General features: G+C 35.0%; 6 protein-coding genes across 7 annotated transcripts; 4 read left to right on the forward strand and 2 right to left on the reverse strand.

Annotated features, from left to right (window-relative positions):
- The first annotated feature begins 737 nt into the window (after nt 1–737).
- LOC128990989 (carotenoid isomerooxygenase-like) lies at nt 738–37,650 on the forward strand. 2 transcript variants are annotated; one of them, XM_054413680.1, is made up of 12 exons: nt 738–763; nt 12,160–12,328; nt 13,373–13,457; nt 16,263–16,374; nt 16,891–17,037; nt 20,113–20,257; nt 32,192–32,330; nt 33,013–33,245; nt 33,638–33,814; nt 34,429–34,713; nt 35,631–35,729; nt 37,413–37,650. In XM_054413680.1, exons 2-12 carry the CDS (start codon nt 12,188–12,190, stop codon nt 37,584–37,586), a joined length of 1,737 nt encoding a protein of 578 aa, XP_054269655.1. In that variant the 5' UTR covers nt 738–763; nt 12,160–12,187; the 3' UTR covers nt 37,587–37,650. The 2 variants fall into 2 exon arrangements, with proteins under 2 accessions (XP_054269655.1, XP_054269654.1); XM_054413679.1 differs by lacking the exon at nt 738–763 and adding an exon at nt 8,507–9,258.
- Nucleotides 37,651–39,588: 1,938 nt separating this feature from the next.
- Nucleotides 39,589–56,577, reverse strand: LOC128989144 (carotenoid isomerooxygenase-like). Its single transcript, XM_054411011.1, has 12 exons — nt 56,427–56,577; nt 54,481–54,674; nt 52,998–53,109; nt 50,292–50,438; nt 49,085–49,229; nt 46,606–46,747; nt 45,743–45,997; nt 45,311–45,531; nt 44,561–44,737; nt 43,962–44,243; nt 42,951–43,049; nt 39,589–40,036 (listed from the first exon to the last, which is right to left on the reverse strand). Exons 1-12 carry the CDS (start codon nt 56,504–56,506, stop codon nt 39,863–39,865), a joined length of 2,028 nt encoding a protein of 675 aa, XP_054266986.1. The 5' UTR covers nt 56,507–56,577; the 3' UTR covers nt 39,589–39,862.
- Nucleotides 56,578–92,003: 35,426 nt separating this feature from the next.
- LOC128989145 (uncharacterized) lies at nt 92,004–94,461 on the forward strand. The gene is made up of 2 exons (XM_054411013.1): nt 92,004–93,249; nt 93,923–94,461. The coding sequence occupies exons 1-2, from the start codon at nt 92,004–92,006 to the stop codon at nt 94,459–94,461; spliced, it is 1,785 nt and encodes a 594-aa protein (XP_054266988.1).
- A 3,874-nt stretch (nt 94,462–98,335) lies between these two features.
- LOC128991137 (uncharacterized) lies at nt 98,336–106,774 on the reverse strand. The gene is made up of 4 exons (XM_054413898.1): nt 106,563–106,774; nt 104,868–104,986; nt 103,982–104,036; nt 98,336–101,192 (listed from the first exon to the last, which is right to left on the reverse strand). The coding sequence occupies exons 2-4, from the start codon at nt 104,934–104,936 to the stop codon at nt 98,629–98,631; spliced, it is 2,688 nt and encodes an 895-aa protein (XP_054269873.1). The 5' UTR covers nt 104,937–104,986; nt 106,563–106,774; the 3' UTR covers nt 98,336–98,628.
- A 3,958-nt stretch (nt 106,775–110,732) lies between these two features.
- Nucleotides 110,733–120,823, forward strand: LOC128990344 (uncharacterized). Its single transcript, XM_054412685.1, has 5 exons — nt 110,733–110,816; nt 111,551–111,648; nt 112,536–112,608; nt 117,833–118,359; nt 119,652–120,823. Exons 2-5 carry the CDS (start codon nt 111,580–111,582, stop codon nt 120,741–120,743), a joined length of 1,761 nt encoding a protein of 586 aa, XP_054268660.1. The 5' UTR covers nt 110,733–110,816; nt 111,551–111,579; the 3' UTR covers nt 120,744–120,823.
- Nucleotides 120,824–126,407: 5,584 nt separating this feature from the next.
- LOC128990755 (uncharacterized) lies at nt 126,408–132,696 on the forward strand. The gene is made up of 5 exons (XM_054413313.1): nt 126,408–126,459; nt 127,732–127,847; nt 129,543–129,747; nt 130,580–130,808; nt 132,528–132,696. The coding sequence occupies exons 1-5, from the start codon at nt 126,436–126,438 to the stop codon at nt 132,608–132,610; spliced, it is 657 nt and encodes a 218-aa protein (XP_054269288.1). The 5' UTR covers nt 126,408–126,435; the 3' UTR covers nt 132,611–132,696.
- The last annotated feature ends 1,264 nt before the right edge of the window (nt 132,697–133,960 follow it).

Raw genomic sequence — 133,960 nt, forward strand, 5'->3', positions numbered from 1 at the left:
TTGTATGGCCCCTTTATTGTATTACGGTTTGAAAGTAATTGATATGTTTGTGATTTTAGCCTGCCCATAAAATATTATAGTCACTCCCACATCTTCCCCATTCTAAAGGGTTTTGACAAGCCAATGGGAGAAAGTATGTGTCAGTTTGATGATATAGTTTATTCTATACAACCTAGATCTGCTTTATTATTGGATCTAAATATCTGGGTCTTTCTCTTTGATTGCTTATATTGCTTACCTTCAAATCTGATGGTTACTGCACCAAGCTAAGGGGTGTCGTTCTAAACCCATATGCCATTTCTTATAGAGATATTAATTAATAATGCTAACAAAAGACTTCAGATAGTAACAAGACTAGGATTTTACTATTGTACTGTATTTTACTAAAAACGTAAAGATTCCAATATAGATAGAGAAATGTAAACACAAAAAAAATTAACTGCTGTTTGATTTTACTTATAACTGACCCATCATACTACATCCGTCGAATCTGTTGGTGTTCACTAATATAACGTGTAAAATAATTTACAAAGACTTATTTTACAATTATGGAAAACAATTCCAAGTTTTTAATCTAAAAAAGAAACTACAAAACGTTTGTTATTCAAACAGAAAAGGCTGAACAAATGTTAGGCAAGTGCAGAGAGGATGTAAAGCAGATTTGACAATAAAGGGAACTCACTAAGCTAACGAGTAGAGGCTGTTACAAAGGACAAGCTCAGTCGACCTGTGCAAGTCAGTGTCCAGTGTTGTATATACTCAGGTAGGTCTTTCATGCTATTGATTAGTGATTCCACGATATTTGTTATTGATTCAACAACGATTATTGATTCCATAATATTGATTATTAGTCATAGAGAAGTTTTTCACAAATGAGGTAGATATACAGGGTCGAATGAAGTTAGTGTTAAAAAACGTTATATACTACACTTCTAATTATTGATGAAAAAATATCACCAATTTAGGTAAAAAAATCAGGGAGATACTGTAGTAGGTTTTATACATTATTTTAAAGTAACTTATATTAATTAAATAATTTTTTAAATAATATTTGGTACTCCTCTTCAGTCCAGTGTGGGATAGAAAACCCTATGTAAAAGTTATTAATAAAAACAAATCACAAATTCAGACTTCTATTTCAGAATATGGGCTTATACAGACGTTTCATCTAAATGAATTTGTCCTATTGTTATTGGTAATTTAATGAGGGTTATGGAAATGGCAATGCATTTGAGTCGTCAAAGAATATAGTGCATAGTGCCACAGACAATATTGGTTCTATAGTCTGGGGATAGTGCATAGTGCAGTCCTGAGCAGTAGGGCCTACAAAACTAATCAATTGAAACGAATTATTACAATGTTTACTCTATAACTCTGCAACAGATGATTAAAATGTAAAACATATTAAAATGATGGAATGAAGCAGACGTAATAACGCAATCGTTGCGTAATAGTATATTACGTTACTAGTCCTGAAAAAAAGTGTTTACCGGTCGAGTGTGGTACGGGATTACCATACGAGTTCGGTACACACATTTTGGACGAGTTACGTACGATAGTTTACACCATACTACTTAATTCGTACAAATCCTTATATATTTCCACCAACTAAAGGACTAAACATCACTAGTCACAACCTCTAAGAGAGGTTATGTTTTTGTTTATAACCAAATCATTGCCACGCAAATACAGTATAATCAGCTGATTGGTGTCCGGTAAAACTCATTGCAGAACAGTATTACGCAATGAAACCCTATTTGAATAAGCTGGCGGCAAACACCTGTTTTCTGGACTAAATCCTTGCGTGGGAAGTTCGTCAAAATAATGTAGTGTGGCGTAAACTACTAATTACCTACGACAGTTTTTTAAAGTAGTCGTTTCAGTACAGTTGTTAGAATTGAAAAGTATCTCTAAAGCTGCGCGCGCACTACGGCGGCACGGCACGGACGGGCGGGCGGCACGGCAATTTTTAAAAGTTAATAACATTGAATGTCATATGAGTGCGCCCACTACGGCGGTACGGCCGGCAACGGACGTTCGGCAGCTTCCGCCGTTTGTTAAAAAGTCCGGGAGACAGAACTCCAGGACATTTCCGAGCTGCCGTGACGCCCGTACCGCCCGTACCGACCGGGAGCACTGCACACCGACCGGGCGGGCGGCACGGGACATCCGCCATTCTCAACTGATCTCTGTCAAAGTACAGTAGAACCTCTTTAATCCGAACTAATTGGGACCAGGGGTAGTTCGGACTATTGAATAGTTCGGATTACAGAACATATTGTTGTTTTTACATAACAATAGCTAAAACATGGCTAAAATTGATCAACATTATTTTTGGGAAAGTGAAAAAATGTTTTATAAAGTAAAATACAGTGTTTATTTAATACAGTAGTTAAACATAGTGAATAAAACGTACTGTAAATTAAATACAGTATACAATAAAGAACTGCTGTACTGTGTATAGAGTACAGCAATGAGGGGTTCGGATTAGTGGACGTTCGGATTACGGGGGTTCGGATTAAAGAGGTTCTACTGTAGTAGCGTTTTCGTGTGTTGTAAACATAGATGTTAGTAGGTTGATTTTTATCGTTGAGAAATACCCGAAACTGTACAACATGCGACATCTGGAATATTTTAATAACGTCCGGCGTGACAATTTATGGGCAGAAATATGATCTATTATGAAACAATCAGGTAAGTTTTACACATAATCCTTCTACAAGATCAGGAAACAAGGTGTGGATCTCTCCAAAACTTAGTATTTTTCTGTTTATGTGGTGTATCTAAAATCTTTGCTTGCGCCTACTTGTCTCCTCTTCCTCTGCTAAAATTAAACCTACTATCACCACTGTATCTACATCCACCTTTACTCAGAATTTTTAGCTCGCAGACTGTCAACTGTCCTAAATTGCGGATGTGCGGATGTCCCGTCCCGTCCGTCCGTGCCGTGCCGCCCTAGTGCGCGCACCCCCTCTTAAAAAATGCCGTCCGTGCCGTACCGCCCGTCCGTGCCGTGCCGCCGTAGTGCGCGCGTAGCTATAACAGCATTGTTTACTTTCATAACAGCATAGTTTTACTCATAACAACACTGGTAACGGACCAATGAGGTTCAAGGATTGATAGAGGAAAAGTAAAATTGTATTGATTCGAAATTCAACTAATCAGCTGTTTAGGCCAATTTAATTGTTGATTGGTGCAATTAGTGTTTGATAAAATGTTTCAATACGTCACTGTCAGTGACAATGAGAGGCTATAAACGAAAACATAACCTCTTTTATAAGTTATCAGTAGCGGTTAGTGTACGCAACTCACATAAATAGTGTTAACGACACTCGTAGAAGTCTTTAAGGCACTCTTCAAGGCACCGTTTTTTAAAGTAGCAATTTTAGTTCAGTTCTTAGAATTAAAAAGTTTCACTTAACAGCGGTTTACTTTCATAATAACTAGTTTCATTTCATAACAGCATAGTTTTTCTCATCAGCTGATCAGCTGATCAGTTGACAATTTTAATTAATTGTTGATCCGACTTGTTCCTGTTGATACTCGCGTATTCTTAACCTAAATTCGTGGAAGTTAAAGGATGGTAGATTAAACTGATTTAAAAATGTCAGTAAGTGAAAGTGAAGTTGACGAGATGGAAATAAGAGCACAAACTGTTTCTGCTAATATTTGGCCACCAACATCGAAACAAAGGTATGAAATTACATACCAGCAATTCATTAAATGGAGAAACAAAATAAGGTTAAATTGATAAATTGAAAATGTGCTTCTGGTTTATTTTGAAAACCTCTTAACCAGTTTTTCACCCAACTCGTTGTGGACCACATATTCGATGGTGAAATCTAACTGTAAATTAACTGTTTCACTATATTATTCAGTTGTCCAAAAAATATGCAATATTTCCCTAATTGTACCTGATACGGTATTTATGGTAAGAATTCTGCTAGCAGAACCTTTTCCCTGAAAAAGTAACGCATTATTTATAGTTTTACAAACACGTAATTACATGAAATCAGCTGATTATACAACAAGTCATTGCATCCTTTTCAGTGGCAATGACAATAAACGAAAACATAACCTCTCTAGGAAGTTATGAGTAGTGATTGTTAGTAATTAAAACCCAGATTGTTAGTAATTAAAAAACGGTCATAGGTAAAGTAGTGTACGCAACTCGCGAGCCTTTACGACACTCGTAGAAGTTTTTAAGTCTTCTACTCGTGTCGTAAAGACTAACTTAACGCAATCGTTGCGTAAACTACTATTAGGCACCTGTTTCCTAAAAAAGTGGGAACCTTTTTATTCATATTTCTCTCTTAAACTTCATAAAATGTGATATTAAAAATGCAATGTCAGTTTTCAATTGTAAACAAATCTGTATTTTAAACTATTTTTCCTTTATTAAAAACATTAGATTTTATCACTTTCTGATTGGTAGTCGACAGTGGGTTTACAAATAACTATAAAAACTCCCAATATGAGGACCTATAAACATTATACATAAAGATAACAAGTTCCTAAAACAGAAGAATGTAAGAAGGTTAGGAGGTACCCAAAGAGTTTGAGTATCAAACGATTTACATAAATAACATTCTTGCAAACAATGTTAGTCTGGTAAAACCTAGTTGAAATAAGTGCATTACTTGCACTGGCTCAGGTCTCAGTTTAGACGACAGAGGAAAGCAATTCTTTACACTAATGGTGACATGAGAAACACTACTTCAGGCTCATATTTCTTTCGTTGATTTTTACTTACTTTTACTCACAATTACTAGTATACTCTTTTCCCCACAATTTGTTAAATTTCTGAAAAATATATATTTGTACAAATATAACAGCTGAATTGAGTTTTTATTATAGAACAAAAATTTGCAATCTGGATATTATTAAAATAATTTGTTGGATTTTTGTGTGCAGCAAATCGACCCCTAAATATTTATTTTTTTAGGCATATCGGGTATCAAATTAAAGCTTTGGATGATGTATCGGGAAAGCCCTTCGTCCTACAGGCTTTTAAAATTTCAGAGTTTGTGCTGAATTATGGTGTCAATTATCTGAACTGTTTCAAGTTTACTACATCAAAACAGATGGCCATTATACAATTTTGTATAGATCCATACGAAAATGGGGTTATCTGTAGTTGGTGATGTTTCAGCGAATTCAAGTAAAATATTGTAATGCTATTTGTAATAAAATGAAAAGAAGGAAACGACTTATGTTGGGTTGTGTGTTGTGATAGGATTTTTGTATTATCATAGTATGTTTTATTGACGTTTTAGGGAATTTGAGTAAAATATTGTAATGTAATTTGTTAAAAATGTAAAGAAGAGATTCTGTGTTTTAATAGTATGTTTCATTAGCATTTAGCATTTGCAATTATGGTTGATGGGTTAATACATATATTATCATGTAACAATAAGACATATATACAAAGAATAATCATAATTTACATAATGTTTCCCTTATTTTTTCATTATTTACTGAAAATGAAAACATAATAAGATTTTGCCAGGGTGGGAATTCTCTACTTACAAAATTAAATTGTCTACAGTACCGTAGCCTACTTTCTCATATGAAAGAGACTTGTATCATTGCATATACACAGTCGCATGCAATACAAGCTTATAAAAGTAATTGGATTTTCCTTGGTATATGATACACAGATACACCAAGTTGTAGACTTAAACATGAAGTTAACCTAGTAATTTGAAAGGAAACGCAAGTTTTTTAACTGCAATTATTTTCATCTTTTTACGTTAATTGTACACATAATTGAGAAAGGTGACTTTTCTGTATTTTACACAAAATATTTTAATATAGAATTGGTTTTGTTAGAATTTATTATTTTGACAGTTTACATTTTGTTAGGCTCATTTTCCTCATATTTAAATCCCACATAAAACAAATTTCTTTCTTCGTTCTGCATTTTTTCTTATTGGATAGTTAGCTATCTATATATATAATTCCGTAAGTCAAATTTTTGTAAAGAAATTGTGAGTGACTGGATGGCCGTAGAAGGATGGGAGGGGTCTTATTTTAAAGGTCTTGACATGAATTTTGAGGGAAAACTATTCATTTTTCTTTTTTTTTACCATAAATTCGCAACAGAATAAAACTTTTCCCATTAAAACAACATGGGGTTTAATCTGTTTACATCTTTTGAAATTAAAACAGCTGTGCCACAGATTTGTATTAGTTGTATTTCTGAAAATCTGTGTACTCATAGCCTTTGAATTTAGCAGAGTCAAGTCATCAGATGGAATCAGAGTATATATGGCAAATACAAGAGAACAGAACAATACAGAAAACAATTCATATACAAAAAACATAGTTTATCCAGAGGTTCTGACCAATTATCAAATGCAATAAGTAAGTAGTGATTTCTATTCATGTAAATAAAACTTTAACCAAATTTTAATTGTTTTTTATGTTTATTATTTTCAAAATAAAAAAGTTTACTGTTTTAGAGGCTATTGTCCCTACAAACCACCATTTAAATGTAAATGTATCTACTGTATATAATATAATGTATACATTTTGTGTTGTAAACTATATTATAATGCTAGAAAATCAGTGTTTATTTATAAATGACCAATGAAGGTTGATAAAAAATTTATGTATTTTGGTTTTTTAGGGGCTTTTGCCCCTACAAGCCCCTAGTGAATCTATAAATTGAATATGATCAAACCGTTGTATGTAATTAACATAATAATTATTGAAATAAATTTACCAGCTGTGATTTGAAAACCATATTTTCTAAATTCTCAAAGAGGCATAACATTTTTTGATGCGTGGCCACTTTATCTCATGTCTATAACATAATAAAATCAGAGAAATTGTTGTTCAACCTACACTAAAAATGTAGTAGGTGAGGTTCTTTTATAACTAAAAATCTATGAAATGTCTAATGTAGACCATATATTTAAACTTTTTTGAATTCACATTGAAAATACTGATTGATTTTTAGGATAACGGTTTTTTTGTTTAAATATCATCATAAAGCTAAGGAAATAATTTTTTTTAACTTTGAAACTTATGAAACCTAATCAATCAAAAATTTTTCAGTATATCAAAACAGCTAACCAGTGGTGGTTGTGTTTAAACATTGAGTTTAATTATGAACCTGTTTAGATAAATACTGGATACAGCAAATCTTTGCCCTGTCCGGAGGTTTAACGTAGAGGTATTTATTACAGATAACTTTAAAGGAATTTTAATTCTAAGTCAAAACAATAGGACAGATATGAGTCAATACAACACACAATATGACAAATCTACCACTGATTGTAAGAAAACAATACAATGTTAACTCTAGACTGGCTGTGTTTTTGTATGTAAAAGGATCGAGCAGTGGTATTATATAACCATGAACCCTTCAATGACCCAAGGGAGAAGTAAAACTACCCCTTCTCCGACCACCCCCTCCCACCCCCTTGACCATCAACTTATTGGAGAAGAGGGGGAGGAAGCCTTACTCGACCTTGCAAAGAATCACTTCAAGGTTTTTACCTACATTCATCCAATCCCTAGGTCAATTCAGAACTTTGTTTCTGACTATCAACAAACTTCACTCGATCATTTATATATTTGTTTCATTTTTCAAACGAACCTAATTGTGCAACCTAAACGAAATTGTAATTGTGCATTTTTTAAACAATTATAGTGTCTTTAAATTGTATGATGTTGTTTTGAATAATAAATGCGAGTATTTAAATAATGAAAAGATATAAAAAAAAAATTATATTAAAAGGTCGATTATGTAAATTATTGGGATCTCTGAACTATTAAGCAGTAAGTATTATAAATAGGCATATGTATCAAGTATACAATATATTTTATGTAGTTACTACACAAAAAAATGACTTGGGAAACCTTTGACAAAATGACAACTATGACAACTTTTTGTCGTTTTAGAAGTAGGTATTAAATATGTTTTTCATGTGCTTCAACCCAATGGTTTCACTGTTATTTTCAACATTTTTCTTTGAGGACATTATCCTAAAGAGACGAGGTTATTAGCAGCTATAAGTAGATTGTAGCTACGTTCCATAAATTAAAAATCAATCACAAATAACAGAGAGATTGGCAACCCACTAGGGGACAGTTGATTTGGATATAGGCACTTTAGCACAATTCGATGTATACCATTTTATAACTTATGAATAAAATTGTTAAAATATTCAATCTATATGCCTGGTCAACACATCCAAGGCTGTCAATAGAAGAAAATGATGTACCATAAGGAATTGCAATCCGAATAAAAATGTTTCAATATAAGTAAAATAATAATCAATCCATTGTTCTATTTTGAAACACCAACAGGTGCAACTAAACCATTCAAGTTCACCACAAGCCGTGTTTATCCAAAGGTGTTGTGGTCAATGTCCAGCGATTGGGGGAGGGGGTTAGGGGGTATTTAAGGGGGGGGGGCGTTAAGCAACACACGTGAGGACTAACTCACGTGTCTGTAACTGGATTATTACACCATCGAGGGGAAATATTCAGTCAACCCCAAGGCGCGATGTGGTTTACGCGACGTAAAACCTTCCCTTCGGACACCCCCAACATCCCCCCGGGCCCGCCGCGAGGAACCCCCGTCAGACGCAAGGTGAAGCACACCCAATCAGCGAGGGAGTGCGACTGCTACCAGGAGGGCCACGACAGCAACCAAGAACGTAAATACATCCTCAGTTTCTTCGGGAAGAGTTTCGCAAACCGTCAGACTGAAAGAAAGCCCAAGAGGAAAAACTCAGTTAACGAACACAATGCGAAGAATAAAAAGAGAGAACCAAAAGGAAAAGGAAAGAAGGAAAAGAACCCGTTGAAAAGAGCGACGAGCATTACATTCAAGCGGAATAAAATTATTCCACTAAATGACGGATCAGGAGGATGTGTTTTGGTGTCACAAACAACGACGATCAAGGAAAATCCAAACTCTGAAGAAAAAGAAAACGAGAAAAACCGAGAAAACACAAAGAGGATCGGGAGCATTTTCAGAAGGCTGTCAACTGTAAGGAGAAAAGCGCAGAAATACTTGTTCAAAAGAAGGAGTGAAAAAGTGAGATCGGAAGCTAAAAATCCTCCCGTAACGAAACCAAAATTTGTTGAGTGTGAGAAGATCCCGGCTCAAGATGATTTTGTCGAAGAGACTTTTCAAGAAGAACCAGAACATGTCCCTAGTGAAAATGTTGATGTTGGGAGAATATCTAAGTGCAGCAGTTGCTATTTCACCCCAATGGGATCTCCAGAATCCATCAGGAGGTATGTAAAAAGATGGTAGTGATATTTACGATAGATTTAAGAAGACATTGTCGACATTATTGTATAGTACTTTGATATACTGTATGCACTTTTATGTAAGCAGATGTAAAATTTAGCCTACACAGGCAATCGACCTTGCTGAAAATAATCATATTTTTCTCACTAGTGTAACTAAAATTATAGAAAAATCAATCACTCCATCATTAAATTACTACAATACTAAAAGCAATATTGGTGAATGGCTGGATTTAAAGCCAGTTCTACAGGATGAAGCCTTGTTCATTAAACATTAAATTCACCACGTTCTCGCGCCCAAAAGAGATATATCAAAATCACAGAGACTAATTTTGAGACATATTGTTTTGATATAACTATAAAATCTATTCCTTACATGTACCACTCATTAGGCCCAAGGTTGAATCGTGTTATATAGTATATCTAATTATTATCAATGTAATTTTATGAAATTTATAATGATAAACATACAGTTGTTCTAATTAATAATTCTAATGAAGAAAACTTGCTAAGAAGACGCTATTAGATGTGTTATTTTTCATGTTATTCAGCAAAAAATAGGCTCTATCCTTTGTATTTCAAGAGAGGAAGAAGAGAAAAATATCACCCTTTTCCGATATAATTTCAAAAGTTTGTGCAGTAGAGATGAACCAACGATTAAAGTCATCACACGTCAAAGAGAAAACAAGCAAGCTTAACGAACGATTTCTTAAATATATAAAATAGAATATACTGTAGAGTATTCCTCTTATTTTACCAATTTTTCCTTCCTTAATACTTTACTAGGACCCGTGTTTTTGTAACACGATGGACTCATTAAGAGATACAACAAATGCAGCTTTTACTTAAAATATTTGTAAAAAAGTTTAGGAAAATTATTTGTATAAAAAAACATTTATTAAAGCCAAGTAAGCTGCTATAGAATTGATATTTAGTTTTAATTTATTTAAAAACAGATAAGTTAAAACATGTTACATAAAATTACAGACCGTATAAGAAATTTGTTCTATTAAATGTCTATGCGGTATTTTCCTGTGTGGACTATTTAGGAGAAATTTTTAACTTCCACAACACTGAAGAGGAATGGCTACTTAAATCTAAGTACATGGGGACCGAGCCATGGCTCGGTGTAGTTTATTTCGATTGTAAAAGCAATACAAAGGAAACTCACGTTTTATTTACAACTAATTTTGGCTTTCATTATTAAATTTTCAGTGGAATTTAAATTTATTATGATGGGAATTTCAACCTGACAATCCTCAAGACATTCATTAATTTTAAAGTTGATGATAGGTCGCTCGTTTATAATGGCCTCTACTTGCATAAACATTGTTTTGACATTTTGCTTAAATTAAAACAGCTGATTACTTTGGGGATTAAGTTTTGGTAGGAGAGAGCCAAGTTAAATAATCAGAATTTGATCGGAACTTTGATCGGACTATTTTCACATATATCGAGTTATCTTCAATGTAATCTTTGCTCAATAGTAACAACTGATGTTTTTCCTTTTGTACTGTATTTTGTAATTTGCTAGTATACTGTGGGTGGATGGCTTATTATGAACACATGTTACAACTTACAAGTTTTTTGTGTGCCTTTTAGGCCTACTTGTTATTTTGTTCTTCAACCAACATGGTTACTTAGCTATAAGGCCAATGTTAAAAAGTTTTGACTTTCAATTTAATTTTTTTACGTAATTAGATTTTTGTTGGCAGTTTTAACTGGATTAAACACGTTTTAGGTCAGAAAGTAATTATTAAAACATTTGAAGAAAATTGTCGAAGCCGTTTTCGAGATTTTTGTGCAGGCAAGCATACAAGCATACATACAAGCAAACATTGCTCATATACGAGTATAGGATAATACGAGTAACAGCAAACACATGTTTCTTTTACTTTCTTGTTTGTGACAAATACAGTCAATAAAATGCTCCCGTTTCATCCGTATCAAAAAACCACGGCTGAAATAAAAATTGTGCAACGTCCTATTACATACTGAAACTATATCAAAACGTTGGATTGTGCTGATGAAATACGAGCATTTGATACAGCGTCGGCGTCGGTCTTCGGCTCTGTTTAAGAATCAAGTGCATTCTTAAATCTAATCAAAACATAGTTCAACGTAACAAGTATAGGGAGTTAAACATTTTTACACGATAGAATTGGTGAAATGATTATTATGTGGTAGGCTCGTAGCAGATAATTATAAATAGATGGATTAGTGAATGGATGGATGGGTGGACGGATGAATGGATGAATGTATGGATGGTTCAGATGAATGGATAGAATCTGACAATTTTAAAGGAATATTTTTGTAGAAATCCAGTTAGGTAAATAGAACTTCGCTTAGTCTGCAGGTTTGCTGCGGTGGGGTATTCTAAACGTATATTCGTCAGTATACAGGTATAGCACCTTGGCAGTCTTTCTTTTTCACCCTTTTACACTCTAACACAGGTCGAACGAGCGTGACATTATTTGAAGTGGCATGTGACTCGCAATGAATAGATGGCTGGAATTACTGGAAGATGAATTGCTACTTGACTGTAGGGAGAATTGCTACTTGACTGTGGGGAAAATTGCTTCTTGACTGTTGGGGAATAGCTACTTGACTGTACGGAGAATTGCTACTTGACTGTGGGGGGAATTGCTACTTGACTGTAGGGAGAATTGCTACTAGACTGTGGGGGGAATTGCTATTTCACTGTAGGGGGAATTGCTACTTGACTGTAGGGGAAATTGCTAGAACTTCCACTTGACTGTAGGGCGAATTGCTACTTGATTGTAGGGGAAATTGCTACTTGACTGTAGGAAGAATTGCAACTTGAAAATCATTTTTTTTTTTTACAATAAGTTGTGATGAAATTCTCATCCATCGCTCCATTACCAGGTACTACAGTCCAGAGTGTGTGGAAGAAATGGAGGATTCTGGGGAGGATGTGGAAGACTCCCAGGAGGAGCGCTGCCCAGCGGTCACCGTGGAGAGTATCCGAGCCACCCTGGACAACGCCGTGGCCCAGGACCGAGAACTTTTCAGGCGGAGGATGCGCAACGGAGAGGTAAACAAAATATGAGTACAAGTAGACATTCTTCTCCCATGTTGAAATTGGGGCGTTAGAATAAAAATGTAGTCAAAATGATCTACCGAAAGAGAGCGCTGATGTAAATTACCGTTTTTTAGATACACCAATTTGTTATCAAGCATAACTAAAAGAATTGGTATAGATAGCCTTAGAGGTAAGGGTAAAGACCTGCCTTCTCCACATGCCTACAACAGTAAATAAGATCTGACATTAGTCTGAACTATTCTGTGATTAGTTGTGCTTTGGATGCCTTTGATCTTTTGTAACATTTGTACTTTTGATGCCTTTGCAACTTATTTGCCGTATCTTCTCTTCTCCTCATCGGTTTTCATATGGATATTAAGATTTTTAGTTTACTGTAACGGAGGAAGCAGACCAGGATGTATACAGGAATCTCAAGAAAACTAAAAAGAAAAGAAAAACTGGTCAAAACAACCGTTGTTTAGTAAATGTGAGCTAGGAGAAACAATGCACTGTTGTTAAAGTAAAAATCTACCTATTTATAAAATTATCAATCTATACACATCTACACACATACGCAATCTACATCCAAATTTTAGGGGTTAATAGGTTAGACATGCACAAAAAAAAAGAGTTAATTTAGTAAAACAAAATAACAGGCGAAAAGAATGAACACAGCTACGCAAAACAACAAATACGATGAAGGTAATAATGCAGTTGGAAAAAAGGCATGTTTACATTTTATTAATTTTTATTGTCGAATTGTTGCTACCATATGGATTGTGTAATCTACTCCCTCTCTCACTCTGTCACAATGATCATCTGGTCTGCTTTTAATGAATACTGAACAGCTGTAATAACTCAACACAATCGAGAAGCCCCTTTGTATACTACTTGGTAGTAACAAAAGGGTAAAAAACTGTCAGATATTAAACGAGCGAACTACTTAGTATAAGTGACTTAAGTCATTTGGTAAGATAAAAGAATTATTAAAAAGTATGACGCCAATGGTATGACATATTTAGCATCATAATATTATGAAAACAACTTGTTTTCTAGGTTCTGTACCCTAACTGTGACAATTCCATCTGGTTAAGAAGTTGCGAAAAGGAGATCATAGAACCTATCCGTGGAGAGACCACAGGTAGGATAGTACAGGAATACTACTTCAATGTAAGCTATTTCAAAAAATATCATGGAGTACCATGTTCCACTGATGTTAAGACTTTTCAACAAGACTCAAACTTTAAATCATGTCCTCGTTAAAATAATGTGAAACCCGATCTATTTTAAATAATCAGCAATTACTATTCAGCATTCCAATAACAGAACCCATATAAATAAATGAGGTTACATCAATTAATTGCATATTTTAATGATTTGTAAAATTTCATCCCTGATATTTTATTGCAAGACAAGCCTGGCGTTTAATTACTACACAACTCGTATGTGGTTGGATTAAAATTCATTTGGTAAAAAGCTAACAAATTGACCTAAAATCGTAATGGTTTTCGTAATGGTTGTGTAAAACTAGAGTATTTATAGTGTTACAATACATAAACATTTGATTGGGCCTTTTATATTCTATTTATATTTGAAACAAAACTCATAATTTATATGGCTTGGATAAAAATATTTTTGAACCATCTTGAGTGTAATTTATTTCGAACATTGGTAACGTAGTTTTCTGTTGATATTCTAATACGATAAACATTTTTTTTTCTAAAGGTACCGTAATGTTATATTTGTGTTTGACTTTAAGATATTTTATCTGAACATTTTCCGACTCATGACATACAGTGAGATAAAAATAGTTTGATTTTTATTTAAATTTAGGTAGAATGATATTAAATTTAAGTGGTAGCCAGTAAAAAATGAAATGGTGGATTTGATTCCAAGGAAATAATAACAGTTCTAACGTTAGTAGACAAAGTGAAAATAAAGTTAAAATTTGCATAGTGTATATTGTATGGTTAGAAACAACTGGTACTTACATTTACACATATTCTCATCGAGGGTGTGTTATTATGGTTTTATGAACTTTGTACAGTGTACGTACATGTTCTTGTAAATTATCCAACCGATGTGGAAACAAAACAATTGTATTCTCCTGTTAAGACCCGTTAACATGTGAATGCTTTTGGATACTGTGGTTATGTCAATGAATACCTAGTTTCCCTCAGTGAATAGTGCATGCAGCTAAACACCACATTTTTTTTGTAATACTTCTATATTAAAAAAAAGATTCAAAGTTTTTGTCATTGACGTCATTGGAGCTGAATATTAGAATTATTCCTGAATTAGTGTATGATGTCGGATGGGCAGGAGAATATTTTAGCATATGAAGGAAATTCAACAATTGACACGATCACCGTTATTTTCACATACAACTGTGGAGGAAAAACCCCTGCGAAAAGATTTTAGGAAAATTATTTATTTGAAGCATCATTCTGATTCTGCCCTCCAGCCATGAATACATCGTGATTTTGAATGGAAGTGACAACAAAAAAGAATTGTATAAACCACACAAAACAAGAACACGACGAGTTTCAAGGCAACGAGAGCATTGTTTTGACACAAGGGTTGTTAGATTTTCCATGAAATACTAGAATACTATGTTGATGTGGGGATTTGCTTATGACACATGTCTGGAATACGTTTAAAAGACAATACGTTTAAAAGAATCAAAAGCTTTACACGTGTCATACTAAAACAATTAAATGTTTTTCAATTGTTCCCGGGAAAACACAGATTGGTGTTGACGGATAAAGATGTTTTGAATTAATTATTAGTTTTGACAATGAACGTTAGATTATTCAACTCACCTTATTAAAACTCCTTTAATAAAGTTTACTTACGAGACGGTTTAACTCCACACAGATGAGTCAACTAACTCCGCTATTTATTTAGCTTTTTATCTAATGCAGCTGGAAATCTTTTTTTAAGTGATGAGGACCATAACTTACTAATTTTAATTTAAAATTGGTCAAGCTGTTTTTGTTAAAATCAGATTTCACATTATTTTATGGGTTTTTGTGGGAAAATCACATAAATTACAAAAACCTTTGAACCGTAATTATACATCAATTGAGGTTGTACCGATTCGTTTAGAGTTGATAACATACCGACATACCAAACGTATAACATACCAAATGATCTAAAATGTATTGTTGCAATAAGTCTAGTATAAGCTGACCAATTACGTTTAGTTTGACAACAGTTGTATTGAAAACCAAAGAACTGTTCTTTGAATAACGCTGGCTAAATAAAGACGTTTTTCATTTCATTTTTCATTTCATTTCAAATTTCAATTAAATTTGTTAGAACCGTTTTTGAGAAAATTTGATTTTTTTATGGATTATATGGGAAAATCACCGTAAAAAATGTCATACAAATGAAAAAGCCTGGAGTTACAATGAATTAATACCTACATACCAAATTTCATCTAAATCGTGCCACTTGTGCACACACACACGCAGACTCCACTTCAATATCCACTTCTGTTGGGTTTAGGGGACCCAAAACGGATATTTCCATCCAAAACTCAAATTAGAACATTTGAACGAAAACAGTACTTCTCCATTTCATGTATATGGGGAGAAAGTAAAATGAAACTCAGCAACGTAATTAATAGCATGCATACAAGGTAGACAGTTAAAAATCAATGTTTACAGTGCTGGAGGGTTGTCAGGTGTTTATAATTACTCACACAATTGCATTGAGACAGGGGCACAATTCTGCGTAGTTTAACCGAATGTGAATGTTACTGACTAATACCAGCTGTTTTTTTTATCCAGACCATGAAAAGCCCCACGATTAAGGGCAGCTGGGTCAGTTTCAAACTTACCAAGCTACTTTTCTCAGTGTTCAACCAACAACCTTCTTACTAGATGCCTATACAGTACTCACTTACCTACTCAGCCATATTTATAGACATGATGTTGGACAGGCATGATCCCGGTTTGGCTGAAGGGAACTCTTCTCAGGAATGGTCCAGGAAACATGAGGGTTGGTGACATGACGTTCCAGCATCTCTTCGACTCCTCTGCACTTCTACATAGGTAGGACTCTTTTAATTGATAGTATGTATGATGCAACCTGTATCCTTACCTTCTAAACAATTTGCCAGTCCTCAGGTAGACAGAGGTTACAGTGTATGTCTAGTCACTCAGAATTTGGCTTCACTCTTTGCAGCTTCAGTGGCAGTTGGTATAACCATGATTGCATAAATGCTATTGTAAACACTAAAGAGTAATTCATTTCCAGTATATTTACAATAATTGTTATTAGTGTTTCACTCGTGAGGCTTAGTCGGTAGCGCCTCGGACTTCTGGCGCAAAAGAAACGGATGTCGTAGGTTTAGATCCTGGCCCCTGCCACTATTTTTATCAATACACTTCACCCTACTAGTACCGTACATGTTCACTCATAGTATTGCTGGATACGTTCCACACACAGGTCCGCAGCCAAATTGTACGGTCAAATGCAAGTTTGAAAGAGGCAGCCAACCTCTTAAAACATCATAAGAAAAGGGTAGAAAAGGGTGCAATAATATAAAAGCAATTACATTTTTTTAGGTTTGCTATAAAAAACGGAGAAGTGACCTATCAGTGCCGCTTCCTCAAGTCCAACACCTACATCAAGAACCACGCCGCCAACCGTATCGTGGTCAACGAGTTTGGTACCAAGGCGGTACCGGATCCGTGCCAAACTATCTTCAAGAGGTAGGCGAATTTTTGACTCATGTAGCCCTTAAGTGACAACTTAATGATTGTTTTACAGGGTGTTACAATAGTTATTTGTGCAACTAGTGAGAAAAGTGAGCAATTGACTCACTCGAGAGAAATCCTTACTCACGAGCCGTAGGCGAGTGAGGAATGGTTTCTCGAGTGAGGCAATTGTACTTTGAACTCGAGATGCACATTATACTTTTCCTACAGTTACCATAAAACAAATAAATTGGTGAAGAAACATAACCTATTTTTACACAGAAGTGAACTTTTAATATAACATTTAATGTGAAGTGACAAATACAACAGTACAACAGCTGACCAGCTGATTTACAGCCAGTGCTGCCAACGTATTTCGCGCGCATACAACCTTGTCTGCATGTTATGCGCTCACTATTTCGTGCCTTCACGTTGCAAATCTGGAGTGAGACAAAGTATTTAGAGTGAGACAATGTTAACATTGTCTCACTGATGAGTGAATTGGCCACTTTGCTTTCTCAAATCAGTGAGAGAACATGTACATTGTTAGGTAACTGTAGGAAAACCTTTTTTTACTATTCCCATACTTATTTTTACTGATCTGAACTCTGGACACGAATTAATTATCTTTGACGAGTTTTATAGTGAAGAGATAAATATTCTAAATTGACTCTGTATTGTGACCTAGAGGTATGTAACTGCAGTCTTGGTTCTTGGAAATAATTAAGTGCTGTAAGGGGCGTGAAAAAAGTGTTGATGATAAGTAATAAGAATCCTACCTAAATTTATATACCAAAATCATATCATAAGTTTATATGATTCATCCATTTAGGAACAAGAATAAAAAATTTACCCATTTGCGTTGAACAGACAGTTTAGAGCAGACAAAGAAAACAATCAAAGATTGAGATAATGCTTGTCTGACTCCATTCATGTATGAAACGTTGATATATTAAAAATAAAGAATTACACTGAGGCTAGTCACTGGACTGAAAAGTATAGATACTGTTATTTGACTGAATGACTACCTTCGTAATATATCAGATAATTTCATTTCTATCTTATGTACAAATACGTAATAGTAAAAGCGTATATTTATAATTTTGTTTTGTATACATTCTTAGCTTTAAAGATAAGTTAAAACAAGTTTTTGGCAGTTCAAAGTTGTACTATAGGCCGAGTAATAATTTAAAACACCAGTAATTAATCTGACTAATATTATAAATGTGAAAGTTTGTTTGTTTGTTTGTTTGTTTATTTGTTTATTTGTTTGTTTGTTTGAAGTTCAATCACGCATAACTACTGGACGGATTGGGCTGAAATTTGGTGTGAGGATAGCTCACATTCCTGATTAATTAAAGTATAGGCATATTCGTATCTTAATTATCCTTTCGGGCTCCGCCCCAGTGGCTCTGTAGTTCCCCATGTTAACCTTATGAGTATTCATAATTAAAGGGGATTAAATAATTTTGTCAGCTGTTTTAACTAAAAAAGGTGGTTCTATGAAATGCAAAAGCATTAAGAGTTATAAGATTTACCAACTGGGTGTAGCATTATAATTCTTTTTGCTTTTATGAATACAATTTGAACCATTGACTATTTGAACTAAGCAGCAACAAAAAACTGTTACATGCAATGAGAACTGCCAAAGTAGGACTGTTTACAGTTATGTTTATGTTTTTATTTTCATGAATAATTTGTAATATTTTGTGAATTGTTAATAATTTATCCGTATCTGTTGTTTAGATGAAGTGGTAGAACACTATGGCCATGGTAGATGTGTAATACTATAGTATACCTTAAATTTTATTACAGTAGGCTAAACAATTTTCTTCAAATTTGTCCTCCCCCATTGCAAACGCAAAGCTTGAGTATAACTGCAATAAGAATTTTATACTTATATGCCAACCCCGTACGAAGGACGGGTACTCTGTTAGTTGTATAATATAAGTCATAATATTATTTTACTTGTTAACTGATGAGAACTTCCTTACTACAAAAGACAAAAGTAAAAACGTCTTCCGAATTGTGGAAATTTTAAACTGATGATTTTGCCACATTGAGTGGGTTTAAGGATATGTTATTTTGTGGAAAACACGATCGAGCAGGGATATAGACAATTACGTGACTAATTGTGTGCTGCTGTTTTAATCGCGGCTCCATGGGACGACGTTAACATAAAACTAGTATGTAGTACGCTTATTCTGCGCGTAACGGGATGAGTGACAACACGGCGTGGGCGCAACATATCCTACATCTTACCAGTGTCACTGGTGAACACAATGTTATTTGTATGGGCAAATAAACCAAATCTCAGTCAACAACAATCCTAACTTCTCGTCCATTAATTAACTAAATTCATTGGTAAAATACGTAATGGATTTCCAACAGTTATCGATAGGAGGTAAATCCATTGTTCCTGTACATAACGTATTTTGGTTAAATGAAGCCTATTTCCTTATTTCTTATGACGCCTAAAATAAACTAAACTAAACCAAACTGAACTAATCTCACTTAACCTAATTGCCACAGTACGGTGTAAAGGAGTCTTCTTAAAAATATCGTATGGCTTATAATGATGATATATAACACATACTAACGATAGCGCTATAATATCACCTAAAATTGATCAAAAATCCAATATATGTTTATCTAACTAATGAATCTAAATGCCATAAACGGTTCCCACACTCCGCACGCTTGCCTTTACCACTTCCATTGCCACTTCCTACGTGGAACTGTTTCCCTCCCTTCCCTCAGCATTTTAGTATTGCATGCACATTAATCTGACTGCCACAAACTGTTCCTACACTCAGAACTTCTCACCTTTACCACTTCCTTCCCCACTTCCTACAACGTAAACCTGTTTTCCTCCCTTCCCATAGCCTTTTAGTATTGCAGATGCATTAATCTAACTGCCACCAACGGTTCCCACACTTATAATGTAAAATTTTGCTTAGTTCTAAATATATACATATATATTTGTAATGTAAGAGCCGAAACTATAATGCGTAGCTATTAATTTAGATAACAACTAAATAAACGTGTAGGCTACACTATTTTAGTATTTTTTTGTTCTGCCCACTTAAGGGTCTCTGCGTTGTTCGATCCTGGCGAAGGATTATCAGACAACGGGATGATCTCAGTGTACCCTTTCGGAGACGAGTTCTACTGCTTCACAGAATCACCTACTATTCACAGGATAGACCCAACCACTTTGGACACTCTGGAACGGGTAAAATCGTACTGAAAAAACTGATTATGTTAACAGGAAATGTAATGTTTCCAACAAATATAACACTTCACTTTATTATTTAGTACTACCTCTCCCAAAAGGCTGTCACCCATTAATGGTTCCTGGTAGATTACCCGTTTTTTTTTACATTAGTCGATGCTGAATTTCAATGGTAAAGCGCATTGGTTTTAGTTTTACGATAAGATTTTGATAAGTTTTGTTTAGAATCTTTTTGCAGAAGAATTAGTGCAAGTATATTGTATTTAAAGTTAATTCACAACTTGTGTAATTTATGGTACCAGGTCGAAGAAGGTACATAAGAGTTATTTGTGTGAAAAGAGATTGGTTTAATTTTTTTTGTCTTGGAAAAATATATTATGACCTGAAAGTGATTCAAAATGGTTTTAATGAAATGTGATGCCACTCCTTGTTCAGGAACGCTGTGAATAGGTACCTTATTAGGCGTTTTTAAGTAGCGTTCTTCACAACGCAACACTATTCCGAGTAGTTTTGCCTATTATGTGGCATTTGAAAATTTAAACCCTTATGGAAACGAATAGATTGAGTGGACCAGATAACGTAAGATAAAGTATATACAAAGCTGCATATATCAGTAGCTATTGGTAGCTATATATCAAAATGCGTATATCAGAGTATAAAATAAAAGTAACAGAGTAAAAATTCAGAGTCAAAGTATAAATCAGAAAATTAATTATAAACCATTGGATGAAGAATACTTGACTATGTATTTAGAGCAGTTGTTGGAATCAGCTGATAAAACCGAAATGGACCATGGAACCCCCTGAAACAGTTCCAATACGCTGTTATAACCTTTTAGCAAGTTTGAAAATTGGAAGAGCTGAAATTGACAAGGCTGCTGTTCACATCTATTTGAGCAACTAGTAGTGGAGAACTGCCGGTTTTACCTCACTTTAGACACGTTTTTCCCATGTTATTCTTATGGGGATTATTTTTGGCCACCAAATCTAAAATCCTGATCTTTGCCTGCAAATCCCTATAAAAATTGTCAAACCTTATTTCTTAGTTATTCCCCATAAATATATTCGATATTAAGCAAAAATAAAAAAAAAATCATTTATTGACCCATGTATGTGTATATGTATAGTAGTATAGGTTGTCGCGGCCGTTTTTTGTGGTTCGAGGTTTTTGGGCCAACCCCCCCCCCTCACCCCCTCACCACTCCCCTCTGCCCCATGCACAATTGCTAGTACATCTACCATTCCCCTTTCCAGTTGATATATTATATTTCATGTATGTGCGAACTCGGCTCATGGCGTGGGCGCGCTCCTGGTCGCGGGCATGCTCCCTTGGACATCCTTTGTGGAAATCCATGAGTTCTGGCTACTTGGGAACCCAAGCCATTTGACATACAATAAATCACCCTTCCTCCTAATTACCTTTTCTACTAAATACATGTCTTTATACTTGGTCTTTAACAACTCCTCTGTATAGAAGCCTCCTCTGATTATATTACCATTTTCATCTTTCAAGATATAAGTCACAGGCTTTGTATTCTTAACTTCTACTATTGTAAATAGTTCCCCTGTCCAATTCGGAGTATAACCTTTACTAAAAACATGTTTATACTTGGAAATCCTTACGCTATCACCTACCTTATATCTTGGCTTTTTAACTTGCACTACTTTAGAAGTCCTTTCATGCAACCTCTCATGCACATATTTACTGTTCTTAATATTCACTTGGTTAGGCTTCATTCCTATAGATCTATGCACTTTATTATTATATTTTCGAATTAACTTTGGAAGTAAATCCAACCATTTATAACTCCCCTGAGCACTAAATTCTCTATATAACCAATTCTTTAAAGTTCTCTGAAACCTCTCCACAATTGCAGCCTTAGTTGTAGAAAATGTGTGATAGTGATTAATATTTAATTTTTTCATTAGTTTGCTAAAATATTGATTAAAAAATTCTTTTCCATTGTCGGATTGAATGTTTTTAACCCCCTTTGGTAGAATGGTTTTAATGGCTTCTGTAACCACCAACCCTGTCTTATTCTTTAGTGGAGCAGCATAAGCTTTTTTAGAAAATGTATCTATTAAAGTTAAAATATATTTATTGCCAGAATTTTCTCTAGCATAGTTTTGCATATCAATTAAATCTATTTGTACAGTTTCGTTTATACCCAATACTTTAAAAGACCTTCTAATGAAATTCTTTCTTGCAGGCTTATGAAGTTCGTATGCAATTTCATTCATTTTTTATAACATCATCCTTTCCTGTAACTCTAAATACATCACCATTAGCCCCAATCAATAGATTATCTTCCATTCTTTTAAATACATAGTTTTCTGGTATATATGGTCTATTATCTATATACTTAAATCCACTCAAAGATGTGGGGTCAGCAACTAATAAATCAGGATTATATTCCATCAAATTAAAAATTTTTTCTCCATATACAAATTTTGATCCATCGTAATGCATAGCTTGTGACATTAGACAAATATCATCCGAATGTTCCCCCTCTGGTAGATTTCTTATAAATTGTTTTTTGGCATCCCAACATTTTTCTTTTTTATCAAAAGTTATAGTCTGTTCTTTTATAACACAGTCAGTTTCATCAATGGCAGGTTTAACACGTACTAACCTTTTATTATAAAAACTCCAATAGCCTGCTTCCATTTTTGGAACTTGTGAAACATTCACAGCATCTTTACTATCTGTACCTTCTATCAAATTGCTAAGTTTCTGTTTCTTAGCATTCCAAACACCATTCTCTGATTCTAAAAATTCATAATTATTATCATCTTGTATAAATTTACCATCTTCTTTTCGTATTAAAGTCTGTTGTAAAGTGGGCACATCATCTAAACTTTCACCCTTTTCTACATTAGTAATTTTCCGTTTCTTAGCATTCCAAACACCATTCTCCGATTCTAAAAATTCATAATTTTTATTGTCTTGTACAAATGTACCACCATCTGTTCGTATTAAAGTCTGTTGTAAAGTGGGCACATCATCTAAACTTTCACCCTTTTCCACATTAGTAATTTTCTGTTTTTTAGCATTCCACTTTTTATTCTTAGATTCTAAAAACTCATATTTAGTTTTACCTTGTAAAAAGACATCACCTTTTCTAGTTAATGTCTGTCCTAAAGTTGATACATCATCTACAAACTCCCCATCTTTAACATTACCAATTTTACGGTTTAAACAATTCCAACTATCATCTTGTAAATTTAAAGTAGGTTCACTACTCATGGTTGCCGCCCTGGGTTCTGCAGGCTTATTATATGGATTATATAAACGATAAAATTTATCTATAAACATATTTTTATTTAATAAATAATTCCACTTTCTCTCAATTCCTCAATAATGGAATCTATTTCATTATCCACTCCTGAGTTACCGGCTTGGCGACTTAGCCAAAGAAGTCTTAACCTATCTACAAGCTCATTAGGATCATCCCAATAAATATAGTCTATTTTATTACCAGTCACTTGTCTCAAACCTTCACCAACAGATTTAAATAGAGGTTTAATTATATTAAGATATTTAGTATGTCTATTACTTGAAATTGGTGCACCATCTTTGTAACTCTTTAAATGTCCATTTGTAGCTTCCAAAATCTCTTTATAATTTTGCAAATCAGCCTGAGTATAGTTCTCAGGTTCTTTTAACGTTAACAATTCCCATAAACCTTTTGTCCCCTTGTAGGTTTTATTTGCAACTGTAACATCATCATTACCAATATCAACTTCCTTATTTCCAATAAAAAATTTATTTGCTTCTCGTCTAATACCATATGTAGTGTCTGTCATACTACTTTTACTGAGGTAATTTCCTAAATAGTCTATGCTAAAAGACCAAAATCTAATTTCTGTGGGGTGGATGGTTGTAATGGTTGTAATGGTTGTAATCTTGGTATCATTGATATTCTAGATGGAGTCATTGGGAGTATCTCCATTCGAGGCCTCTCTGATGTGATTTTCTTTAATTCTTGTAATGGCTCTATTAAAGGTTGGAATGTTTGGAACCTCTCTTCAGCCTCTAGAAACTTGCCACGTTTTAAAGCTCTATATTTCTCTCGTATTTGATTTGCAGAGTCAACCAATTCTTGTTGAATGTTTTTCATCTTTTATTTACATTTTATTTATCTCATTTGACAAAGGATTGTACTCAAACACTTTATCATGTATTATCAAACAATATGCAGATGTATTTGCTGGTACATTGTCTGCAGTTTCAATCTCTAATTTAATATCAACAATTCCTTCCTTCACTGTTTCATTCTGTCTAGAACAGTCTATTATAATTAGTGGATATTTCTTCATAAACTCAGCCCTACTAATCATAGGATCTGGGATAGTATTATAGTAAGTCTCTCTAAACCTCATAAACATCTCATAAGCTTTAGAGACATCTCCATTTTCAAAGTCAAGATTTAAATCACTATAAGGATAATATTCAGAGTTTAGAAATACTTTGAGATTTTTTAATTTACAGTGATCAAATTCATCAGTTCTTTTTCGTGCACTATTGTCCCTAGCTGTTTGGAAACCAAATATAATATACCTAGGCTTCTCCAAACTTGAAGATGTCTTTACTGACCATGTATGTCTTGTGGTATTGGGATATGATGGAAGTTCATGCAGCTCTAAACTTCTAAATGCAATTTGCAAATTTTTATTTTGCAATAACATCTTTTGTAATTGTAACTTCTCTCCATCTGATGGTATCACATGTGGCATGACCCATTGAATAGAGTTAAGTGTAATTTTGGGAATCGTATCAGCAGTGCCACTGGCTGGAGCACTAGTGGTTGTTAATATACAATTCAAATCATTTTTGGATCTTTTCAACACCAATTCTTGTTTGACATTTACTAATACCTTATTAAAATCCTCAAATACACCCATTAACAGCTCTAATGGCAAACATGTACTAAACTTGCCACCTTTATGGAACTCTTTTAAATTTGTGTCAGAATCAAATGCTACATTTGACAATTTAGTAGTTTTATTGTAAGAGCTCAATATTTTCATAAGACTAGAAATTCCTGGGTTTCTTACAATGTCTATTTCTTTACCTGCAACTTCGTATCTAATTTCATCAAATAAGAACGCAAATGCATTATTTATAAAATGACCTTTTTCATGATTTTCAATTTCTCCCTTAATATACAGATAACTCCTACACGGGAGAGTTAGCAAATCTTGATTATTAATACATATTCGAATTTCATCAGAATTATTTATTGCTAAAGTGTTGTGGGGAACATAGGAGTGATTTGTAATTTTAACCACACTATCGTCGAATTGGGATTTCCCTGTAACGTCTAGAAAATCTTCCATTTTTATTAATAGAAAATTTTAACTTTAGTCCTATTGACTTTAGGAACCTAGCATTTTGTACACTTATAGATAAATTCTTATAAATTCTCATATCTTTTTTATATGACAAGTAATTGTAGTTTCTTCTCCGTTAAAGTCAATTGCCTTGTCATGTTGATCGGCAAATGTAATACTGACAACATCTAAACTTCTCTTATTTACAGGAAAATATATAATATTTCTTGGAACTTCAATAATTTTGTAGCCAGGAGGAGCTTCTGGATAAAAGCTATGTATGGTGTGTGATTTGTTGCCATTTAAATAGGACCCGTTTGCAATATTACATTTTACTCTAATCACATTTACATTATTAATGTTTATTTTATTTGTAGATTCAAACTGAACACCAGGAGTAGAAACACCTTTAAATCCTAATAAAATAGACCCTAAACATGGTTTTGTAAAATCAAACACGTGGCTAGAAAGTAGTGTCGCTTTCATAGTTTTATTATTAGCTGTAAGGAAAAAGTCTGGGACTTGCTTTTGAATTTCCTTTGCAAGCTCAACCACCTCATATGTTCCTTCAGAAATTTCTATTGTAACTGGAGCATTGTGGTCATAATAGAAAACATCATCACCTTCACTAATGGTTAACTTTTTTCCTTTAAGTTGATTTAATTTTGGAATAAGCCCTTTGAATAAAAGTTTGGATTTAGTATTAATTAATGCTTCTCCATTTTTACCTACTATAACTTTAAGTTTTCCATTTAATAACCGGTTTAAATCATCAACTGAGATATCTCCTTTTGGTAATGTCATTTTCTCTACTTTGTAATATGTTAAAGTATTTAGTGGTTTTTTAACATTAAATATTGAATTATAACTTTGAAAATCTACCAATCCAATAACATAATCATCATTTAATTCTATGGGAGGAAAGAATACTGACTTTAGCTCTGGCTCTGTACCCGAAAATGTTATAGTAAATGAATCCATTTTTATAAAGAAATATTTTTTATGAATGATAAACATAAAATTCCACAAATAGAACTATTTAAATCTTGTATTTGATCGGTTGTATAGTAGATTTTATATCCCTCAAAATATTTAATTACTTCTTTTGGAGGTTGGATTCCAAATGGGTCAAAATAAATTACAATATCTTTATTTTTACGATATGCTGTCCAATGTGTGCCAGATGAGCTATCTAAATTAACTATTCCGCACTCTTTTACTCTTGGTGTTAGATTTTTTAGCTCGCTTTTTAGGTACACTCCCCTGAAGTGAGGCACGTCTTTTGCGGCCTCTAACAGCTGGTAGTTGTCCATCTTTTTTATTAAATTTTAATCCCATTCCCATCTTTGCTTTTGCCTTCATCAAATTTGTCACGGCATAAGCAGCTGCTCTTTCAGCAAGATTTGCATCCTTGGCCGTTACTCTAGTCCAAGCTAAGTCTGCTAATCTCATGTCTGCTTTGTTCCGAGCAGCAGTATCGGGATTATTCATGTAGAATATGTCATGCTCTTTACAATAAGAGTCTAGTTTATTTTTTGGAGGTACATTTTTAGCTAAATTCTCACGTACATTTGTCCCAGGTCCACAGTATTGATATGTTGGTATGTGAAGTGGAAATGGAAGGTTATTTATAAGAGTATTCAATAACCCTCGACCCCTGTAAGGCTTTAGGAATAAACCTTTGCCCTTTTTACATGTTTTCTTATTAACATTTTTTACCATTTTTATTATATAAAAAATGTCTTTTATTCAACAAAAACACAAATTTAAAATAGTACATACTAAAGAAAATATACCAAAGAAGTTGGGTCTATTTCCTACCAATATTCGATGTGTTATTTGCGGTCCAAGTGGAAGTGGGAAGACGGTTGTAATTTATAACTTAATTGTAAGAAAGGAAGGATTAAAATTTACAAACTTATATTTAATATCCAAATCGTTAGAACAAGAAAAATATAAAAAAATAATTGAAATATTTAGTTTGTGTGATGAAGTGAAATTACACACGTTTACTGACTGTGAAATCACACCAAATGATGTAAAATCACAGTCAGTTGTTGTATTTGATGACATAAATAGTCCAAATATTACACAATTTTTCTCAATGGGTCGACATAAAAATATTAACTGTTTTTACTTGTGTCAATCTTACAGCAAAGTACACAAACATTTACGTGATAATGTAAATTTCCTAATATTATTCAAACAAGATGATTTAAATTTAAAACATGTATATCACAATCATGTTGGTAATGACTTTTCATTTGACCAATTTAAAAATCTCTGTCATCAATGTTGGGATAAAACTAAATATGGCTTTTTCGTAATAGACAAGGAAAGGTCAAAGAATAATGGCAAATATAGATTTATGTTTGACCAATTCTATCAAGAGGATGGTAAGGGTAAATAAATGAAAGATTTTTTTTAACATTTGCATTTATTATACATCTACACATTTTGAACATCGATTTTATAATGACCGAACGCAAGAGTATTGATGCCATCTTCTAGAATAAACCTCTTGTCATCGTCAAAGGATAGTACTTTTTTATTCATGGTTAAGGTTTGAAGATGATGATTTATAGATTTAATTCTTGTCACATTCTCATAGTAATCTTGCCCAGTTGCAAGGCAGTTCAAATAATGTTGATGTCTGAGGAGATGTTTAACAGTGGCACCATCAGCTCCTTTAGCTTTCTTCACCTCTAAAGCTTGCTTGTCTTCTTCATATAACCATTTTAGAGGAATGTAAGAATATAACTTTGGTCTTAAACCACAATATTCATACATAATATGACCACCTAATTCATCTTTAAACTTTCCAGTGACTTTTTTATTTTTATCAGAGTATAAGAAATGGTCTTTACTATATCCAGAGGTATCAAAATAGTGTAAGTCACATTCTATTTCCTCGTAAAAGTCCTCTGTAACTATAGCATACATTAATGAATCTGTATCTGTCATTAGAAATCTTTTGTTCTTAAATTTTGACATATAATTATAGTGGAAATCATACATTATTACTTTACTGATATCCAAAATGGTCATTCCTAAATATATTGGTTTATTAAACTTTACAACTAATTTATTTAAATGTATAGCATGTAAATTGTTATCAAACTTTTTGCTACAGTCAAACCTTGGATTAGTGACATATTTTGTTAATAGTGACTCATCCTTGAGATATATATCACGAAACTTGCGTTGATTCATGATTGTTCGACCAAAGAGACTATTATTTAACAATTTATAAAAGTCTTTTTCGAAATCATTTTTAGCCCATTTTCGTTTTTCAATATTAAAATTAATATAGGGCGCAAGCCATTTTGATTGTCTAAATTTTAAAATTCTGTGGTATTTTGTAACAATCAAACCCAATTCCTCATATTTTTGTAATGCTTTGTAATGTAAAATATATTTAGTTTTGTCATTTAAATTAGGTATTAATTTGCCATTCATTTTCTCTGGTGCTAATGGATAGTCATTATGTAAATCATGTAAGCTTTTATCATATTTTAAATCAACTTCTAAAATGTATCCAAACTCATCATATTGATTATTTTTGTAGTCTATCTCATTAGTCCAACTGAATCCATCCACAGGCAGTGGCTCGCACATTGCTGTAGAGTATAGTGAGTTACAATCTAAATATATTAAATAGACACTCTCTTGATTGGGATCATAGTGTTCACCCATATATCTATTATTTGCTTTAGCGTAACGTGTAGAAATCATACTGACTCCTCCTCTGATCGCACTTTCTATGAACAAATGCATGTCAACATCTTTGAATAATTGTAATTTTATTCCTGTCATTCTAAGACAGGCCTCCCATGTAAGTCCAGGAAGTGAATACATATGTACAGGGTCAAGTTTGTAATCTTTTAAACACAGGTCTCTAAATGTCTCAAACACATCAGCCAGTAGCAATACATCTGTTTTAAGATATAAATCATGATATTCTTGTAAATTATGTATATTAAAATGGGTCCATACATTTTTAGCATGTTCATATTCATTGGGAGAGATATGTTCTTTAGTTATAGAACTGTAAAATGTTTCAATTGGGGGTAGAGACTCTGCGAACTTATCTGGTCCCGTCATATATTCATAGGGATATACACCTTTACGTTGTAGTAGTGGATTTTGTATGAATCTAAATGTGTTCAAATTGGAAGCCAATTTATATAATGGAAGGGACAGAAAGTTGTATGAATCTAAAAATACTAAATCATCAACAGAGAATGATATATATTTTTCCATATCTTTAGCTATACAATTTAATTTACGTTTATTAAACTTTCCCAAATGTTGCATTATTATGTGACCATCATAATTTTTCAAGTTATGGAAGAATACTGGTATTTTCTTTGTTACTTTATAGTTTAAATTACAATCATTGTGGGCAGCTCCACGGTATTGTCCAGAGGAATGGCAATGATCTCTCACCCTATCAAAATATAGGGGCTTTTCACAAATGTGACAATGTGTTGAGTTTTGGAAAGATACCTCTTGCTCAGGGGTCATTTGAAGAGGAATATATATTGCCATTTGATTTTTAATATAATCATAAGCCTGAAATAATCTTTCAAAAAACACATCCATAACATTTGTGCCACTGTACAACTCTTCAGAAATAATTTTTGAATCTTTTACTACGACAAATGCAAATCCCGATGGAATATGTATATTAGAGTTTATAAAGCATTCAAAATCTGCATAAATTACATATGGGGCTTTAAGTTGATATTTATAGTTTTTAAATTGTAATGTATCTTGTTTAGACATTTCCACTCGTTGAGCATCAAAGCTTTTACAATATGTTACATGACGTTCTAATATATCATTAGTGTAAAAATGTTGTAAACACAACTTGCAAAAATGCTGCTTATGGCCATGTTTTGTAGAGTGGAACATTAACCTATCAAAATCACGAATTAAACAATAATGTGATTTACGACCTTCTTGTAATAATAATAAATCTATGTGAGTATTACTATTTAGTTTAGTCGTTCTTAATGGATATATAAATTTATCATATTCAACCCCAAATACATTAATACTTATATCATTCTGTGTTTCAAATTTATCTATATCAGATATTTTCACAGGATACTTTATGTTTGTCATATTCAACTGACTTTCATAGGGTACATAATTAGAAACCCTTTCAGCATTGTTTGCATACCTTGGATGTAAAGCTGCTAAAATCGACCAAAGAAAGCATCTATTGTCAGAATTCTTTATATTTAAAACAGCATGTTTTGATTGAATACTTTTTGGTGTGGGGATATATGACTTTGGAGTTAGGGGTTTATACTTGTAAACATGCAACTGCCAATATTTAGTATGGTCATATATCCATCCACTGCCTTGGGCTTGATATTTGTGTATGGAAGCATCAATCTTTGAAAGTGCATTTTCAATTTGAGGCTTTAAATCTCTCTTCTCAATAGTTAAGGTAGTAAGACTTCGAAAATCTGCTATACATTCTTTTTCATTAACTAATTTACCATTTTGATCCATTGAATATTTTATAAATTTGATTCTCCTAACTAAAGTCCATTTTATCGGTAGAGGACAAGACTTGAGATTATTTTCAAGTTCAGCTCTAATCGATTCACCCACAAATTTAATCATTGTGTATGGACATTTCATGCAAGAATTAACATGTCTTTTAAAATGTCCAACAACATTTTTCTTACAAAAATTACAAGTCTTGTGACTTTGTAATATATGCGATTTTAGAGTCATGTTATTTTCACAGATTAAATCACAAACTTTGCACACATTCATTTGATGAATTGCCTTGTAGTGACGAATCATATTACTTTTGGTAGAGAGCGACACGGAGCAGTGTTGACAGGTGGGCCTCATTTTTATATATAACAAAAAAAAATTTGTGCCACTTCTATTTATAGACTTTTTGAAAATTTCAAAATTTTGGAAATTTTATCAATTTTCAGCTAGAAATTAAAAATTTGTAAAAATTACTTCAACAGATCCAAGACTAGCAAGGAGCAAGCCCAAGTGAGTGACATTTTCACCACGTCACCACTAGAGGCAAGAAACAACCATGAGTCAGGAGCGCGCCCACGCCATGAGCCGAGTTCGCACATACATGATTTTGAAATAGAAATATAATATATCAACTGGAAAGGGGAATGGTAGATGTACTAGCAATTGTGCATGGGGCAGAGGGGAGTGGTGAGGGGGTGAGGGGGGGGGTTGGCCCAAAAACCTCGAACCACAAAAAACGGCCGCGACAACCTATACTACTATACATATACACATACATGGGTCAATAAATGATTTTTTTTTTATTTTTGCTTAATATCGAATATATTTATGGGGAATAACTAAGAAATAAGGTTTGACAATTTTTATAGGGATTTGCAGGCAAAGATCAGGATTTTAGATTTGGTGGCCAAAAATAATCCCCATAAGAATAACATGGGAAAAACGTGTCTAAAGTGAGGTAAAACCGGCAGTTCTCCACTACTGCAACTCTCTTACATTGATGGGCATAAAATTTATTTTTTAGGTTTAAAAATGATTTAGAGATTGCCAGCATTTAATGTACATTCGCACGTTTGTCCAGGTAAACCTATCCAAACACGTAGCCGTGGTCAACCACACATCTCATCCACACGTGATGCCCGACGGAACTGTCTTCAATCAAGCCATGAGTTTACGCAATTCCGTCCCTCACTACTCCATCGTCAAGTTCCCCCATCCAGGTGGGTAATACACATAAACTGACACAGTACAAGACCTATACCTCCAAATTAAAATAGAAGTCGGTGAAACATTATTCTACATTCCTTAGTTTATCAATATAAATTTCTGATTGCATGATTTCAATAATTACGAATGAACCTGTACCAAATTGTATAACAAAAACATGTAAATGTTTTATTTCTTTTCAAAAATGTACTAGTAATTCATTTAAAATTACGACGAAGACAGGTAGTCCATACTGTCATAGCTAGAGAGCGAACCAAAGAAATCCCCCAAAATGCTTAAGTGTAACAAATTATTTTTAAGTCTTTACGCATTGAACATATTTTTGTCACGTCCCTATTGGGCAAACGAGGTTTCAATAATTATTTAACCTAAAAATAATCTACCTTGAGATATTTTCTCGTTTAAGCCAAGTTATCCAATTTTCAAGTGTTTCAAACTTAACTATTTGCCTCTTTATTGAGACTCGCCCTTTAGTCACACTAAGTGGTGTGGCATATGTTCTGGCGTGCACCGTAACTACACGGAACTCCTAGCAGTAGAAGCCAGAACTTATGCTAACAGCAGCACTGCTGTTGGTCTATATTCTATGTCTATGCTATAGACTTCTATAGACTTGTATATACCATCATCATAATCAGGCTGCCAAACAACACTGAATAATTATGATTCCACAAGGTGAGGAACCCAAAGAGAGGCGCGGCAAGGAGATGTTCGAAGCAGCCGAGGTGGTGGCCAGTGTCAAAGCTCGATGGCCTCTACACCCCTCCTACATGCACACCTTCGGTCTGACTGACAACTTCTACGTCATCGTAGAGCAGCCTCTCACCATCTCTGTCCCCAATATGGTCAAGAGTCAACTACTGGGCCAACCAATGTGCTCAAGCTTCAGGTTTTACCCTGATAAACCGGTGAGATATAAGGTTCAAAGTTTATAGGTACAGTTTAGTAAAGTGCATGGTGGCGAACCTCTTTAAAATATTTTGTGCCAAAGCTGTCAGATATTGTATAAGAGACCTATTCATTACACATAAAGTGTGGTGAAGAACTCTTAAACAGTTCTATCGATATCTTCTCAAAGTTTTATATAATTTAATATATTAACTGACTTGTTAAGAACAGAAAAAACTACTGAATGCAAACTGTCATCTTTGGAGTGCCATTAGTGAAAACTATAGGAATCAGTAAACACTTAACATAATATGTTACGTACTACATTTGGACTGCTTAAAAGTTAGTTATTCTAAATTCATTGGTATTTTTTTTGCAAAAAACAGAACAATTTATATGAGGTGTTTTTTAGACTCTAATCCACGTCGTGAAAAAGGACTCAGGAAAGGTCTTCAAGACCTACTACGCAGAAGCGTTCTTTTATCTCCACATCGTAAACCAGTTCGAAAGTGAGAACCACCTTGTGTTGGACATTTGCTGTTACAGCGACCCCTCCATGTTGGACTGCATGTACTACGACGCGCTTAAGGTAATGCACTTTGGTCCAGTTGTAGAATAATAATTGCTCTTGTAAAAAAAATCAAATCGCTCTTAACTTCTATTATATGTATTTATACAATTGGTACAAAAGAGTAGATAAAAAATAAAAATTGGTACAAAAGTAAAAGGCAGGGCCTGTAACGAAATACAATTTTTTACTTTGTCTGAATAATACTCTGATGACCAGAACACACGTGAAGATAAAATTACTCTTTCAATAAATTAAAAACACACCATAGACATCGGTAATACTTTGTTAACTTGTTTTAACAAGAAAATTATATGATTAGATACAAGAAGTCTATTGATTGGATTGAGACATATATGTGGGGTTGTTACTGTCAGTTGGCTTTTCAACCAAAGTCACACATTAAATTCCAACCCCCAAGCTAACAAGCAACCAGCAGCTTCTAGCCAGTAGCTTGTAGCTGGGTGCAGCTTCTAGCCATTAAAACTACAGACCTGAAGATAGGTTGGATACATATTCTAAGATTTTTCGTTTCTTATAACTATTCACGTATTTACAACAACCGTGTCCATATAAAACGAAACAATCAGGATTACTTATGATCAAATGTGTATGACATCACAGTATTATTCCAGGACATGAGTAAGAACCCAGACTACGCTCGTATGTTTCGAGGGCGACCTTTGCGATTCGTACTGCCTCTAGCTCCTCCAGTGGCAGACGAAAACACCAACCTAGTCATGTTGACTGGCTCAGTAGCAACGGCCTGGTGGAAGAATGGTAAAATAACAGTCAAACCAGAGCTGTTATGTAACCTAGGCTGTGAGACACCGAGGATCAACTACAGTCGCTATCTCGGCCGCTCCTACCGCTACTTCTATGCTATCTCCAGTGATGTTGACGCTGACAATCCTGGCACGGTAAGGTGCTTGAAGTTTTGATAACAGAAGTTTTAACCTTCATAGAACACCATTGGAAGAGGTATCTTCTGAGCTATACACCATTCACAAAATTTAGGCGATTTTAGGGGAAGAAATCTATCCCCTCCACGTCTTAATCCTGTAATTAAAACATAGCTCAACAGCTGAGATTTTTTCAACACGTCAATTAATCAGCTGCAACAACAATTAAGCAGAAACAAGTGGTGAAGGAACTTTCCCCTCAAATCTCCTAAATACTGTTAACGGACTATAGTAGAGGAATTTTAATGTATTAATGGTTAAGGGCTTTTAAGTGTAGGTTAGTTTTAATTTTAGACAATCTGCAGGAACTCATCTACTTAAAGTGAAACTGATTATTAAAACTTCAGGACCTCACCACCTATCATAGTCTCAGCACTTATAAGGTGATAATTACTTTCTTAAACATGATTTCTTTCTTCAAAGTCTTAACATACTTATTCCAGGTTTTCTCCTAGCCACTAACCTACCAGATCAATTACCTTCCTTTGTGTTAGGAAATATCAAGATCTATGAGTTATACACATTCGTTCATAGGGTTCAAGCCACATTGTTTAAAAAGCTTATGGGTAGGGGAGAAGAGTAAGAATCAATTAAAATGGGGAGATTTAATTTGTAATAGTATCACAATAAATTACAATCGAGTAGAAAGATATTTTAAATAATAAATTCTAGGCAATTTTCCTATCCTGAAAATATGGAATCTGTTTTACTATTATTGTAAATGAATGGGAAGTAACATTTTAGAAGGTTTTACTCATTAAAATTGACAATTAGTAGAAATGTCCATTATGAAAGTACAGTAACGTCAATGTACTCAATATCAAACATGTTCTGTGGTTTTCGTAAGATTAATTGAACATGTGAATTAATTTCAGCTCATTAAGGTTGACACGTACTCTCGGACCACTAAAACCTGGAGTGAACCCCGAGTATTTCCTAGTGAGCCGGTGTTCGTTCCTTCGCCAGACCCTCAGGTAAGTGTCCAACATATTATAGTCTGTAAGACGGAAGCTGTCTCCTGAATATCCGACCACTTGGGGCTTGCCCAATGGCTTAAGACCCTGGTTAGTCCAAATTATACGGTGATCTAGGTGACAGGTCCCATAACACATACTATATATCTACATATTCTATATACTAACAAAACTTTCAACTAGTGTACGTGTCCAGTTTTCTAAAAAAATCACCTGACTGACTACATTATTTAAATTTATAAAACAAACTTTGTCAATCGAACACCAAGTTTAATTAGGAATAAAATAAGAGTTTGTTCCTTGAATGAGTTATCAATATTGCCAGGCTTAATGTTTGCAACAGTTTATTCCTCTAGAACGAGCTTCATTTATTCACCCTGTTTTCAACGTAAGTGTGATGGATCCTTCAAATGAGTGGGTAAATCCTTCCGTAGGCGCTTCTACTTAGTGTAATGAACACATTTGCACATTTTGCTTTTGATATCACGGAAGGTTTTTTGGGAAAGGTTAAAAACAGATTAAACTTTTTGACGTGTGTTTACGCTATACATTGACTTTAAAGCACTATTACATTTAGTATCATATATTCGGGTGAATGTAAACATAAAATAGAAATAGTGAGAAATCTAAGATTTTGTTAACACTTATCTCCAAAAGTTTCATACTTCTCACTAAAAGGAAGAATTGTATCACAATTTCATTAATATGCATTAGAAACATTAAATTATTGGATAAAATGGAGATAACAGTTGCAATTTAGTATATGTGCAATAATGAAGTTTTTCTATCAGAAGAGTTAAAATCTTCGGAAAGAAAGCTGTTATATGTCTTGATTAAGGTCTATATTAGCCTACATAAATATTGGATACACCAAATATATCAGGTAGAGTAATGCACTGCTCAATATGCCCTATCTTTTAAATAAAAACGCTTGAAAGCGGATCTGGTAGGATGGCTGATTTCTACGATATTGGTCAACTTTAAATCAAAGTCCATCATAGTCTTTATCGCAAATAGCATGGCCTAAAATTGAATAGCCTTTGTCAGTAGAACCCCTTGTGGAGGGAGACTAAAGTACAATGTTTGACAAATTTTAAAAAGTTGCTAATACAGTAATTGATACGTCAAACCTCATTATGTTATGAACTTACCCCATCTAGCCTTTTAGTTAGGTATTGTGTAACGTAGTGCTAAAAGGTTCTCAATATTATGGTTATAAGTGTATATTGTTATAACCAAGCTAAATAGATTTAAAATATAATTTATATATTTCTATCCTCTATATATTTCATGTGTCTGTGCTATTAGTCTGCCATCACGTTCTTGGACGTTAAAATGTACAACAGTAATGTAACATAAAACTTTTTATAATAAAAAAAATGAGAAAGCACCCATTTGCAGGGATATAGAGGCCTATAGACAATCTCAAGTGGCTAAGTCACTCAAATTCTGCCGCCCTATTTAGCACCCTTTAAGGATAGGAGGTCAGTTTTCCACTTCAGGCCCCTCAGTAGTTTTTGTTGGTTCAAATCAAACGAATGGTCTCAGTATCAAAGCTACAATGGTTTCTCACTTCATCCATAAGTCATGTTTGGGTTAAATACGCCCAGTTACGTTGCCATCTCAAGCGGTAATGATGTACAAGGATATCTTGTTTTACCCTCTGTTTCTTTTGCTGTACAGACAGAGGACGACGGTGTGGTGTTGTCTGCTCTAGTCTGGGGCCGAGGGTTGGAACGCCAAGTGGGTCTCCTGGTCCTGGACGCAGGATCCTGGCAGGAGCTTGGCAGGACTGTGTTCCAGACTCCCTCAAGTGTGCCGAAGTGTCTCCATGGCTGGTTCGCTCCTGATATCTAGCTGTCTTCTATGTTCCTTCAATGTGATGATAAATATGTTCCTTCAATGTGATGATAAATAAATGTTTTAAGCTTTGTTTAATATTCCCAACTGAAACCTTTTAAATTATCAACTCGTAGTTTGTCAAGTATGTCTTACTGAAGAAGACTAAATCGAACTTCTATACTATTGTAAAATTAAGGTGGTGTCTGTCTGTCTGGGTGGCTGTCACGATTAAAATACTAAACCAATATAGCCAAAATTAACTACAAAGATGGTTAATGTATCTAGAAACGTAATAGGCCTATTCAATTCCTTGAGTTCCCCCAGGCTTCGCCCGACGGATGTCCAAAGTTTTGAGGTGAGGTTTTCTTAAGTGAATATTGATTGGTTTCTATGGCGGGATGAGTAAACTCATTATTTTTATCTTTGATTTGGCATTTCAATGAAAACAAGAAAACTGTCAAATGCTCATTTCACAATTTTAGTCAGATATTTAATACGCTTCATGTTTTTTCTTCTGGCAACTAATTTGAAGGACCGGCTGGGCGTAGAAACTTGGTAGAGGTGGCTAAGAAAAGTTCTTGGTCTGTAGATGAGCCATCAAAAGAGAAACGAGGTAAATTTCTTTGGGGCTTTGCCCCAGTGGACTTGATAATTCAATTTGACTCTTCCCATTTAATGAGAAAAAACACAGTCCTCCCATGTTTTCCATGTTCTAATGTAGGAAAAAACAGGATTTAGACTTTAAGAAATAAGACAGTTAATTTGAATTTTGTGAGGTTATGCTGATTTTTATGAAGAAAAGAAGTTTAGTGGGCAAAAGCATTTTTTTTTAACATTCCAAGAGGACAAAGTAACTGAACTTAATACTTTTAAATGAAATGGCAACCTTACAAAGTAGGTATTTGAAGCCGAACTGTTCGCTTAAAACTAAACTGCCATTTTAACAGCATCAATGTCTCTTAATCTACTGAAATGAAGAACGTACAGCTTAAAGGGAAATGAAGTGTGCACTATTAAACACAATTTCCTGTTATTTTTGACTGTTACATGAGGAAAACTGGTTGTCCCTATCCCGAAATGGAGAACGTACGGCGAGAAATTAAGTGTGCACTGTCAAACATAATTTTCTGTTATTAAGGAGCTGTTACGTTGGAGAAACGGGTCGTCTCTACCCTATCAACAACATTTATGTGGAGATATAATGGATAATAAAACTACCCTTCGCGCAGCAGGTTCACTTTCAATACATATAGTCAATGGAATTTTTTATAATGCTCGATATTACTGGTGAATAGTTACAATAGTAGAGATATAGAGAGGCGTGGAAGACAAAATTCACAGATATCGTTGTATCAGGTGGTGAGAAAGTGATATTGGTTAAACGGATGTTTGGAAACTCTGAAAACAAGTTACAATCGGAAACGTTACACTAACAAAGGATTGTTGTTTTCATTGTTTATAACCGTATGTTTGAGCATGTTGACATTTAGGTCCGAAGTCGATGTCAAACGGTTTGAGTTATTGTAACCTAGATTTTTATTGTTGCCTTACTTATATTCTAAATCAATAGGAAGAGAGATACTGAAACCAAGAATAATAAACAATCAATGCAAAAATATTTTCCCAAATTGTTCAGCTTAAAACTTAAGAATGAGATTTTTTGTATTTTTTCTAACCTGTACTTGCTATTTAATTAGTTAAGTTACATTATTTCCATCAATGTTTAAAACATCAGATAACTTTGAAAAGGGGATACATTTTTATACAGTAATTGAAAAGTAATAGACGTAGACGACCTGTCTATAGAACAACCGACGCACGACATCAAAAGTATCGTTTATAGACAATAGATTTTGGGATGTTGTAGACACACATTAAGAAACTGTCGGAATCTTTCATAAAGTTTGTAGTGCAGTGTTTATTACTTAATGTAAAATTATTCTACAGTGATAGGTAAGAGTTCTAATGTTTTCACAATAAAGAATAATCAAGGAAAATAAATATACATGTTGAGAGTATAAAAATATCTCTTAATAAACGTAGAAATACAATATTCCTTAAGATAGCGATAGTATCATTTTAATTAACATGTAAAGTATAATATATCCTACATTTGCCCACTCATTTGAAAACTATTCAGTTGAGCTTACTCCAAGCAAATTAGGTATTCCCTGAGCAAAATTTACGTCAACGTAATATAACAATATTAGGTTATTCGTTACGGTTGAGAACAATATAATCTCAGTTTTATGAACTCATCAGTCCGTCAAATAGTTGATAGGTTGAACACCCTATATATTGGGGGTAAACCATCCGTGAAGATCCTTAGGCACTGCAGAAGGGGTGGTGAAGACAGTCCTCCCCATCTCCTTCATTGTAGCAGCGTCCAGCACCACCAGCCCAACCTGGTTCTCTTTTCCTTCCCCCCAGAGTAGAGAATAGATTAGGACTCCATCATCTTCGTTCTACAATCAATAACTTTTGTCAGTTAAAGACAAGCAAAACTATCATATTTTTGAGGATGTATTTGTTGATTAATGTTGATGTTGTTAGCCTAGATTATCTTATATATTAAACAACTTTTGCAAAACTTATGACAGCTAGCCTGACTATACTAATGGACCGAATTACACGCGGTTGCCAAATGAAGATACTTTTCCTGTAGATGTGCCGAATACCTTTATAAACTAAAATAGGCTCAAAAGTAAGCACAGCAAATGAATTTAAAATGTAAAAAAAATACATGGGCCTTATGGCAACTTGCTGGTGACGAAATTAAACTAAATATAAACAGAAAATCGAAACAAATGGAAGAAATTCCAATCACATGTTTTATTTACAGCATGGGGTGAAAATAGAGAAGTTTGATACAGTAAATACATATTTTTGGCCGAGTTTTCAACCACGGGATGACCTCTAGGAAGGAACCACGATCTAGTTATCGTGGAAGAAACCAATATAAAAATTAACTTTTCTTATGTAGATTTAACATAGGACCAAAATGTTATGTTTATGACAGCAGCTAGCCTGACCATACTACTGGGCTGAATTGCACGCGGGTAGTACCAAAAGAAAGGTTATCGGTACTATATGTGCATTATGTTGCAATTATTTTATATACTAATTTGAACCACTATTTTTTTGTAGGAAAGATGGCATTAAAACGATAGTAAGAGAATGCATCTGAACCTTTATTATGTACCAACCAGCGAAATAAATCTAGCTGTAGTAAACTTTTTGTTTTACTTGGATTAGACTATTTTTCAATAATAGTCTTCTTATAAAAAAATCCCTTACGTTATTAATAATATTTAATATTTCTTGGTTTAGATTGTATTGTGACTGGAAAACAAATTTGTTTATTTAAACCAATGTAAATTAAAGAAACACGTGTGACTCTTCAAGGTCATATTGTAGAAGAATAATACATTTTAACAATTCAACAAACATGCTCAACGTACATACTAAAGAAATCTCACAAACAAAATACCGACGTTATATTATCTGCACTAAAATTTACCCAATTTACAAAAATATTTTTCTAAATGTCACAAAGCGAATAATGGAGGTTTACAACCACTTTTCCTTGTATTGAGCGAAATAAGACAAATTACTTTTGACATGATCGGGAAAAGATTAAAGAGAAATTTCTAATTACATAACGATCTAATTGGATAGGCCTTGCTTCATCGGATGAACACTCAGGCGTCAAAGTCTTTTGCTGATAATTAACGTTTTGAGTTTTCGCTTGAACTGATTCTGATTGAGATTGCGAATGTGTTGGCAGTTCTTTGAAGATGTCGTGTAAACTATCAAAGGGCGATTCTTGGAATCGTCTGTAATATTTGAATGATATGAGGCAATTTATCGGATGACATAATACACATAACTGCCGACGTACAACATAAATTGGTTTTCCTAAAGAACATTATGATATACGTGGGCGTACAATTTTTTTACCAATGTCTGGTAAAATACTCCTACAAAAATAGTTCAAACACAAACTACGCCCAAGCGTGTGGCCTTCTTTACCTTGTAGTAATAATTTTCTTTATAATTTACTTTGTAGAGGAGTATAACAATCAGCAAAATTTATATAATCCGTGTACTAAAGAGAAGATTAAACAAACATAGACATGTTGTTTCCTTTCACCAATTTATTACAATAAAAAATGCATTATCGTCAAAGAATAACAAGGAAATCAATTTCAAAGTATATCTCAAAATTATAGTTCTATTAAAGAAAAGAATCAAAAAGAATCAGTCAATAAATCCTGTGCTCAAATTAATTGTAATAGTTTAGGAATCCTTATATGTTAAAGTCATGATGACAAATAAAAAACGTTATAATTAAATACTATACCCAAATTGATGCAATTTCAAGTTTCTACGAATAAGTTAAGCGAAAAAGTCTTTGAACCTCACAAGCTTTGAGTTACATAACGACAAACCTTAATGTACTTAGAAATGTTATTTGGGTTTATTACTTTTTCTGTTTGAAATTACAGTAATTACCTACTCTAAACTTAGTAGAAGCTCTATAAACTGCAATTAATACATGAAACAGAATAAATACATTTTTGAAATGCTTCTTTTCTGAGCCTTTTCTTTTAAATCAGCAAACATTTTCTGAGAATCTCGCAGTTGCAATATTTCATCGTTAACTTAGTAAAATTAGATATTTATATTCAATTTTCAAAATAAATTAAATTAGATTTCGAAGAAGGCCATTGCTCCTGATCTTCCAACCGTGTTTAAGACATTTCCTTCGTTGAAATAAAAGACAATCATGACAAAGTCTATTTAGAATCTGTATTATGGGTTAATTGATTTAATTGAAATGCCTGTTCAATATAAAAGGCAGTTTGACGTTTGGTTGAATTAATGAGAACGCATGTCTATTAAAATATGTTACAAAAATATAGTATGTATGATGGAACCTGTATACTGACCAACCGTCTACCTGGGACTGGTCTGGACACTAGCGAGACCACAGGAAGACAGGAGACAGGTTCAATTATAAAGGCTATACCCTAGTCTTATGGGGAGCATGAGGAAGGACGAGAGGGGAAGAAAAAGAACCTTTGCACCTAACCTAAGCTAAGGAAGGGATCCGCAGCATAACTTCTTGAAATATTCACATTTCACACTATTACCTAAATCGTTTATTGAAAACATTAGTTAGGGTCTCTGTGATTCATATCCATGTCAAAACCCCAGCACTGTTCTATAAAAAACAATACTGCACGTTCATATCCACATTTGCTGTAGCCCGAACACCCTATGACTGGTGTGGCCCTGGGACTATTTTATGACACTTTCATGCCCCACCCGATAACGATTTATGAACCCACACTTCGTTGTCCCCTTAACATTTACCTTAGCGTCTGGTGAAGAGACAAAGACTGGCTCGCTGGGGAACACACCCCTCTCTTTCCATGTCTCGGCAGTACGACGGTCAGTATCTACCTTTACCAGCTGTCAACAGAATGAGGTCGATGAGGGAAATGCTTTGACTATTCACTGTCCCTAATTAGTATACTTCTGCATACGATACTTTAAACTGAAGTGATATTTTGCAAAATTAAAAGATTTGAAGATTAATTAATAACTGTGAACTTTTCCGTTTTTTTATTTGGTTGCTAAAGGGTTAAATTTTTACCAAAAAAATATGATTGAATAAATATATTTGATTTAAATAGGTGGCACTGATTTTATATCTGTACATCACCGAAATCAATTATGGCCAATCCTAGTTTAACAGGCAGTTTTTTCACAATAAGTGTGTTATCCAGGATTGTGTTAGTGACAAATATGCGATTGTTACTTTTTAATTTTGTTAATTTAACCGTCAATCATATTTGTGTCTAACACCTCATATAAGCTGGCACATTTTATGAAATTATGCAAATTCTTGTATATTATGTATATGTTATTGTAAAAAGGTGCTGTTCGTTGGAATAAATAAATACATAAATAAATATGAGACATCTAACTTCAAAATGTGTCAGTTTCACTGGTCACTGAACTTGCTACATATTCAATCAACTAAATATGATAACATGTGCTATTTGATGGATTATCCTTTGATTCACGTAGCTCTACGTGAACAGCAATTACACAACAGCAACAAAAATTTAGGTGAAAGATTTTGGCTTTACCCTCGTTAAAAAGTAGGCTACGTTTTTTCGTAAGTGCAGTGTTGCAGCCGTTAGTATCAGATATTTAAAGACTAATCCAGGATTTTAGTGGCAACCATTCCCTGAACTAGAATTACCATCGATTGTTAACAACAAACAACAGAGTTACACTCGGCTGACTTTTAAATTCCATGGGGGCTTTCAAAATTGTAATCTTAGCTAGGAAATTAATCCATTAAGGCATAATTACGCTTCCAGGGTTGTCAGCATCAACGTCACTAGAGATCCCATAGAAGTAACGATAGGGTCGACCAAGATGGCGGTCGTAGTTGATCCTAGGCATTTCACAGCCAATGGCGCACAACAGCTCCGGTTTAACAGTGATTGTTCCTTTCTCCCACCAGGCAGCAGCACTGGAGCCCTTCAGCTTCACAAGGTTTGTCTTGTCTGCCACCAGGGGTGCTAGTGGTAGGACAAACCTCAGCGGTCTTCCCCGGAACAATCTGGCATAGTCGGGGTTTTGGTTCATATTCTAAAATGGACAAGGATACAAAATAATTTAATCTATGAAAGTATATAGATATCCTAATACAGTCATTACTGTGTGTAAAACTGTATCCAATAGTCAATGGTAAAAGTTGAAGGTTAATAACATTAAAAGTTTTTCAGAAAGATTGTCCGAATTCTAAATATTACCTAAGTATGTGTCAGGATTCCTAAAGACCGTACCTTGGGTGTGTCGAAGTCGAAGATCAAACCGATAACCCAAATCGAGATGCTATCAAATAGGCTAGCAACACACCAATACTTTCTCAAACAACATGATAACAAACATAGAACTGTTCATACCTCCATTGCATCACGATAGAGAGCGTCTATCATATCCCCGTCACTGTAACAGCAGATGTCGATCACCAAATGGCCGTCTTGTTCAAACTGGTTGATAATATGGAAGAAGAAGAAAGGTTCACATGAGAACGTCTGGACATTGTGTCCAGTTGATCTGTCAACGACGTGAAACAATGTCTGTAAAATGTATACAATATTTGAGTATTATAGCGTATTGTGTTCCTAATACTAAGCCTGAAAGATGGGAGGAACATAAAAGGCGAGTTAGGTTGGCAGTCACTTGGATCAGTATCGGCTCATAAAACATCTTCATGACTGTCAACTGTTTAAAAATCGTCAAAGATGAAAGAGAAAGTCGTTTAAGTACTAGAGAAAGATCATCATAAGTATGGGTTGAATAATATAGTAAGTTCCTCGGTATCATTATCAATATCTTTTCATTATCAATATCTTTATCAACGGAGATGGGGACGCCACCTAGGTGCGTATATTAACCCAGATATGAGTGAGTGACGGGTGAGTGTGGAATGGAATGGATGATCCGTGTACATTGGCAAAGACCATTTATTTAAAGCCCAATAGCAAGGACAGCTCGGTCCAGTTCCGAACCATCAAAAAGCTACACACTTTTCTCAGGATGGAACTGGCGATCTTTTGATTATCAGGGGAGCACTATAACAACTCAGCTTCCAAGCTAATAGAAATGTTGTCATTACTGGTCCTGTTTTTCACGATTCTAGACTCTCTTACCTGTTCATCCGGAAAGAACTTGAAGCAGGCCGTCAGCTTCTCGTCTCCCTTGATCTGAGTCTTCACCATGCTTGGTACAGACATGGTGAGAGGCTGCTCTACGATGACGTAGAAGTTGTCAGTCAGACCGAAGGTGTGCATGTAGGAGGGGTGTAGAGGCCATCGAGCTTTGACACTTGCCACCACTTCGGCTGCTTCGAACATCTCCTTAGACCCTTTACCTGTACGACGGGTGAGTGTGGAATGGAATGGATGATCCGTGTACATTGGCAAAGACCATTTATTTAAAGCCCAATAGCAAGGACAGCTCGGTCCAGTTCCGAACCATCAAAAAGCTACACACTTTTCTCAGGATGGAACTGGCGATCTTTTGATTATCAGGGGAGCACTATAACAACTCAGCTTCCAAGCTAATAGAAATGTTGTCATTACTGGTCCTGTTTTTCACGATTCTAGACTCTCTTACCTGTTCATCCGGAAAGAACTTGAAGCAGGCCGTCAGCTTCTCGTCTCCCTTGATCTGAGTCTTCACCATGCTTGGTACAGACATGGTGAGAGGCTGCTCTACGATGACGTAGAAGTTGTCAGTCAGACCGAAGGTGTGCATGTAGGAGGGGTGTAGAGGCCATCGAGCTTTGACACTTGCCACCACTTCGGCTGCTTCGAACATCTCCTTAGACCCTTTACCTGTACGAAAGCAGATATTGGGTGGAAAATATTGTGGAAGTATTTTAAGCAGATATTGGGTGATATTATTTTAAATGAGCTCACTTGGTAAGCATGAAGATAGCTAGTGGTTAAAATTCTTTCAGAAAGGATTATTAATGGAGATATCCTTGTGGGTTCTGGGATAAATAACTATAATAACTATTGGAAACAACTATGGCCAGATGGGTGTCATACGTTAATTATCACGTTAGGAAAAGTGGTTCATTACGTGTACATTTTGGGTGTACATTTGGATCAACTTACTCACATTTCGTCAGTTTTCTCTTACTAAACATTCACTCATTTAGTTATCATAAAAGAAAATTATGACTAAGAAACAATATTATAGTTTTACCTGCAATTCTTCATGGGTCTGAAAGGTAAATTCACGAGTAGATTATAAATAGAGAACCCCAAACTTAATTACTTATGGAAAGTCAAATTTATGTCTTAAATGCCTTTGACTAGTTTTGTATTTAGTGTCTGGCACTTTGAGTTGATCTTTGCAAACACTACGTTCACAAAGAATTTTTAGTAGGTGTCAAAAATATAAGTTACATAAATTAAAAATATAAAAGTAAATAAACCTGGAGAGGCAGGAAACTTGACGATCGAGTATGAAGGTCCCAGAGCAGCCATCTTCATCACTTGGTTATAGACAGAGCCATCTTGGGTGACGTGAGGGTGTGAAGTGTGTGACATGATGGGCAAGTGCTTTGCCAAGTCCACCTGAAATATGTGACACCAATGGAACTATTTTACCTTTGCAGAAGTAGTGAAAGTAGATTCATCCAAACGCAAACAGTCGTTTAATTGAGAAGTTGAGTTCTTGAAGTACTACTTAATTAGAGATCAAGGGTTATCGGCTGGTTCCTGAGTTGTTTGGGAACATTTTGTCAAGAGGTCACTTGTTCTGGAAGTTCTATATCATAGTATTTTGGAAACAATATGATCTGATGATACTACAGATAGTGGGAAGGAACAAATTAATCTATTGTCTTCAAATTTGGACACTATCTGTATTTGTGTCGTAATTGAGAGTATATTATTTACTTTTTACAGTTTTACAAAGCTTGAGTGTTTAATCGGCTTAGTAATAATTACCTAACTCATTAGGGAAAGGTTTCACCAGTTTAAATAGTCAAAATTTTAAAAGCGAAGAAAAGATCTTTTTCTGTTTAAACCAATACTTCAATGTAGGTGATATTTAATTGACCCAAACAAGTCAAATAAAACATTTGCAATGCCCTTTACATTGTGTACGGTACGGTTTTGTTACATAAAGCCAGATGAAATTGAATTCAATGTTGTTTTCCAACAGTTTAATAAATGGTGTGTAGCAAAAACAGCTTAAACTTGAAACACATTTTGAAATTTGTTATTATTACGGGACATAAATGATAATTTCTTTGTTAAAATGAAGTGTCAGTTAACACACCAATAGTATCAAATGTAAATAATTAATAACCCAACAATAATTATCTTATGCTCGATAATGATCTAGAAACATGAATTCAAAATACGATCCGATAAATAAATATCAAATTAAATGATATTCCAAGTTTTCAACTCTATTACTGTAATGAGAAATGCGACCCTACCGAACAATTATCTTTTATAATCATTAAATACATAAAAACCATCAACACCTATTACAGTGTTTCAGGTGATGACAATTATTGCAAATAATAACATTTGTTGTAACTGGAAGCGCATTTAATAATGTAAATTGATTGAATAACACAGCATTTTACCAAGATAATGTGATATTTATGTTATGAAATCAGAGTGCACATGAAAACTTAATTATGGGAGTAAAAAAAATATCCAACGTTTAATGATGTGGTGGAGTTTTCCAGTTATTACAATAATTATTATGAAGCTACTGTTATTACGAAAAACATCGTAAAATTATAATTTATAAAAATCTCCAATTATATTTTTCCAGTTATGGCTGAAAAAGTTTTCTTTTATAGAAATGTGTATCTTGGACACTCCGTCCAATATGCAAATTAATTACGAGATTAGTTAATACAGTTTTTAAACACTTACATTTAATGTTTGAACTTAACATTAACATAAACATAAAAGGATTAACCTTCGTATTAAATTTATTCTCAATGGTTTTTAACCCCCCAGGTTTTTTTCATTTTTTTGAAGTTTCTATTTTCATGATGATTTTCCCATAAAACCCGTAAAATAACGGAAAGTAGAATTTTCTCCAACCCCCCCTCCCCCCCCAACGATTTGGATTAAAATTCTGTACCGTATATTATAGTCCTTTTAATTCTAAACAAAATCACTGTAAAAATAACGGTTCAAGAGGTTTTGTATTTTATGTGGTTTTCCGGTAAAACAAACGATAAAATATCAACCGGTTTTGGATTTAAGTTAAGTATTTTATCGTTCCCATAATTCTAAACAGAAATGTACAAATCATTACTGTAAAAACTATGGTTTAAGAGTTATTGTAACTTTTGTGATATTACCCATAAAATACCTTATTCTATAAATATGATAAGGTTCGTTGGCAAGCTAATGGGAGAAAGTATGTGATAGATTGCTGATACCATTTATTTTTAAAGCAAAACAACATGTGATAGATGGAACAGATAACACTTAATCAAACCTCAACCTTTACACGTACCTATAACATTTATGCTTCTAGGACTGATGCAAGCAGTGGCTAGTATAGTAAAGTGTACTTACTCTTTAAAGGGTCTCTGAAATTATACTCAATGTCGAACTTCGTGAACACATAAACAAATCGCTAAAGGAAATTACCCAAACCCTGATGTTGTTACTAATCATTAACTTTTTGTTAGGGATCTTCATTTATTAGTAGCCCAATGACAAATAACACGTTCGTAAATGGTCCCACCTGGGATCGAACCAGCTATATTCAGGTTCGAAGTCAAGCACTTTAACCAATACCATCAAACATGTTACCAGCATTTTAAAATTAGAAGATTTGATGCAGACATAGCCTTTAAATTATCATAGGTAAAGGAATAAAAGCTGTATCTGGTTGTATCATACTAAGTAGGTAGGCCATCTGATACGTACTCTATCAAGAGTTTCCAAAGAGTTAGGGTCCACCCTGTGAATTACTGGAGATTCTGTATAACAATACAAATGATCTCCGAAGGGATACACAGAGATCATGGCATTGTCAGAGAAATTGTCCCCAGGGTTGAACATGGCCATTATCCTGAAGAAAAAAAAACACAATTTCACTAGAAAACTTTTAATAGGCATATATAGAGACTTGTCAAAAACGTTTTCTTGTGACAATAAAATGCAATAGCTAATTTTAGAAGTTCACGAATTTAAGTTTTAAACCAGATAATTTATACAGACAATAATTAATAACATAAATAATTTTTCAATCCTCTATTACAAATTTGAAATTCACATTCTGATTTTAAAATAGTAAGATTCAAGTCGGCTGGGGTAGGAAGAATTATTAGAAGGATAGCTTGACGTTATGTTCATGTGGGTGTGTAGCTTCTTTGTATGAGGGTAATTTGATTCATGTGATTTCCAGGTGTTTTATTCATTTGTTTTTAATTTAGACCGTTTTTATTGTGATTATTCTATAAAACCCCCATTAAATAACTAAAAATTAAAATATTCTCAAATTGAGCCCGAACGATTTTTATTAAAACTTAGTATCTTATACTCCTTTTGGCAAAATTTGGTATCAGGGAATCGCTGTAAAAGTTATTGTTCAAAAGTTATTGTAACTATTGTGATTTACCCCATAAAAACCTATTAATTCACGGTAAAATAGGATTTAAAAAATCGTGTCCAATTTTTATTTAAACTGTGTGTATGATATAGTACTTTTAACTCAAAAATATATGGTACAATCCCTATTTATTGTTGTAAATTTACGATTTAAAAATTGCAACGATTGCGATTTTCCCAATAAAAGTTACTCACAACGTGTATCCATGTGCCATGATAAGGGTTGTTGACAAAACAACAGGAGAAAGTATGTGTAAGATTGCCAGTACCATTTATTTACCAGGAAATACATGATATACTGAGCTTACAGTAGCCCAGCAGTACTGGAAAAAATCGAGCATCTTGAACGTTATCCTCTAACCCACGAGAATAGAGGGTATTCAATAATATTGGTTTAGTTTTTCGTGAAAATAAAAATAATGTAAACCCCTTGGAGTGCGTAGTGATGTTTAAATAGCATATGTATAGTTAGTTCATGTCATGACTAATACCAGGAATGTTTTACTGTTAGTGTTTAGATTACCTGTGAAAAATCGTTTGACACGGGTCGGGGGCGACACCCGTTCCAAACTCGTTGCAGACGATACGTCCGGCGGCCATGTTCTTCCGGTAGGTGTTCGTCTGTAAGAACCGGCATTGGTAAGTAGCTTTACCATCTGCAATTCCAAACCTGGAATAACAATATTATTTCAAAATATGGATCCAATTACAGAAACATTCTGAGGAAATGGATGACTGGCTCAGATTAGGAATATCAAATGTGTCAATACACAACTTTTTTATGGTTTCCACCGTTGGCAGTTGTTTGCGTTTTCGATGAGAAATTGGCAAAACCTCTAGTCTTGGTTAGTTTTACGTCAATTTTTTGTTAGATATAATTATTAGTAAACAATGCAATGGGGTGGTAAGTTTTCCCAAACCAATATTTAATATTGAGGTTCGATAATGAAAATGTGAACACGACCATTAAACACTAACTTACTATGCTGCTTATACTTCTGATATTTAAGCAGTCTTATACTACTTAATACTTCTGAAAATTGATATAGGTTACCAAAAGACCAATGCACTAGAAATGCACATTATACACATAAACTGCATTATACACTTTATATTCTTTAAGAATAGCTTTAAAGCACAAATCCTCTTATATTATTTGGTACTTCTTCTTACCTAGCTAATTCCCAGCAAACTGGCTGAAATTGTGATATGGATATGTAAAATGAGCTACCCATAAACATTTTAATACGTTTTGTGTACTAAGTGTTCCAGTTCAAAAACTTCAAACTTAGGATTCTAAACAGAAATTACGGACTATTTATGGTATTATTAAGACATCTAACTTTGAAATAATGTCAGACTCTTTGACTAATACTTTTCTTTGATTTTTCTAGCTATCCGAACAACAAGTATGTCCGAGTTATATTGCTCGTTTATCTTGGTTTATTTGTTTGTTTTTGATCCATCTTTGTTTATAGATAATTCAGACGAAATCTAACCAAATAGTAGAACACACAAAAACAAATGAAACCGATCCAAATATACATTCCAAATCAAATAACAAACCTTATCGAGGCCATACAAGTTTTACCAACGACATGTTATCTTAGAACTCAAAACCAACAACAATAAAACTACAGTAAAGGTTGGACCAAAAGCGAGGGGTACAAAATAATGATGAACTTCATGATCAAACTTTTTATAAGATTTATAACAACGTGACCCAGTTTTTAAACTCATTGTACAGCTAATTGAAATGTCGAAGTAAACAGCAAACATCAAACTGTCGAACGGTTAATATTGAAGCAACGTTTAATCTGAAAGTTGTCATAAACACAAAATACAATGACCCATATTTATAATATCATGCAGTTTATTGTCCCACAATTCTTGAAAGACTATAAAATAATTTATTCAGTAAAATATATTAAAAGGCGAAGGTTTTCTTTAAATTTAATTATAGTTGACAATATAATATTTTATTTTATTCATATTATTTTTCTCCTAGATTGAAAATTTATGTTTCAGCCGTACATTAAGTGATTGTACGGCACTGAACATTAACCAGCGTTTGGCCTTTGGTCGGCATAGTTGGTCTGCAGTGACATCTTCGTAGCATCTTCCAACTGCTTCGTGGGATATCATTTGGCACCATTCAGCGTCTTTGGCACGTCGCCGGCATCTGACGTAGTACGGAGCTTATGATATTTGGCCGGCCAAATGCGTGTGAATGTTTCGTGTAAATAACTGTTTTGTGTGTATTTACTGTATGTGTGTGAACTTAATTTATTCATGACGATGACTGACAGGTGTTCTAAAATAAGAAGGTAGAAGATATTACATTGGGGACACACACATGCCTCGAAACTAGAATCGATACTAATTTAATTATAGAAGCACTTTGAGAATATGTAACTTACGTTATATTTACTTACGTTAAAGACAATAATTGGATTATTCAATCGTTCCTGGTTCTTGTGGATGACTGATCGATATCGGTCGCCGTAAATTGACTATATCGATTTTTTAGATGTATTTGCTGTTTTGTATGTAAATGTCTACAGTATAAGTGAAGATAAATCGAAAAGTGTTGGAGGACGTTCAAAATGATATTTGCATAGTAGTGCCAACACGTAAATAATAATTAAGAAGCTATTCTTTATATTCAAAGGCCACACTTCAACACGTTTTGATATAATATAAATACAAACAATAATAATTTATGGACCGCTACAAAACTAGGCACCTTTTGGAAATATAAAAATCGTTTAAAATACCTTTAGTAAGCTCCATAACCGGAAAACTTTGTCGGTCATCGACTCGTAGTCCTGTATAAGGAATTTATAAATAAAAACTATTAAAAACGCATCCAAGGGTTCAAAACAAGTTTAATTTGGTCGTGTTTGATGAGGTCGACGCCGACGATTAGAAGACCGAAATAGACTTTCTGTTTACACAGGTTGCCGGATGAGTGCAACTGTTAAATGCCCGGTTTTGGGAGCTGCCACCAACGCCAACTATTGATTTTTCATTGCTACATGAACTGTTAAAGAGAAGTTTTTGCAAACTTCTCCACACTCTGGCCAAAGAAAACGTGTTTAAATGTTAAATAAATCACATAACAGAGTTTAAAATATGAAAAAAATCTTTCAATGTTAAACTGTTACATCTAATTTTATTAAGCCTTTGTTGGTACACATTTTAATTTACAACGATATAAGCTACTCACCTTTGTACCATAGCAGGACCATCAAACCAATGTTGATACTTGTCCTCTCCAATCTGGCTAAGGCCAGGACCGTTGCGGAGTAGAGTGCCGTTCAACCATTCCGGGATGTTTCCTGAAATTGAGAAACAATTACTTTCAATTTTATCAACTATTTAAGATGGGAAGGCCAATATGTGCGTATTTTAACCCAAATATGAGTGAAGGATGAGTGTAGGATGAGTGGTGTGATTTTGAAGTCTTGTTAGTGACTAAGGCCGACATGTTCCTTAGACACAGCTGTTAATAGCCCATACAGCCAATAGCATCTAAGGGACCTACAGTTTATAGTGCAAGAGAACGACTTTTTTCCTTGTAATTAACGAATTGGTCAACTATCAGGATAGTTCTGCGGATAGTCGTAGTACTCACTAGTCCGGACGTTAATCCACACCAGGGAGCATCACATCCACAGTGCATGTCTATAAATATTCACAATTCGTGACCTCCTAATAGCTGGATTACAGGACGACGCCACCGTTCCGGTCTTTTATTAGCATTATAGTTAACATACATATTGTAAAAACGTGAGCTTAAATACAAAGGATGAATACGCTCTATCTTTGAAGCCAGAAAATAAAATAAAATTTTTTTGTCATGTTGGTACTCTTAAACTGGTTCAGAAACCTAATTGAGTCTATGCAAGTATTTTAAATCAAAGAGGTCACCCTTAACTTAGTAAGATGATTCTGTAGAAGGATTGTATTTTTGTACTATGGTTTATGACAACTGTTTTATTAATAAAAAAAAAAATTAAAACCTTGAGTTGTTAATATCAAATTTATATCTGCTTAGTCCTACATAGTAGGAGGGTTATTTGCCAACCCAATATAAAAGTGTTTGTACGTACTTTAAAGATTACTATGGGAATCCCTTTTACCCAGGGCTATAAGGTGAAGCCATTATGTAGCTTAATACACAGCAAATGTTTAATTAGTTGATGTAAAATCAAAACGAAATATTTAAACCACACCTTTTAGGTTACCGGTACTATTTTATTTTGAAAACTATTTACATCTTACTACAAATTAGGTCTCCTGGGTATGACAACGTCACAGACAGAAACCTATCAGTATTGTACCCCGAAGACTATATTCCGTTCAAAAAATTAAGACGGTTTAAGAGGAAGCCATTCCACCAGGGGTGGAAAAATAGGTGGAGGGCCACCTAACCCTAACATTGAAACAACATCCAACAGCTGATCAGCTGATATATACATTAAGCTAAAAAGGTGCAGGGAACCTTCCCTTAAATCCCCCTAAATTTTGTAAACGGACTCTAGTTTGTAGTGTTAGTGTTAGTGACCGTGGCAAAATGCATAGGGAGACATAATCTTACCTACAAGAACTCATCTAACAACAACTAAGGTAAATCTAATATAATTTTAGTTCTCGAAACTGGGATTCCAATATCTTTAATGTTTTCAGCTAATGTTACTCCTATGGACCTGTGGTGACTCCTGCTAGAGGTTCCAGGACCTCCTGGTGGCAGGATCTCCAGAGGATGGAAGTGTCATTGTTGGGATACAGAGGCTCTCCTTCCCTCAGCTTCCTCGCCACCTCTTGGCTGTCTTCTTCGCCAGCTGTGTCCAGAGCATGCCTGATACCTTGCGGAAGACTCACATCCATAGGGCGACATATGCTGCAAAGAAAATTGAGAAATATCTATGAGTAATTTCATCACTAGTACCGAAAGTGGCATTTCCCGATGCTCGCTCAAGTTTCATGTGTGAGGCAAAGCCGAATACAGTAGCTACAAAATCCACGGGTGAAGCTAAGCCGGATATGCGGGAGTAAGTTTCGCGTACGAGGCGAAGCCGATGACGGGAATGATCGGAGCTAGTGCCAGGAAAATCACTTTTAGTACACGTGTTGTGAACGATACTGTATGCAATTATGCATACTTATGTTTTCAGTTAGATTGTCCAACAGTAAAAAGAGCTGATTAAAATAAATTATAAAAATAAATGTCAAGGAAATGTTAGTGCAAATGGGAAACTCATTGAGTCTTTAGCTGACCGTTTTCCCCCCTAAATTAGAGCTTGGGAAACAGCTATGTTTTTTAATGTCAGTTGTTATAAAAAAAGCCACATTCTGTACGGAGCTGTGAAAACGAGCTATTTCTGAATCCAAACATGATATGGATTGGACTATAGGCAATTATTTGAAGATCTCGTAAAACAGAATGATTACTAACACTGGGATTTGCATTTCATCGTCAACCCTTCAACAACTGACGAGCTTGTCCGTTGTCATGGAATGCTCTCTAGCAGACAAAGCTCAGTGTTTCACATATTTTTCTCAAATACTTTATTTTGTATTTTGACAGAAATATACAAAATCAAAAGTGTCTAAAATCTTTACTGTTAAGAACATTGGCGAAGTAAACATGTAATGGGAAGCTAAACATTCTTCAGTTTTAACCAAACGTATCTTATTGTCTGTTCTCATTGTCTCATGCTCTCAAGATTTCATGGTTCAGGCAAAATGTCTTCATACATGTACTATTCCATGTAATAATTATTCATAAGCAATGTATTCCTACAGTTAGGCCTACTATTGCGCGTCATTTATAAAAAAAAAATACTTGCTATTATTGGTGTTGTATTCCAATACATTTATCAACCTAATTAAACATTTTAGTTTTCATAACATTTATGGGACTTCAATTATAAAACTTCATGATTTTCCGTAAAATTATTAAAAATCAAGAATATTATCCATTGTATAGATATATATTATTCATAATTGCAATTCAATGCATCCGGTAGGTAATCCGGTTATTCTTGGGTGGTCCAGGAAATAACAATGCATTTCCTACTAGTGCATGGAAGGGGTTTATTCCCTTTCATAGGATAGCGATTTTTTTAGGCAGTCCTTGAAGATTATGTAGAAACCTTGTTTGACCTATAAATAACCAGCAATTGTTCCAACTGAACTATGATATCATTCACTGAACATCTTAACAACATTAATGTAACTCGGTTAATATCGAAATAGTTAACTTTTGTGAAATTATCTACACCTTTGGTTAAAATTTTATCCCAAATCGCACACGTTTCCTGTATATTCAATTGCAGCGTATGATAAAATTATAGCAAGCATTATTATAATTTACAATTATAATCCATAATGAACCTTATCATTCCAATAACATACGACAAACTAAAATATTCAATATTTCTTGTGTTTCTTGAGGTTGGCACAACTGTTGCCGGCGCATGCTCACTAGTCACTAGCGTAGCGTTAGCTCAGAATCAGTTTTCAGTTCTGTCTGTCAGATTTTGTCGTCTGCTATGTTGGAGTCAAGTCGCGTCTGTTATTCTGAAGAACTAAGTGATTCAGATCAACAATTCCGAACTGATCACATGACTAAATCGATTGCTAGTCTTACCTTTTGTATCTCAAACAAGATGTGAACGAAGATATGTTGCAGAGAATATCAACACTGAAAACTCGACAGAGGTTAGACATGACGCACGGACATCACACATGGGACTGTTAGCGCTAGCAGCGGCGAATCTAGAACTAACACTTGAGCTCAGTGAATCACTAAGATCGTGACCTTCAATGTTAAGTGTGTTTTGGTTCGCTTATCTTTTTTCACAAAATCTTGAGTATGAATTCACTTGTACTACCAGATGACAATTGATTATGGATGAAGACTAATGATCATATTATTTATCATCGACACGATGATTTCTGAAAAATACTATCTTATCAAACTCTCTCACAGATAATGTTAGGCTTAAGAATAGGTTTTGGTTTTAACAACTATTAACTGTCGCATATATACAAAAATATTGTTATGTGTCTCACATATCTAAACAATACTGTAATCGAATTCTTAAAAGACGTTTTGAAAAACCAAACTGAACTTACCTCTCAAAAAGTCATAATCGTACACATAACTTATTTTTGGTTCAATGTTAGGTAAAATCAGCGAAAACCAATTTTTTTTATTAAATCAATTTTACGGTGAATTAGTTCTCATTCGAGGAAATGTTTTTATACCCAATTATTTTCTCTGAATTAATTTAGAGATTTCACAACTTTTTCAAATACATTTTTGACGCTTGGAAGTTATAATGAACATTTCCCAGTAAATTAGGAGCTTTAAATTAGCCTACAATATTCTACTAAATACTTACAGATTGATGTTTATTAACTAAGGTGTTTTGTGCGTCGTCAAACAAAGAGCTTGGTAGTCGCTGCTCTGCAGTGTTTACCATTTGTCATAAATTAATACCACTTAAAACAATTGCAACTACAAATTTTCAATAAAACTACTAATCAATATGCCATACAGTAGTAAAATTGTTTACATTTACGTATTTATTCTTTCGAGGGGCATAAATAAAAAAAAAATTAAAATCCCATTTTTTGTATAAAAAAATATTTTGACTACTACGATACACTAAAACAGATCAAAATAGTACTTTTAATGAATTAATTAAACGAAACAATACTATGAATTTTTTACAATGAAATAATTGCTCAGTAAAATTTTTACGAAGGACTTCTAATATATTTAAAACTAGCAGAGTACCTGCCCTTCGTGCGGAGTTAACATATAAGTTTAAAATGTTTATTGCAATTATACTCAAGCTTTGCGTTTGCAATGAGGTAGGTCAAACTTTGATAAAATTGGACGGTATACTTATGATATTGGTATTACACATCTACCATAGCCATAATATTCTACCACTTCACCTAAAAAATAAAGAAAAATAAATTATTAGCCTACGAATCCTCAAAAAATCACAAATTATTCATGACATTAAAAACATAAACATAACTGCAAACAATCCTACTTTGACAGTTCCCATTGCGTATCACAGTTTTTTGTAGTTGCTTAGTTCAAATTAGCTGTTTACATAAATGAAAAAAAATATAGTGCTGCACCCTGTTGGTAAATCTTATAACTTTTAAATGCTTTTGTATATCATAAAACCAACCTTTTTAGTTGAAACAGCTGACTAAATTCTTTAATTCCCTTTAAATATGAATACTCATAAGGTTAACATGGGGAACTACAGAGCCACTGGGGCGTAGCCCGAATGGATTTTTGAGATTAGAATATGCCTATATGTTAACCGGGAATGTGAGCTATCATCATGTCAAATTTTAGCCCAATCCGTCCAGTAGTTTATGCGTGATTGAACTTCAAACAAACAAACAAACAAACACACAAACAAACTTTCACATTTATAATATTAGTAAGATAAGATTAAGGAAGTAAAATTGTTCATAAGACTTTATGAAGAATTCTTCATAAAACTTTTAATATAATTTTGAACTGACAGGCTACCTAACTTGTAATGGACAGGAATTGTAAAAATCAAGAACGTCTTTGAAAAAGGGTTGGAATAAAAGAGAAAACAAACTATCAACGTTTCAGTTTAACTTTCGAAACTAAACATTTCTAAGTAATCGTTCAGTTCAAACCTTTGTCCGGAAGTTTCTTGATTGAATACACATTGAGAAATCAATCACAATGCTGTTAAACAGTTGTGTTGCCTTTTCCCTGTAAATAAACCTCATCCATTTATAATATTAAATACAATTGTGGTTATTGGGTAATAACTCCTTCTTGATTTTTGCTTATCCTTGCCCAATTAATATCTATCTATTAACTTAAACAAATAAATTTATAATTCAAACACAAGACTTTATATATCCTCATAAGGACTTCATGAGGACTTAGCTTATGGTAATTTAAATCATAACATGTAAAGTAGTTTTCTTTCAAAGTTATTGTTCTTGTTATCGCATAGTGGTATAGCCTTCGTGTTTATTTTTTATTTATAACTTGCCATTTTTCCTGATAAATTTAATACTAATACCCCCGCCGCAGCAAACCTGCAGACTAAGCGAATTTCCGAATGTCTGATTGGATTTACACTAAAATGTCTACTTAAAAATTTAACATTTATTTCCTATTTAAATAGAATTATTTTAACAGGTACTTAGGTTTGCTGCATCAGGGAGGGTAAAACTTTTTTTGTAAAATGTAAATAGTTAGTAAGAAATAAAAACATTTTCCAAATTTGATCAAAATATGTTCATAAACAAGCAAACTACAACAGTTTACTCATTCTCCATAAGAATAACATGGGAATTTAAAATTTACATTTTTTTGGAATTTTCTCCGTAACCATTAGGCGCATAGTAACACTTCAATATACTAAATTATTTGTTTTTTTAAGCTCTACAAAATGGTTTGAAAAGATTTTGCAAAATTTTTTTTTTTTTTTTGGGTCAAAAATGGCAAAACCTATTTTTACCCCATAAAACCCCCCGTAAACCCCCGTTCCCATAGTCCGATCATGCTGGTTCGCGAACTCCTTCGAGTTTATCCCGCCTTACACCTTCAAACCAAATTTTATCAAAATCGGACAAAAATTACTCAAGTTATCGTGCGGATGGACACACACACACACACACACACACATATATATATATATATATATATATATATATATATATATATATATATATCTATATATAGATACATAAAAATTTGAACGAATGGTGTTTTTGGCCTCTGGGGACATCAAAATGAAAAAGTAAATCGGTCCCGGGCCTAGGTCTTACCATGAGACCTACGGTAATAGCTACTTCCCTATAGGGAAATTCGCTAAAACTAGGTTTAAGCATTAACCTCCTTAAAAATTCCAAAGAAATGTATTGAATACCAAGAATAAACATCCGTTATTTGCTTATCAAATATTCAAACTTACGTTTGACCGAGTTTCTATAGAATGCTAAGCCCATATATGCTAGCACAACAATGTTTGACAAGTACCAGTAGAGATTAGAGTTTGACCTTGAGTTCTGCAAGTAGACTTCTCATTAAAAAACTGGACCCTGTTATATGTTTCAAGTCTGGTCACGTTTAAAGTACACAAAATAAATGGAACTCACTTATATTAGTTATAATATTTGGTTATAGCATTGACTAATTGGATACTGATGTTGTATTTAATCAAAGTTTATAATAAGTTCTAGAAGATAATTCCATGGTTAGAATAGTGACTAAGCATTCCATTTAAAACCAAATTATGAGTATGAAGACTAACAGCTATAAAACAAGCTTGGTTAGAGCCACAGACAAGCTATGAATACATTATCAGGGCCACATAGAAACTAACTACGCTGTCTACATGTTTGTAACATCCACATTGTGTCACGTTCTATGTCAAAGGTAACGGTATTTTATCGAAGGGAATAGCTTAGTAAGTGTGCGAATTCCTAGAACTAAAATGCAACCGTCACGTTTGGATCTTCATGTAGGATGTGTGTAGCTACGAAGACATCCCATTTCTACTAAGTTGTCACCAGTCTTATAATAAAAATTGACGTAATTAAATTGAGTGGTGATTTTAATTCTATTTTTTTTTCAAGTATAAGTTATAAACTTTACAGCCAATAAAAATATAAAGTGAATGTTATTGTTAATTATAGCATATTTCAAAATCACATAAACCATTATCGTATAAAAACTTAGTGAGAAAATATAAATATTACAATATGCAATCTGAAGTGCAATTTGTATGTGGCTATTAAACGATGCTCTCTATGAATAAAATACAGGTGACAGTTAGTCTATAGATAAGACGTTTACTTCGTAATCCCACGTCCAATGCTAGTACTCAGTCATTCGCAACTATTTCGTATCCGTCCCACCTTCACATCCTATGACGCTAGGATTTAGTCCGGGGCTGTTTTACACATTACATCAGCCTAGTCCTAGAGGGTCGTGGCATTATCACATGGATAAGGTTTGTTGGGGATCGGCGGGAATTGAACCCTGGACCTCGGGTTCCAGAGCCCTGTGCTCTACCACTGGACCAGCTCGCTTTGCAGCATCGGAGTGACGTCCCACGTACAACAATGGAACTGATGCAATTCTTGCAATATCCTCATTTTGCTTTCCACTGTTACTGTGACATCAATATAATCATAAACACTTAAGCTTGTACTGCATTTGAAGTGCAATGTCTTACAAATATTTCAGTGGAAATGTAAGCTTGAATCACATAAAGACATAAGCAGAACTGTGTAATTCAATATTGTAGTATCACGTTAAAGTCAAGTAAATAACGTTTTCCTGGAAAAATAAAATTAGTACAAGTCTTTTATTGTAGTGACAAAAAATTTTATTTCAAACATTTTGATGAATATTAAGTAAAATCTCTTGGGATTTTGAGGTCAAAAAATAATTAATGTCATCGACATAGTTGTTGTTTTTAGTATTTAAATTTTCATTTCTTAAAAAAAAACTTAACCAAATAAAATCCCTTCAGCACAGAATGTTTCACAGGTAATTTACTAGACAAGGTTTGCCAGCTTTACTAAATAAACTATTCCAACACAATTATGTAATGCAAATACATATTTCTACGTGTTCTTTGATGGCACGCCATGTTTGATATCTACATCGGGCGTTAAAGCTAACTTATTACTGCCTTTGGTTTTTAAATATTTTTGCTCAAGTATGCTTTATTATTTCTATAAGATTTATAATTTTTCTTTTGGTGACACATAGACAAAAGTACAATCCATTGTAGTGACAAACAAATTTATTTCAAACTTTTTGATGAATATTAAGTAAAATCTCTTGGGATTTTGAGGTCAAAAACTAATTGATGACATCGACATAGTTTTTGTTTTTAATATTTAAAAGTGCTTTACCGAAAATAAAATAATTTATAACAATTGGGAAATGTATTTTCATTTCTTTTAAATAACTTAACCAAATAAAATCCCTTCAGCACAGAATGTTTCACAGGTAATTAACTAGACAAGGTTTGCCAGCTTTACTAAATAAACTATTCCAACACAATTATGTAATGCAAATTTATATTTCCACGTGTTCTTTGATGGCACGCCATGTTTGATATCTACATCGAGCGTTAAAGCCAACTTATTACTGTCTTTGGTTTTTAAATATTTTTGCTCATGTATGCTTTATTATTTGTATCAGATTTATAATTTTTCTTTTGGCGACACATAGATAAAAGTACACTCCATACAGCCAATACCTACTCGAGCATAAAAGCTCTCTCCTTGTGGTGAAAATCAAGAAATATATTTAATTGATTGCAAGTTATAATTCTACTATAACCTACTTTTCTTAAATAAATGCTTTAAGATCAACTTGGTTAGCTATGCCCATTGATATTGATGTGATTGACTACACGCCGCGCCGCTCTGTTTAAACTCAGGATACTAAACATCAACGTTGAATAGAAATCTAAAGCGTTAAATAGAAACCTAAGAATAGATTTAGTTTTTCTTGGACAATCCAAACACTCGATAAATGTTATTGTAAGTTTAATTGGTGTTACACAACATTTTTTTTTTTTTTTTTTTTTTTTTTTTTTTTTTTTTTTTTAGGGAGAGGAAGGAAAATGCTTTTACGCACACAGGTAGCCAGCCTGTAGTGTGAGACTCCTGAAATTATCAGACTACTCACTAAAAAACCCCCTCTACTCTGTTGGACACAGACCTGGAATTGTTTGTCACATTACTTCAAGTCAGGCCAACATGTGACCTAAGCCCTCAGGGCTCGCACCGTTTCTGGCATTTTGATTCTTTATGACCTACACCGCATCCCGGTCAAGGTCGATCTTCTTGGCGTGGAGGATACCCTGGATATAATGTGACACACAGGTCCAATTGTCCTCACCCTCCGTCATAATCGGTATGACCGTGTCCACCGACAGCAGTCCTATTAACTGTTGAGCCTCCAGGCGGGGCCTTTCCCAGCGCTGGCAGTGGAAAAATGTATGTTCCACGTCATCGAGAATGCCTGGGCAGTATATTTAGTCGGGAGACACGGCTTTGCCCATCCTGAACAGGTACGACCGGAAAAAGCCGTGTCCCGTCAGAAATTGGGTGAGGTAAAGTCCACCTCTCCGTACCGCCGATCAACCCAAGGTTGGACTTGCTGTATCAGTCGCCTGGTCCAGAGTCCCCGTGTCTCCTGTTCCCAGCCCTCCTGCCACAGCTGGTAGGTGCGGGTGCGTTCCTCTGTTCGTGCCTCGTCCTCCCCACGGCGCCGGTAAATTGCCTTTCTCTCCGCCGCCAAAAGTTTGACGGGGATGACTCCAGCAATCACCAGGACGGCGGGCTCGGACACTGTTCGGTAGGCAGATGCTACCCTCAGTGCTGCCTGACGCTGCACTCGGGCGAGCCGCATCCTGTATGCCTCCTTATTTAGTGCGTCTGCCCACACCTCCGCACCGTACAAGAGTACGGACTGGACCGAAGACATTAACAGCCTTCTACGACTGGACCGAGGCCCTCCGACATTGGCCATCAACCGGCTAAGAGAAGAAACCACCCTAGCGGCCTTGTCCGCTGTTCGGAAGATCTGATCCCGCCAGCTAAGCTTGCTGTCTACCATGACCCCAAGATACTTGGCAGAACGAACAGTTTGAACCTCGACGGCTCCCACCCTCAACGGCACGATGGTGTCAATCCGTTTTTTTGTCAAAATCACGATCTCGGTTTTGCTCAGAGCAAGTGAGAGACCGTGGTCTGCCATCCATGCGTTTATGGTACGCATAACTCGGTTTAGCTTTAGCTGAGCCAGCTCAACGCTACGTGCAGCTATCAAAGCTGCAACGTCGTCTGCGTACCCAACCAAGACCGTTTCCTCAGGCATTTCAGACCTCAGAAGGCTGTCATAAGCGACGTTCCAGAGGTCTGGGCCGAGTATGGAACCTTGGGCAGCACCAGAAGTGACACTCATCGTCCGCGGGCCCTCCGCAGTGTCATACGTGAGGAGGCGGAACCGGAGATAATCCTCTATGATGCGCATGAGGTATGCCGGCACGTGGAAGGTGTTCTCCAGAGCGTCCAGCATATCGCACCACCTCGCCGAATTAAATGCATTTCGCACATCGAGCGTTACGAGCAGCACAACCCTGCGAGAGTAGTGGTTAAAATCCTCAGCTCTCATCACTGCTTGCTTCACCTCCTCAATCGCATCAATCGTTGATCGCCCCGTCCTGAATCCATACTGACGAGGGGAGAGGTCCCCCGCAGCGACAACGGCTGAATTCAGCCGGGAACGGATCAATTTCTCGAGGACTTTGCCAGCCGTATCCAACATACACAGAGGTCTGTAAGAGGATGGCAGATCTGGGTCTCCCTTGCCCTTCCCAACAAGCACAAGCCTAGCTGTCTTCCAGCACAAGGGGAAAACCCCTTCGACCAGGCAGGCGTTGTACATGCTCAAAAGGATCAAGGGGTTGGTAGTCAAAACATTCTTGAGGACTTCACCGGGTACCCCATCAGGACCAGGAGCCTTGTTGTTCTTCAGGGATATGACGGCCGCCACCAGCTCTTCAGGGCTGAAAAGTGGGACGTCGTCCACCCTTCCGAAATCCCGCAGTGGTCGCAACGCGTGAGCCGGGAAAAGGGACTCGACTATCCTCTCCATAGTGACCCTGTCCATAACGGAAGGTGGAGAGCGGGTTCCAAGTTTCTTGGTTACAAGTTTGTAACCCAGGCCCCACGGGTTGGAATCAACATCGTCCCTTAATTTATCCCAGCAACTGCGTTTACTCCGATTGATGGCTCGACGAAGATACCTCCTAGCCGCCCTATAAGCATCCGACTTACGCCGTCTGTCTAGGGGTTCTCTAGCCCTGGTAGCAAGTCTTCTGGCTCTCAATGCTGCTCGTCGCAATTCCGCAATCTCGGCAGTCCACCAGTACACAGGACGCTTATTGCACCGGTATCTCCTGCGAGGCATAGATTCATCGCAGGCCGAGACAATCAGTTCCATCGTGGATGCAACTAACGCCTCTGCGTGAGGCACGCCAGTTGCGGGATGAATATCCGGCGTTCTTCGTAGGATGGCTCCATTGAATTTTGCCACGTCCAGTTTTTTTATGTTCCATCGAACGGGCACTTGACGAAACGCTGCCACTTGTCTCTGATGACCATCCAGGACGTCAAAAATTATGTACTGGTGGTCACTGCCCGTGTAATCCTCCAGGACTCTCCAGGATCTGATCCTTGGCAAAAGGGACTCAGATGCAAGGGTAATGTCTGGGATCGTCCCCCGCATCCCAGGGCGGCGGAAAGTTGGCGTGTTGCCCTCATTCAGTACAACGAGTCCGGCTCTGGCAGCAAAGTCCAGAATATACTTGCCCCGGGAGTTGGTGAGGGTCATTCCCCACTCGACAGCCCTAGCATTAAAATCCCCACCCACGACGACGTGTCCGGTGGAATCGCGCACGCTCTCTTCTAGGCGGTCTATCTTCTCACGAAAGTCACGGATGGCCTCGTTGGGAGTAAGGTAGACACTGAAGTAAGTGACATCCCTGCACCGAACCCAAACGAAACCTCGGCCATTCGTGTGACCCCGCACTTGTACTTTAGCTGCATTACGAGCCCAGAATGCAGCAGTACCAAGACTATCAGGGAACCATAAAGATGGGTCCCTATCTCGATACTGGTACTGTTCGCTGATTAAGAGAGCGTCGACATCGTGTTCGAGGGCAAACTGACAAAGAAGTGCGTCAGCCGTCCTGGATCGCTCCAGATTGCACTGAAGGATTCTTATCTTCGTGGGAGAGATTTCGCTTGCTGTAGAGCAGTTTTAAATACACTACACTGCCCAGACCCAGCTATATGCTTTACGTGTTTGTCAGCGAGCCCATTTTCTTTGCAAAGGAAACAGGACTCGACTTTACAGTCCTTACGGATGTGACCAACCTCCCCGCACCGAAGGCAGTTCTTGCTTCGGTCGGGTCCCTTGCAGTTTCGGGAGGAATGGCCGAAACAGAGGCATTTAAAACACCTCTTCACTTCCACTCTCCGTCTGAGCCTGCAGTTGACCCAGCCGACTCTCAGATGCTGTAGTGCCTCCACCCTAGTGGCAAGCGCGTCTGCCATTTCGGCGATTGCCATCCGCTGCTAACTCCTATTGGGTTTTGTGAGCCAAACCCTTAGGATGGCCGTTTGCCCGGCAAGCTCGGGTACAGCTTTCTTCAGGGCCTCAACAACGTCACTCTCCGTCGACACACAATCAATGTCTCGAACCTCAATTGATGTCTTGGGCTCAAGAGCACGGACGGTGCCCTGGCCTTCAACAGCTGCCTTCAGTTCGGCAGTAAAAGCAGCCTTGTCTTTCGACTTACCCAGTTCAAGGAGAACGTCCCCTTCCCGGGTTTGTCTAATCGACCGTACAACCGTATCGGTCTGCTCCGGTTTAGCTTTGAACCTTTATTACGCACAAGACCTCGGCAAAAGATCTCCCCCCTGAGGGTTTGACAAGGATTGCCTCCGTCCTGGGCTTTTTGGGCCGCGACCTTTTCGGAGCAGGGACCGAGCCGGGCCCAGTTTGGGCCACACCGGTTGGCTGTGCCTTCACTGCCTCATTCTTCATGGAGGCGACCTCCGCCCGCCTCAATTGCCTCTTCTCCTTTTTGGAAAGGCGTTTTTCCCACACAGCCTCAGGTGTCTCCACCACTGACCCCTTTCGGGAACTTCCCTGAAGGGGGGTCGTGGGTTGCTGTGCCTGTCGGCGCCTCGCTGGAGCTGCAGCTACGTCCGAAAAGGATCTGGACACAGCAGACGAGAGGTCCGTCTGAGTCGCCTTGGCCTTAACCGTGGTCTTTTTGGTCTGGACGCCTTCTTCTCTTTTTGGAGGACTCTCCGATGTGGAAGGCCTCCGACGTTTCTTAGAGGGCAGCGCTCTTTCATCGGGCAGGGACACCACCTTTTCGGCAATCTTTTCCATGGTCGCCTTGCTTACCAGACGGCAGGCAAAGACAAAGCCAAGGTCATCCTCTAGTTTGGCCATTCCATTTTTGACCACCTGATTTACGGCTCTCTGGGTCCGGAAGGTGTCCAGCATAGCCTTAATGGTCTTTTCCATGTCACGGAGCCGGGTTTCAATGTTACTATCTGCGTCAAGATATTCCTGACGCAGAAGCACAATCTCAGAGCTTCCCGACCGCGACGTCGCTGTGAGGGTTTCCTTCGGCATCCCTACAGCATCTACATCGCCAACATTTTCTGCACCGTTCCCAGCTCCACTTCCCGAAGGAGATCCTAACGGGGGAAACGTAGAGCACTTGAAAGGTGCAGGTGGCGGAGATGTCCTCACGTTTTTCGGTGGTGGCGACCTCTTAAGTTTGGAGCTTCAGACAAAAGGGCTCTGCTCCACTTCAAACGAATTTACTTGCTCATTTGAGCTCCTCTTCAATGATGTGTTTGGGGTATTTTTATCAAAACTCATCGTGTTTTCGCCAGCGCATCGTGCGGCAAGGAGCGGCCCGGAATCAGTCAGGAACGGGTATACCCTCGGGGACAAAAACCCCTACCCCGGTTCCCCGGGGCCCGACCTCCGTTTGCCCAGCACCGGATACCTGACGTGCCGGGGGTCGCCCGTCGCAATGCAGAGCCCGACCTCTGCATCCATGCCGCACTCCCTGACCAAGGACCGAAGTGGCTGGTTTCTCACGACCCACTGAGAATACCCATCGGCAGTGCAGAGCACACATCAACCCCTGCAACACAACAGGGGCACTCCCAGGGACTCCCAGTGAGTTCGTCGGTCACCCTTTTAGTCGCCTCTTACGACAAGCCCGAGAAGGCTGCGGTACTATTCTAACCCGGTACCGCACGGGGAGGTGTTACACAACATTGGTTACAGCTCAAATCATTGCATTAATAGTTAAACAAATATCTTTCATCCAAACTATGTAGCTGTCCAATTTCATAATAAAATAAAATCGGTACTTTCCTGTTAAAGGGAACATTCATTATTATCGATGATTTATTTTCGATATATCGATATTTTTGTTTTACTTCACGATTGGTATTTCATCTGTTTTAATATATTCAAACGCATTTAAATTACAAATTAAGAACTAACCTTGTCTAGGCAAAAATAATAGCCTATACATTGGATTAGGACATCGTATTTTAAACTAACCTAACATAACTAACCAAACTTGCTGTATAGGCTAAGTTACCGTTTCAAAATTCCATTTGATAACAGAAGAGAAAAGGCATATGGGGAATAGGCTATCAAACGGATTTTTGAAATGTTACAGCCAGTTTGGTTGGTTAGGTTAGTTTAGAACAGTTTCATTTTAATATAGGCTAATGTTTTTTTTTATTGTTTGTTGATACTGAACAATATTTATTAACTGTATCCTATATCGTACTTGTCAGCTGATATGTTTCAATTTGTTACTATCAATATACCGGATGGAAAACAAAACTATCGATACGAAAATAAATCATCGATAATAATGAATGTTCCCTTTAACAGGAAAGTACCATAAAATCTTAGAAGTTTAATTTTAATAGCCTACACTTAACATTGTTTTATCTATCAAATTTTATTATTTCAACGAAACATAGGTAAAATGCAGTTTGTGTCTCTAAATCAGAAGCAATCAAGTTTGATAGTTTCTTGTATTATAATATCATCATCGTCGTAAAATCCTTCCTAAACGCTTTTCCTTGTCAATACTTATTAGGGATTGTCGTTACTTAAATGGAACCGTTCTAATCACATTTGTATGCTATTGTATAGGATTTGGGCCAGTTACGTCATTTGTTTATGTTTACGATCCATACAGTTTCTGTCATAATATTCGTACAATCAACAAATCGGCCAGGCCAGCTGTAATCGTTTTTAAAAAGACAGCAGGCCGTCTGTGGTCACCTGTTTGTGACACATTGTCCTGATGTCGACGGATATCGTAGATTTTGTTTTCCATCAAAACATATTCAACGCCATGAAGCACATTTTATAAATTGCTGTGTATAAATGCAAATTGTTGGTTATTCCAGTTAAATTTTTCTGTAGGTTTGTGAGCAAAGGTAGAAAATCAAAACACAGAGACTAACAATAAAAATGTGATCAGTGGATTGGATATGAGGCATAAATTCTAAATCTCCAAATAAAAGGAAATATATTGTAACTCTAACACTCACACTTTAGAGAACCAATGGGTATACTGTAAATTAGTTAGAAAATACCTAACTATCTGTTTCGGTGGTTTTCTATCAATTTGGATGAGTTAATATGGTGCTGTAGTCATGATGGTGTAGTTATAAAATTATTTAACAACAGATTGTTTTCATTGTTACCTGTTAAGTGATAAAATAAGTGATATCACCGTAGCAAATTAAACTACACTCAGCTTATCGATTTGTTATATAAAATAAAATAAAAACTATTAAATGTCAAGTAATCACATTATTTTGTGAAACCTGCGATATGGATCCAGATAAAATTCAAAAGCCTTTTGTGTTAAAATTCTTGATAAAAGGTGTTATTTGTTTAAATTTTATCCCGTAAAAGTGATAAATTAAGCGATATCATCATTGAACGCTGCACTGAACTTATCGATCACCATGATGTATTGAATGTTGGCGACGAAGTAGACACATGATGCCATTGTGGCATCGCTGACAAAGCTTTACATAGGTTTGCTGATGCAGGTTCAACTGGAAATAGCACGAGGCAAATCTATACTATTTGTTCAGCCATAGAAATCATGTTTGGTACCTACATTTTACATGTGATTTGCTTATTTGGATAAGGTTGGTTGATACGTTTACAGATATGATTAAGTTGTAATTATATTAGAATTATGGTTTGTTACTTTTCTATGCATAGAAGTATTTAGAAAATAATTTAAGGTTTTCTTCCTCTTAACTTAATGATAAGCTGATCTTAGATACGGAACTTAAAAAGAAAACTGAATACTTGGACTTCAAGTAAGCTTTACTGCAGGTGTTTGCACGCGTTCTTCTTTCTAGATCTCAAATTCAAATTCAAATTCGTTTATTCAGCTAAAATTAACAAAAAATTTCTTGCATTAGCTAAGTCAGAAAAAAAAAAAATACAACTCAAGGCTTACAAATAATATTTGCAAATATGCTTACCATCTATTTACAAAAACTAATTGATCTAGCTTTCATTTTTAATTCCTAGTCATTATAGTAACACTGGACAGAATTGGTTTATTATTTACTCAACTTCATTGGCTGACTCTTATTTTACCATTGTGAAATTTAAATCGTTTAAGCTGAAAATGAGGAATAATCAATACACATGGACACATGAAAATACATAAAGAAAGAAAAACATTCATCTCATTGATCTTAAAACCACAATCAGTGAATTTCATCACTAGGGCCTAAAGTGACTATTTTCGACCCAAGCTCAAGTTTTACAATCGAGGTTAAGTCAAGGTTGGGAAATGAGCGAGGGTTGACACTTTTTGATCATGTGATGTACTATATTTTTCCTCATATAGCATCATTGATAACAAACTAAGCTAGGAAACTTAAATAATTAATTTTCATGTAAAGATGACCTCTCAAAACGACTTCCAGCTTGTTTTTGAAATTGGTAATGTCAATAAGCAGCTGTTTAAAAAGTGATCACGTTTTTTTCGTCTAATTACGCTTGTGTTACTTTTTTATATGACATAAATGTGTCGAGAGATTCAAAAGAATCACAATATAAGCTAAAACCATAGACTAAGCAAGTATGTTTTATCTATTCTAATACCTTACCTAGTAAACCAATTGATAAATAATATCCATCAATGCGATTGCTTCAATTTGAATTTAAAACTTTTTCAACAGCATATTTCTACTACTTAGCAACTAAAAAGGGGTTTTTTCTCCTAGAGGGTAAAAATGCTACTTTAGATCCTCAGTGCATGTATAAAAACGGCTGCTTTTGCTGCTGTATAACAAACAAATATTTTCACAACTACTTTTTTCTTGGCATTGTAATCCTTTATTGTTATAATAATTAATTGTTATTATATTTGTTGTAAACACTGTTATTAGCTCTTTAACAATAGTTCAATGCTGTATTGTAATAGATCATAAACTTTTTCTTGTCAGTATAAAATATAGATCAGACGGCAATATAAAAATTATGGACTCTTCAAACAAATCATAAAGCACCTCTTTTCATGAAAGTTCTACAGTGCTTTTATATATAAAATATAATTCCAAATAAGTTTCAATTTAGAAAAATGCGATACGAGTTTTGACCCTGGGTTTATTATAGAAAGTAACAACTCAAAGTAGTAATATTGTATTTATATTAAACTGAAGTTTCTAATATAAATTTTCAAAATTAAATTGGCGTTTCACTGGGTTGGATGAGGGGGCAAATATCCAAGCAAAAAGTGATACATCTGATTTCGGAATTTCTAAGCAATCTATATACTTATTTAATACGCAAGCAGATCTTTTGTGACAATTACTCCTCCCAAACTACTGAACCGATTGTCATGTTTTTGGTGTCATTGGAAAGAGCGTAGCGTGAAGTTGTGCAGGAAACTTTCTTTTTAGGGAAATAATGAGAGAGTGAGGCCCTGGAGCCCTTTAAAGTTTCTTATTTCTCCATAAGATTAACATTGGAAACAAAAATTGTTATGAAACTCCAGCTGTTGTCAGAAATCAAAAGTGAGAAGAAAAGCATAGGTTAATTGTAAACAGTCAATAAGTTTGCTAATAAAACAGTTTGCTACAAATATTTGCTGACTTGGTTGAAGTTTGTTTTAAAATAACGCCTGTAATACGTAGCAATTGCTCGAATTCGAGCAACAGGGACACTAGTATAACTTCAATCATCTCTAACTGTTTATAATGTTTGATGGAACAAATTGCATGTAAGCTTTGGCTGTTGTAAGGACCACTGATATTATTTGAGACGCTTTAGACAACGTCGGTTTTAGTAGTTTTCTATATTCAATTTTCTACAATCGAACTCAAAATCATTAATTTGTAAGCAGCTCAGTAAATATTAGCTCCCTCTTCAATAAGCTACAAAATATATCCACAATTGTCTTGATATGGGGACCGTGGTTTTATATCCTTTGAACCCTTGTTTTTATTCTGGAATAAAAGACTAAGATTAAGATTAAGACTACTTGTTTTTAAAATTCTAAAATTTTCGCTCACAGGGTTATGTAACGTCATTTACAACGTCCTATATTTAGTAGACCCTAAATATTAATGGTTGTGGATTTACGAAAATAAAAAAAAACTTATTACTACAAAGCAACCACCAATATTTACAACTAACCACTGTTTTGTAAAAGGAAATGATAATCCAATGGAAATTAGTCACTCATTGTAGCAACACTCATAATTTTCCAGGCATAATGCATTGTCTCGTGTGTTTCAATTGGTGTGTAGAGTATTTGAGTGAACAAATATTATAACTTTTAATTTTCCAAATCGAAACAAATAACCAACCCAATAGTGTCAATCATGATTCACATGGATTGATCTTGTCAGTAGACTCCACGTGAGTCAGCTGGACTGGAAACAGCATTCCACGTTAAGCATTGTAGCCGGACACAATAGATCACAACGTTAACGTCATTGAATACATTACGTCATAGGCGTAGTTACCAGTAACGTAACAGTATAAAACTATTAGTATAACGACATTGATATAATTAGAACACAGTTATATTAAAAACAAATATTATAATTTACATGAAACACAAAAATAAATTTTTTAACAAGGATATTTTTTAAAATGAACATATCTCAGGTGAACAATGTTGTGTTGCCCCTTTGTATGTATAATGCAAGTGGTGCAATAATGTTAAGGCCTATATTTCTCCGGTGTCAAGAATTCTAGCATTCTTGGAGCATAGCATAATTTCATGACAGTTATGTTATACAAAGACATCCCATCTATATTGATCAGCTGTCGCCAATTTTTTACTAAAAACTAATGTAGTTGTGTGAGCCAGTCACAGATTGCTCTAGTGTCTATAACTCTATTTTGTACCTTATTTTAGGTTATACCCATAAACTTTGGCCTAAATTAGTTAGTTATGCTACCCTAATGAATACTTTCCATAGTTATATATTGATCCACCATGGTGTCACGTATGAACCGTCTTAAAAACGGCAATTAGTGTACAATTATTTTCCTTATAGTATTCCTCCCTTCATCCTTAACTCGCTGATTTATTAAAGATGTTCAATGTTTTTATTCCGACCTACAGATTATTCTATTCCGGAATTGCCAATCACAGTGTTTGCGTCGATTAAAATATTTTAACCAAGAAACCATGTTTACAATGTCACTGTTGCGTCGCAGCTGGTTCAATGTATACATGCGTAAAATTATATGCAGCGCTGTTGGCCATAGCAGCTGTGGACGGCGATTTTAATACACTAGGCCGTGGTTACTGTCGGACTGAAACCAATTTGTAACATATGTCCTAAGTTCTGTAGAGTTTAAAGTTTCTGTTGTTCAGTTGTTTGTTAAAATATTAATATTAGATGTCCTCATTTTGTTTGACAATTCCATTAGCTTTAGGTGATAGTCTTTAGTTATCAATGTAATATGTTTTGATTTGTAATTGTTAATTCATCTTTTTTACATTTCTGTTTTGTTATATCATTAGTGTTTTCACTTATTAGAAGTAAATTTTAGGTTTTCATAGCCCACAACTCTGTAAACGTATTGTTTGTGTATTTGATGTTCCTGTCCTGGACTAAGAGTGGACCTAACTTGGTCTAACTCAGGACAGGTTAAATAAATCATTTGTCCTTTGTCATTTTCTGTAATGCATTGTTTATTTAAATAAAAACCATTTTGAACTCTAGTAAAATTTATTGCTTGCTCCAAAATTTGCAAAATTTGCTCCAAAAACAGATTGAAAACAAATCGAAATATCTTTTTACAAACTAAAATACATTACAACGTATTTTTACTGTTGTCTTTAAAACTTACGTTACGAATTTGGTGCTGTTGCATCTGGTGTATCAAGGATGAAATTTGCTCGCTTAAATGTTTGTTGGCATATCAAAGATTATTTCTTTTAACAAAACATGTTTATTTAGTATCTCTTAACTTATTAACACAGCAAGAGATTTATCAAAACAAGGAGCTAAAAGACTGCAGGAGTTCCTTCATTTACTGCATCACATTGCAGAAAAGCGTCAAAATGTCCTAGTTTAGTAACCAAATTGTTTCCTTTGTTGTTTTAGGATGTATATTTTTTATTTTTATGAATGGATACAATTTTGTTTTCGTTTATTTTAGTAGTTTCTCCAATTGAAATTATATTCAAGGCTTGACTTTTAAGAAAGGTGGGAAGAACACTCAACACACACAATCACAATTTAATAAAACAAATTATATATTAATGGAAATATGCTTTCTAATTTCTTTTCAAAATCCAAATGCATAAAGTTAAGGATCAGATAACTGACTTCATTGAATTACTTATTTTTCATCACTCTTTATTCGAAAATAGCTCATTTCCGTTCGAAAATCTACAATTTCCATACACCAAAAACAAATAATTAGCGGCTGACTTTCCTTGACATAAACATTACTTTCGCTACACAAACAATACTTTGCCTGATATCAACAAAGTTAAAACTGAAGAAAAATTAATAGATTACGAAATATCAGATATTTTTTTTGTTTGATGAAGTAGTTTTTCATTGTGATAAAAAGTATCCTTCAATACTCGTCATGTAACAGTCGTTAGTGTTTCCCATGCTCGTCTTAGGCTAGCATGTAAAACACTGTCTCACTGTCTGTTAAATGGGTCACTTTCATGACTAGTAGTGAAATATACTATTCTGTTATTTCCTCTGGTATCATAGGACGTCCACAAGAGCTCTTCATCCGGTTTTTTCTCTCACCAACGCCTCAAATGCTCTCCATGACCTGTCTTTTTCCTTTCGCTTCCTTCCCAACAGTTCGTCTCCATGATTCTCGGGGCCTGGCACTTGTGCTGGTACCTTGAGTATTTCATTCGATGGTCTTTTTCTCAATCGTGTTATGGTCATCTGGTTTCCTCAAGGTATGACCCAACCATCTCAATGTTTTCCTCTCGGATTTGCTGTTTACTTCGGCTTGGCCAGCTTGGTCTGTATCCCTCCAAAGTTTTTTTTATTTAAGAAGCTGTCTGGCCAGACGTGAAGTAATAGTCGCTTTCCACTTTCACATGATCGGATAATTATTTGGTGTAAAGTATTACATCAGTAACCAAACAATTTCCTACCAACATTATTGTGTAAAACCCTGTAACGGCGTATGCACGAACGAGGTTACTGATAAATTTATCAATTGGTTGGCTTTTGTGTAAAAATATTAAACAATGGTAGTTGCATGTTACAATTTTATCCTACAAAGGTTGTATTTTTAGACGATATCACAGTGGCAAATTGAACGCTGCACTGAACTTATCGATCACCACGATGTATTGAATGTTGGCGACGAAGTAGACACATGCTGCCATTGTGGCATCGCTGACAAAGCTTTACATAGGTTTGCTGACGCGGATTAAACTGGTGGATAACACCGGTCAGATTAGAGTTCTATACAACTTGTATAGCTATGAATAACACGAGAGACTACATCGAGTGGCACAACTCATAAAACAAGTTTGAATTTATACGAACCATAGGTTGTGCATACAAAAGTTAGAGTATTGGTCCTGTGTAGTTAACTAAGCAAGCAAGTGAACAAGACTGTATCCAATAGTCTCCCTTATAAATATTCTGAAACTATATAATTCAATAAGCTTTGTTAAGGAAAACACGAGCGAAATTTTAAATTCTCGTTTCTCATAAAATATATTGTTTTAAACATTATTCAGAATATCTTAAAGCTTACATTTCCAATTAATAATTTTAAAGTATAATCGGGAATATTACACAAAGTAGCGCGGAATCTATATATATAAAAGGCAAAGACCTAACTGACTGACCCACTCATCACTAATTCTCTTACTTCCCATTTACCTAGGAGACTGAAATTTGGTACACTGATTCTTTAGGCATTAAATAGGAAAACTAAGCTGTTTTCATTCTGATCGGACTCTCGGACTCCGCCCCAGTGGCTCTGGAGTTTCCCATGTTAACCTTATGAGTACTCATATTTAAATGGAATTAATGAATCTTAACAGCTGTTTCAATTAAACAAGTTGGTTCTGTTCTATGATGTTCAATAGCATTAAAGTTACGAGGATTACCAACAGGGTGCAGCACTATTATTTCTTTAAAATTTATGACAACAGCTAATTTGCAACCAATAGGTGAGTGAGCGTAGCGAACGAACTTCAACCTGGAGGCGAGTTAGCGTAGCGAACGAGCTAATCTGAAGGCAAGTGAGCGCAGCGAACGAGCTCCAACCCAAAAGTGAGTGAGCGTAGCGAACGAACTTCAACCAGGACGTGATTGAGCCATGCGAACGAGCTCACTTATGAAGTTAAACGGGGCAAAGCCCGCGGGTACAGCTAGTTATCAAATAAATCCGATTTTGTTATGTTGTAACTTCGTCATAGTATTTGAGCGTTTAATAAAACAACATTTCAACATTTCCCTGTGACACACAGTTATTTAGTTTACGTAATTTTGTGATCTCAAACTATAATTTATTAAACCTTATACTATTGCTACCCACAACGAGGCAAAAGAAGTCAATTTGCAATAAATAAAGGAATTATTTTATGTAAACTATAAAAAGTGTCCATTGCCTAAATATAGATAATAGTTTTTAAGAAGACTATTAAGATGAATAAACATAAAGATGTTTAAATTTTTTTTACTAATTAGTTATTACCTAAAAAATAGAAAACAAGATATACTAATAATACTAGTCAATTAAAAGCACACTGAGGTTTAATTTGTCATAAGTAAATAAATAGATAAGTTGGTTTGAAGTAATTTTACGAATTTCTTAAATCCATATGCTGAGGTAGCATTGCACCATCATTGTGATGTAAGCTAGATTTTAACTGCATAACTACGCAGTTACTGACCTGAAATAGCTTTTCTGAAAAGGCTGCACATCAATAGTCAACTTAGATTTTCAGTCACACGATCGTATTTAGCGTTGAAGATTTCTCAGAATAAAGAATTACCTATATGGACTTAGTAACTTATTTATGATTGACATACTTCAGTCGTACCTATATCGTTAGCGTTCAAGATCTGTTAAGCGTATTGTACGGTAACGGTGACAACACCCATTGTATTCGTCCTATCAAGTTAACGTGGACATCATCTATTGTGTCCGATTACAATGCTTTTCGTGGAACGCTGTTTCCAGTTTAATCGACTCACGTGGATATAGAAAAGATCTACAAATTTTGAATCACATTGATTTCGTCTGTCGTGTTGGTTATTTGATGCGATGTACCAAATTTTTCTGTGTACTTTAAATATTCTAAATGGTGATTACAAGTTTTACCCTGGTGATTAAGGAAATAAAAAGTATGTAAAGTATGGTAGTAAAGTATATAAATTGCCAATGTATTACTAATATTTGTTCCTAAAATAACCTGACAAAGTAGGCATTATTGCACTGATTATAGCATGCAAAGTATCTAATTTTCTGAATTTACTTAGCTTTGCTGCATTATTTTTTTTTGCCGCACTCCAGTATTCCAACCGAACAACACAAAATGTGATTTTATTAGGCACGTATACTTGTACGCTTAAAAATAAGTAGGTAACACTTAAGGATACTACGACTATGATCAGCTGGTGCAGCGATTCCTATTTCGTTCAACGCTTGGACCTAACCTAAAAACGTGTTGTATAGCGTTTTAAATACTTATTATTTATATGCTTCATAGTAACTGTGGGGAAAATATAATGTGTAACGCGAGCGCAAAGTGCCTTGGCTGCACTCGAGAAACTTTCCACATTTCTGTCATGTGCAGCAAAGTGCCACTTCGCACACTAGTTACACAAATAACCATTTACAAAGACAAGGATTTAAGTTGTTCGGTGAATTATTATATCCATGATTTATTTTTACTTCTACTGTTATTAATTCATTATAATAACCATTAATTAGTAGGGATTTCAGACACATCAAGATTTGACATTGCCAACATTTTGTACCGTTCACTTTGCAACGGTCAAAATTTCCAACCGTTTATAGGAAGCAAATAGGTAAAAAATAACTTATACTGTAGAATCAACTTTATCTCAGGAAATAAAATATTAGAAGATATAAAAGAAGAAGAATAAAATATTACAAGATTAAATTTGTATTTAATATGAATTCCACAGTTGATGGAATTATGATACTTATACCAGGTATAAAATACTCTCTTTATTAATTTTTTATTTAACATGGGAAACTCAAGAGACACTGGGGTGGAGCTCTTTTGACGGACCTGCACCAAACTTCACACAAACCATCCTTGAATAATGCTTAATAATGCCTGAACGTTTCATTAAAAGCTGTCAAGCAGTTGTAAGATAAAGCTGCACTGGAAAACACAAAAGGATTAAATAAGACCAGCGATTAATAAATGTTTTTTCTTAGAACAAATAAAACTCCATAAATTCTGTTTTATTAAAAACGGAGGTTTGGAAATCCTAATATCAGATTTGTTTGATCATCTCATAAATGTTTGCTTCTATATCTAATAAAAGATAGTATGTATTTTGCTTTAAAATGATAAATTAGAAATTTCAGTTTAATATCAATCCAATATCTGGTTTAGAAATTTCCAATACTTATTGGAGCCAGGATTGTGGTGAAGATCATATTTCTTTCTTGATAAATAATCATGAAATTTAAAAGTTTCAAGCTATTAAATGAGGAAATAATTGTAACAAGATCTCCGATGTGCTGTTAATCTTGTAATCAGAATTGTGGACCTTACCAAAGAGTAGAGTTTGGCCCCAGTTATATTGAATAGTTTGCAAAACTTGTCCTTAAAACCGTTTAGTATACTCTTTTCAAAATTATACTGAAAATGAAACAAAATTGTCGCTGTGATTAGAACCAGTAGAAATCAGCTGGGATTGAAGCAAAATTAATTAAGAATGTAAATGTAAGTAACTGAAGCAGAGAATTTAATACTGAATAAATTCCTCCTCTTTTTTATAGAATTAAACTTTGCCGGACGATGTGCATATTAATTTATTCATACTGTAATTTTGCACATACTGCGAATCAAATTAGTAATTGTTGCCGAATAGTTAAACAAGCCCTACCACAATGATCAGCTGTACTAAACAGCTGTCCCATGTCACAGGTTCACATGTTAAGGACCAATTTCAAATTAACGTTACTGAATAAAATGGTTTTAACACGAGTGATTTTGTATAGTCTGCTATACAAGGCTTTACCACATTGACAAAGTTATTTTTACCAAACAAAACGCTCTGGATACTAGACTAATTATAAAATTTATTGTAAGACTCCCACAACACTACAGACAAAATCAAAATTACATTAATAACGTCATTATTTTCTTCAAAGGCAACTGGTTTAGTGAAAAAGTGAAGATTGTTTGAGTTTACCAGAGATTCTTATATCCAGTTCTTAACTGCTCGATATCTATTATTGCAACGCCATTCCTAATCTCTCTTGTCACTTCAAAATCAAACAAGCAACTTCTTAAATTAACACTTTTGAGTGGAAATTATGATATTAGAGATCACTAAACAAAGAAAAATGTGTCTGAATACACTTCATGTATGACTGAAAATGTAAACTAAAAAAGAAGTGTATATAGGAAATATTACAAAAACTATTAAAATTGACCAACAAGTTTTATTTCTTTTGAGCTAAACATGATTTCCATGGCTGGACAAATAGTATAGATTTGCCTCGTGCTATCTCCAGTTGAACCTGCATCAGCAAACCTATGTAAAGCTTTGTCAGCGATGCCACAATGGCATCATGTGTCTACTTCGTCACCAACATTCAATACATCATGGTGATCGATATGCTCAGTGCAGCGTTCAATCTGCTACGGTGATATCGCCTAATTTATCACTTTTACGGGATAAAATTTAAACAAATAACACCTTTTATCAAGAATTTTAACACAAATTGCTTGTGGATTTTATTAGGACCTATATCGCAGGTTTCACAAAATAATGTGATTACTTGGCATTTAATAGCTTTTTAAATCCATCGCTGTTATAAAGTTAGACATTTTTATATGCGGACTATTCATAATTTAAACAATGCAGGTTTACGAAATGTTTTAAGCAAGAGATACAGCATCCCCTTGAAGCAGTTAAACAATATTAATATTTGATTTCCTCTATTGTAATTACCTATTTAATTGCACAGACAGATTCACACAGGGGGTAGTGTGCTGGTCTAGTGGTTAGAGCGCGGAACTTCAGTCCAAGGATTTTCCACACCGCACGTGTCGTGCATGGCTGGATGTACGTCACGGCGGCCACGCTGGCCACGCTGGCCACGCGTTAATTCACACCGGCGCCGATGCTATAGCCTACCGGTCACGTTTACGTTTGCAGATGTTACCGTCAAATTATATTTAAAAGTTCAAATTTTACTCTGTTTCATCAAATGTGTCCGCCACGTTTTAAAAAGATCGCTCGAGGAGTGAACGGTAGCCACGCGTGGTCAGGTAGCGGGATGGCACGTGGCCGTGGCCCTGCTGTGTCAATGGCATTATATGATAAGCAGGGGAGCGATATTTTGAAAAGTAGCTAGCGTACATCCAGCTACGTATCATCCCTTGCTTAGTATACATCCCAAGTGTATTTTTAATCAATGCTAAATAGTATTCGTTGGAATGTTTTTTTTCTTTTGTACTGTATTTAGACATTTTCTTCTGTACTGTAGATGATTTGTTGCAAGTATATGTTACAATTCATTTATTTACATTTTCGAGAAACTGCCATAGCTACTTGACAATAAAAGACTAATGTTAAAAATATTGAAATTTAATTTTACGTTTTTAACGAAAAACTAATTTTCCAAGAACAGAGCCTAGAAAGGATATTGTTTTTAGTCTAAAACTAAGATATTTCTAACAAATTGGAGGAAATCATAAGAGCCGTTTATGAAATCATTGTGCGCAAACGTAGATTGCCAAATATCCTACAGGAAACTGAAACTTTTCTGCAAAGTAGTACACGGAGAATCCAAAAAGTCCTGGAGTACTTAAACAGTTTTTTCTTATAAATTTACAGAATTGTTAGTAAATATTGTTTATAACTGTTCATGTTATGTGAGATAAAATTGAAGCACCCAAAACATTTACGAGAAGAAATTTCACACAAAAAAACAACGAAAACACGTCAGTTCTCTTGTTAGATCAAACAGGGCAATCATCACTTTATTATGCATATTCGCCTTTTCAAAAACATTGAAATGCTAATACTCCAGCACTGTTAATAGTCATACTATTTATTTAATGTCTTCAGTCATATATTTCGAATACAAATTCTGAAGCAAAGAATGTATACAATTTGACAAGCACTAGTCAGGTTTAATGGCTTGTGCATTGAGTATACACGTGTATTATATATTCAATGACACGTGTCACAAATTGCATGTAGCCACCAGTTTGGTGTTTATCAAAACTGCACAGGCTGCAACTGCTGTGGCTAAACTGTTCTGCAACGTGGGCGGAAGAAATAATTGTATACATTAATATTTTAAACAAGTGGGGATTGTACCATATCATTGGCCACACCTGGTGTCATGTTTTAAGTGTTTTAAACTCACATTTATATACCCGACCCGTAGAAAATAGGTATCAGTAAAGTAATGTACTTGTCTGGTAACTTTCTATTACACATCGTAAAAGTAAACATGATTAACAATAAAAAATTATAATTTCTTTCACCAGAAAACGTATGCAGGAAATCACTATTGAGTAAATTTGAATTATGCACAGGTGATGAATATTAGGAACCATGGTATTGGTAAATTTATTGCTAATTTTAAGGCAGGAAAGACTTGGAATGTTTTCTAGAAGCAAAATATATATTTCTTTGGCAATTTTAAGTAAACTTGCGAAGATTAATTTTTTAACTCAAGTAAAGGATTTTGGAAAAATCTATTACAGCACGTATAAATTACATTCCTAATTAATAAAAACACAAATGTGTTACACGATTTAAGCACTTAACTTGTTGAAAAAAGCATTGGAGTAGCATGTAAAAGATAAGATTTTGGGGATGTTATTCGATACAATGTCACAAATTATAAGCAAAATTACATGTTTGCAATAATTTTCTAACTGGTGATAATGTATCCGTAAATTTATGAGTGTAAAGCAGAGTCATTCAATTTTAAGAATTTCCTTTAAATTTACAACCGTTTACAGAGACACGGCGTAGTCCTAGTTGTTGTTAATTATGATTATGTGTATATTTAGGATAGAACTGTTTATCATTGTTCAATTGATGCTTTTACGAACGATTCATAGTAAAAAATCAAGACTTTTACCCACATTTATCGAACAGTTAAACATGATACAAACGTTAGGAATGAAATAACCTTTTGTAAAAACCTTATGTTATTCTACACATGTAATAAAACACTATGTTAATTGACTAGAATGACTTTATCACATGGAATTCTTCTCATTTTTAAATTTTGATCTCTGAGTGAAGTTTATTTGTTTACAGGAGGCGTGATGAATAACAGCTAAACACAATATCGATTCAAACCAACATACCTGCTGTGAATATATTAATGGAGCACATAGAATCTAACTGCGATGTCTACATAGCTGATATACACATAGAGTGTGTCACAAATACACCATAAAATCTAACTGTACCTTATCAAAGGGAATTGTTCAGGATCATGTATAGAGTCGAAGAGGAACTAGTTAGCATTAAGAGCACCATCCTGACATGACAAGTAAAACAATCGAACTACTGCAATTTCTGCACTGACCTCAATTCACATTCCGTATACATCTATGGTGGAAACAAGATTACAAACTCATAAAATAACTATAAAGAACTTAAAACCCTACCTCTTAGATTCCTGTATAATAATGAGGGTTTTATGGATAAAATATTCTCATTAAGTATTTATGGAAAATATTCTCCTTGGATCGAGACATTTTGTAGACTATACCTACTTACTTGTAGCTTACCACAGCTGACTAAAGCTAGGTTCAAATTTACTGAGATTTTATAGAAGTTTTATTTATAAGAGAGAAAATGTACATTGCATAGGGTCTACGTAAAAGTTGATAGATTTCGATAAGTTATTCTGGCCATCACCAGGCCCAAAAAAGAGCCGTTGTCTGAGTTACAGATCATTATCATTTAACTAATTAATAATGTTAACTTTGAAACCATGTAAAACGGAGCCTTAGGAAATATCCTACAACGCAGAGCTCTTAAAATATTCGATCATAATTATTTTCAAAAAATCTACGGACCATAAGCTTCATTTTGATTTAATATACAGGATGGTCGTAAAATAATGTACACACATTTTAAGATTACTTACTTACTTACTGGAGTGGCCACTGGTACCTTAAGAGGTACTTGTCTTTGCCCACGCACTGCCTCCAGCAGTCTCTTTTTTGAGCTTCATTTTCATTTTTCACTTTTTATAATTAATTCTGTTTTTAAATAAATAAAATATTTGTCATTCAATAAAACAATTCCCATGTGTCTAAGCTGTAAAAATGTATACAATAATTTATGACCACTATGTATATTCCAATATTTACGATGACTAGAAGTTTCACTTAGTCATTACTTTGTTAACAACATTTTCTGCAACACCTGCAGTATCTTACAAAAACCCTCATCATTGCAACATACTTAAAACGTACGCAAAGTGTGTGAACTTGGATCAAAATCCTATTACCAAAATGTAATAAATTCTTCTGTGAACAATGTTTGTAAAAGGCAATAAGCTTCGTTACTAAATAACCAATTTTAGCACGATTGTGTAGTGTAAATTTTGTCAACGACGCTCGCTTTGACGATTCACCATGTTTGAGAAGCTTTCTCTGGGCTTTATTAACAATGCATTATCCAGTTCTGAGCTAACTCAATTATTTAAACTGAAGCTTATTTACACTAAGTAGTTAGTGTCTATTGTACATGTATTTAGTTAATTTAATCTAATTTTTAATTTCTAATAGTGAATTGTTTTGAAGACGTTCACAAAGTATTACAGAAACGAAAAATAACGAAACATCTATACTTATAAAAGGCCCTCACTGACTCACTGACTCACTGACACACTCACTCACTCATCACTAATTCTCCCACTTCCCATTTACCTAGGAGGCTGAAATTTGGTACATTGATTCTTTAGGCATTAAATAGGAAAACTAAGTTGTTTTTATTCTGATCGGACTCTCGAGCTCTGCCCCAGTGGCTCTGGAGAGTCCCATGTTAGCCTTATGATTTTTCATATTTAAAAGGAATTAATGAATCTTAACAGCTGTTTTAATTAAACAAGTTGGTTCTGTTCTATGATGTTCAATTGCATTAAAGTTACAATGATTACCAACAGGGTGCAGCACTATTATTTATTTTAATTTATGACAACTGCTAATTTGCAACCAAAAGGTGAGTGAGCGTAGCGAACGAACTTCAACCTGGAGACGAGTTAGCGTAGCGAACGAGCTAACCTGAAGGCAAGTGAGCGCAGCGAACGAGCTCCAACCTAAAGGTGAGTGAGCGTAGCGAACGAACTTCAACCAGGACGTAATTGAGCAATGCGAACGAGATCATCTTGAAAATTAAGAAGTTAAACGGGGCAAAGCCCGTGGGTACAGCTAGTAACTTACATAAATGCTCCTCACTATAGTTATTTAAATAAGAGTTTGTACACAAGAAAATATTTCTTTTAAAAACGTAATATTGAACTAGTTTTTGGGTAGTGTAAAGTGTTTTGTTTCATAATTGACTATGTGTTCACAAAGTATTAAAGACACAAATAATTTCAAATTTGATATGAAACATAACGAGCCTAAATGCTTCTCACTATAGGTATTTGAATAAGAGAATTATTATTATATATAAGAAAATATGTATCTTTTAAAAATGATATAGTTAACTGATGTTTGGGTAATTTTTTAACAAAGTGTAAGATGTTTTGTTTGAGTTCGGTTAGTACGTGGCTGTATTTATCTTTTTATAAACTTTACCACTCGTGGAATGAGAAACTTGTTTCTCTGACAAATAAAATAGAGCATACATGATTAAGAGTATTTAAGCTTCAAAGGTAGTAATGAATTGGTTTTAACGCTTGAGAAGCTAAATATCAGACTAGGTGTATCGTCAAAGCATTCGTGGAAAGATAAATTAACATAACATAATTGTGCTGGTATAGCTTATTTACTTGTGTGGTTAACTAACTTTGAAACACTTTAGTTTTAGATTTTTTTTTTTGTTAAATTATATAATTTCTGATAAAATTTAAGACTAGTTTTTAAGTGTTATTACTGAAAGAATGTTTAATACATATTAATAAGATTCATAGTTATTTTCAAATAATTATGTTATTGCAACTAATTACTGCTACTAGATTATGAATAAATTTGATAAATGTTTTTACGTCCTAGGGATATAGTGAGTTTTATCTTAAATCACAGATAAAACTATTTCGTGTAAGCTTGGCTATATTTTTGTCAATTATTATGTTACAGTAAGTGAAAATTTAGTTTTACCTTTTAAAATCGTTATTAATAATTCCTCAGCTATAATATATTAACGTTTGTGTTGCGGTTGAAAAATTGTAATCGTAATTATCTTATATTATAAAATTTTATATATAATAAAGATTCGAAATGTTATAAACTGAGAATGATACTGTCGTGCTCAATATTTCTTATGTAGGGAATCAGGTAGTCTACAAACATGCATAAACACATAACTACTCATTTGTATGTAGATAGATACACTTAAGTTCTACAATAAACTAAAGTAACCCATTAAACCTTAGAAATATGTAGCTTATTTTATAAGATGAAAATAATTATAACAGAAAAGCAGCTAGTGCAATATTTAGTAGCCTACTTCAAGTCCGCATAAAATATAATGATTCGATTATCATATTCGACATAGGTGCATGCTAGCATTGGAATGTGAATTGAGGATATTACTGGCATTGCAGTAGTCCCATTGTTGTACTTGGAATGATAGAACGCTACTCTAGAAGTAAACTATCTCAATGGTAAGGGAATGTTATATTTTATTGGCTACTTAAGACAGATAGATACAGTACAGTTGCAATCTCATCCATTTTATTGGTTGTTGTTTAAGAGCTTGTCAGCTTCTTTGAACCTTCTATTTGCCCGTTCAGATAGGCAATGAATGAGCTAATGAGCCGGTAAAGAATAGGGCAAACTACTGTGCTGATAAAATGTATGGCAGTTACAGTACCAGGATCCGAACACTCACCATCACTTCTAGCCATAAACTGACTCATCCTCATCACATCACATTGAAATTCAAACACATTTTTAATTGGTTATAATGGCAATTTTAGAAAGTTTCACTTGTTTATTAACGATTCGCTCTGATAAGGTAAAGGTATTTTAGGTTTTGTATTTGTAGCCTAACCGATGCATAATAAACCATTTATACAGCACAGCTGCGATCCATGTGCCCAAATAATACATTCAATACCTGAGGACTGAGCGTTGCTCTAGGATATATCATTCGTATCTTCTCAAATCAATATTTGTATGAACGTTACAATTAGTACCAAACTATTAAAAACTGATACTGTAATTGTCACACAATCTACGAATATTACAACCAAGTAGACAGCGAATTTAGGTTTTATGTGTATTTCCTTCAAAGCTTCCCTGTTGCTCTAGGTATGCTTATATTATAAAACATTTTGTTATCATTTAAAGAATATGGTATTCTAAAAAAGGCTCTACGGAATGCTCGACGATTAATTACACTATGGAAAGTTCTTTTATGTATACATTTATAACAAAGCTCAACCATAGCTTGAATATTTTATAACAAAATAGATATTGCAAGTATTATGGTATAGTACCAGGGGGGCCGAGCTTTACTCGGGGAAAATCATTAGTCTACTCTGAAAGCAGTCTTAGTATTGCAGATACATTAATCCATTCCCAAACTCCACACTGCTAGCTAGCCTTTACTACTTCCTTCACCACTCCCTACGTCGTGGACCTGTTTCCCTTTCTTCCCATAGCATTTTAGGAATGCAGATACATTAATGTATTTGCCACAGACAGTTCCCACACTCTGCACTGCTCCTTACAACTTCCTTCACCATTTCCTACAACATGGACCTGTTTCCTTCCCTTCTCATATCATTTAAGTATTACAGAAACATTAATCTAACTGCCAAAAACGGTTCCCCCACTCTGTGCCGCCAGCCTTTAATACTTCCTTCACCACTTCCTACGTCGTGGGCCTGTTTCCTTCAATTCTCATAGCATTTTAGGATTGAAGATTTAATCTAATTTATTAATTAATCTAACTGCCACAGACAGTTCCCACACTCTGCGATGCAAAACTTTACCACTCCCTACGTCGTGGATCTGTTTTCATCCCTTTCCAAAGCATTTTAGTATTTTAGATACATTAATCTAATTGCCACAAATAATCCCCACACTTCGCACTGCTAGCCTTTACTACTTCTTTAACCTCTTCCTGCGTCGAGGACCTGTTTCCCTCCCTTCCCATAGCATTTTAAGATTGCAGATACCTTATTATAATCGTCATAAACAATTCCCACACTCCGGACAGCTCGCCTTGACTACTTCCTTCACCACTTCTTACATCACGGACCTGTTTAAATCTTTTACGTTTATCTTTATTTAGTCAGGTTTTGTTTTCTGAAATACGGAATAAAATCACTAAACAAACAGCAATTCGTAGTATTGTTACAGCAAATCAAATAATTACCTAAAAAAACTGGTCAAAGAGATTCAAATGGACGCATTTGGTCCCTAGACTCCACGTGATTGACTGGAAACAGTGCAACACAATAGATGAAGTCCAGCTGGAGCTGACCAACAGTTTGCTTCAATATTATTTGGCCTTAGAAGCACTCTAAATGTATCTTAAGTGATGTAAGAGTTACAGTTTTATCTTAATGGTTATGGCTTTAAATCCAATGAAATCACAATAAAACAACAACTTGAACTTTTCCAGGGTATTTTTCAGAAGAGGGTATACATCATAGATGTTTAATCATTAAGGCTAACTCTTACATTTTACTTTCAATTTAACCTGTTTACATATAGTTGGCAGTTTTCACTGCATGAAACATATTTTAGGGCAGAAATAAATTATTTACAGCATGTGAATTAAGTCGTCGAGGCCTGTTTCGATATCTTTGTGTAAGTAACTAGGTGGCGTTCACAGATGCATCCACAAAATTGAGCGGAGTCATCAAGGGTTCATTTAATATTGTTTTTGTCATACTGAAGTAAAAACAGTCGTCATTAAAGCATGCGTTGCGCGTCTAAAGTAGCATTTTTACTCTTTAGGGAATACAATTCGTTTTTAGCCTCAATGGAGTAAAACTCAGCTGTTGTCAACTCAGTTGTAAATTTCTATTGTAAACGATCGTGGACCTGTTTTCATCACTTTCCATAGCATTTTAGTATTTTAGATACGTTAATCTAATTGCCACAAACATTGCCCACACTCCGCACTGCTAGCCTTTACTACTTCTTTCACCATTCTCTATGTCGTGGGCATGCTTCCATCCCTTCTCATAGCATTTCAGCATTGCAGATACATTAATCTAACTGATACAAACGGTTTTCAGTTCCCAAACTCCACACTGCTCACCTTAATACTTCCTTTACCTCTTCTTACGTCGCAGACCTGATTCCCTCTCTTCCCATAGAATTTTAAGATTTTGATACCAAGATACATTAATCTAATCGTCATAAACAGTTCCCAAAATCCGAAAAACTCGCCTTTACTGCTTCCTTCATCACTTCCTACGTCACGGACCTGTTTACCTCCCTTTCCTTAGCATTATTGGAATGCAAATACCTTAATCTATTGGTCATAAACAGATCCCACACTCCGGACAGCTCGCCTTGACTACTTCCTTCAACACTTCGTACATCGCGGACCTGTTTTCCTCCCGTCCCATAGCATTTTAGGATTGTAGATACCTTAATCTAATAGTAATAAACAGTTTCGACACTCCGGACAGCTTGCCTTGACTATTTCCTTCACCACTTCCTACGTCGCGGACCTGTTTTCTTCCCTTCCCATAGCATTTCAGGATTGCAAATACCTTAATCCAATGGTCATAAACAGATCCCATACCCCGAAAAGCTCGCCTTTACTACTTCCTTCACCTCTTTCTACGTCGCGAACCTGTTTCCTTCCCTTCCAATAGCATTTTAGGACTGCAGATACTTTAATCTAATTGTCATAAACAGTTCCCACTCTCCGGTCAGCTCGCCTTGACTACTTCCTTCACCACTTCCTATGTCGCGGACTCGTTTTCCTCCCTTCCCATAGAATTTTAGGAATGCAGATACCTAAATCTAATCGTCATAAACAGTTTCCACACTCCGGACAGCTCACCTTGACTACTTCCTTTACCACTTCCTACGTCGCGGACCTGTTTCCTTCCCTTCCAATAGCATTTTAGGACTGCAGATACCTTAATCTAATTGTAATAGGCAGTTCCCTAACTCCACACTGCTCACCTTACTACTTCCTTCACCTCTTCTTACGTCGCAGAACTGATTTCCTCTCTTCCCATAGATTTTTAAGATTGTAGATACCAAGATACCTTAATCTAATCGTCATAAACAGTTCCCACAATCCGAAAAACTCGCCTTTACTGCTTCCTTCATCACTTTCTACGTCACGGACCTGTTAACCTCCCTTCCCTTAGCATTATTGGAATGCAAATACCTTAATCTATTGGTCATAAACAGATCCCACACTCCGGACAGCTCGCCTTGACTACTTCCTTCACCACTTCGTACATCGCAGACCTGTTTTCCTCCCGTCCCATAGCATTTTAGGATTGTAGATACCTTAATCTAATATTCATAAACAGTTTCAACACTCCGAACAGCTTGTCTTGACTATTTCCTTCACCACTTCCTACGTCGCGGATCTGTTTTCTTCCCTTCCCATAGCATTTTAGGGTTGCCAATACCTTAATCTAATGGTCATAAACAGATCCCATACCCCGAACAGCTCGCCTTTACTACTTCCTTCACCACTTCCTACGTCACGGACCTGTTTCCTTCCCTTCCAATAGCATTTTAGGACTGCAGATACTTTAATCTAATTGTCATAAACAGTTTCCACACTCCGGGCAGCTCGCCTTGACTACTTCCTTCACCACTTCCTACGTCGCGGACCCGTTTTCCTCCCTTCCCATAGAATTTCAGGAATGCAGATACCTAAATCTAATCGTCATAAACAGTTTCCACACCCCGGCCAGCTTACCTTGACTACTTCCTTCACCACTTCTTATGTCGCGGACCTGTTTTCCTCCCTTCCCATAGAATTTTAGGAATGCAGATACCTAAATCTAACCGTCTTAAACAGTTTCCACACTCCAGACTTCTCAACTTTACTACTTCCTTCACCACTTCCCACGTCACGGACCTCAAGCTAGTGTCGTCATTTGATTATTTTATGATTCATTCCACCGTTTATGTTCTAATATCTGTGGAATAATGCTATCAGCTATTTATTTATCTACTGCATTCAAAAGTCAATAGCTGATCATATGTCTTTGTTTATGTGTCAAATACTGCTTCTATAAGGATTACATTGAAACTTTGAGACCCAGTGGGGCGGATTCCTGAGAGTTATTTTTAACGCCATATAGATGTTGACACTCACCGATATGGTCTTTATCACCATCCAAAATTTGAAAACGATTGATTCAGCCGTCTAGGAGGAGTTTGCGTATTACGAAATGCATAAAAGTCGACGTATAAGAGCTTCGCTCGCTTTGCTCGCTCCGCTCAATGATAACGTTTTAGTAAAGTACGCTTCTAATACAGTAGGTGTGAGGCTTTCGGCTTTGTTAAAATCGTGTCATCCTTACTATCGTTATATTTAGATAGACAATTCATAATATATTCTTGTAAAACATGCTTACTCCATTTAGTTACTGGACAAGGGCACTCGAGCTTATCCGCAGTGTAATACAGTGAATCAAGGGTTGCTGCAGTGTTTAAGCTGCTTGCGATGGACTTTTCATTACGAAATTTATAACTTTAAAGACTAAAGAAGAAAATTCAGGATAAACATTCTTTTTGCAAAATAAACTAATACAAGCTGCTATACTCGTGTTTTGCAACATGGAAGAAAATGTGACCTAGAGAGCTATTAAAGTGGTGCTGATGTGTGTTTTAAAATACAGCAACTCTATGATTTAGTTTGAAAATATAAACTGATTTAAAAGTGCAAACCTAATTACTTTCAAATCCCTACTTTTTATGTTAATAGATCCAAAATAATATGACAACATACCTTAGTGTAGCAATAGCATCAATTGCTTCATATGAATGGCAGTTTTACATAATTCTTCAATTTTAGTCAAGCCCATTTACATGTAGCTTACTATATAAATTACAAAATGAAACTTTGAGCAATATACTTTACAAAACGTACACAATCTTTCTTTAAAACCAAACATAACCCTCGTAAATCTACATAAAGCGTCACAAACATCTTTTTCGAGTAAATAAACAAACACCAGTTCATTGTACTGACCAGCTGTTTCATCAACCAAATTAAATTAAACTAGTGCAACTGTTGCTCGAATTCGAGCAATTGCAAAGTATTACAGGTGTTAATTCAAAACTAATAACAGTCATCATTATTTCCGATGACTTAAAAGAGTAAACTCAAAGATAATGTAATCAATCACTCCATTCCAGTTATCGAAACTGAAAACGAACGCTCTTGTGTGTATCATGTGTTTACTATGAACAGCTGCAATTAATACAAATTAGTTGTCTGTTTCAGTAAACAAAATCATCTTTTCATAAGAAATACATTGGGATTTTGTGGTGATGTGAACATTATCACCTGATAATATTTATTATTTGATTTGTTTGTAAATATTGTATTTGTTCTTAACTAAAACATGGTTGTAACTTTGAATGAATAAAAGCCATACTTTTGGTTTACTAAGTCTTTCTTACAACAATTTTATTCATTCATTGATAAACTCAGTTAGTGCTACATTACAATGGAGAAATTCCTTAGACCAGACAAATTGCAAATTGACCCGGAATCTCCAACTGCCTCAGAGGAATGGACGCACTGGTTACAAACATTCGAAGACTTTCTAACCATGACAGAATTCGTTGAAGACAAGGACAAACTGAAACTACTAACTAATCGATTATCTTTTACTACTTATAAATTTATCAAGGAATCTGAAACTTACCAAGACGCTTTGAGAGTTCTTAACTCAATTTACATCAAACAAAAGAATGAAATATTCTCAAGATATTTAGTAATGACTAGAAAACAGCAACAAGGTGAGACTATTGACAAATATGTGTCGGAACTGAAACTTTTGAGCCAAGATTGCGTTTTTGAAGCTGTTAATGCGATTCAATACAGGGATCATTACATTCGTGATGCTTTTATCAATGGCTTAGCCTCGTCATACATACGACAGAGACTATTTGAAAATAAAACTTTAGACCTAGCTGAAGCAGTGGAACAGTCTAGAGCTCTTGAAATGGCTCAAGCTCAAGTCGAGAGCTATCCAAAATCTATGTACGAAATGCAAACTTGTGCAACGAATGAATTGGCAAAGCAAGCTTGTCAGTACGAATTCGCACTACAACAAAAGGAAGAAGCGACTGTTTCCGCTATTAAAAATGTTGATGGCAAGTGTTATTTTTGTGGGCATGATAGACACTCTAGAGATCGCTGTCCAGCCAGAGAAGCAACTTGTGGGAAATGTAACAAGACAGGGCATTATGCGAGAGTCTGTAAAAGTAATCCAACTCAACATTTTAAAGTAAAACTGAAGACGTCTAGTACATCAGCTGCACTAATAGCAACTACACATAATACATCTGTATTGAAGGACTCTACAGTTGAAGCTAAAGTGAATGGCCTGAAAGCAAATTGCTTAATAGACACCGGGAGTACATCAAGCTTTGTAAACTTGAAGTTTGTTCAGTTAAACAAAATTAAAATGTATAATGAAAGTGGACAAGTATCACTAGCTGCTTCTAATATGAAATCAAACGTCCACGGGTTTGTTGAAATCAACCTAAATCTGTTGAATCACAATTACAACAATTTTAAGATGACTGTTCTTGAAGATCTTTGTACTGACGTGCTTATCGGACATGATATCATGAAACTCCACTCAAATATACAGGTTTGGTTTGGAGGTAAGAAACCTCCTCTGTTGGTGTGCTCCTGTGCCAAAGTTGAACCACCCAAACTATTCTGCAATTTAACTCCAGATTGTAAGCCAATAGCCACAAAATCACGACGTTACTCAGATGAAGATATGCAATTTATATAAAACAAGAAATGGAAAGACTACAGACTGAGGAGATCATTGAACCTAGTTCGTCACCTTGGCGTGCACAAGTGTTGGTTGTTACAAACGACAAAGGGAAGAAGCGACTGTGTGTGGACTATTCGCAAACGATAAACAAATTTACTCTGTTAGACGCCTATCCCTTACCAAACATAGATGATCATAGATGATCATAGATGATGAACATAGTATCCACTGTAGCGACGAACAAGGTTTTTAGTGCCATTGATCTAAAGCAAGCATACTATCAAATACCAATTTCTGACGAAGAGAAGAAGTTCACTGCTTTTAAGGCTGCTGGTCGTCTTTTTCAATTCAGAAGAATCCCATTTGGCGTAACCAACGGGGTGGCATGTTTTCAAAAGACCATGGACCAAATCATTAGAAAAGAAAAACTGAATGGAGTGTATGCCTATCTGGATGATTTGACCTATGTGGAAAGGATCAAAAGGATCATGATGAGAATCTAAGAACATTTTTAGATACTGTAACTAAGTATGGACTTGTAATCAACAACGAAAAGAGCAAGTTCAACCAGTCTTCAATAACCTTGTTGGGACATTTAGTTTCCCATAACTCTATTCAACCTGATCCAGATCGGCTAGAATCTCTACTGTCACTTCCTGTGCCCAAAGACCAAGTTTCACTAAAGCGAGTCCTAGGATTTTTCGCTCACTATTCAAAATGGATACATCGGTTTTCTGATAAAATAAGAAACCTGACACAAGTCAATTCTTTTCCTTTGTCACAGGAAGCGGTTGCAGATTTTGAATCCCTCAAACTTGACATTGCGAACTCAGTAATTACTCCTAGGAATGGGCAAGAGCCACTGGTAGTGGAGACTGACGCATCTGACATAGCCGTGGCAGCAACTTTGAGTCAAGATAATCGGCCAATTGCTTTTTTCTCACGGACTCTAAGCAAATCTGAGAAGCTGTATTCAGTTGTTGAAAAAGAAGCCGTTGCCATTGTCGAAGCCCTTCGAAAATGGAAATCATTTCTTATCGGAAGGGACTTCAGATTATACACGGATCAGCAAGCTTTATCATTTATCTTTGACAAGAGGCATACAAGCAAAATCAAGAACGATAAAGTTATGAGATGGGCGACTAGAGCTAACACCTTATCAATATGAAATAGTGTACCGACCTGGTAGGGAGAATGTAAAAGCAGATACGTTCTCTCGGACATGTGCGGTTCGCTGGGACAATGCTAAGTTGTTTGAATTACACAAATCTCTCTGCCATCCGGGAGTCACTCGAATGTTTCATTGGATTAAAACTAAAAATCTAAACTACACTCTGGATGATGTAAAAAGGATGACGTCAGCTTGTCAAACATGTGCAGAAGTGAAGCCAAGATTTCACCAATTCCAAGGCAAATTGATAAAGGCAACCACTCCCTTCGAACGTCTAAATATTGACTTTAAGGGCCCTCTTCCATCAACAACCAGAAACCGTTACCTTTTAAACATGGTGGACGAGTATTCTCGTTTTGTATTTGCTTACCCCTGTAAGGACATTAGTTCAGCAACAGTTATCAGATGTTTTTCAGATCTATTTTTTATGTTTGGAGCCCCGTCCTTTGTACATTCAGATAGAGGTTCATCTTTCATGTCGCGAGAGCTGACGGACTTTCTTCACAAGTACGGAGTAGCTACAAGTCATACGACACCTTATAACCCTAGAGGGAACTCTCAGATTGAACGCTTCAATGGAACAATATGGCGAATCATCCTACTAGCTTTGAAAACCCACAACCTGCCAGTTGCTGCATGGGAAGAAGTATTACAGGAGGCACTTCACTCAGTCAGATCTCTTTTATGCACTGCGACAAACTGCTCACCGCACGAAAGATTCTTTATACATAGCAGAAGATCTACCAATGGAGACTCCTTACCATCTTGGCTATCCGCTCCTGGTCCTGTCCTGCTTAGAAAGTTTGTAAGATCTAATAAATATGATGACCTTGTGGAGCCAGTTCAACTTTTGGAATCAAATCCACAGTACGCTCTCGTCAGAAGAAGAGATGGGTCAGAATCACAAGTATCCCTGAGACATCTTGCACCCGCTGGCCTACCTCCTGGTGATCTACCTCATGAAGACAACACTACTGAGAGAGAGATTGTTGAAAATATAAATTCAGACATTGACCACAATGAAGTTCAAAATGAAACTCAACAAACGGTATCTCAGACCCCAACTTCAGAGACGGCTGTGGGGGAACTACGTCCAAAGAGGAATGTCAAGCCTCCGTCATATCTAAAGGATTACATATGCTATACCTACCTTGAAAACTAGTGGGGGAGAATGTGGTGATGTGAACATTATCATCTGATAATATTTATTATTTGATTTGTTTGTAAATATTGTATTTGTTCTTAACTAAAACATGGTTGTAATTTTGAATGAATAAAAGCCATACTTTTGGTTTACTAAGTCTTTCTTACAACAGATTTTGATGGCCTGTGGGGCAAAGCCCGAGGACTTTTATTACAGGAATTGGTGAAAGGGGGTGTCTAAACAAAAAATACTTCATTTTGACACATCGTTTGTAAAAATCCGTCCATTATTAACGGAGGAGTAATCAAATAATAAATCGCCTTCACGTATTATAACGGATAATTTAAGCTTTGGAAGCATGCCAGGCGTAGCCCTGTGGAAATCAGACTATGGAGCAGAGCCCTTAGGAAATTCGTCCATATCAACACTTTTCGGTAAATCTACACACTCTAAGCCTAATTTTTAAGTGCCATATGCCTATATTTTTATTTGGTAAATGGCCTTAACTGAACATTTACATAAAATTTGATTTACTGAGCCCTAATTTAAAAAATCTATAGTTTTGATACCTGGGTCCGTGGTGCCGTCCTGTAATACAGCTACTTGGAGGTCTTTAATAGTGGATATTTATAGGCTTGGTCAGTGGATGTGGTACTCCCTGGTGAGGAATAACGTCCGAAAAAAGTGAGTACAACGACTATCCGCAACTATCCTGATTATTAGACCAACTCGTAAGTTACAAGAAAAATTTGGTTCGGATTTCACTATAAACTGTACGTCCCTTAGTTGTCATTGGATGCATAGGCTATCAGTTAAGTCCTGTCTAAGGAACGTTTCGGCCTTAGTAACGACGAGACTACGAGATCGCGCCACTCGTCCTACACTCATTTCTATTCTTACTTGGCTTAAGATACCTACCTTCGTATGGTCGCCATTTCAGGTGAAAGTAATAAATAAAGTATCAAACTTAATATGGTCATATAGTTTGTGTAAATTTTAAGATTTTACCTAAAATTAAAAAGAGTCTAGAAAACCTACCTTATACTCGCATTTAAATATAATGGTTACGCCTTAGTTCCCCACGTGCGAACGTAATATCACATTGTATAAAGGAATATACAGGTATATGAAAAATAGAATACAGGTTTATATGAGGATAGTTATCTAACAAGCTGTGGTTTCTGAGAATGCTCACTTTGAACCATTTTATTAACTCTAGCATCGCGTCGTTTGATATAACTCCGTGATGTTATTCTTGCTAATAAATTAATGGTGTTGGCTACTATAATATAGTACCCGTAAAATAAGTATTTAAATATAACAAACATCTAAGAAAATAAGTTAGAATAATTGGATTCTAACACGGTCATCTTCTACTTCAGGCCGCGGCGTTTTAAGTGGCAACACTGTCAGTAGTTCTGTTTTGAATAACACGCAATTAATTAGAGGGCACTATCTATCTGCCATGTTAGCTTATGAGACGTCTGGCACGAAACAGCCCTACTTGCGACGTTGCCAATTCTACCGGGCCGCAGCCTGGAGTTAAAGGTGGCCTGGAAACGTCAAAGTTGGGCTTGTAGACCAATTCATTTCCACTGAATAACCAAACAGCTGACCACCTCAAACGTGGTACGCCATGGCGTGATATGGTGCACCATATCACTAGTCATTATTAGCACTAGTCAGCATTAAGGCACATGATATAGCTCCTAAACCAGGTTATAATTAATACAATCATTAATGCCAGGTGACGTTTAATAGAATAACCCTAGAGTTTTCATTGGGGTCCAAAAACATCATAAGGTAAAAGGTACTTTTGTTTATCGCAACACGGTTTATTGTGTTCTATCAAATCTCGAAATTATCAAATAAAACTGATAGAAGGGAAAACATACTTTACTATCAAGAAGGTATTTTTATGAAGGTTCTCATGATTTTATTGAGGCTCTAGCAGGGGATTAGAGTGACATTTACTCATCACTGACCAACAACAATAATACTATATTTTGGTGATACAAAAGGTAAATTACACATTATTTAGACAGATTTCCTTTCAAACAGTTGTGTAATTTCTGTGAATACAGAAACTGACAGAAAAGTATAATGTTTGCTCATATTGACATATTGAGGTAGGCTTCGAAACGTTCTCAACTTATTCTTTAATGGGAAATCAATTAGTTTGTTGCCCGTGGGTGATTTTGAGTATTTCATCAAAATTCTTATCTCTTAAGGCCAAAAAACAACGAAGAAAAAGTTACTGTTAAAAACTGTATCTAACAAAATGCTTAGCTGTTCGTTATTGACCGTTGACAAATCAATGTAAAATAAGTACGTCATAACAACTAATTTTTTGTTGAGTAGGCTACGTAATGTCCTTTACGCTCATAAAATGCTCAGAAAAAAACAACTCTATTTTGGATATTTATTTCAAGTAAATGACATCGAACTTTTAAATGCAAATACCTTTTTGACATTTACAAAGTTTAAATACAATCATAAGATGAAATAATTTTTGTTTGTATGAATTGTGTTTTTATGCGAGTGCAGTATATTGGTTGTTTTTGAACATTTATAATTTATCAGTGTGGCTCATAATGCATTCTTTATTATTTGTATTCACTTATCCTAAAACCGAGCCAATCGGTGAACGATTTGAGGTACTGAATAGGGAGTCATGATACGGATGATATATTAACGTCAAATTATTAATAGAAAGAAAATTGCGCATTTCATGATAAAAGTTTTATAATTACAAAAAATTTAAAATGTTTTTTCATACAATGTATGTAATGTTCATTTCGCCTTTGCATGGAGACGAAAATCGCAATTCATTTACACAGATCATATGAAATGTCCGAAAAATAACTAACTTCAAATTTGAAAATGTGTACAAGAGAAATATTTAGGAAGCACGCAGGTCTAAGTGCGTGGGATATTTTAGAAAGACCATTTTGATTCAAGTATTGAATCAAAGACTTGATGAAATATTTTTCAACAACCTCTGGTTTCTTCCACCAATGCTAACTCTTTACAGACTTGTTTGAATTTACAGGTATCTGAGTATTTATTTCTAGGTCAGGAGGTGGTGGAGGGCCTTCTTCGTAAAGTGAATATTTGAACTGCCGCAATTCTGGCTTCATCCTTGCAAGGTAATCTTTGTACGACTCGCCTGTCAACACCATCCACTTAAGGAATTGTAGAAGTTCTTCATCAAGCAGAGTACAACTTTTACTTTCAAGATGGTCACGAATGTGGTCTAAAATACATTGGGTGACTTTCTTCAATAGCTGTTCTGATTCTGGAGATATCTTAGCGTACTTTGACAAAGTTTCGTTTCTTCTGTAAAGTCCCAAATTATGACCCACCACAGATCCGCTTTGAGATTCAGCAATCACGGTTTCTACGATATCGTTTGCAATTTCCGCGTCAAAACTATCTTCATCGTCATTTTCTTCTTTTTCCTTTGGGTTTGGTGTAGAAAAATACAATGGTGTAATTTCAACAATGATTGTGCCGGTTGTGTTGTCTGCTGGATTTGTTCTACTGATATTGGAAGTAGTGATATCTGATATATTGACTGAGCTATCGAAAGAAGGTACTGGTGTCATGGAGTAATTTACAGACTTTGAGTCTGCAGTGTTATTTACATCCTGCACGTTGCCATTCAACAAACTGTCAGACTCTTGCACCGGTTTGACTGGTGGGTGTTTCATAAATGGAAGTTGATAGCTTCTTACACCTTTTCCTCTTATGACAGGTTGTTCTCTTCTTTTAACGTACTTCACCAATCCAGCCATTTCAGTGGTAACAAATACGTTTATGTCATGCATAGCGAAAGACACATTAGCAATCGTTTCGTTTCTGTCAGTTTCAAATTGAAGATCCGGTTCGACTGTTGATGGCTTTTCCTTCGGTTTTTTCACACCTCCTTTTTGTAAAATATTGCCAATTTTATTTGGAACATAGTACTTAACACTTTTTTGTGAATTGTCTGGAAAAGGTTTTTGCAAGATATTGAATTCTTTGATTGAATGGGGTTTTACCCTTTTACGTCCATATGTTGATTTAATGTAGTCTTCTGCTTTAGATACGTCGTCGGACAAACCACTTTTGAATGAGTTCTGCGATACTGTACTACTATTAAACTCATTCCCAAATAGTATTTTCATTGCTTTAACTTGATCATCGTTGAACATAGCTGAACGTCTGTAGCTACTTTTAGGTGCACCTTTCCTTTCGTCACTAGATATATCATCAATAAAATGTACTGGGTTATCTTCTTCAATATCATTGGTATCCAATATCTCATCATGAACTACATCATGTTCACCGTATTCATTGTACTCCTCATTGTTTGCATCGTCTTTAACAGAGAGTAGTCTCCTCCCAAAAAAGTTCGATGTGAAACCGGGAACTCCCCCTTCAACTTGAGATTCTTCGTCATCCGAATCATAAACCTCTGACGACTGATTTTCAGACTCATCATAATCATTTTGTAAAACTGCTTCATTACTTCCTAATTCATCCTTTGTGTCGTCTTCCTCCAATCCAGAATCGTAAATTTCTCCTTCGACCGACAAAAGTTGTCTTGTTCCGTACTTCCCTGGGAACTCAACATCACCATCTGCTTCACTGGTGTTCTGTTTTCTCCATTTCCCTTTTGAGCAATCTTCACACGCCGCCATCTCACCACAGGGGCACTCCCTACTAATTGGGCTAGCTTCTCTAAACGCACACCTACAATCCACACTCTTCGGCACGTATTCACCAGGAGCACTACGTTTCACATTATACCCATCCGGAGGATGCATATTGTTAGCTAGGTCTGTGTACTTCCTAATAACTGCTTCTTGTTCTTGCGGATCCAACCAGTATTTCTCCTCTAGAATCCCTTGCAGTGGATCAGGATGGAAGTCAATGTCTTCATCGTACACTGGAAATTCCGGTATCACTCCGATCGGTTTGTATACAGTAAGTGGATTAAGATGCTCCAACTCATTCGGCACACTATTTACAAGCGTTTGCTTATCAACTTTACGTTTTTTCTCCGCATCTGAGTACAGTGATGTGATTTCATCATCATCTTCTCTATTCCTCAACTTCTTGAATCCTTTTTCCTTGTATATAAGAGGTTTTGAATTTCGCTGTTCCCTCTGACAGTTTTCTTTTGAGGATTGTTTCTCTTGTATGCTTACAATTGGTACACTCGGTGCATCATCAACCATTGGAGGATCAATGTTTTGTTGTCTGTAACATTCCACCTGTTCGTCATCACGCAACGGTTCTCCACTCAACTTTAAATCCTGGACCCCAGCAGCTGACTCTTGAGCAGCTCCGTGTTTGGTTTTTGGGTGTTTTTGCACTGATTTTTCCTTATGGCTTCTAAACAACTCGTTTACTGGATCGAATGCGAATGGGACGTTGTCGTTGTCTTTCCCAAGTCTTGAGCCCGTCTCTGATGGATTAGAGGGTTCTTGATCTGCCTCGGATGGGTTGGATGATTCTTGATTTGCCTCTTTATCTATATTCACTTCATTGAGTTCGTTTTCATCTGGTATATAGCGGGTTTCTCGTGTTTCACTTGCTGAAATCAAAAGAAATGTTTTGCTATTGTATTTAAAAATATACCTTATGACAATATAATACTGTATATCGATGATGGCTAGGATATTTAACTTATGTTTGTACGTTGAAATGGTTTAACATTTTTAAATAACCTTAGCCTTTATAACGGTACAAGCTGATTTGTATTATGTGAACTGATATGAAGTGATAAGATATAAGAAGATATAATAGGTATGTTAGTTTTTCCTGTAAAAAATCATATTAAATATGCTTAGTCAGATAAATAACTAAAAGGTAGGATAAGATTTTTACATACAGTTAACCCTATTACAAATACTAGTGGTTCTGCATGTGCTTCGCAACGTGGCAAGAATACTAAAGACAAAAGTGAGGGTCTCTAAATCAGTTAAACTAAACGCAATTACCATTCAATTCATACAGGCAAATGTCATTCAATTATTGATTAATTGAGTTGGGGGCGCCACCTAGGTGTACTTACTGGTTGTTATTTGAGAAAATTGTGTATCTATTTGTATTGTGCAATAAACTGTGTGACAGAATAAAAAATAATAACTTTTTTGTAATGTAAACACCTATAACGGAAATTAAAAGAACATCTCATGGAAAAAGGTAAACAAACAAATATATACAAAACAAACCCAACAGCTGCTGCATCTTTAATATTTTAAACTAGCTGTACCCACGGGCTTCGCCCCGTTTAACTTCATAAGTATTCGCATGGCTCATCACGTCCTGGTTGAAGTTCGTTCGCTACGCTCACTCACCTTTAGGTTGGAGCTCGTTCGCTGCGCTCACTTGCCTTCAGGTTAGCTCGTTCGCTACGCTAACTCGCCTCCAGGTTGAAGTTCGTTCGCTACGCTCACTCACCTTTTGGTTGGAAATTAGCTGCTGTCATAAATTAAAAAAAAAATAATAGTGCTGCACCCTGTTGGTAATCCTTGTAACTTTTATGCTATTGAACATCATAGAACAGACCCAACTTGTTTAATTGAAACAGCTGTTAAGATTCATTAATTCCTTTTAAATATGAAAAATCATAAGATTAACATGGGGAACTACAGAGCCACTGGGGTGGAGCCCGAAAGGGTTTTTGAGATAAGAATATGCTTTAATGTTAATCGGGAATGTGAGCTATCATCATGCCAAATTTCAGCCCAATCCGTCCAGTAGTTTATGCGTGATTGAGCAACAAACACACACACAAACATACACACAAACTCACAAACTTTCAGATTTATAATATTAGTAAGATGCGATTATAGCTATTTACCTTACAAATGTAGTAAGAGCGTTTTTACATCACGTAGGTGAATGTTGTCGGAAGCGAGTTCACCTAAGTGATGTAAACACGCTCTTGCGTAACGTGAACGTACAAGATTGTCCCTGACCCGACAATATACAGGGGGTTACGTACAATATTTTACCCAACCCGCCATGTTAAACTTCCCTATCCCAAGCGTGATGTAAAAACGCTATTACTACACTTGTAAGGTAAATGGCTATTTCATTATCCATTTCACTCGTATTCTAACGGTTACGTTCTTTTTTTACAAACAAAAGCTAGGTTAGGAAAATTCTTTAAAGCAAAACAATAAAATTCAAGCGCACAGTGCACGAGCGTTGAACGTCGTTGGCTCCATAGAGGTATATTTTAAGTTGAGCCCTCAATGTTATTTAAATGGGTTTCACTACTTCACCGAGTGAAGTTGTATACATCACGCTTGGGATAGGGAAGTTTAACATGGCAGGTTAGGTATAATATACAGCCCTTTAATTGAGGGTCGTGCCTTTGGGAGAGGGTTTATAAAATAACTGATATTATTTGGAGAAGTTTCACATCAAGACCTTTCATTCATTATGTGGCTGATTGGTCTGCGGGTATGGTTTTCTTGAAAGTTCGTGATCCTTATTAGCTTTGTATATTGATAAAATACAAGACTAATTAATTTAATTACTTATCATGCTCAATTTATTAAAAATGAATAGGCTAATATAAACTTTTTAAATTCATTCAAGTGGAGCAACTGTCAACAGCTGGTGCAATTCAAACAAGCCCACTGAGCTAGAAAACAACTGGAGGTAGCACTGGCATGGCAACTCTGCTAGAAAACCAAGATGACCTAAAATTGTGCTGCGTTGGTACACACTAGAGTCATCAGGTCATTGCATCATGGATTTATGTATGTACAATCCCACAATCCCCGAGCTCAAATGCAAGTTAATGTACTTATCCCATAGTACAAATGATGGCCAACGTCAATGTTACCTGCAATAGCATTTCCAGCTCAGTGAACAAACATGGCATTACTGCGTAATGCTTTAGTGTTAACGTCTGAAGTATTGTTTTACATGTACCTAATAATTCTAACCAACTGTGTATTTAGTGTTCAAGGATTCGAAAACAAAGAAGTACTGTAGTTTCTATACCTAGATCTTACCATGAAAACTACGGTTTAAGCATAGACAAAAGGAATTAAATATAGACTGTCAGTCGCGCTGCGGTTACCATGGTTACCATAGGTTCTGGCGGACCCCGCTGGGAGTGCTGTGTAGTTACGTAGCGCGTACGCTGTAGCTAGATGGCGCTCCCAGCGGTGTGCGCCAGAAGCTATGGTAACCACAGCACAGCTGACGGTCTATATTTAATTCTTTTTGTCTATGGTATAAGCTACTTCCATTTAGGGGAATTTGCTAAATAACTTAGAATTTAATAGTTAGATATTTCTGGAAAAAATATATTGTGCCTTTTTTCTATATATTCTAAAATGCATGTTACTGCATACGTACATATATCTTCCAACTGTGGAGGGTCCGCATGATCTTCTAAGGCAATATCTGGTGTCTAAAACAATTGAATAGAATTTAAAAGTCCTCTTTGACAACTTCAGACAGTGTATTTGAAATAATTAAATCTTTTTAGTACTAAATCATTAATTAAGCATATATAATTCATCTACAGAGATCGAATAAAAGAAAAACACGTTTTATATTTGTGTTAAATATGTGTATAGGTAGTGATTGTTTTTAAATGTACAAAAAACATTATGTTGGAAACCAAGCGGGTCTAGTGGTAGAACGCAGACTTCGGTCTCCAAGTTACTGGGTTCAAACCCGCCAATTACCAATAGATTTGATCCAATTGGATAATGCCGCCACTTTCTCTAGGCATAGCCTAAGTAAATGTGGAAAACAATTTCTGGTTAGATCCTAAAGGATTAAATACGACATCATTTTGACTGTATCCAACACAAAACGTAAACAGTTTATTAACAGTTAGCATTCACTATTCCATCTGAAAACTTCGGAATTTTGTTTCTCTTGCAGACTTGCAATGAGTGTATCATCAGCCATTTGAGGGCCAATGTTTTATACACAATGGCAAACTAATTATTTATGTTGCTGAATGTACGTGTTCCTTTTCTTTTGCTGAATCTCCACTTAAGTTTTATTGGCAAGGAAATAATTTATAATAATGAAAATAAACCTTTTCTGCAATAGCAAAGGCTACTTTTGAAACCAACTTAAAAATTGGTAGCTTCAAGGATAGTAGAGGGTAGGGAGCTTAACGGATTTTGAAGTTAATTTTCAACAAATCAATAAGAATCTCTCATTCATACACAACCAATTGGTATTTTGGTATGATTACAAGGACTTATAAAAAGTCAAAACTTACCGGCCTTGTGTTACTCAATAATGGCATGAGGAGCAGTATATGTATGACGCCAACAGCGATAAGTTTCATGACGGCCTGGACTTCACAACTCAACACCTTCTGTCTGGTTAGTACCACTCCTTGAATAAAAAAAATACACTAGGCTAAACACTAACATGTTTGTGTCTTTGGTTTCCATTTGCTAGGAATTAATTATAGCTATTTTCGTTACAAGTGTAGTAAGAGCGTTTTTACATCACGCAGGTGAATGTTGTGCAACAGTGGAAGGGAGTTTGTTAGGATAAACTAGTTTGGACTTAAAGATTAAATGCTAAACTGGTTTGGCCAGGTGGCGTTAGGATAAACCAGATTGTCTTGCTTTAGACCAGCCCAAACTATTGTGTTCAAACTATTAATAAAGTTAAATGGTAATGAATAAATAACATCTCGACCGCATGTTAGTTTAGATGAGGTTGGATTCGATTTTGACCGTGAACCCGGCAAAACTAGTTTGGCCTAACAATTCAACCAGGCTAAACTAGGCCAAGTTTATCCTAATGCTATTAGGCCCAACTAAATGAGACTTGGAAAAAGAAGGCTAAATAGGTTTATCCTAGGGTGATCAGGAAAAAATTGATCATCATAGTCCAAACTAGTTGTCCTAATATCGGTTTTGTTTGGTATCTACACACACTTTACAGTTTGGCAACGCTATTTTGATGACCAGAAGTGGTTTCAGAGATTACAAATTGAAGTATTTGGATAATACGACTATAGTCCTCGCCACCCTAAGTTGAGGCAGCCCAAGGCCGCACGGCGTATATCTAGTGCGGCCTTTGGCTGCCTCAACTTAGGGTGGCGAGGACTATAGTTTTTCTTAGAACCCATAAAGCATTAAACCCCCTTGAACACAAAAAATAAATCCACTTGACAGCAACAATTGATCAATATCAATGGCTTATAGATTTTTTTTACTCTTAATGATTTTTCTTTATCCAATTTCAAAATTAGATTAGTAAATTTCTATTTTACGAACACATGGTATTTTTAAGTGATCTTTACTCAAATAGTTAAAATTAAGACCTAAATTGCATAACATAGTGCAACTAAAATAAATGGAAAAAATTAACCTATAACCTATACCATCTAGGGGACCGGTGGGAGTTAGGGTTTTGGGTAAGGGAAACACGTTTTATGGGAAATTATTTAAAAATAATCTTTTATGGGACGTTTTATGGGGAAAATGCCAAAAACGCGTGGTGGACTCGCCCAAAAACGTACAAATATGTTCAAACCATTAAATTACCTGGTTCCCAAGAGTGCCCCTATGGAAATTGCTCGGTGCCCCAGCATTTTGGCGATTTAGATAAGGTTTGAAACCAATAACTTTATCAAAAGATCCTAAAGTCGCTTACTAAGTTATAGCTGTTGCGATGTAATAATAAACTCGTAAGGTTGTTAATATAAACATTTCAAAACTTAACATTGGCTACTCCTTTGAAATATAGCTAGAAGATCTCGTACTTAGAAGATTTGAAAAATATAATAAAGTCGGCAATAACTTCTCTGAAATCATCAGAGAAGTTATTAATTTGGTATAAGCAAACATACAAAAAGCTGTAATTACTACATAAGTAATTAGTTAGATACAAGCAAATACTAACATGGTAAAACCAAAGTATAACTTGCTTTTGGGTGCAATTGGTATTTACTTACTCTTTGAAGATATAGCTATTAATACCACTGTAGCAATCACAGTCAGTTATGTTTGTGTTTATTTCCGACGGCTTAAATATAGGAACTACTTTGTGTCAATGCAGCCTTATACACCATTTAACTACTGTTGGAATACTGTGTAGCACTTCACTTTATCTAACACGATAAATAAAATTTTGAAACATTTTGTAGAATGCAACTTTTACACTGAAAACATGAGTACGAAATGATTAATCAAATGTAAATATTTACATTATGATTCAGCTGATTATTTGAACACAGTTGTTATAAAAAGTCAATTTGAAAAAGTTTGAGAACAAATGTTGATTTTATTTTTGGTTTATAGTTTGTTAGCGTGTTTGAAAATTGCCAAAAGTCTCTATGATAAAAGTAATAAAACTGCAAGTAAACTTCAAAATTACCATTGCTCTCAGTAAAAAGAAAATAGCCTACTGGTGGTTTAAACGGTATAAAACGAATCGGTTGGACTCTAGAAATATATTTACGTCTGTTGTTCTTTCACCAAATCCCAAGATGCTTTATAAGCAAGCCACCTAACTGACTAGACGATTATTTGCCAATAAATATCTTTAAAAATATTGGTAATCCATCGGATTTCTCTGTATAACTAAATGCACTCGCAATTACATATTTTCCATATGATGTAAACTATGCCTACATTTTTTGATTACGTACTGTGAGTGGGTATAATACTCATCGGATCATTAGAGAGGTTCCGGTCCAAGAAATGAGACTATTTTGATGAATGAAAACATGATACATTTTTCCTTAATCATTTGGATTTTAATGGATGATTTTTGCAAGGAAAACAGAAGGTCTGTAATGAAGATACACAAGCCATCACGCCCACTCATCTATATTTCCACCATCCATATTTGGATTGACAAATATGGTGGTACCTTAAAAATAATGATGTGCATATTGTACCGTAGAAAAAACGGTACTTTCCTGTTAAAGGGAACATTCATTATTATTTTGGTAGGAGTAATTGTGGTAGGAATCATAATAGACCCGTCTCTAGAAGATAGTTTCTCAACCACTAAAGCTCCTGTAAGGCTCTTTTAGGTGAAGACTTTCTGTGTCTCGGAGATATTTTCACTTAAAACTTTACGCTAAAAAATTATAATTCATCTTCATTATAATTGTATTACGACTCCAGGAGCCGGCTAACTACCAGTTCCAGTACGACGTGTCGGCTCCCGAGTACGGGACAAGGTTCGGACACCAGGAGTCCAGGACTGGCGACTCTACCAGAGGGAGGCAATACGAAAAAGCATACTCCCTTAGTAGATTTCTCATCGATATGGAACAGTTGAAGACAATCTTATTGTTATTTCTGTCAGGTGCACTGTGCAGGTTGAATTTTATTTACAATTTGTTTCTTGTTATTTAAGTAATTAAAATATCATTTAACAAAAAATAAACTACCTAATCATAAACTATAACTTGTCCCCTAGTTATCCGAACATTAAAGCACAAATCATGAAATGAATCCTAAAATTAAATTAAACAAAATTTTGCCGACACTAGCGATTAGTGTCTCCGGACATAAACTGGACACGAAATTTGTCTATGCAAAAAAACTAGCTTTAAAACTTATAATGGAATGAGAAGTATACTTGTGTTATTTAGTCAATGATAGTACTATTAGTTGATTCACTGTCGTAATAACTGACAACATATTGCAAGTCCGAAAACATTGCCGTCCTTAAATAATACTAAAAGTCTACTTTTCATAACCATTTTCCGATTTAAAGTTACTTCAGGTTCCTTTTATATCATTACTAGCTGTAACCCGCGGGCTTTGCCCCGTTTAACTTCTTAATTTTCAAGATTATCTCGTTCGCATGGCTCAATCACGTCCTGGTTGAAGTTTGTTCGCTACGCTCACTCACCTTTAGGTTGGAGCTCGTTCGCTACGCTCACTCACCTTTAGGTTGGAGCTCGTTCGCTGCGCTCACTTGCCTTCAGGTTAGCTCGTTCGCTACGCTAACTCGCCTCCAGGTTGAAGTTCGTTCGCTACGCTCACTCACCTTTTGGTTGCAAATTAGCTGTTGTCATAAATGTAAAAGAAATAATAGTGCTGCACCCTGTTGGTAATCCTTGTAACTTTAATGCTATTGAACATCATAGAACAGAACCAACTTGTTTAATTGAAACAGCTGTTAAGATTCAATAATTCTCATAAGGTTAACATGGGAAACTCCAGAGCCACTGTGGCGGAGCCGGAAAGGATTTTTGAAATAAGAATATGCCTATATGTTAATCGGGAATGTGAGCTATCATCATGCCAAATTTCAGCCCAATCCGACCAGTATTTTTCGAGTTTACTTTTCCCATACACATACATACATACACATACATACACACATACAGCAACCACCTCTTTTTTATAATAGTATAGATAATCAGGATAAAATGAGTTAAACATAGACTAACCAACACAAGTACACTTCTCATCCCATTGTTAATGTCTAAAGCTCGCTTTTCGTATCTAGTTCATGTTGGTGACACTGATCGCTAGTGTCGTCGAAATTTTTTTCCATTATTTTAGGCTTATTATCATTATTTGCCTAAAGAGTTATTGCCTAAAGTAAGATCGTTTTATTTGTCTAAACGAGGTTATATAGCCTAGTAGTTTACGCAACGATTGAGTAAAGATAGTGTCGTTAACACTATTTACGCAAGTTGCGTATACTACTTTACCTATGAAAGTGTTAAGTTACAAAAAAAAAAAAAAAAAAAAAAAAAAAAAAAAAAAAACACTACATAAATATAACTTCTAAAAGAGGTTATGTGTTCGTTTATAACCTCTCATTGCCACTGACAATGATGCAACGAAACATTGTACCATAGATAAAACATACTCCCTTAGTAGATTTCTCATCCTTATGGAACAGCTGAAGACAATTTTATTGTTAGTTCATGTACGGTTTATGTAGAGGTCGTGTTTTGTTTACAATTTGTTTCCCGTTATTACAGCCATTTAAAACCTCGTTTAACCAAATAATACGATCTAATCATAAACAATAACTTGTCCCCTAGTTATATAACCAAACAGTAAAGCAGAAATCAAGAAATTAACCCTAAAATAATTGAAACAAAGTTTCATCGACACTAGCGCCTTTGTGTCACGTACATGAACTAGACACGAAAAACGTGCTTCAAAATTTACAATGGGATGAGAAGTCTACTTGTGTTGGTTAGTCTATGATTGTACCAAACACTGCCACTCAAAAATTAAATTAACCTGAACAGCTGATTAACTGAAGTTTGAAACATTACAATTTTACTTCTTTTCTCTCAATCATTGGTCCGTGACCCGTGTTGTTAAGTAAAAAACCAATGTTGTTAAGTAAGTCACCAATGTTGTTAAGTGGATCTTTTCAATTCTAAGAACTGAACCGAAACAGCTAGTTTACAAAACGGTCGTAGGTAAAATTACATAAATAACAAGAAACATATAGTAAGCAAAACAGTGCATCGGACGTAATAAATATTAAAATTGTCTTCCATAAGGATGATAAATCTACTAAGGGAGTATGTTTTTCTACGGCAATACAAGAGTATAATATATTGTGGAAGAAAAAACATTATACCAGGAAACTATAGTGTTTAATGTGTAGACTAATATATTCCTCTCTCAGCTGGTGTTCCATTTACATTTGCATTTGAGATGCATTCATTCTAGTTTTCAGAAGCCTTTTCAACCATGAACGTTATGCGGTTTACGTCTGTAGCTTGTACAGATGTTCAAAACCTCACAGTTTTTAGCTGAACACATGTGTTTACATTTTATCAGTGTCATTGCTTTTGAAAGAATAACTGCATAGAACTCGCTGCATCACTTTGAATGCGTCAACCTAAAGGGGCAAAACAATCAAAATAAATTATCCAGGGTGCTTGTCAAAACCACTTAATGATGTACCCAAAACATACAATTGAAACATTTAGTTTAAATTTTCGTTCCTATGACATCACTCATATTTGCTTGCGTAATCAACCCTGTAACGTAGTTTAGAATGTTTCATATCCAAAAACATGTGTTTAAATATTTATCACCTGAAAAATTCACGTATGTCAACTAAATAAAATTTTCAACCCCTTAGTAAATATTTACCTTTATTGTTTACTTTTTTTAAATAATCATATTGCTGAACTTTAGTGGTATTATCAGTCCTTATTAATTCTTTTCATGGAAGAAAATATCTCAAAATCAATTTTATTACTGAGGTGAGTTTATTTGAATAAATTTTAATGTTGATGTTATCCTGGTTCTTTTACATTAACCACCAATCGTTTGTTGACACAAATGGGTCCAGAATAATTTTCTTTTAGAATAGTGTGGGCACGGTTCTGCATAGAACCTACGATATTTTATCGGATGAAATATTAAGTCGATATAAAAATAAGTAAAAATATTTTATTTCAATATAAACATTAACTGTAAATACTAATTTTCTGCATTGGTTCTTTTCATAAAGAGGGCCGCCTCCCACTCTTTTACATTGGACTGTGACGTTTAGGAGTAGTTAGGTTAGTTTAGTTCGGTTTAGTTTACAATCAAAAAATAATTTACAAAATTTACCTTTTTCTAAATTCATAAAAAACCACGAAAAATATACGTCTCTGTAAATTTGTCTCTAAATATTACACAAAACTTCCACTTTTTATGTTATAAAGAACTTTGGTGTTAAAATCATAAACTAAACCCAACTGTACGAAACTAAAATAATCTAACCACTGCAGCACATTATGAAAGAGTCTTCTTAAATCTCATTTGGCTTTAAATATTCGTATTCACTAGAGAAGTCGATATTTCTTTTCCATGAAAGTATATCCAATACGATCAATATGAATTAATACTTATCCGATGATATATCGAAGGTTCTTTGCAGTACTGTACCCAGTAATATTATTAGCTCACAGTCTCCCATTTTTTCTTTAATTGTAGCTATTTCTCTTAGGTGAATGGCTTGGAAGATTACTCCAGTCAATGGTTCTACAGCTGAAGAAGTTGAGCTTATTGCTACTCATGTTGAATCTTTTCAGCCTTCAATCTCCAGTAAGTACCCTCTAACTATGAAGGTATTTTGTAATAACGATCATTTATTGTCTTAAACAAATAGGTTAGAATAGTCCTAAGTCACCAGTATCAGATTAATTATAAGTAAAAAAAAAACTATGACACTCAGGTCAAAAGATTAAACGTATTTAAAGTTACAATACTTACTGTGTTAGTGGTAGCTACGTTATATGTGGCCTTTTATCGTAACTATCCTGATATAAACGAAATGTGGTTTGTATTATTTATTGGTGAAATACTTTACGCAAGCTCAAATAAAAATACCGTACTAATTACATTGAATAGCAATTAGAGTATGAGATACGCATTAGGTAATTGCCACTTAACCTACCTGTCTACAAACAACTTCAGGCAACATTTGCTATGATACAAACTACATTAGAGGGTAATTACACGCACGTTTGATTTTCCCACGGATTTGTTTTATAAAGTAGACATTATTATGAAGGATTCTTTACATTATCCATTGTTGAATTTTCTACCGTTACTTACTTATTATTTTTGTAATGGCACAGTCTATTTTTGCATTATCAACATAAAACCAAACGTAATTATTTTGTATAAGTAATAAACATCTGAAATAATTAGTTTTATTAATTAAACAATTACTCTACTACATGCTGATTAAACTTTTAAGGCGTTCTAAAAGAATGTTTTATCATAGATTTTTTACTAATTCAATAGAAGTAGATCAATGGAATAAGGATTAAAATAGTGCAAGCATAGTATAGGCTATATGAAATAGACTACGATATTAAATTAGGCTAATACAAACAGTTGTTAATGATAGTTAATCATTATGATACCTGTTTAGGCTTGACTAGTAGGGTATCTGACTGATGCAATTACAGTACTTATAATTTCAGTTGCCGGTCTCGAACCCAGAGGTCTCTCTAAACGTAAATCTTGAATCTCCATCTTCAAAGTTCAAAGACACAGGTAACATAATTCTTAATTTGAATGAGCTTTTTTGATTGTAAGATTGTATAAAAAGTCAAATAAATCACATTCAATGAGGTTAGAGAGTTAGGTTAGAAAATCCCTAAAGTGGACGTTTAGCCACGAATAGCAGACCTAGAGAAATATAAATTCAGTTTTAAAGTTAACACTAGCCACCATACCCATGCTCCGTAACGGGAAGAGAAGCTAAATAGGATATTTATCATTGTGTTCCATAGATCTCCTGTATGAAAAGTTAGATAACTCAAAATTTAAAAAAATCAGCAAACAAATGATAAAAATAAACGTGGTTTATATAAATTTTGCAATTCTAATATGAAGGGCCGCTTTCACTAAATCTAGTTTACCTTTAACGAGTTTATCTAGTTTAGTTTTTAGTTTACCTAGTTTAACTTTAAACGACGGGTTAAACTTAGGATGGCTTTCCCCAATATTTTATCGTGGTCATCCTTGATCTCTTTGTTTGATAACATCAATATTTTCAGGCCTAATTCAAACAAGTTTAAGCAGTCGAAAATTTGTTGTAAAAAAATCTGCCAAGATGAATCAAAACATGTAAACATTGTTATTTTACTATTCTTTCCTTCAAAAGTCGAGCAGTAAAATAATTTGCGTAGGCTTGTCTTTAAAGGCTCTTGGACAGAGCCTGGATTTGTATACGCAAATGTCTTACTTATCTCTATGGTATACTCATCTCTACTAATCTTACTTATTTTCTATAATCAATGGCAAATCCATATACTAAATAAAATAACCTCATAGTTCTATAAAATATTTTTCGTCATACTGCAGCAAAAACAGCCGTTTTTAATGCATGCGTTGCGGGTCTAATGTTGCGAGAGTAAAAATTATTTTTAGTCTCTAGGGAGTAAAAATCAGCTGTTGTAAACAGTTGTAAATTTCGATTGTGGTAATGGTATTGATCGAAATTTTTTATCGATTGATCGATTGATTTATTAGGTGAGGTTTTAGCCTACTGTTGTTCGATTTCTCGACATATCGATGGTATACATACGTAATAGACGAAATAATTGAATCACTAGTAAACAGCTGCTTATTTGCATTAGCAGAATTGAAAACAAGCTGGAAGTCGTTTTGAGAGGTTATCTTTACATCAAAATTATTTCGTTTTCTAGCTTTGTTTTGTGACGAAAAATATAGTTTACCACCCGGCCAAAAAGTGACTTTTTAACCCTCGCTCATCCTCGGACCTCGGCTTCGCCTCGATCGTAAATCTTAACCTCAAGTCAAAAAGAGTCAATTTAGGCCCTAGTGATGAAATATACTATTTATAACCATCCAGCTGTTAGTGCAAACAAATTATATTGCACTAAAACAAACCCAAGATTTTAAAGACTGCCCTAAAAATAAATTAGTTCATCTAGTATTACCATGTATATTTAAATAATTGGTTATACTCTTGCCGAATAAATGATCTTATTATTGATTATAGCATTACACATAGTATAAAAAACCAACCCTACGCATGCAATTTAATTTTTATCCAAATGCTGAATTTGTGTCACAATCGCTGAAAGTTTACATCTGTTACGTTAAGCAAATGGTATTATACCAAAAACTTGACTAGAATGTTACCGCCGACTGCTAGACTTCTTGAAAATAAAAACCTAATCTCTAAAAAACTAAAACACTAAACTAAAACTAGTGACCTGTAGGGGCCATAGCCCCTAACTTAGACTATAATAAAAATAAACTATATATAAAAATACAAAAACTTGAAATATGTTTTTAAAATTATAAATGTTATGATGCTTGAAATTAACAGTGTAACATCAATGGTATAGTGATTGATTGGTATAGTGTTTCTTGTCTTATATCTTGGTTTTCCTTCCGTTGGAGTCATATATTAGTTGCTTCTGATGAGTCAATGAAATACAATTGTCCATATGAAGGCAACTCCCCATTTCGCGGTAGTAAGTCAGAAATATGTCTACGAATTTGTCCCTAAATTTTAAAACAGCAAGGCCCATTTCCCAGAATCTCTTTTTGTGTAGCGGAAAGCGACGCAAAAGCCATTGCACTGTTGTATTGCCTTATGTTTTTTATGAAACTAGAATCATGTAAAAACTGTTCTTTTGGTTCGTGGGGTTGTGGCATGTTAATGAGTCCATTGTGGCAACATGAGTTGAAATTTTTACTTGTGGCCTCCTCTGCGAAGTAAGTGCGCCACAATGCATGCACATGCAAGTGCTGTTAAGAGGACCAAGATTGTGAGAAACAACACTCAACTAATTTTCCAGCCTTCATCTGAAGGTTGTAAACCAGCTTGTGCATTTCTTTCATAGTTAGGCCTTAAATTACGTTCTCTTTCAGCATTTCTTGTGTCAGTTCAATTCCTGGATACTCTTCCACGTCTTCCCCTACCCATCTAGTTACTTCACTCATAATAAAAACGGAAAACCAAAAAATTAAACAAATACATTATTCATTTCAAAACATTGTTTAACAACATTGACTTTCGGAATAAATTTAAACATAGCAAATAAATAAGTAACAGCTGATTAGAATGCAGACGTTTTTCAATCCCCATGCTTTTCTTATGGTGGATATTTTACGTTATATCTCGTTTTCTGGTAACTTTATGGGAATTCTGCTATCTTCCCCGAGGCCCTGGGGTCAAGACCTTTAATTTAAGACCCCTACCACTTTTCTGCGACTTACCAGAGGTCCACAATTTTCTGACAAAAATGTTGTCTTACAGAATTATATATAAGGATTTGTTTTGACCAGCTGTATGAAATTAATTGTGAGATAAGCATTTGACATTTTCTCGCGTGCATTTTGACGTGCATTTGACAGTTCTGATTGTTTACATTGAAATGTCAACGAGAGGTAAACATTATGGGTTTTCTCATACTTCCATGGGGACCAATTAATATTCAATTTTTTGAAAACCTCAACTCAAACCTTTGGACATCCAAGGGGAGTGGCCCGAGAGGAGTTCAGGGAAGTAAATAGGCCTAAACAATTCTTAGATATGCGATCCGTCGTTGTGCTTAATTTTGGCTGTAACGGTTTGGTATTTTACTCGTGACAGGCGTCCATACATACATACATACATACATACATACACCACCTCATTTTTATTTTTCACTAACTAGTTTAAGAGAACGGCTGGGTGTAGAAACTCGGTAGAGCTGTCTAAAGAAGGCTCTTGGTCTGTAGATGAGTCATCAAAAGAGAAATGAGGCAAATTCCCTTGGGGCTCAGCCCCAGAGGCCTTTAAAGTTCCCTCCCCAGATTTGTTCACGATATGACCAGGTAGTATATTTTACAATATTTTTAATGAAACATCTGTTTGTTTGTATTATAAGCATTTAGTAAATTAGTCCAAATGAAATGTTAACATTATTTTGTGATTTATTTGATTTTCCACTGAATGGTAAGCTTTTTAAAAGTTTAAACAAAATGAAATATTAATGATCTATGCTTTAGTGAACTTAGAAAATGTTATGTTATGAAATCAGTGGAACATATCAATATCAACGGAACAGTTGATTATTCCTTATGGGGTTAGCTTTATCGTAGGGGTTGGCAATTGCCATTTTTGTCTAGGTTCAACATTCATTTATCATTTTATTAAAGAAAGAACGTCAGAGGTTTGTGAGATTAGCATACTTGTCTTCAACTATCGGGAGGAACATTGTGTCATGTTAGTAATATTAAATTTAACAGTTAAAAGGAGCAAAAGAAAATCCACAAAAATATCAATAACGAGGTGGGCGAACAAATAATCGATGATAGGCTTGTTGACTAGAAACGGTTGTATCTTAGGTCTGGGTCATTAATTTCATTCCCGGAGATCGATGGACGCCTCAGTCTCAAGGCAGTTTCATCTCATAGTAGCTTTTAGCGAATTTCCTATATAGGGAATAAGCTATTACCGTAGTACTCATGGTAAGACCTGGACGCGGGACCGATTTTTTTTTCGTTTTGAGGTCCCTAGAGGCAAAAAACACCATCCGTTCAAATTCATATATATATATATATATATATATATATGTGTGTGTGTCCGTGAGCACGATAACTCGAGCAAAAATGATCCGATTTTGATGACATTTGGTACAAACGTGTAAACGTACGTTTATTCGAACGAGTTCGCGATCCAGCATGATCGGACCATGGGAACGGGGGTTTACGGGGGGTTTTATGGGGTAAAAATAGGTTTTTCCCATTTTTGACCCAAAAAACATAAAATTTAGCAATTTTTTTCCAAACCATTTTGTAGAGCTTAAAAAAACAAATAATTTAGTATATTGAAGCGTTATTATGCCCCTAATGGTTACGGAGAAAATTCCAAAACATTGTAAATTTAAAATTCCCATGTTATTCTTATGGAGAATAAGTAAACTGTTGTAGTTTGCTTGTTTGTGAACATATTTTGATCAAATTTGGAAAATGTTTTTATTTCTTACTAACTATTCACATTTTACAAAAAAAAAACAGTTTTACCCTCCCTGATGCAGCAAACCTAAGTACTTGTTAAACTAATTCTATTTAATTAAATCAAGAATAAATGTTATATTTTTAAGTAGACATTTCAGTGTAAATCCAATCAGTCAAATGGAAATTCGCTTAGTCTGCAGGTTTGCTGCGGCGGGGGTATTAAGCTTATATTGTGTGGTTTTTATAAGGAATAAAGTCAAACTCTTCGGAATATCAATGCATAGTCAGCTTATAAAATACTCGATTCAAGGTGCAATGAATACATTTCGAATAATAGGTTATTGAGTCTAGTTTGATGTACTTGCATGCAATAATTTATGGAGTTGGCTTAGGTACATAGAACCATTGACTATATAACACTACTAGTAGTGTTGTCAGATCTACTAGTAGTGTTGTCAGATCTACTAGTAGTGTTATATAGTCAATGATAGAACCCTAAAAAAATTAGAAATGTATTAAATATACTTAGTAGATAAATGTCAAGTAAGTTAGTTATCATATTAGTCTTGAAATAATCACATTCATAGAAAAAGGGCGTAATCAATCAACAAGCTTTCACCTTTTTGATTTATCATATTGAAAGGAGTCTTCCCACTAAAATGTTATACAGTAACTGTTTTCTTTAACAGAAAAGTTTTCCTTGAGTTATCATACAGTTAATTTATGCATAGCTTGCTTATATTATTTTTGTTTTGAATTACAATAAATTGTGTTCATCGGTATTTCTGTGTTCTAGAGAAAACCAGCGAAAACGAAAAATCTATGAAACAAGACAAATATGAGTTGGAAAACCAACGCTGTCCACCTATGAAGAACATAGGAGTAAATAAACGTTTAGTTAATGAATATGGGGATGACGTAGAGAAAATCCAGTACTACAAACCGATTAATGAAGAAGCAAAAGAAAATATTCCAGTAGCACAGTCAAGGAATGATCATACAAAGAATGAATTGGGCAAACAAGTCAAAAGTACCAATAGCAACCCTGTAAATGCAGTTGTTGGAAGACCACTAAGAGCATCGATAATTGTTAACGGTAATGGCAATAGTGAAGAAGAAGAAGAAGCTAACACTTTTACAGACCACAGTCAGACCTCAAATAGGCTCAGAAAAGAAACAGATGGAAAAGGAGACGTGCAAAGATTCGACTCTTTTCAACGAATAGAAAGATCTGATCGTCAAAAATCCGTAGAGAGCCACGGATTGAGCAACGAAGCTCTTAATACCATCAAGAAGATTAACCCTTTTACTATTGGAGATCAGGTGAATTAAGTATTTCTAATACGACTCAGTAATTTGTTCATACACTGTCTCGAGGAAGGCTTATTACGCCTTGTTTATTGTATCTAGTAATTGACTTTCAATAAATGATTCAGAGGAATCAGCTGATCTTAGTCCAGCAGCAAAATGTGTAATCCAACTCAATGTAATATTTAAATTCAAATTTCCTCTTTTCCAAACCAATGTAGGTTTCATAGAACAGAGATTTAAGAGTATGCGTAGCTGAGTGGGTTATAGTGATTGGCTGGTCATCCTGAGAAGGCCAGCTCGATCCTGAGAAAAGTCAATAGCTTTTTGATGGTTCGACCCAGCTTTTCCTTATTATTAGACAAAATCCTGGCTAAAGAAACAGTATCAAAGCCAAGTAACAAACAAGTAAGGGATCAAGTCGGTAACAAAGCTACACTTCATTCTACACTCAACCTTTACTCATATTTGGGTTAAAATACACACCTAGGTAACATCCCTATCTCAAATGGTAGTACTTTTATAAAATACAATTTATGATAGCAATGTTTACATGAGCTCCATACATTATAATATATTATCAGCTATTTTTTATCTTTAAATCTTAATCTTGGTAAAACATATTGAGGAAAAATTGAAAGAAACAGTAAAATTCCTTTGAACAATTAAAATTGTGATTATGTAGTAAGCAACCCAATCCAAACCCCATAGATAGTTCTTGCAAAGTATTCTTGCTTGGTTAAACCTCTTCCTAGTTCCCTTTCCATATCTTTGCATGACTTATTGGGTTAAAATACAATCTAAATTCGTTAAAATATTCAATCAGATTTTTTACTTTGAATTTAAGAACAGTATATTTCATGATTACAAAGCTATTATCTACTTTAAGCAATATATATTTATTGGTTTTTGTCCATGCGGACAACATTTTTTAATAATGATAAACAAGTCTCAACAACGCATTGGTTCTTTTTTTTAATAGTTGCAAATAAAAAATTAGAGACAAAAAAGATTTTAAACGATAAATATTGGCAACAGCTGATCTATTTGAACTTGCTTGCGGGCTCCCGTTCGATTAAAAACCGTGAAGTATGAAAGCTTGCAGTTAACTACATGCTCCATGCGCAAGTGGTTTAGTGGCGGTTTACGGCTGCAATACGGCTCGGTTTCCTCCTGTCGCTGTAACCATGTACAGTAGTGTGAAAGGAGCGTAATTGAAGCTGTTAGTAGGCCTACCAACCACGAATACTAGAAAAAAACTTTGGTCTTTTCTTGTTTTCGTGGTACCAACCTTTAAATTGTTCCAGGTTGCACAGATGATACGAAATCAAAAGTGCTGCTTGAAAGAAGGTGTGAAAGAAAAATCAACTTCCAGTAGAGTTTCAAGTAACTTGCAGCATGAAGACCCAGTAGGTTTCCAGCAAGAAAGGGACGAAATTTTGAAGCAACCTTTGGCAAATGAGGAGAAACAACATTCATATGAGGCTCAACTGGTTTACGATAAGCAGCATCCAAGTAAGAAATTAGCTCACAATGATCAGCGTTCTGGCAACAACAAAAAACCATCGTCACATGAACAAAAACAATTCTACGACATACAACAACCTCCAAGGATTGTGCATAAACCAAACCCTAGCAATGATTATGGGTTCTCTGTCATAATAAAGGCTGGCGAATCCCTGAATTCAGAAATAGGTAAAGCTACAAAGGAACTTGAAATAGATGGTGTGAAACTCAAGGATAAAGTTAAAGCTACCAATGTTGATGGGAAAAATGAATTTAAAGAACAACGTGAAGTAGACTCTAACAATACGGACAGCAATGAAGAAAGTTTTCATAGCAAAGGACTATGGATAGAAAAAAGTCCGAATGCAAACGTTGGGTTTCCAGTGTATGACCAGGATTTAGCTTTCGAGCCGGACCCTTTTAACGGACTATTGGACCAAAACTATTTGACTAACACTATAAATAATGTAAGCATGTTGTATAATGGACCTTCGGCAATCCCCTTTCACAAAATCCAAGCGAGGGCCGTCCAAAAAAACAGTGAGAGACATAATAAACAAACCAGCAAGGATGGAAACGGAAACGTGACACCGTTTGCTGATGTGAAAAGAAGCAAAAATAAAACACAAAAAACCTTCCTTAGTAAAATTACAACCAAAGTACCAACACCCTCAAAATTGACTACAACAACTTTAGAAGAATTTGATTTAGATGATACTACTTCAGAAGTCTCTACCTTTTCATCTTCATCGTCTCTTGAAGATGATTCATCTGATATCGAGCAGTTCAGTGATTTAAAGATTGATTTGAACAAAACCTCTTGCATATCTTATAAAGAACCAGGTAAAAACCTAAATTCCACAAGAATAAACTATGAGGAAAACAAATGCTAATTGTACTTGGTACTCTCATTAAGCTTGTGTACACATTTAGCGCATTAAAAGCTTTATGAAGCAATTAAAATAATAACAAATACTGATCTCTTCCTATTCGTGAATATTGTAAGTAAAATGTATATGGTAGTTGTGGTCATGTTTTAGCAAGATCAATCTGTAGTAACTACATGAGTTGTTTAATTTAGTATTCTTAAAGATATCGATCGGTTTCATGACATTTACCTACTTTTGTTTCTCAACTATCACACATTTTAGATTTAAACTCCCATTAATATTGATTTTTTTGTAATTGTGTTACTCAATTTCATGTCTACAAGTTCCTAATTTCATTGTGAGCATGCCGTTTTTGTACTTAATCATTAACTAGCATATTTTGAATTATTAGCTATGAGTTCGAAAAAGAGATATCTTTGGTTATAATACAGGACAGGACTATGCCACTCCCCCAAAAAATCTATGTATATAAAATCCAATGTATGTTTGTTTGTATGTTTGTCCTTTATGGACTTTAAAAACGGTCTACAGATTGTAATGAAACTTTCAGGCATTATTAAGCATTATTCAAGGATGGTTTGTGTGAAGTTTGGTGCAGATCCGTCAAAAGGGCTCCGCCCCAGTGGCTCTGGAGTTTCCCATGTTAAGGCGGGGACACACTTGTCATACACCCTTCCGATCCGACTCCGATCATACTGCGGTACGACTGTCGGAGAGGGGAATGGTACATAACATTGAACGCGGTTGTTCACACCTCTCCGACACGCGTCATGTCATACTCCGATCCTACTCCGATTTTGGTTCCGATCACGCACCGACACTGCAGTCTATTCGTTTGTCGGATGCAGGATGGGTTGTTTCTTAAAAATCACCTTTATTCTTAAGATTTAAGAATAATGGTTTAAGATAAATATATGCCGATGCTTGATGTGAAATCTGTGCGTGCATACCTTCAATTTGAGACCTCGATCATGAAAATCGGACGGGTAGAAGAGCCAAACGAACTCGAGAGAGAAAACCCAATGTGCTTAATATATAAGATGGACACTTAAGTAAACCACCTAACTTTCTTTCCATACAGAATGAACCCAAATTCTTCGTTTTCCACTGCCCTTCAGAGATGTCTGACTTTTTTCCTCGTCGTCTAGACAAACCGCCATCATGGCTGAATCCCGAAGTCCAAAGTTTTTGAGCATGTTTACCACCTTCTGCACGTAGTTTACAAATCAGACAGGCAAGTGTTGATCGACCGGTGGAGGAAATCGGGCATGGGTCGGAAGCGTGTATGACATGTGTGTTCATCCTCTCCGATCCCGCACCGATCCTTCTGGAATCCCGCAAATCGGATCGTAGTAGGATCGGAAGAGTGTATGACAAGTGTGTCCCCGCCTTAACCTTATGAGTAGGTACTCATATTTAAATGGAATTAAAGAATCTTAACAGCTGGTTCAACTAAACTATCTGATTCTGTGATGTTCAAAAAGTTAATAGGTTTACCAACAGGGTGCAGCACTATATTTTTTTTAATTATGAGAACAGCTAATTTGCAACCAAAAGGTGAGTGAGCGTAGCGAACGAACTTCGACCTGGAGGCGAGTTAGCGTAGCGAACGAGCTAACCTGAAGGCAAGTGAGCCCAGCGAACGAGTTCCAACCTAAAGGTGAGTGAGCGTAGCGAACGAACTTCAACCAAGACGTTATTGAGCCATGCGAACGAGCTCATCTTGAAAATGAACGAGCATGTGACATAAAACCACAATAGGACAGGACGACGTCTGTCGGGCCAGCTAGTAATAAAATAAAAATAACTATTTTAATCAAAAACTTAAATTCAAAAAAGTAAAAAATCAAGATTTCTATTGTACTGTGTTTACGATACAATTTTAGTGTAATTTAACTTTAAAACAAAGTATTCAACTACTTCAAAGAATCATTTACCTATATGAAAATACCAATTAGGGACTGTGTTGGGTTTCAATAAATTGCAAAACTTATTGAATTTACCCAGAAATTTTCCTGGTATAAATCTACTTCCTCAATTTACTGACTTTACCAATTTGTAAAGGATAATTACAGAAACCAATTTACCGGGTTTTCCTCTTTTCCACAATTTTAACGAACCTTGTTGGTAATTTAGCCATAATATCCTTGTACTGTAGTTGGACCCCTGAAAATATTAGCATACGCCCTTATCTTACTAATATTATAAATGTGAATGTTTGTGTGTGTGTTTGTTTGTTTGTTTGTTTGTTTGTTTGTTTGTTTGTTTGTTTGTTTGTTTGTTTGTTTGTTTGATTGTTTGTTTGTTTGATTGTTTGATTGTTTGATTGTTTGTTTGAAGTTCAATCACGCGTTAACCACTGGACGGATTGGGTTGAAATTTGGTATGATGATAGCTCACATTCCCGATGAACATATAGACATATTCTAATCTCAAAAATACTTTCGGGCTCCGCCCTAGTTGCCCTAGAGTTTCCCATGTTGACCTTATGAGTATTCATATTTAAAAGGAATCAAAGAATTTTGCCAGCTGACCAGGACTACAAACACACAGGGGTGAGATATCCACCTCGGGTTTGCATCATTGTGTTTCTTTTGACAAATCCTTCAAAATGAGGCATCACTCAATAGGGGTTGCTATTTGAAAGAAATAAGTCACCACCGACCCCCCACCCTGTTAGGGGGTAAACAAATATTTTGATGTAAAAAATTGCGGAACCTTTGTTAACAACAATCAACGCCACAAACAGAATATTTCTATCTATTTCGGTTCAAAAAATACAGATTTATTTCAAGACCTAATAAACACACTTTATATCAACTTCCATAAGTTTTATGGTGATCGGATGAATGGTTTGGCAACGCATCATGTACAAACATGCATTAGATTTCTATCAATATATATCCATAAGTAAGTAAATTACAACAGTGTTCTTCTTCATCCTAAGAATAACATTAATTTTTTAATTTATATTTGTTTAATTGTTGACTGCCGAATCAGCAATTTTAGATTTACTTGATGATCACTATTTATATTTGAGATACACAGTGTGCCAAAGGTGTGCGCTCTAAAATTGTAAAGAGCTCATTCGATCTCGAGCAAAGGCTTTTATGGTTGTAAATAAGAAATGAAGAGAAGAAACAGGTGTACCGGCTGTATATAGTCTGCATTGAATTCACACGTGGACATCATGCATTCTGCAAAAAGAGCATCGTGCATTGCTAACTTGTTATGATTTTTTTACTGTTGATTCCTTACAATGTATCAATTATCAATTATCAATTATTTAAGATGGGGACGCCACTATGTGCGTATTTTAACCCAAATATGAGTGAAGGATGAGTGTAGGATGAGTGGCGCGATCTTGTAGTCTTGTTAGTGACTAAGGCCGACATGTTCCTTAGACACAGCTGTTAATTAATAGCCCATACAGCTAATGGCAACTAAGGGACCTACAGTTTATTGTGGAATCCGAACCACATTTTTCCCTCGTAATTAACGAATTGGTCTAATTATTTAGGATAGTACTGCGGATAGTCGTAGTACTCACTAGTGCGGACGTTAATCCACACCAGGTAGCATCGCATCCACAGTGCATCCCTATAATTATCCACAATTCGTGACCTCCTAGTAGCTGGATTACAGGACGACGCCTGTAGCTAGTAATTGTTTAAACAAATTATTAAGAAAGAAAATAGCTTACAGATACTATTCATATATAAATTTAACGAATTTCCATTTACCTGGCTGGATTTCTAACAAAATAATACTTAGTTTTGCTGCTACAGGGAAGGTATTGAGGTGTGTTTTTTAATGAAATGTTGATATCTTACTATGAAATAAAAATAGCCAAATTTGATTAAAATACATCGATTAACAAGCCAACTACAACTGTTTGTTTAATTTTCATGAGAATAACATGATCATTTTAAATTTCAAATTGTTTTTATTATCTCCGTGACCTTCAGGCGTACAACAACGCTTCAATGTACAAACTCATTTTTTAAGATCTACAGAATGGTTTGAAAAAAAATGAAAAAATGTGTTTTTAGGGTCGAAAATGGGAAAAATAAATTTTTACCGCATTAAACCCCCCATAAACCCACGTCCCATCGTTCGATATGCTGGCATCACAATCGGATAGTTTTTGCGCGAGTTATCGTGTTAACAGACACGCATATATATTTATATATTTGTATCTATGAATTTGAATGGAGGGTGGTTTTGAGCTATGGGGACCTCAAAACGAAAAAAAGTAAATCGGTCCCAGTTCTAGGTCTTACCATGAGACCTACGGTAATAGCTTATTCCCTATATGGGAAATTCGCTAAAAATGATGCTAGATGAATTTATTATACTAATAATGCTTGAAACTCTACCCAATCTGATGGTGATTTAGATTAAAATTTCCAAGTCATCAGAGTAAAGACGTAATTGAATTTTTGTTGTTTTAAATCTATGTGAAATCTTAGTTGACTTGTGCAGCCAGAAAGGTTGATTCTGAATAACGATACCAACCACTTAAAGTAGAATACTAATTTGACGAGAGTTTAGTAAGTTTTCATTCCAATAAAACCTTTCTGAAAGTAATTACTGAATACATGAGTCAATAAATTTTTAATTAGATTACGTTTGTGCACTATACAGATTCAGTTCTGAAAATACTTCAATGAAGAATAATAAACTCAGATCCCCCTTTCAAAAAAGTGTAATTTAAGGGCACCAATCACTACGAATAAATGTTTTCAATATTTTTTCATAAGTTAAAATTCTTTTAACATATTTTGTCACAAAAAAGTTAAATACATATTATAAGTACAGTTGGATTTTAACTAGATGTAGCTATAGTAAATTATCTTTGACAATGAACTTATTTGTCTGCTGTGAAATCATGTGTTTAAATTTTCAAATTCCGAGGCTATATCCAGACAAACATTCTGTTATGTTTATTGAACAACATATAACCTCAACAGTTTGCCAAGTCTGATCACATTATTGCACTACAGACAAAGATTAATATTTGATTTCCTCTATTAATTTTAATTGAGAAATCGATCGGCAAATTATCTATTAAATTGCACAGACAGATTTACACAGCGTGACATGCTACATGCAGAGCAATGAGGATATCTATTATAATAATTATACTATACAATCCTTATACCAATAAATCTGTTTGGATTATATTGTAGTATTTAGTCATTAGAGATAAGAGAACGAATTTTTTAAATGTAAGAAAAATATTTTGAATGAAATAAAATTTTTTGTTTACATGCTGGAAGTCGTTTTAAAGGTTATCATTAAAATGAAAACAACTTTTATTTCGTGACTTAGAGTTTTTACATTCTTTTATAACAGTGCAATATCACAAAATGGATTTTTAATATAACATAAGTTATAATACAATACCATATAGATAATAATTAACCTATGCAATAAACATGTATATCCGACAAAATACATTAACAATAATTTCATTTAACATAGTACAGAGCATGTCGAATGTAAGAAAAAATAACAATACCATAGGTGATTTCAACTTATTTCGTATCACTTTTTCTTCTATATTTTTGATTGGCACGTGAAACTTGGAACAAGGTAAATAAGCTGATATTTTGAAAAGATCTATAACATATGCATCAGAGACAACACCTGTCCTAACAATAGCACAGAAGTAGTGCAAGAGGAACACACAATGCCTGCTCATCTAGTAGTGACTGTAAGTTATTATTTTAATTTCCATAGTTTTTTATTGATGTAACATTACTTTTCTATTTGTGCAAAGGATCATCTTGTGACAAAATCATCTTGGTTTTATGTTATTTTTATTTTTTTTAAGTCTTTAGTTTCACTGCAAATTTTAAAGCATATTTACCTTGTTACACTAAAAGTAGTTTATGAAAACTATTTTTAATAAATAACTAATTATATTTACTGTCAATTTATATAAAAGATATTATAGTATTAAAGAAAATTGAACACATAAATTACAAGTTTTAATCACTCATCATTTTCTTTTTTCGTTTTTAATTTAAAACTATTTTATTTCCCAATTGTTAGATTTATTATAGTCAAATAATTTAATTGTAATGCAAAATTTGTATTCGATAGTTAGAAAATTGAGCCGTACTTATATTTTCTGTTCGTAAATACACATTGAAAGCTAATGGGATACCCGCAGTTTTATATGATATACAGTATAATAATTTTTGTTTACCAGCAAAAACAATTAATAATTATTCTCATTCATTTATAACAGTTTCTGAAAGTAACAGCTCATTCATAATAGACCAGACAATGATTGTTTGTTTGATTGATTGCATCAGGAAACATAAATACAGTAATCAAAAATTCGACATAATTGCATTTAAACATGTTTACAAATAATTTTGACAAACTTTTGTATTAATTTCTTTTGAATAGAGATAGTAAGAATTGTAAAAGTGCTTTGAAGATTCTTAAATCTCTTGCAGATAAGTATTGCAATCCAAATAACTAAAATTAAGTTTATAGAGTAATTATTTTTGTAAAGAAAGATTTTAAAGCATGTTCTTATCAGTATCATCATTGAAAATTGGATTGAAGGTACAATAAATTGGTTTAATTGGTTACCTATGACTATAAGACGTTTAATACCTTCTTTGCTTACATACAAGGTTAGTACTGTCTATTCTCTGTTTACTATTAAACTTTTCAAGTTTTAGGCAAACGTTATGGTAAATACAACTAAAGGCCGTATACAATCTCCTATAACATACCACAAGTAACTTATTTAGACGGTAAGTCTTTGGATCTTGTTCAAAGCTAGTACTATCACTTCTATTTTCCGACTCTTAGCATAATGAAATATCTGCAGCTAAGATTACGTTTATATCTCAAGTGTGTTATGGTATTTTATTACGAGGGTATTAAATTTTATCAGTATTAACCTCTCAATTTTAAAAACCATAAGCTCTCCGTTATTTGCTTTAAAAAAGTGCAACAGTTGCAGGTAATAATTATACTAGCAGCTGTACAGGGGTATTACTGCAATCGCGACGAAGAGGCGCTCCAATGGTACCACAAAGTTCAACGCCTTTATAAAGAAACTGAACCTAGTTTCATGGGGTAAATACCCACAGCTTAGTTTTGTATAGGATAAGTTTTATTATTAGGGGATAAAACATACAATGATGAAAGCTGGGATAAACTGCATATGATCTAACTAGGCATGACATTGTTTCAGTTATGCACTAAATCCGTAGGACTCAAATTAAAACTAGTTCTCTTTCTATATTAGTGTTTGGTTGGCTCCTCTGACTACTACATTATGTTATACATCTTGTTGTTTTGTTTTCAAGATTCTTTTACAAAAAATAACTCTTAAAACAAGTTACCTGCTTGCATCAAATTTAAGCAAGCATTTTAATCTAAAACTTTTCCGAAATCAATGCTTCGTCTGTTTTATATAAATGAATGTCTATTTGAAGTATTTAAAGTCAATAGTAAATCTAGTCCACGTGGGATGTATACTTGCATTATCTAAAGTCAATGGTATATTTGGTTCACATAAATATGGAATGCCTATTTGCAGTATCCAAAGTTAATCTTACATCCGGTTTACATCATGGGATGCCTATTTGGAATATCGAAATATATCTAAATATAAATATCTAAGTCAACGGTGCATTTAACTAATAGGTTATTCATTTTGTATTAAATTATGCTCAACGGTTTTAATGTGAATGTTTTTTAGCGAATTTCCCATATAGGGAATAAGCTATTACAATAGTAGTACTCATGGTAAGACCTGGGCCCGGGACCGATATAATTTTTCATTTTGAGGTCCCTAGAGGCCAAAAACACCATCCGTTCAAATTCACATATATATATATATATATATATATATATATATATATATATATATATATATATATATATATGTGTGTGTGTGTCCGTTAGCGCGATAACTCGAGCAAAAATGATCCGATTTTGATGAAATTTGGTACAAACGTGTAAACCTACGTTTATTCGAACGAGTTCGCGAACCAGCATAATCGGACCATGGGAACGGGGTTTTATGGGGGGTTTTATGGGATAAAAATGGGGTTTTCCCATTTTTTACCCTGAAAACAAAGAAAATTGCAATTTCTTTTCAAACCATTTTGTAGAGCTTAAAAAAAGAAATAATTTAGTATATTGAAGCGCTGTTGTATGCCTAACGGTCACGGAGAAAATTCAAAAATAGTGTAATTTTAAATTGCCATGTTATTCTTAAGGAGAAAATGAAAACTGTTGTAGTTTACTTGTTTATGGATATATGTTGGTAAAATTTGGCAAATTTATTTAGTTTATCCTATACTATTGATGTATGGCCAAAAACACTTTTTACCTTCCCCGTAGCAGCAAACCTAAGCACTCGTTAAATCTAATGTTATTTAAATTGGGAATAGCCTAAATATGTCTTATTCATGGAAATATTTTAGTAATAATGTAATCAGACAAGTTGAAATTCGCTTAGTCTGCAGGTTTGCTGCGGCGGGGGTATTTTCCTTTTGTTCTCTATTTGTAATATGCTAGATTAGGTGATTTTTTGATAAACACGTGTTTCGGCTCTTTTGTTTACATTTTTATTGTTATCCTGCAAATAATGTCACGGTAACCAAAAAACCTATAAGGCCCATGTTAAATTACTAAAACTTTAAATTCACGTATTAAATTCCAACCTGGAAGCCAAGCCTAGTTCTATTGACCGACCAAGCTGAATCCAGCACTGACAATTTACATGTTTAACCTTAATCCAAAATATCATAATACTTTTAGATGTTGGGGTTTCTGGAAGTCCAATGAAAAAGTGGAAGCTTGCCATGAAGAAGTAAGAAAAAAGAAGTATGAATTAATGCTGGAGGTTAGAAAAGGGTGGTTGGAAAAGCAGTATTTGCCTTCTGTTGATGATATGCCATGTACAAAAGGGTATGCCTGGTTCAACATAGGTCTGTTTGACGATCCAGCTAAACTGCCCTGTGATGTAAGTAGCCTGTAGAAATTCGTTGTAGAATATTGTTTTTAAAATTTTCAATCTTTTTTTTACTTAAAAAGGGTTCCTCGATTCGTTAGCTCACTTTGAAGAGCGACGATCTGTGATTCAAAGAAAAACGATGTCGTAGGTTCACATGTTGATTAACCCCTTGAAATACACTATTACAGTTTATTAATAAACTGTACTGGCTTATCGCTACATTTGCTTTATACGGTCCACACACACAGGCCAAGTGTATTTAGTATTTGCTAAGTAGAAGACCGAATTCAAAATTAAAGAGGCCACCAACCTCTGTAAATATAGTAGCCAAATTCAGAGGCATCTTTGAGAGCACTGTCCCTTATTTGTGAGGAATTTATTTGTAGAATGTAGCCAATACTTATAAATTTTGCAATATCACACACAAAAAGAATTTCAGTTAAAATTGTATTAAATAGTTTTGTATACAGTTATTGAAGATGCAAGAAACACAACTAGTGTATGTAGTGCCATATTTGTGTTAACCAATAGTATAAAGTGGGACAAATAATTAAAACTATATCGTTATTTTTCTCCCCTTTTAACACTAACCCTTTAAGTATTCTGTAAAAGTCCTTAGACACTGGTACTAGCATACATCTGTTGTCGAGTTATAATAATTATATCTGGGAAGTCTTGTGATTATTTTGATAAAACCTGAAGGTTATTTCAGTAAGATTAAATAATTTGCTTTCGTCAAAAGTCAGACAGACATAGAATCCCGTATCGAAATAGTAGTTTTTAAACCTAGAACTAATCCCGTCAATGTGTCAACTTTTGGAGTAATCCTATTCTTCTACAGGAGAAAGCATTTGAAAAACCTAAATTTACCGAGGATCAGATTGAGACTAAATATAGGGAATTGAAACAGTTATGGCGGGATTATGAAGCAATGTGTTATTCTAATTGCGAAGAACAGGAGAGAACAAGAGGTTTGATACTGGCGGAGGCCCTCAAGAAAGCTGTTGAGGAGGGGTATATAGATGATAACTGCACACCGGAAGGCTTCGGCACCTGGAGCTTTGATAGTGGTGAGATGGTTTTTTCTAAATTTGGGTAACCATAATGTATTTGCAAAAACTGGTGACAACTTTAACGTGGGGAATGTGGATGTGTGTAGTTTTATCAATATTTAAAGATTCAGGGTATCAGTTGACGACGGAAGTGGCAACGCCGCAGTCCCGGCCTAATGGAGCTTCTGTTCAACATTTATGTTAATTCTTTGTTATTACTGGTATCACCATGGCTATCAGCCGACCGGTGCGACGTTGCCACACACCAACGCCGTAGTAGTATTAGACGAGGCTATAATAATAGGTTTACTTGTGGAGCGAGCTGATCTAGTGGTCGATCCCCGAGGTCCTGGGTTCAAATCCCGCCAAATCACCAATAGATCCAAGTGATAATGCCTCAACCCCTAGGTTTAGCTTGAAGTAATGTGAAAAAATCCAAAAAAATAGTCATTATTATTATTGAAATAAAAACATCGTGTAATAAGATTATAACAAATGTTTCAGTTACATAGTTCATTTTACAATGATAAGCAGGTAGTACGCAACATATCCCAACATAAATTCTCAAGCTTAAATAAGCCTTATGAAACACAAACATCCAAACAGCCTTTATGTTCACAAATCATCTAACGGCCGTAAATGCCTATTCAAACTAGATTTTGTTTAACCATTTTAATTATTAGCTCATTTCTGTACCTGGACCCGGGACCGATATACTATTTAATTTTGATATCCGTATAGGCCATACACTATTCGTTCAGATTTATGTATATATATATACACGTCCGTAAAAGCGAAAAATTGAGTAATTATTGCCCGATTTTGATGAAATTTGGTTTGAAGGTAAGCCGGGATAAACGTGAATGAGTTCGCGAATCAGCGTGATCGGACGATGGGAACTGGGTTTTACGGGGTAAAAATTGGGGTTTCTTATCTTTGACACTCAAAACACAAAATTTCCCAATTCCTCCCTAGACCGTTTTAAAAAGCTTAAAAACAAATAATCTAGTATACTAAAGTTTTGTTGTATGGTTATTGGACCACAACAAACAACAATGCTTTGGATAACAATTCTTATGTTATTCTTATGGAGAATGTTATAAAACATTCAGTTTTATTGTTAATTAAAAAAAAAAATTCTAAATTCAAATATATTTATTTGTGATAATAAAAAATCTTGGCCTCGCCAAGCTTGCAAAACTTGTCGGCGAGGTCCAATTGATTCACAAAAACTTAACAAACATTACATTTTTTTCTTTTTTGTCTTTTTAACAAATATAAATAGTTCTAGCTACTAATTCCATGGTGGTTTGTGGCAGGCACCTATCCAAGTTATACATAATAATGGCAGCAGGAATGTAAAATTCTAAATATGGCTTGAAAAATTGCTGATTTATAATCAATGCGTCATTCCAAAGTCTTTGTTCTCCTGGTTCATAGACCAGGGGTTTCTAAATATAATGGTAATGGTAATGGAAATATTTTGCTCAAACTTGGCAAATTCAATTATTTTATTCCAAGCTATTAATATTTTACAAAAAACACTTTATTGGCCTCCTTGTATCAAAAAACCTAGGTAATTGACCTTTAAATAGATGTAATTAAAATTCAATGCAGGCAAATGGAAATTCGCTTAGTTTGAGGTTTTCCGTGGCTGGCGTATTTTTATAACTTAAAATATTTAATAGAAGTCATATGTCTTTAATTGTTATTTGAGAGAATATTTTTATTTTGCAGGAATGCCAGAAACAGACATGCCCTGTATACCGATGCAGAAAGAAACAAAAGATGGAGGTTCTGGGACAAAGAAATCGTCATAATCCTATTATTTGTTTAATTGAGTATAAAACGGAGACTTTGAAAATATCTCATCGCATACATAATATAGTGGTGTGCACAGAGTTGACATAGTGTTTAAACTGTACCCAGTGTTAACTGCTAGGTTCCAATATTTAAATTTTTAGGATCAAATTTGCTAACCATTTCTTAAAATTAGGTTTACTTTTTTGTTTACCCCGCTATGGTTTCCATAAATTTGCACATGTAATTAATAGTTGAGTTGGAATCACACATGGAAACTTAGTTTTAAACATTTCTTGGTAAAAAAAACTCATGATTTATTATTAACGTAACCTTAAAAACCTTCGAGTTTGGTAAAACGCTATGTTGGGTCTTATTTAAAATAACTTCCCAATCACACATAACCGCATAGATAACTATGCAACAATACATATAAGGTGATCTTTAATGAAGTAAAAAAACAGGGACTATAAGCTTTTTTTGTAACTAAGACGAGTCTGACAGTATTTTTAAATGGATTTGCGTTTTAAAAACATCCTGTTTATATCTTTACAAAAATGTCGTTAAAAATGTAATCATGTGATCATGTTACTTTCCTCTATTTAGAGAAGACTAGTGCACCTGTTGCTCGAAATCGAGCAATTGCTAATTATTACAAGCGTAACTTAAAAACGAATAACAGTCATAATTTAGATAGTGTAATCAATCACTCCACTCCAGTTATCGAAACTGAAAACGAACTCACTCTGAAAACGAACGCTCTTCTTTAAATCATGTGTTTACTTTGAACAGGTGCAATCAATACAAATTACTCGTTTGTTTAAGTAAACAAAATCTTTTCTTCATAAGAAATACATTGGGATTTTGATGGCCTGTGGGGTGAAAGCCCGAGGACTCTTGTAACAGGAATTGGTGAAAGGGGGCGTCTTCACAAAAATACTTAATTTTGACACATCGGTTGTAAAAATCCGTCCATTATTAACGGAGGAGTAGTTTTTCGTAGAAATCACCTTCACGTATTATTAAAAAAATATTATTAAATCAATTATTAAAAAATAAGAGCCTAATAATATATAAGGATTCTCTTCGCATGTACCTTATTTTACCTATAAAAGGCTTACACATATTGCATAAAAAGGAGAGGACTAAGTATATACAACTTTAGACATTATATATATTTAAGATTGTATTTATCTTAAGAATACAGGAATACTGTAATTTACACTTAAGTGTAAATTACACACAAAAGTAAACGAACAAACTAAAGCATCGAAAGTGAACATTATTGGTAAAGTTAGGTTTAGATTTTCGCTCAAGGGATGATTACAAATTCAACCACAGCTAGCTAACGGATGTCGGATGTGGTCGGA

This window comes from Macrosteles quadrilineatus, unplaced genomic scaffold (assembly GCF_028750875.1).
Source record: "Macrosteles quadrilineatus isolate MER2022 unplaced genomic scaffold, UCM_ALF_1.0 Scaffold_3__2_contigs__length_128488019, whole genome shotgun sequence".
NCBI classification, from domain to species: Eukaryota; Metazoa; Arthropoda; class Insecta; order Hemiptera; family Cicadellidae; genus Macrosteles; species Macrosteles quadrilineatus.

Excerpts from the sequence above, each read along its gene's own strand:
- LOC128990989 (XM_054413679.1), top strand. The coding sequence starts at position 8,519 with ATGTGGTTTACGCGACGTAAAACCTTCCCTTCGGACACCCCCAACATC. Across the intron at positions 33,815-34,428 it reads TGTACTACGACGCGCTTAAG|GACATGAGTAAGAACCCAGA; the intron begins GTAATGCACTTT and ends GTATTATTCCAG. Across the intron at positions 35,730-37,412 it reads TTCCTTCGCCAGACCCTCAG|ACAGAGGACGACGGTGTGGT; the intron begins GTAAGTGTCCAA and ends TTTGCTGTACAG.
- LOC128989144 (XM_054411011.1), bottom strand. The coding sequence starts at position 56,506 with ATGTCTAACCTCTGTCGAGTTTTCAGTGTTGATATTCTCTGCAACATA. Across the intron at positions 53,110-54,480 it reads TCTAGCAGGAGTCACCACAG|GAAACATCCCGGAATGGTTG; the intron begins GTCCATAGGAGT and ends TCTCAATTTCAG. Across the intron at positions 44,244-44,560 it reads TCTATCGTGATGCAATGGAG|AATATGAACCAAAACCCCGA; the intron begins GTATGAACAGTT and ends TGTCCATTTTAG.
- LOC128989145 (XM_054411013.1), top strand. The coding sequence starts at position 92,004 with ATGGAGAAATTCCTTAGACCAGACAAATTGCAAATTGACCCGGAATCT. Across the intron at positions 93,250-93,922 it reads CTGCAATTTAACTCCAGATT|ATCGGCTAGAATCTCTACTG; the intron begins GTAAGCCAATAG and ends AACCTGATCCAG.
- LOC128991137 (XM_054413898.1), bottom strand. The coding sequence starts at position 104,936 with ATGAAACTTATCGCTGTTGGCGTCATACATATACTGCTCCTCATGCCA. Across the intron at positions 104,037-104,867 it reads TATTGAGTAACACAAGGCCG|ACACCAGATATTGCCTTAGA; the intron begins GTAAGTTTTGAC and ends CAATTGTTTTAG. Across the intron at positions 101,193-103,981 it reads TCCACAGTTGGAAGATATAT|CAAGTGAAACACGAGAAACC; the intron begins GTACGTATGCAG and ends TTTTGATTTCAG.
- LOC128990344 (XM_054412685.1), top strand. The coding sequence starts at position 111,580 with ATGGTTCTACAGCTGAAGAAGTTGAGCTTATTGCTACTCATGTTGAAT. Across the intron at positions 112,609-117,832 it reads TTCAAAGTTCAAAGACACAG|AGAAAACCAGCGAAAACGAA; the intron begins GTAACATAATTC and ends TCTGTGTTCTAG. Across the intron at positions 118,360-119,651 it reads CTTTTACTATTGGAGATCAG|GTTGCACAGATGATACGAAA; the intron begins GTGAATTAAGTA and ends AAATTGTTCCAG.
- LOC128990755 (XM_054413313.1), top strand. The coding sequence starts at position 126,436 with ATGCCTGCTCATCTAGTAGTGACT. Across the intron at positions 126,460-127,731 it reads CTGCTCATCTAGTAGTGACT|GTAATAATTATACTAGCAGC; the intron begins GTAAGTTATTAT and ends CAACAGTTGCAG. Across the intron at positions 127,848-129,542 it reads ACTGAACCTAGTTTCATGGG|ATGTTGGGGTTTCTGGAAGT; the intron begins GTAAATACCCAC and ends TAATACTTTTAG.